Source organism: Brienomyrus brachyistius, chromosome 1, assembly GCF_023856365.1.
Source record: "Brienomyrus brachyistius isolate T26 chromosome 1, BBRACH_0.4, whole genome shotgun sequence".
NCBI classification, from domain to species: domain Eukaryota; kingdom Metazoa; phylum Chordata; class Actinopteri; order Osteoglossiformes; family Mormyridae; genus Brienomyrus; species Brienomyrus brachyistius.
Genome location: NC_064533.1, coordinates 42579221 through 42723399, shown reverse-complemented (window position 1 = coordinate 42723399; position 144179 = coordinate 42579221). Strand labels below are relative to the sequence as shown.

Sequence of the window (144179 nt, the reverse complement as noted above, 5' to 3'; positions counted from 1 at the left end):
GGTCATAGCTGCTCTCGGATTAGTGGCCTCCTGTCTGTGTAGTGTTTCTCTAAATATGCCAGTACCTACCACAATGAGAATCTCTAGCCTGGTTCAGCTGGGTCTGATTGTGCTGATGCTTTGACTCCTCCTCCCTTTACTTCTTGGGTGTGAATGTGCAGTTTTTTTGGTGACAGTACCCCCTGCTGGCCTGGCATGCATATTGACCAGGGATGCTGTATCTGTCACTCCTGTCTTGCAGCTGGCCCTGCTCACTGAGCTGTCTCGTTCCTGTGGCGCTGAGAGATCCAACCTCACTGCTGCTAGTGTGTTTCACAGTGAGAGTTTCCAGCTACAGCTCTGCCCCCCACCCCTGGTGGAGGACTAGCTCCCTCCCCTGTTGGATGTCAATAAAAAAGAATCTTTAAATGAGTCCCTTTATTAATCCCCCTGTATTTTTTTTGGTGTGATGTATCCATGAATCGTGGTTATCTTTTCTCTCATGTTTTTATTTTGACAGCTGTAAAATTATGCCATCCAGTCCTGGATTTCTGTAACCTGTATTATCTTAATCTTGTTTTTCCTGCTCTGCCCCTGGGGATGTCAGAGTTAAAGAAATCCAGAACTGATATGCACAGGCAGATTTATAGAGCCACCGCATCAAAAGCGATGGCACCATGGACAGGTGCAATGTAGAAAACATTTCAGTCACGCTGAGGTTTGTATATAATGGGATACCAGAGGAACACCTGTTAGGTTTAGTTGAATTTACTTGAGCAGCTTGATGCTTCAGTTCAGTGAGGTTACATTGCCTCTGAAATTCTTGATCACCTGTCACACACAGGCTTTAATGCATAAAACATCTTGAGTCAGTGTTATGATGGTGCAGCAGTGATGAGTGAAGTTATAGGTGGGGTGCAGGCTATAATTCAAGGACAGCTGCTTTAACCACTAATTCCATTTACCTGTTGTGCATGCGATTAAAAGCAAACTCTGTGCCAAAAGGTTGCAGATGATGAGGATGCCTCGATCTGTGCAGAGCAGCAGCAGAACTTACATGTCAACTTAATAAATTCTTTGTCACTGGCAAGTTTTTGGTTCATTTTTTGGCATTTTGAACCCTGCTCATGCTAGTTTTACAGTTACAGTTTGTAGATATGTGCAGTGCCAATGAGGTCTTTGTGTGAATGATGCTGTTTTGGCCCAAATTTTTGTTAAAATCCCAAATGAACCTCCATTAAAACACCATAGAACAAAGAGTACACAAGTGACTCTTGTGTCCCTAGTGGGGCAGTTTAACTTAGCATTCCCTTGTGTGGGAGTGGTTTCAAGCTAAGGAGGCCATTATTGAGCATTTTTACATTGTCAGTGATGCAGAGCAGATTTTCAAAGAAGAATTTAGACTTGATAAGGGCATTTTCCTGCCTACTCCCTGTGATGTTTCTTGATATTGACCAATTACATCCCGTCTGGGAAGTTAGCGGTGTCTCAAGGAATGGGATTGTCAATATACTTCTTGTTGCGGAACCACTGCTGATGAAAATCTACCTGGAAATGCAAAATAAACCAATATGTGCAAATACCTGCAGGGATTCAAAGTTGTGTTTCCAGGGTTGTATAAAGTGTATGTGTCTGCCTTTGTAATTGGTATCTCCGCTACATTTTCTGAACTTTTTCTATCCTTACAAGAGTGCTAACACCCTTTTGACACGCAATGGTCCATGCGAGGAAGAAAAACCTGGTGATTTTGGCATAAAAAAGCAGTAACACAAGAATTGAACATGGACAATTTTTTGCGAATTTGCCAAAACAAGCTGGAAGTTAATGATTTAATTAAATATATTGTACTTTTTGGTGATTTCAAATTGCTTCATAGTGTGTTGTTAGCCCATTGATTGGGTGTATGCAGTTTTGTTCCTGCCAGGGCCTAGTTTGTTCATATTGGCTTCACAGCCTTTACTTTGGTCAGTTGTTATTGTATTTGTTGTGTTGTTAGAGGTTTATTCTATTCAATGGTATTTATTCTGTCAAATACAAGTATTTTTGCAGTATTTAAGGTTCAGTGCTAATCTGTATATAATATAGCTTAAGTAGCCAAGTTTGGCAGCATTTGCAAAAGTTTTTTTTGCAAAAAAAAATAAACCTAAGCTATGTACACAGGCACACACACACAAACCCATGCATGCATAAAAACATACATACATTCACACAACCACACGCTGGCTCACAGTGTGTTAGGGTAAGGTGTCAGAAAACTTCATGGGGTATATGCTTGGATATTTGGAACTTCATCGAATACTTAGCTGTTATAGGACTTCTATCTCAAACATCCTGTCTCAACTGAGTATAATTGCCCCCGCAAAAACTTCCTGGTTAGTTAGGGAGCAGCAGGAAGCTAAATCGAAGAAGCTAAAGCCACGGAAAATTAAAAATGTTTTTATTAGAAGGCAGACAGCAAATTGCCTGATCTGTATTAGTGAAATTTGAAGCTTTAAGGGAAAGGCTGCTCACTAGTGATGGGACATATAATACCAAGACTTCAGAGCTTGGTAATGGCAATGGCAGCATAAGTAGGAGGGAGAGGCAAGTGGGAAAGCAGGCATGGGGAGTCCCTGAAATGTCAGCACTCCAATTCCACAGGGTGGTGTGAAGCTAAAGTGACAGACTGACAGTCCAGTTTATCTAAAGCTAGTGGCACCGATCCCCACCCAGCTCTACACCTCACACTATAGGTCTGACTGGGAGTGAGGAGTTAGCTAGAGCTATAACTAGTGTCCCTATACGCTAAACTAAACAGGTGTGTTTTTAGTCTAAACTTAAATATTGAGAGTGAGCCTGAATCCTGCACATCAGGTCGAAGACCATTCCACAGCTGAGGAGCTCTATAGGAGAAAGCTCTGCAGCCTGCCGTAGCTCTTTCTACCCTAGGTACTAATAGATATCCTGCGTCTTGAGAACGAAGCAAGCACAGAGGATTGTATAAGGTCAGCAGATCACTAAGGTATTCTGGTGCAAGGCCATTCAGTGCTTTATAAGTTAATAGCAGTATTTTATAGTCAATCCGAGACTTAACTGGAAACTAGAGAAGGGAGGATAAGACAGGTGTAATGCATTCAAATTTTTCTGTGTTTGTGAGAACTCTGGTTGCTGCATTCTGTACCATCCATCCATCCATCCATCCATTTTCCAAACAACTTATCCTACTGGGTCGGGGGGGTCCGGAGCCTATCCTGGAGGCAATGGGCACGAGGCAGGGAACAACCCAGGATCGGGGGCCAGCCCATCACAGGGCACACTCACACACCATTCACTCACACATGCACAATTTAGTAACTCCAATTAGCCTCAGCATGTTTTTTTTGGACTGTGGGGGGAAACCGGAGTACCCGGAGGAAACCCCACGACGACATGGGGAGAACATGCAAACTCCACACACATGTAACCCAGGCGGAGTCTCGAACCCAGAGGTGCTAACCACTGCACCACCATGCCGCCCCCGTTCTGTACCAGCTGAAGTTTATTAAAGAATGTTGGCTACTGAAGTTAACCAGTTATTGGTAGCAGAGGTTCAGCCTTATTTGTTGGATGAGCTATTGTTTTAAAAAGGTAGCGAGGGTTATTTCTATTGCAGTCAGTAAGGTTAGAATAATAGGCTGAATGTGCCCTATAAAGGGTTTCCTTTTATTGTTATAGCTGTCAGACCATGCCAACTTGAACACTTCTAAACCCATGGATTTCCATTTGTGCTCCAATCTGCGACACTCCTATTTGCAAGAGCATGTGTGATCATTAAATTATGGGGAGTGTCTGGTGGATTTTACCATTTTGGTTTTTAAAGGAGCTGTTTCGTCTAAAATCTGACTAAACACTTTATTGAAGTCATGGATGATTTTATTGACATCTGTACTAGGCATGTTAACATTACTTACTGCAATAATAAATCATAGGGAATTTCTATCATTTAGATGATGTGTCCTAATAATCTTCTCTACCATAGTCAAAGAGGGTGACTCAATCACGAAGGTGATTAGAAAATGGTCAGAGAAGGACGTATTAAATGGACAGATACATGATGAGCATAAACTCTGTGAGTAATAGTTTAGTGTATGGTTGCGTTGGTCCTGTTACATGTTGGTGACATTCAACAGAGTCCAGGAGGGACAGGAAACATTTGCTGAAGGCATCAGTCTCTTTGTCCACATGTATATTGGAGTATCCAAGTATTATAATATTCTTTAAGTTAATCACTAAGTCAGAGAGAAGTTCCCCGAATTCTGTCAGAAACAAAGTGTATGATCCGAGTGGTCTGTATACTATAAGACTATAGATGGGTAGATCGGACACCATGTGAATTAGCATTGCTTCAAATGTTATAAAATCTATGATAAGCTTGGGTTCAATTTTTAATATTGAGTTAACAATAGCTGCCAGGCTGTCTCCATGCCCAGAGCCATGTGGTTTCTGTACGAAACCAAGCATATCAACTGAGGCTTCAAAGAGAGGTATAAGAATTTGAGGAAGCACTTCTTTACACAGCGTGTAGTTAGAGTATGGTATTCCTGCTAGTGTAGCACAAGCTAAAACCCTGGGTTCCTTTAAATCAGAGCTAGATAAGATTTTAACAACTCTGAGCTATTAGTTAAGTTCTCCCCAAATGAGCTTGATGGGCCGACTGGCCTCCTCTCGTTTTTTAAATTTCTTATGTTCTTATAGTGTCTGTGGGTCTGAGCCAGGTTTCAGTTAAAAACACAGGTCTGCACCAGTGTCCAGCACCATATCATTGACAAGAATTTACTTCCTAAAGTGCAAACGTTCTTTAGTCTACATTTTATGATGCGTTTTTGTTGTGACTCATTCAATCTAATGGAGTCATATTAAGTTATCCGCACAGGACCCCCCAATGGAACATTTAGATCTAGGTCTTGGTCTAATAATACTTACAACATTCTTTCTATGTTCACTAAACTCTGTTTCTAAATAGTTGCTCGATTTAGGGGATGCCGTGTGATGGAGCACATGGGTCGAGGCCGAACATGATCTAAAGGTGGGAGAATAAACAACCTTCAATTTAACATTACAAGGCTGGGGCCTGGCTGGTGCTCTCAGTCAGGCAGGTAGTTTACTTGTCATGTTTTGGGTTAACATAATTGATCCTCTCCAGTTAGGATGAAGACCATCCCATTTATAAAAACCAGGTCTTTCCCAGAAAAGGTCCCAGTTATCAATAAAGGCAATATTTTGAGATGCACGCCAAGTCTCTAACCAGAGGTTTAGGGAGAGTAGCCTACTATAGGTTACACCCCATCCTTAAAGAAATGGTAACGCACCAAAAAAGGAGTCTGGCATTTTGTTTTAGCTTTTGCACACATAGAAATGAAGCTCCTCTTTAATACATAGGATTGTCGGGACCTTATGTCATTAGTTCCAGCATGAACAACTAAGGTGGAGACTTCATTACCGAAGAGACAATCCAACTTCGCCTTGATGTCAGAAACTCTGGCCCCAGGGAGGCATTTTACAGAAACCGCTGCTTTCCGATTGTTAGAAACTCTAACATTTCTAACAGTCGAGTCTCCAATCACAAGCACCTTTTCTGCTTTGGCAGACATACTGTATGTCAGCATCAGACTGACAGTGGGCCTCTGGCAACTGAATGGCGGAGGAGTAATTAAGATAATGAGGTATACCCGATTCCTGTGGTGGGTACAGCAATGCTCTGCACCAGTGCATGATCCCCAACATACATGACCTGACCTGAGATAAAGGAAAAGGGGAGGGGGGTGCTGGATGAGTTTGGAGCACTAAATACCTCATTGTAATGTAGGTAGTAGGATGAGGGTGGCAGTGTCACACTTTATGGCTAATTCATCATTCACCTCGCCCTTGCTCACTGCAGAATGAATACAGTGATATTTCTTCTTGTGGGGTCTGAATGAGTTCAGGGGAATTCTCCTTTTAACCCCTTTTCTATTTTTTGTGGTGTCATCCTTCATGATTCTTTTTACAGGTTGCCCCAGAGTGCTCTGTAGCTTAATATTGTGGTGGGAAGGTTTCTTGCTGGGTGGTTATACTGTGTGGTGTGGGTTGCAGTTTAAGGCAGTGCTTGGGTGGGTTGGATTACTGTGATTGTGGTGGTTTTGCTATGCTCTGTAGATGGGTTTGTTCACAACATGTGGTAATCTTTTTAAAACACTGAGTTAACTATCCTGTCTCTGTTCTTGGGTCCTGGCGAAGGGTATCCTGCCAAGGGAGGGTCTGATTCACAGTTTATTAATAAAGTATACAGTGAAAACCACTTATAGTGATCACGGTGATAGTGATCAACTGCTTATAGGGATCAAAAAGCTTGAGACAGAATCATTCCTGTACCAATACTTTTTTAATAATTTGCTTATAGTAATCAAGTAGTTCACTTATAGTGTTAATTTTGGATCGTTTTAAACATGACAATATATGGAAAAAAATAAACCTGTGGTATTCTTTCATTTTTTTCAACTTCATCCTACTTTGTGGTAACCCATCTGCTTCTGACTAGCTATCTGATAAACCACCAAAATGATCCACGGAGATGCAGCAGTAAAACTGCAATAAGCAATTTGATATAATGTAACTATGTGAAGATGCACCGCAGGAGTGGGTCTACAAGGGGGGAAAAGGGGGCAGCTGGACTGTTGTGACTGTGCGGAGAACAGACCAGGGAAGCAGGCGACTTGACATTAGGAGAAGCACACAGGACAGAAAACGCCATAACACTACAATGACCAAGCTGGGGAAACAAACGGAAACGCGGACTAAATACATTGGGCTAATGACGATCAGAAACAGCTGGTAAACACGAAGAATCCACACAGGGTAGATGACAGGGCGTGGCACACAGGAGGATCAGACTATCGGGGCATGACAGGACTCCCGACTGTATCTCCAAAATTCTGAATGGGTCAGTTCCCACTTTCTCATTGTCTCTGACTGATCATTTTTCTTTTGCCAACTAATACTTACAGTTTTTCTTGATTGATTTTAAACAATTCTCAAATGACAATTAAAATTTACAAAATAATAAAAATAATAATAAAATTAAAAAATAATAATTTGCACCATAATGTCACTTTTGTATGGCAGAGCATCATTTCTCATTGCTTCACACAAATTTCCAAATGATGCAGTTCATATGTATCAAATGGTATTGTACAGGTCATCATTTGGCATAATTTTCAGTTGCTTTAATCTTGTTGCTCAAAATAGATTGATGTAGTTTCCCGTTGTCATACTTTCACACCCAAAACTCTATATGTGTGTGATCCTCGTGTTAGCCATCCCATGAAAGAAAGTGAACCAAGCTGTCAAAAAGAAATAATCCATAAATTGCAGTGATTGTTTTGTTTTTGGTTCCCACGGTACATTTTGTTGTCATTTTGTTATTCTTCTATTGCCATTTTGTTGTTTTTGTGTTATACAGTGCTGCATGACTTTTTTGTTTGCTACTGAACTGTGTTTTGAGATCTGAAGAAGTTACTTGTGCATGCCATTGAACTTTACATACTTAATGCAAAGCCTTGCATGCTTACACTGACATACTGACAACATAGCTAAGTTTTTTTATGCTTATTGTTAAAACAATGCTTACTGTATTGTATTTTTCCATTTTGGTGGCACTGACTAATTCATTGGTGGAATTATTTGCTTTTGAAACAAAAGCTAATCGTTTTGAATGAGTTGCAGGCTTTTGCAGATAAACTTTTCTAGTGCTTTGCTGTATGCGTGAATTTTCAGAAGTGCTTTTACAGTCTTGAGAATGTTAAGTATGTTTTATGAAATGTGCCGAAGCAACTGAGAAAAATTGAATTATGTCAAACATGCCAGTTTCAACATTGCAAGATTTTACATTGCAGTATGTGAAGTTCACTGGCAAGAGAAAGCACTTGCATGTAAGGGTGCAACGATTATTCGACATTGTCGACAAAAATTGACAATAAAAATAGTCGCCGATGAATTTGATTGTAGATAAGCATCGCCAGACAATTTCTACCTATGCAAGACTACCGCTTTCCAATAGAGTGCACCAATACACCACACTCTGGTGTGATTCTATGGAAGATTATAAGCACAAAAATTCAAATGGCAATTCATTTTGCAATTGTCAATTCAATATTCAACCAGAGCATGCATTTGTCATTTCAATATTTAATCTGTGCATGTAATTTGAAAATACATTTTGCAATCGGCAATTCAATGTGCAAAGTGCTTATGCAATCCTTAATTCATTTCATAATGTTTTGAATAAAAAATAGAATGACAATTCACTGAATTGCATTTCGTTTTGCCATGGGCTTTTTGCCTCTTTATTCAAATGGCAATTCATTTGGCAATTGTCAATTCAATATTCAATCAGAGCATGCATTTGTCATTTCAATATTTAATCTGTGCATGTAATTTGAAAATACATTTTGCAATCGGCAATTCAATGTGCAAAGTGCTTATGCAATCCTTAATTCATTTCATAATGTTTTGAATAAAAAATAGAATGACAATTCACTGAATTGCATTTCGTTTTGCCATGGGCTTTTTGCCTCTTTATTCAAATGGCAATGGCGTCCCCGGGAATTGCATTGCATGTTGGGGAGAAAACTCAATTTGCAATTCCCAACTGTCAGATCGCTCATCAAGGTGGACCTTCATTAACGACGTCACTTCCTTGTTTAGGGCCTCGCTACCATTGATTTGTTCGTTTAGTTAGAATGAGTAATGGCGGCTGAAGAGCTTGCAGCAAATATTTCTGCCTTAGCAGATGACATGGAAATTAATCGGGTATCAGCAGTAGATGCGTTTGATAGGTTGTTTGTGTTGTCACAGAGGGTAACCAACTGCGTGACTTGATGTAACGCCTGAGCTACATTAGTTTGCACCCTTCTCGTATCAAGTCCAGTTAAGATTGTAAGTTCCTCTACCCTCTGTGACAACACAAACAACCTATCAAACGCATCTACTGCTGATACCCGATTAATTTCCATGTCATCTGCTAAGACAGAAATATTTACTGCAAGCTCTTCTGCCGCCATTTTCATAGTTGATGACTAATCGACTATCAAAATAGTTGTTAGTTGCAGCCCTACTTGCATGTACATGTAACTTCTATAGATGTCAAAACACTGTAGAATAGCAAACGAAAATGTCACATAGTTTAAAAAAAACTATAAAATGACAATACAGGAACAACAAAATTGCAACAAAATCATGTACTGTGGGAACCAAAAATACAAGGTGTATCAAAGCAATTTACAGCATGTATTTTTAAATCATTTTGAAAACTTGGTTAACTGTTAGGGGTGGCATGGTGGTGCAGTGGTGCCTCACACCTCTGGGACCCGGGTTCAAGTCTCCACCTGGGTCACATGTTTGCATGTTCTCCCCATGTCGTCGTGGGGTTTCCTCCAGGTACTCCGGTTTCCCCCCACAGTCCAAAAACATGCTGAGGCTAATTGGACTTGCTAAATTGCCCATAGGTGTGCATGTGTGAGTGAATGGTGTGTGAGTGTGCCCTGCAATGGGCTGGCCCCCATCCACCCAAGTCTGATATTAAGTATTCATACAATTATCAAATCTCTTGCCACCACTTTGCCCCCACCCATGTAAAATTTTCTAGATCTGTCACTGATGTGCTGCATAAATTGAATTGAATTGAATATTATATACAGTACTGTACTGTATAATGTCGTATTCGTTTGGTAATTTCATTTGTACAGTGCTGTAATTTGAAAAGCATTTGAAACAGCTGTACTCTATTTTGAAATCGTCAGATGAATTAAGTAAAAATTATATTCATGTAATAAATATACAAATGTCTTTTAGATGGTAATCTGCCTGAGACATAAAGAAGATGAAAAAAATTGGTTATAATGACCATGCGCTTCCATCCAACCATCCATCCATCCATTTCCCACCACTTGCGCGGGGTCGGGTTACTGGGGCAGCAGTCTAAGCAAGGAAGCCGAGATCTCCCTCTCACCAGTCAGATATTCCGGGGGAATACTAAGGCGTTCCCAGGCCAACCAAGAGAAATAATCTCTCCAGTGTGTCCTGGGTCTGCCTAGTTGGACATGCCTGAAACACCTCCCCAGGAAACCGCTTATGAGGCGTCCTATATAGATGCCCGAATCACCTCAACTGGCTATTTTCAATGCGGAGGACCAGCTGCTGTACTTTGAGCCCTTTCCAAATGTCTGAGCTCCTCATCCTATCTCTAAGACTGAGCCCAGCCACCCTGTGGAGGAAACTCATTTCAGCCACTTGTATCCGCGATCTCATTCTTTCGGTCACTACCCAGAGCTCATGACCATAGGTGAGGGTAGTTTAAATGGTAAATCGAGAGCTTCACCTTCCAGCTAAGCTCCCTCTTCACCATGACAGAACAGTACAGCGTCCACATTATTGGTAAAGCTGCTCCGATCCGTTTGTTGATCTCCGGCTCCCTTCTTCCCTCACTCATAAGAACATAAGAAATTTACAAGTGAGATGAGGCCATTTGGAAGTTTGTTTGGGGAGAACTTAACTAATAGCTCAGAGTTGTTAAAATCTTATCTACCTCTGATTGAAAGGAACCCAGGGTTTTAGCTTGCACTACATTAACAGGAAGACTATTCCATACTCTAACTACACATTGTGTAAAGATATGCTTTCTCAAATTCATTTCAAAATAATATAATTTCCACTTATGGCCACGAGTGATAGTATTTAAGCTAATATTGAAATAGCCATTTGGCTGTACAGCATCCTGACCTGTTAGAATCTTATACACCTGGAGCTAAACAGATTGAGCTCAGCTAACCTCTCCTCATAAGACATTCCTCTAAGACCAGGAATCATTCTCGTCACCCTTTATTGCACCCTTTCCGAGGCAGCAATGTCCTTCTTAAGGTATGGTGACCAAACCTGCACACAATATCCTAGTGGTGTCTTACCAAGGAATTGTATAATCGTAGCATCACCTCTCTTTATTTAAACTCCACACACCTAGAGATGCAACCCAACATCCTATTGGTCTTTTTTTACTTTCCCACACTGGTGAGAATGGCACATGGAAGCATCAACATACACTACCACCTTAAACACTAAAGGTACTACCACCTTAAAGACAACAGGAAGCACTTATTTATGGTTTTTTTCATCTATAATAACTACGGGCAGTACATATTTCTAGAGTTTTAATGTATTATATACAGTCATTGAAGGCACTACAGGACGTACATTGTGGTGTAATTTTAACTTCAACACAGCAAAATTGTATTCTCAAAGCATGCGCTGGTGGGATATTACATATGTACGATTGGGGCCCGGAGGCGGAACCTTTATTACTGCGCACAAGTTATACGCTGAGCATAAAAGTAAAGGGAACGGAGGAAAATTGAGGGAGCCGGACCGAAATAAAAGGAACTGCTCAGAATGGCTCGATCTGCAAAGGTAACTTTTGAAATTCAAATTTTTTATTTGATCGAGTGAAATAATAGTAACAACAACAATATACTATTTACAAGGTTATAAAATTGTTACATTCATGTAAATGCGTGTGCAGATTTGTCTCGAATTGAAAATCTCTCGCAAGCCAGTTGACCAAAGTGGGCAGCTCTGCAGTTGTAGGCTTATTATTATGTGGCCTATTATTATTATTTTTTCCAATATATTGGATTCCACTGTTATATGTTTATGTCATTTGCAGATACTTAAAAGTAAGACATCTAAAAAAGCTTCGTGATTTAAAAAAAATAGATATTTGAATTGCATAATCGTTTAGTGAAACGAAATTGTTACAGCAAGTTTTTTCTTGGGTAAACTTATGAGATAATATAACAATAATATTGAAATCATGTGACGTCGTATTTGCTTTTTTTCCCGCGTAAAAAAAACTGATGTCGAAAAAAACGAATATCCCCTATTCTTATAAAGTCGAACGTTGACAAATTTGACATCAATCAACATGTTAAATGGTCCGGGACGGCTGCATTGCGGGAAAATTTGCTGCCTTGCGGAGATATTGTTCAGAGACGTCTGCTATACTTCCTTAGGAGTTTCTTCCTGTCTTTTAGTCAGCCATGGTGCTCTGCATGGATGTAGGCTTCTCCATGAGCAACTCAGCCCCTGGTCAGGAGTCATCTTTTGAACTAGCCAAGAAGGTTATTCAAAACTGTGTGCAGAGACAGGTAAAGGTTACCTCATTGACTCTCCAAATTGTATGCTTAATGATCTTGGTTTGAAAAACTGCTGTGTGTTTCCTAGGTGTTTGCAGAGACCAAGGATGAGCTGGGTTTGGTGTTGTTTGGCACAGAGAATACTAAGAATTCCCTGGACGACAGTGGACAATATCAGAATATATTTGTTCATAGACACCTGATGCTACCTGATTTTGAGCTGCTGGAGGACATCCAGCAAAAAATACATCCTGGGAGCAAGCAGGCAGATTGTATCCTTTTTTGGACCACTCACTCAGTAGCTCATACTTTAAAATACAGGTACACCAATCCCACTTTTACAGTGCCAGTATTACTTTGGTTCATATTACTTGCGTTGTCTCGGACAAACGTGTGCACTTTTAGTGGGATTTTCCAGTAAATGCTACTTTCACCTCTCAAAACTTTTTTTTTTTTTTTTTTTTACAAAGATTACAAATCTCTGTGCCACTAGTTGTTTCAAGCATAAAGTACTTCCCAATTGCAGACATGTTAGTTTGCTTTACAAGCAAGCAAGTTGCATTTGCTATTGTCAGCCTCTTGTCTGATGCTCTTGAGCTCATGCACATATCATCACAGTAGGGAGAAGTCACTGTGGTCAAACATACTGGGTGGCAGCACTGGCTTTCTGCTTAAATACCGAAAAAAACATCTAAAATGGAAAGTGCTGACATATGACTGCTCATACAAATCAATTTAATAAGAAGTATGAGCTATCTTTTTACAGACTGCTGAAAACTAAGTAACGTGGATTAATCTCATATGGCTGGTACGCGAGCCATCTAATTAGGTATGGAGCAGTACTGATACTGATCCCAAATATCGGATCGGTGCAACTCTGCTTTAAGAAATGGTATTGGGTCTTCATGGGTATTATCACTGAGAGCTAAAACTGGATTTGTGTGTATGTGTAGAGCTTTGATAGGCTGGTTGCTATGCGTATATTTGGAAGAGGCTCATATCGAGTGGTTAGATGACTTGACTAATTCCTTTCAGGGCTGGATGCACTTGTTGTGTGCATGGATCTCCTACAGAAAGAGACACTGTGAGAAGCGTCAAATTAAACAGCAACAATAAACCTAATGGTCGCAATTAATGTTGGCAGATTTCGCTGACGTGACTGTGTGCATGCATATGCATGTGTGTGTACAGGGGAAAGAAGCACGAACGAATCAGCATAGCTCTGCTGACCGATCTGCAGTCCCATGTCAGTGCTGACCAGCTGGATACTATCATCGCCAACCTGAAGAGGGCTGGAATCATGCTGCAGTTCTTGTGCGGTGTTTTCGGCATCATTCACTCATTTCATCCTAGATATTAACACATTATGCTTTAGGGTTAGCAGTTACCACCTCATTAAACTTCAGTTTAATGTTCCCTAGTAGACTGTCTAAAGTGCCCCCTCTAAATTGTATTAGGGCTGCAAGCACTTCTGTCACATGTCTGACCCCTGACTTCTGTTCCTTTCAGCTTGCCTTTTCCTGTGTACCTGGAGGAAGGTGACGGTGAAGAGGGTGATGGACAGCTTGGCATAAAGCGGCCTAGGCTGTCCACCCAGGAAGGAAAGGGCCTGACCGAAGAGCAACAGCTGGGTGTGGAGCTGGTGAGGCAGATTATGACCTCACTGGATGAACAGGGTGGTCTGGAAGAGGTTTATACATTCAGGTGTGTATAACACTTGTCAGTGTCAGTGTCACCTGTATTATGTGTGTTTGTGCATAAGAGGTCATGTGAGGTTTGTAAGCTCTTCTGTTTATCCTGCAGCACAGCCATTGAGAGGCTGTCTGTCTTCAAGAAGACTGAGCGAAGGCCCACAGCCTGGCCATGTCAGCTAACCATTGGCAGCACTCTGTCCATCCGCATTGTTGCCTATAAAGCCGTGAGTCTCCACCTATCAAATGTATTGTGTAGATGACATCAGTGTGGGGCATATCTGCTTCAGAGATGGGGTACAGCATGTGTGTATGCATATGCAAGAGCTTTTTTGTACCTGAGGGACCTGTATTTCTGCCTTAGATGACAGATGAAAAGGTCAAAAAGAGCTGGATGGTGGTTGATGCACAGAGTCACCAAAAAGACGATGTGAAGAGAGACACTGTTTACTGCTTGAACGATGATAATGAGACTGAGGTTTCCAGGGATGACACCATTCAAGGTGAGGGGCTGAGGGCTGGGATGGACTTAGGCTGGTGTAGGACAGATGGGCAGGAAGATGTGGCCAGCCCTCAGAGACAGGCCAGCCCTCAGAGACAGGCCAGCCCTCAGAGACAGGCTGGGACAACAGACACCTGCTATAATTTTGATTCAAATAGAGAACCACAATGACTTTGAAAACGGCACAATAAAACAATACAAACATCCCCTTCTATTTTCAATTTCTTTTAAATATTATTTTAATTTTATTGTGGTCTATTTATTGTGGTCCCCCATGATAAATCTAACTTATTTTTGTGTGGAGGGCCACCCTCATGCTCAGCAAATGCTATCTTTAAGATTTCAAAATGGCACAGTGTATCATGTGTATTAAACAGAAAGAGAAGGTGCACTGGATGTACATTTGTGTTGTTTTTCTTTGTCATCTCTTATCAAAAGGATTCTGCTATGGCAGCGACATTGTGCCTTTCTCCAAAGTGGATCAAGAGCAGATGAAATACAAGTGTGATGGGAAGTGCTTTGCAGTGCTTGGGTTCACCAAGCAGAACTTGGTACCAAATCTTTCTCTGCTGGGATTCCACTCCTTAGTCACAGATCGACAGTATGCCAATGTGCTTCATTGTTCAGTGCATTTCAGTTCGTCTACAAAATTTTGTTGTGATATAAGAAAAACCAAAGAACCAATGATTAATATATCACTCAAAACTCCAAAATGCAGATTCAGCGTCACCAGTTCATGGGCACGCAGGTCCTCAAGGTGTTTCCCCCCAAAGATGATGAGGTGAGTCATCATAGCCAGAGCTAAAAGTATTTGAATGAAATGTATAGATACTTTATTGATCCCCATGGGGAAATTGTCTTTACACCTCCCCAACTTTGTAGAGTAAGTTTTCTGCAAAGGGCAGCCACGTGTAGCAGGGCCCAGCTTTACTGACAGCTTTGCTGGGTCTCTAATCGTTTCTGTCTCTGTACCAGGATTAAATGCAGTTTTCACCGCTTCTCTGTTTGCTTGGCTGGCTCAGCATGCTGCCATAGCCTTATCAGCTCTAATCAGGGCCCTGGAGGAGCTGAAAATGGCTGCAGTTGTACGCTACACCTATGACCGCAGGAGTAACCCCCAGGTGGGAGCTGCCTTTCCCTGCATCAAGGACAAGTATGAGGTGAGACAGGGGGTTAGGGTTTAGTTGGGGGGGGGGCTCTGCTGTTGAAGTCTCTGCTTTCTCTGCTATATAAGTCTTGGCCACACTGACGGTTGCATATGACACTTGCTCATTTTTGAGGGTGAAGAAAATCTGGATATTATCAAGCTTTGCTAAACTGCTTCCCAATCTTCTCCCCAGTGCTTGATATATGTACAGCTACCTTTCATGGAGGATTTACGCTTCTTCAGCTTCCCTTCCCTGGAAAACAACAGGAAGTTTACAGCCTTAGGTGTGTCATTCTGGGTGAACATGTACATACCTACACAGATACAGATACTGTTCCTGTCATTATTAACACTCACTCTCTGACTTGCAATTTTAATAACACCTAGTAATAGTAACTCTGTGGATGGCCCATGCAGTGTTTTTCAATGTTTGTTGCACTCCTGTACACACACACACACACACACACACACACACACACACACACAAAAGAAGTGCTCTGTTTCAGCCTGCGCACAGCGTGTCTTAGGATGTCATACACAATAGCAGATATCACACATTAGTATGGGATTATTCAGGTTTTTATGACAGCTGATCCCAGTTGTTCAGAAGTAATCTGACTGGATTTTGGCTATCTGACTAGATCAAATCTTGAAAGTGGGTTGTTCAAAAGAATTTTTAATTTGGATTGTATCACATCATTCAGTCTTGTTTTACCCTGATCCCAGCAGAAGGGTGGATTCAGGTGGATTTCAAGAACAAAGTGCAATAAGACTTTGAAACTGCCATGTAATATATACATTTAGTTATATTTTGCACTTGAACCATTACAGTGATGAAGCAGAAATGAGGCTATTTATTAAGCATTTAACACACTAAAGTTAATAAAAGGGATTTTGTCCCCATAAAATAATCCACCAGCCATCAGTATCAAACAAAATAATAAATTTCATTATCATTAGTCCAGATGAAACTTCTTGAACTGGACCCTAGAGATCAGAAGCTGACTAGATCATGTGCATTTTCTCAAAGTAGATATTCAGTACAGAGTCATAGCAGGCAAAGCATCCCCTGCATGATGCAGTTGTCCATTACATTAAGTGCAATTTTCAGACAACAAAAATAAGAGTAAGTGGAGAGAACCCAGACCATGAACCTCAGAAAGCCCCGTATATGTGCTCTGCCAGCCAAACAGCTCTCTGCGGTGGACTCGCTCATTGACTCCATGATGTTGCTGGAAGAGCAGGATGGAGAGACTGTAGACATCTTCAAGGTCAACCACATGGCCAACCCCCAGTTCCAGAGGCTTTTCCAGGTACACCAACAGTTGCTGCATCACAGAATTTGTTTGTCAGTCATTATTCATGGCTGTGTCACGCTGCCTCTCCCATGCCTCTCGATCTACAGTGCCTACAGCACCGGGCCCTAAACCCAAACATCTCTCTGCCTCCCATGGAGTCCTGGTTGCGAGCAGCACTAGAGCGCCCTCAAGTGCTTGCCACACGCTGCCATGTACCACTGCAGGAACTGAAACTACAGTTTCCGCTGAAGGAAGTTGTGCGCAAGAAAGAGCAAAAGACCAGTGCAGATGTGTTCGGACACAGGTAGGACTTGTCTGGTGACATCCACTGGTCATTGTGGCCATGCCTTTCAACAGAGCTGAGTACTTGGACTTATTCAAGTAAAAATGAAGTGTCTTGTAGTGCAGAGTCAAGAGAATGTGTTTGCATTGCATTCCAGTTCTCTGCAAGCAAAGCACATCTCTGCATTGTCCTCACTCTGCTTATGCCTAGGAATGAGGAGGAGCCAGATGCAAAAAGGGCCAAGGAGGAGAAAGAGGAGGAGTTCAATCTGCAGGAGATCTCACAGGCCATTACTGCAGTGAGTGTCAAGAAGCAGACCACAGGTTTCTGCAGAACTGCAAGAGTCTTCGCTCTGAAAGAACATTATAGAAGCTGGCATTCTTTTCCAGCTTCAGTAACAATGCACAGAGCTCCTGAACTGTGCCTAACTGTTTGTCTTGCAGGTGGGCAGCTTGAATCCTGCTAAGGACTTCTGTACGCTCATTCAACAGAAAACGTTTCCCTTTGCACAAGGTGGGACATTTATACATTAGGGGAACAGAGACTGATTATTAGGAGTCTGTCCTATTGAAGGATCAGGACAGGGAGGAGAACAGAGCACCCATGTCCAAGTCCGTTATGGTTAAGATTGCTCTGGCCAGGATCTCTTACTCTGTGAAAAGCCTTGTTAATTGTGAAGCTTTTTTTCTTTTCATTGCAGTTTGCCAACAGCTTACCCTTAGGATTGAGCAGTTGCTAAGCAACAAAAGTATTCCTTACTACATGAAATCTATTGACTGCATCAAGGTATTCAAAGAAGAGTCCATCAAGGTAAGATCGGCCTTGTAATTGGTTGCAGTAGAGCCACTGGTACAGAGTAAAATGGTATCCCAGAGCTTGGCTTTGAACCTCGAATAATGTCGTTTGCACGCTAAAACAGGGTGTTTTGTAGGAATAGGATGCCCCATAACTGCCACATTCTTTGCTTTGTTTGGACAGGTTGCCAACGCAGACCCTTATAACAGCTACCTGCAATCACTGAAGAGGATTATTTCTGATCAAGGGCTTCAGGAATTCTGGAATCTTCTGGTTCAAAGTATGTCCAGCATCGAACCCTTAACACCGCAGAATGGTTTGCTTTTTGGAACTAAGTAATGTGTCCATGTGGTTACTCTTAGCAGACAGCATCACGCTGATCAGCATGGCTGAGGTGGCAGGAAGTTCTGTTTCACCGCAGGAAGCAGCGCAGGTGGGTTTGCTGATGCATCATCGTGGCAGTCTTTGCAGTAGAACAGGTGTGAAGGGCTGAGGGTCCTGATGTGTAAGGACCAAGAGTGCTGTGCTTTTTGTAGTGTACAGGTTTCCAATCCATTCCAACCATTTTTGTCTCAGTTTATGACCATAGAAGAAAATCCTGAAGCAGCAGCTGCAGAGGATGCTGAAGATGTAGATGATTTGGTGAGTAGGACCGATAGATGCCCTTTTTAACTGCTTTTTAAATATCAAGTCATGGTTGATCAAGAATTTTCTGCGGCTAAGTCAGTACAAAACAGAGATCTTCGTGATTGGTCCCTGCACTGGCTACCAGTCTGCTTCAGAATTGATTTCAGGATTCTTTTACTGGTTTACAGAGCTCTTAATGGTCTTGGACCTACCTATTTAACAGATGTATTCTATGAGCCTTCTAGAAGTCTCAGATCTTCAGGTAGTGGCCTAAAACCCACGGTGAAGCATCCTTTTGTTACTATGGTCCACGTCTGTGGAACAGCCTTCCTAAAGACCTGAGGGCATCAGGATTCAAGATTGTATAACTATGTATGTGAATTAAACAAAGTACAACATGTAGTGAAATGCATCCTGAACCGCTCTTTTGCAGACAAGTTAAAAGTTAACTCGGTATGTTTTAACCTGCCTCTGACGTTTCCTTATGCAAATTTGATCTATGATGCTGTCTCCTAAGTTCCTGTTTTCAAAATTCAAAGTGTCTATTCTTTTATGTACTTATTTTATCTATTTGTTTATTTACTTATAATTGTCCCTTATTGTCATGCCCTTTTATTTTACATATTTTTGGTGATAGAGGCAAGTAGGGATTGGTTGATTCTGTGTTTCATTAAGCTTGCAGGAAAGGTGATATATAAGTCTGATTTGATTGGTAGGAGTTGGGGCTGTTACTAACAGTAAGCATGGCAGATGATGATGCTTACCTGTGTGGGTGGTGTATCAGTAGGGCTGAATCTATAAACAAGCTCCTTCTCTCTGTCTCACACTCTTTCTGCAGCTGGAGCTCGTGTGACCACGTCATGATTACACAGCAAGAAGGTACCTGTGCAGGAGCTGGGCACTGGTGCGAACCCATAATTTGCTGCCAGAGCTACCCAAACCTGGAGTTTTTACCCTGTTTATTCATGCATAATAAAATACTGTCAAAATGCTCAGTTCAAGTATTTAAAAGCACTCCATTCTGCTGGATTTACTAATGGCTAAACACAAGCAAAAAGAAAAAAAGACAGTTTAATACTTTTACTGCTTTTATTGAATTCTTATGTAAGCATTATATTTTAGCCACAGTTTTGTTCAGAAACAAAAAACATTAGTTTCTTATTCTAAAGAATGTTTGCTAAGTGGAAACACATTGGGCATTTTTCCACTCCACCAGGTACTGAACTTTTGGTACTTTTGAGAAAGTACCAAAAGTATGGTACTTCGTGACTGGCATAAAGTACTGAAAGTAAAGTACTGATACTGAATGACATCATAATGTCAGGCAGGCTATTTTGTACTTAATTTGGAAAATGGCTGTAGTATATTATAGGGCTATATGATGTGCAGGTATTAATACCAACATCGCATATTATGCACATACAATTATCTACAGTCAGCTATATTAAAATATGGCTTTTTCTTACTTTCAGTTCTTTACCGACATTATACCGTGGGGGTTAAAGTTTCAAAAATATTTTTACTCAATCTCATAAAACAACTTGACAAGCTTTGCAATTTATTTCTTTTATAGATTCTTATGTTTAAAAATCTGTTTAAAGTTTACCTACATTGCTTTTCTGTGAGCACTGCATGCATTCTCCAAGACAATTGTAATCAAGACAGGTTTGTGGGAAATTTATGAACTCCTGTTTTATAAATACCAATATTCATTACTACAACTTAATCACATCACTAGAACAGCACGCTATATGCATGCTGTATTAGTATATTCAACAAAATGCTTTTAAATTTTTTGTCATGCAATCCAGATCTTTTTGATGTATATGTTCTTATGACCAAATCCTTTTTTTTTTTTTTTACTTAGAAAATAAACTGAGTTCGCAACAGTTTTCAAGGCAGCATTTGTACTGTGTTTCAGTAGCAGGCAATATGCAAAACCAACCAACAAAGCGTGTCAAGTCCTTCCCCAAAATATCAAAGTAGTACGGTACCCACTTTTGGTACTCGACCGGAAGTCAATGGAAAAACGAAAGTACCGAAAGCACCTTACCAGAAGTACCATATGTGGTGCAGTGGGAAAGTGCCCATTCATAGCAAAGTTTGCTTTTCTATGTTGAAATGAGAGTTGGGGTGGGGCTTTTTCAGTGACATCACCACCCTCGAGTGGGTGTCCATTTCTCCACAACCTTCCCTTCCGAGTGGACAAAGAATATGGCATGCATCATGGCTGTAGCACAAGCCTGCAGAGAGAATGTTTAACATTTCAGTCCATCAGAACAGGCCATTGCATTTCATAAAGTCCTGGGAAGAAGCTGCTGTTACTTACATGGTAAGGAATGAGAGAGAGCATGGCTCCAATTGGGAATTTCTCGTAATGCAGGTTACCAGAGATTGGTTCAATCCGTCCATGTTCCTGAGTCATAGACAGCAGTCTAGAGAAAAGAAGGTCACAATGTGAGATGCCATTAAATTGAATTTTGACATGACTGCCAATACCCAGAACTAAAAGTGCAGTAGATAAATTGTGCTGACCTCAGGTTGGGGTGGCCTTCGATGATGGCATAGCCTGTGGGGAGGCAGCCTCCGTCGTGACTGAGCGCAGCCCAGCCGCAATCCACCAGCAGCTGGTTCCTGCTTGGGTAATGTCCTATGACCCGGGTAAGGACTCGCACTGCCACCTGCTCCAGCTTACAAGAGCCAATCATCATCTGCTGGACATCTGTGGTCAGATGCTATGTGAGTTCACTTGCAGCAGTCCATTCATTACTTTTACAGCATTGTGGGATGAAACTGTAGCTCCAGTATTATTTTGGGAGTTAAGGCTCACCATAAAAAACATAGTTCCCAGGATGCACCTCACTGAGCTGAGCCATGTCCTGCACTGGGTGGCTGCAGGAGGGAGTGGAGCCAATGCTGGACTTGGGGCCATCCATTCCAGCTGCCTTCATCCTTTTCAGAGCACATGCATGGTGTGTCAAAATGTCAAATATTAGCTTCTCAACAATGATTTTCTGTGTTCTTAGAAAAATTGATATTTTTTAGTATCCACAGCATGTTGCATTCCATTTGAACTCGTAAGTCAGAAAATCAGAGTTCCTGATTGTTAATTTCAACCGGAACACCCACTGAAGTCAGAATTCTGACTCCAGAAGGCTGAGGAATCTACACAATCCTAACCTCAGAATTCTAGACGGCTATATCCTTTATCAACAGAAGTGAAAGCTGTAGTTTTATACTGTTTATTAGCGTCTTATTTGTGGCTCATTAAGTAGGTCGTACATGCAATGTTTTTATGCGCAAAATTCTGTGTAATGTGCTATCGCCTAGTATTGCTCAAAATGGCTAACAATTAACCGGAATAGAGCTAGGGCTCGTTTCAAAAAGCAGGATTTCTTACATAGCTGGACAACTTTTCAAATTTAAAGGAGTCTGATCTAAATGTAAATAAATGAAGATAAAGGACATTTAAATTGAGGTCAATTAAATCTGACTAGTTATACGGCTAAGCAAGAAATATTGCTTTTTGAAACGGGTCCCTGATATTGCTAAATGGCTTTCTGGCGTACTGTACTGGAACACTTAACTCGTGTATGATGACATTCCTAATTCAGAGTTCCGACCTCCAAGGTAAATGGAACACAGCACGTTTTCGATCAGTATATAAGCACTCAGTTAACTGTCTTACCAGAGACTGGAACTGTGTGTTATTAATTTTAAAATGGATGTTAAAACTCAGGGGAGTGAACAGGGCATAGAAAGCACTTTACTTCTCCATGAAGTGCAGAATAAATGTGGTAGTTTTCTGGGCACTGGCTTTGATGTGCTCCTCCCCTGAGCAGCTGTAGGTGTTTCCACAGTGCACATAAATTCCAGTCAGCTCTACTCCTTCACTTCGGAAGATGTCCTGGGCCAAGAGCAAAGCTGCCGGTTCTGAATGTGGAACTCCAGCTGTCAGTGGTAAGAGGGGTAATTTCAAACACCACATTCATTTTTGATATAATGGACATGAGCCCGCCACAAGATTGTGAAGCCATTAGGTGAATTGTGTTTAACATTATGCTAATTTATCATTTTAATTTGTGAAACTGATAAGCAACTTCGAGACACTTGATCCTCAATAAATCTACGCATTGTGATCACTAAAGTACTGCTTTTTTGCACCTTAATATTAACATCTACCACAGTAGTACTTGCTGACAGGCTGATTCTTACCCCTCCCATTGTCACAATCCAGTTTCAGCCAAACCCTCCACACTTTACCACCCTTGAGTGGGCGTGTTCGCAGTTGCTGCAAAGCTACATGGCTGTCTATGAGAACATGGAAAAGCACCAGCTCCTCTGAAAGCTGCGCACAGCGTTCCACCTTGTCGAGGGGCAGAGGGTACGCATAGAGGATGTCGTCAAAGCCATGCTCTGCATAAAAGGCAGCTTCGGCCAAAGTAGATACAGCGATGCAACGACGCGAGCCTCCAGTCATGATCTCACCACACTCACTGGGAAGGTCAATGCAAACACAATTCGAACAACATTTAACAGCTTCAGGGTGCTGTTAGAACAAAGTACGACAAGTATTATCAACTGTACGATTAAAATTAAAGATATTAGATCAAGAGATAAGCCTTTAAAATGTGTATTTAGTTTCTTACATAGTTTTATGAGTTTTCATGTGAGGTCGGAGTTGAACTCCCATCTGCTGAAAACGCTCCAGCATCGCCTGGGCGTTTTGCTTCACCTTCTGTAGGTCAACGATGAAAACTGGCGTGCAGAGATCGCTAACTAATATGTCCTCCATGATATAACTGAAAGGGAAGAGATTCAACTAGGACTCAAGGGTTAGACACTTCGTACCACCGAAGTTATATGATATAGCAACCTTCGATATATTGCTGCGCTCCTCGGAACTGATAATGACGTTACACACGAGTCCCAGTACAAGTCAAGGGTTACCGGTCTACTGATTAAATCGGGTAGGGGCGGGACAAGATGGGGGCGTAAATGGTCGTACATTTACAGCTCTCGGCATTTACTTCTGTTTGTGTATATATATATATATATACACACACACACAGTTTTAGTTATTCTGTCCAGCAAATTGATGTCGTACTGCATATACGTACTGTGCTACTACTGAGCCAGAAAATGCTGATATATGTACAAAAAAGACCCAGCGAGCATAACAAAACTGACTGGAAACAATGACTACGAAGTGGTTACTCACGAAATAAACGAAGAATTCCCTGCACTCCCTATAACACCAAGTAAACCGGCCCCCTCTTGAACAGGCAACTGCAAACATGGAAAAATCCCTTCGTAATACACTAGATCTTATAGCTCCACTTAAGAAGATAAAGCTTACAGATAAGAAACCTGCCCCCTGGCACTCATACACGTGAACTCAAACAGGCATTACGCAAGCTAGAGCGCAAAAGGGGTCAACTGAACTAGAAGTTTTCATATCTGCCTGGAAAGAGAGCCTCTCTAAATACAGACAAGCACTAGTGACTGCTGGGTCTGTGTATCTCTCCAGATTAATAGACGTGAACAAAACCAATTCTATATTCCTATTTGAATCCGTGTCTAGATTAACACAGAATTCTTCATTAAACTCGCAAGTTCCGCAAGCTCTTAAGAGTGATGACTTTATTACATTTTTAAATCGTAAAATAACTAAGACAGACAATCCAGTGCATGTCCTTAGCTACTTACAGCTGCCAGCCTCCGGCTGGTCTTATGCCTACCAATAAGGAGACCTTTGAATCTTGTCTTTCTATAAAACACTCAGAACTTTTGAGCTTAGTTTCCTCCTGTAAATCCTCTACTAGCCTCGTAGACGCAATTCCTACAAAATTCTTCAAGGAAATTGTACCACAGATTAGTACTACCCTATTAAATGTGTTAAACTCATTTCTTAGGCTTGGATATGTTCCAAAACCTTTTAAAATGGCTGTTATTAGACCCGTCCTAAAGAAACCAAATCTTGAACCGAATGTTTTAGGAAATTATAGACCTATCTCAAATCTTCCTTTCATTTCAAAGATCATGGAAAAGGTTGTAGTTAGTCAGTTGCCTTATTTCCTACAGAAAAATAATGCACATAGCACAGAAACTGCTCTAGTCAAAGTAATGAATGATTTACTTATGGCTTCTGACCGTGGCTGTATATCTCTGTCGGTATTATTAGAATTTACTGCAGCATTCGATACTGTGGACCATAATATCCTCTTGGACCAGGTAGAAGGTGTTGTTGGCATTAAGGGGACAGCTCTCTCCTGGTTCTGCTCCTGGTTCGTATTTAACCGATCGCTATCAGTATGCCCACGTGAACGATAAATCTTCCAAGGCCACCAAAGTCAACTATGGTGTCCCACAGGGATCAGTACTGGGCCTGCTAATGTTTACCTTATACATGCTACCTCTTGGTAACATTATTTCATTGTTATGCAGATGATACACAGTTATATACACTCACCGGCCACTTTATTAGGTACACCATGCTAGTACCGGGTTGGACCCCCTTTTGCCTTCAGAACTGCCTTAATCCTTTGTGGCATAGATTCAACAAGGTACTGGAAACATTCCTCAGAGATATTGGTCGATATTGACATGATAGCATCATGCAGTTGCTGCAGATTTGTCGGCTGCACATCCATGATGCAAATCTCCCGTTCCACCACATCCCAAAGGTGCTCTATTGGATTGAGATCTGGTGATTGTGGAGGCCATTTGAGTACAGTGAACTCATTGTCATGTTCAGGAAACCAGTCTGAGATGATTCGAGCTTTATGATATGGTGCATTATCCTGCTGGAAGTAGCCATCAGAAGATGGGTACACTGTGGTCATAAAGGGATGGTCATGGTCAGCAACAATACTCAGGTAGGCTGTGGCGTTGCAATGATGATCAGTTAGTACTAAGGTGCCCAAAGTGTGCCAAGAAAATGTCCCCCACACCATTACACCAACACCACCAGCCTGAACCGTTGATACAAGGCAGGATGGATCCATGTTTTCATGTTGTTGACGCCAAATTCTGACCCTACCATCCGAATGTTGCAGCAGAATTAGAGACTCATCAGACCAGGCAACATTTTTCCAATCTTCTATTGTCCAATTTCGGTGAGCCTGTGCAAATTGTAGCCTCAGTTTCCTGTTCTTTGCTGACAGGAGTGGCACCCGGTGTGGTCTTCTGCTGCTGTAGCCCATCTGCCTCAAGGTTCGATGTGTTGTGCGTTCGGAGATGCTCTTCTGCATACCTTGGTTGTAACGAGTGGTTGAGTTACTGTTGCCTTTCTATCAGCTTGAACCACTCTGGCCATTCTCCTCTGACCTCTGGCATCCACAAGACATTTTCACCCACAGAACTGCCGCTCACTGGATGTTTTCCCTTTTTTGGACCATTCTCTGTAAACCCTAGAGATGATTGTGTGTGACAATCCCAGAAGATCAGCAGTTTCTGCAACACTCAGACCAGCCCGTCTGGCACCAACAACCATGCCACGTTCAAAGTCACTTAAATCACCTTTCTTCCCCATTCTGAAGCTCAGTTTAAACTGCAGCGGTTCGTCTTGACCATGTCAACATGCCTAAATGCATTGAGTTGCCACCATGTGATCGGCTGATCAGTAATTTACGTCAACGAGCAGTTGGACAGGTGTGCCTAATAAAGTGGCCGATGAGTGTATATCTGTTAACCCTGATGATACCTCACTGCTCTCTTGGTTAGAAGACTGTCTATTAGATATCCAGTGCTGGATGGCAAAAAATGTAAACACAGAAAAATACAGAAGTACTGGTAATTGGTCCCAAGGCTGCAAGAAATAAGTTTCACCACCTCAACATTGGTGGCCTTCCTACACAACCTAACATATTGGTTAGAAATATTGGTCTTCTAGTTGATTTAGATCTATGTTTTGAAGCTCACATAAGAAGTATTACTAGAACTGTGTTTTATCATCTATAGAACATAGCCCAGCTTCGGAAGATGCTCTCACATCATGGTGCTGAAAAATTAATACATGCCTTTGTAACTTCCAGACTGGACTACTGTAATGCCCTCCTCCTTTCTGGTTGCCTGTCTGCATCCTTACATAAACTTCAGCTGGTACAGAATGCAGCAGCCAGAGTTCTCACAAACACAAAAGAATTTGATCTCATTACACCTGTGTTATCCTCCCTTCACTGGCTGCCAGTTAAGATTTAAGATAAAATACTGCTATTAATTTATAAAGCACTGAATGGCCTTGCACCAGAATACCTTAGTGATCTGCTGACCTCATACAACCATCTGCGCTTGCTTCGTTCTCAAGACGCAGGATATCTGTTAGTACCTAGGGTAGAAAGAGCTACGGCAGGCTGCAGAGCTTTCTCCTATAGAGCTCCTCAGTTGTGGAATGGTCTTCCACCAGATGTGCAGGATTCAGGCTCACTCTCAATATTCAAGTTTAGACTAAAAACACACCTGTTTAGTTTTGCATATAGGGACGCTTGTTCTAGCTCTCGCTAACTCCTCACTCCCAGTTAGATCTATAGTGTGAGGTGTAGAGCTGGGTGGGAATCGGTGCCACTAGCTTTAGATAAACTGGACAGTCAGTGCTGTCACTCTGGCTTCACAATCCCTTGTGGAATTGGAGTGCTGACATTTCAGGGACTCCCCATGCCTGCTTTCCCACTTGCCTCTCCCTCCTACTTCTGCTGCCATAGCCATATCTGCCGGAGCTTGCACATTGCACTTCATATTGTTAGCGCTGGCTATAGTTTCCTCCCTCTTTGACTAATTGCGCATTTTATCTCCCCTATTCCTCCTGGGGGGTGCTGCCTGGAGACCTCAATCTGTCAAGATATCTTGCACACCCTGCTACATGTGATGTCGCCACTACCCATGATGTCTTTGCATCCAGCTTGCTGTTCTGCCTGTGTCATCCTCCATGTCTGCCTCGCTGCCTTACTACTGGTTGCCTGGCGATCGGAAGGAGTGTCGGCACCGGCTTGTCATCACCTCCCTGCTCCCCGGTTGTGTCTCAAATCTTATGACTGAGACAATGTGACTTGGCACTTAGCCATCTCTCCAATTTGACTCTCCCTGCCAGCCCCTGGAGGATGGGCTTCCCCTTTGAGTCTGGTCCTTCCCAAGGTTTCTTCCTTCTTGGGAGTTTTTCCTTGCCACTGTCGCCTATGGCTTACTCACTGGGGGCTTTGGGTGCGGATGCTGTAAAGCGCTTTAAGACAATGTAATGTTGTGATAATGCGCTATAAAAAATTCTATTTCTTGTTGTTAGTCTAAAGATAAAATTACAAACATTATACTTCAAACATGTTCAAATGGCTCACAATTAACTTCAATGCAAACAGAATGTGAACACACCCTTAATAATTTTGAATTAATTAATTAACAAGAGCTAAAAATTATAACTGTCTTCAAACGAACCACTTGTCCACTGGACCTAATCCCCACTAAGCTTTTTAAAAAATTCCTAGGTGCTCTGGCAGGACCTTTAACTGCCATAATTAATGTGTCCCTGTTATCAGGTTATGTTCCTGGCCAACTTAAAGTAGCAGCAATCAAACCACTACTGAAGAAGCAAAGTTTGGATCCACAAGAGCGCCGCAATTACAGACCTATTGTCACGCCCAGCTCGTACGATCCTCGTGTGTGCTACGCCCCCTGATTATCCACGTGTGCTTCCCTGATCGTACCCAGCTGTGTCTGATTATGTTAGCCCAGTCTTGTGTATTTCAGTCTGTGTCTTGCCTTGGTCCCCTGTCCGTCATTGACGTTAGTCTTTGTCTGTTTCCCGCTCCCATTACCAGAATAAAACCCTGTTTTCCCCATAGTCTGCCTGTCTGCTTGCTCCTTGCCCGCCTGCCCGAGCGATCGCCCGCTTAAACAGCGCCGATCGTCACACCTATCTCTAATGTGCCATTTTTGTGTGAAGTTCTGGAGAAGATAATTGCTTAACTCACTTTGAGACATGACATACTAGATTGTTTCCACTTGGGCTTCCATCCAGGTCACAGCATTGAAACTGCCTTAAATAATAAATGACATAACAACGGCAAATGATGCTAAGAGGGTGACTGTACTAATGCTTCTGCACCTTAGTGTAGCTTTCAACATGGTTGACCATTCTATCCTATTACAAAGACTTAAATTTGAGGTCGGGTTGTGTGGAATGGTGTTGAAGTGGTTCAAATCATATATATAATCAAATATAACTATTTATTATCAATATGTTCAAGTGTCAGATACTTGTACTCCATCGTCAATGTCATTGGTCAAATATGGAATACAACAGGCATCAGTGTTTGGTCCTTTATTGTTATAACTCTGCATGCTGCCATAAGGAAACATATTAACTATAACTCCCATGCTGATGACACCCAAATATACATTTTGGTTACATCTAACGACAGTACATCTATTGTCATCATAGCTAATTGCTTTAATGTCAAAACCTGGATGGCTGAAAACTTATCACTAAATACTCAGAAAATCGAGTTTCTGTTGTTAGGAGGCAGGTCTGCAGATAGATATTTTATAATCTCAGCACTCCATTCCAAAGGCCTGAACTTTTCCCTCAGCAGGTCAGTCCGTAATCTATATGTGTCATTACAAGCCTCTCATTCAAATCATATGTAAGTGCAGTATCAAAGGCGATATTACAGATACGCCACAGCACCAAACTCCGAAGATTTCTTACTATTCAAGACACAAAGAAATTGGCACATGCCTTTGCATACAGTAGGTTGGACTATTGTATTGCTGTTATATGGGAGCACACACTGCACATTGAAAACCTTGCAGCATATTCAAAATGCAGCAGCTCTAATTGTCAAACTGTCACAAAGAACAGAAAGTTTGAATACATAACCACTGTGTTGGCTTCCTGTGATTTAAAAGTTCTCCTACTTACATATCAGGCACTTAGAGATGTAGCTCCTGCCTACGTGACAGAATTACTTGAAATTTACAATCCGTATCGCCCACTCAGATCACAGAATGCAGATTTCTTTGTCATTTCACATATAAATTGACAGTGGACAGTAAAGCATTCTGCTACAGGGCCTCTATATTATGGAATATAGCCTATGTTTGGCCGATTCAGTCTCAGTTTTTAAATCTCTACTGAAGACCTATTACTTCAGTTTAGCTTACCTGTAACCTAACTCACCATAACTATGGATGCTGGTACATGTCATTGTTATGTACTGTATTAGGACAAACACGTGGACAATTACGTTGCCCACGTAGCATAGAATTAATGAGTTGTTCACTGTCCTCCTGTTACTGTAATATACTGTAAAAGTTGTGATTGTTCAGCTCCACCTAACAGACATACATATGAGGTGATTGAGGTATTGATTGATTCTGATTGTGTATGGACTAACCATCCCGAGATTCAAATACGTCGTCCAGATTCATCCATAATATTATTGTGCCAAGGTTGAACTGCACAAACATGTTCTTCACTGATCACTTTTTTTTTAGCAATTGGCTCCCCGGTCCATGTGTGAAGGTGGGTGATGATAGCACATCCGAGTGTAGTCATTGACTTTAGTTGACTTTAGACCCCCTTGGGAGCTTTTGGTTCCTCTCCTCCGTTGTCATCTGGCTTTATTTATTTCCTTTCTTTTTCCTGTTCTGTGTTACTCTCTCTAATGATGTTCAATCACAAATCATCATTGTAAAGCACCTAGAGATGTAAAAGGTGCTATGTAAAAATAAACTGAATTGAATATTCAAGTCCTGCTTTGCAATACTGTCAAACTATTTTCATTCACTTGTAACGTGAATTCACAGTTGGACCTTCATCCACTATGCTCCATCTTCCATCCAGCCAAATGCCGAATAATTGAGAAGGAAAAATTTAACTGATATTTTAATAGAATAATAAAATAAATGTTTTTTGAGCTGCATGGGAATTTTTTGGGAAATTTTTTTTAGGGTGCTGAATCCAAAAATGACCTCCATTTCCCTCCATCACGTAGTTTTTTGCAAAATATGAGTTGACATTAAAAAAGCACAACAGCGATGAAAAAAAATCTATATTTTATTACAATTAACTATGCACAATTTCTTATAATTGAAAAAAAGAAAAAAAAAACTATTCCTTCATGACATTTAACACTACATGTTTACTTTTTATCTGTGAAACCTTTTCTTCTCTTTGATGCTCCTCCTAACACGCTTTCACTTTCCATCTTTTGTTTCCCGCATGAGCATCCAACAGTAGTCAGCTAGCATGTTGACGTCCCATCTTCCTTGGTATCGTCTCTCGATTTCACGAACATCCTGTGAAATCTTTCACCCTGCTCTTCACAATAGGCTCCTAAATTTTCAGGAAAAAAGTTAATATGGGAGTGTAGGAAATGAACTTAAGCTAATCTTGCATCCTTGAGCTTCATATACAGCCAACATGCGTTGTACAACGGTTTTGTAGAAAGGGTCTTCAGTATTCCCCAAAAACCTGTGCACTACATCCTTAAAAGTGTCCCACGCTTCTTTGTCCCCCATTGTTTCTGAAGAGGGTTTTCGTATGTTTCGTATGGCTTCTGACAGTTTTGGGAACTTGGAACACAGATATCCGAAGCATTCCCCATCTTTAGGCAGTGATTTAATAAATTGCTTCATAAGCCCTAATTTTATATGAAGACGTGGTAATACAACCTTGGTTCCACCTGAAAAGGTTTTTTGACAATTTTTTCACCAGGGGTTAAGGCACCTTGAAGTGGCCAGTTAGATTTGGTCCAATGGAGGTCTCCGGCTCGACTGTCCCACAAGCATAGGGAGCATGGATATTTTGTGTAACCTGCCTGCTGGCCCAACAACATGGTTAGTATTTTGAAGTCGCCACAAAGATGGATCATATTCTATGTCAAAGCATTTCATTAGCCCTTGAACATCATTACAAAACACGAGATTTCCCTCTTCGGAGTGAATTTCTTCTCTCGGTGCCTGTACCAGAATGAATTTCCAGGTGTCAGAAGATTTTTATTTTTTAGTCTTGACCCTAGTAATTCGGCTCCATCTTTGGAAAGGCCTAAATCTCTAACTAGATCATTAAGCTTGCTCTGAGAAAATGGTTGGGGTCCCTCATCAACAGAAACATCTGAGCTAGATTCATCCTGGTAAGGTAATGTGTCTCTGTCCTCAAAATCACTCCTGATATCAACCAAACTTGAAGGTGGGTGAGGAACTGGTATTGCTGAGGTATGTGGCACTGGACAAATAGCTGAATTAAGGTTTGGGTAAAATATGTTTTTTATTTTTAGTATTAAAGCCTCTTACATCTACCGAACGGAAATAGCAATCAGTAATGTGGTTTTGCTGTTCATACCACATCATAGGAATACCAAAATGAAGAGTTTTTCTTACCCTTAATCCACAACTGAAGATCTTCCTCACATCTTCTATATACCCTATGAGGAGCCCATGGTTTGTCTTGATCCCCAAATTTCAACTTGAAGCAAAATAAACTCTTCACAAAATCACTTATATTTCTTTGTTGACTTTTAAGAGTGTATTCACCACAAATGAAACAAAAGTTGTCTGGAGAAACTACACAACATCTTGGAGCCATAATACACAACTAAAACAAGTGCACAGTCATGAAAGAATGCAGGATGTAAACTGAGTGAGGCTTATACAGCAAACAAAATCCTGAACTTATTTAGCACGTTGAAACAATCTCACTTGAGCTCCGTACACCTCCAAACCCACCGTATCTCACTCTTAGAAATATTAATGTAAGAAATCATTACTGGATATGGTTTTTTGACTCAAGAATTGGATACCAGATTTCAGTTTAAAATGGAAAACTAAAAACGAGTTTAAAACAACCTGACGAGATGGAATTGAAATATTTTTCCTGGTTTCAGTGAGTAAAAATCTATAAGAAACAGTCAAAAAATCCTATGAAGTTTTTTGGTTGCAGACCTGTGTAATCGATTAAGTTCAATCAAGTAATCCCGATTTACGTCCAATTTATGTAGGTTATGTAGTGTGGATAACCAAGGCAATGGCTCCTATATAGTAATCCTCCTAGAGAAAGGGTTTATTTATTCATGGGTAGACATGGCCAAGATGAGTCTGATTCATTTAATACCATGACACAGCCCAATTGGGGGGAAACGGGCAAGGATGACAGGACTTTTAACCCAAACAAATCCTCATGGGAGATTTATTGAGCGATGAACAAATTTATCAAAAAGATGTTCATTGGTCTTTCAGCTCCTTCAGTCTTCTAATTGCAGACTTCACGGTAACAGCAGATGTTGTGCTTAAAAACAAAAACAAAAAAAATGCATGCATCACAACTGGGACCATCATTTGACAACTGATATCCCCTGTATACTTCAGCAAGATGATCATATAGCCTTTGATAAGAAAATTCAAGATTGCACTTTCCCATAGAAATAACATGGAACAAACACTTTCACCAAACAGCAAACTTACTTGTATGTCCAAGCACCTCCAGCTACAGTCTTCATGCAAGAGCCACAGTTCCAGATGCCAACGGCCTCTCTCTTCATCTTAGTCTAAGAGAAATTAAACAGAAACATACATAAGACTATGCCTGTAACTAAGGACGCACCAATAATCGGGCTGATACAGTGCTCATATACTCACTCAAATTCTGATACCAAGAACCAATGCTATGTAATTGAAACAATTTGATCAAACATCTAGATGCACTATAGTGCAGAATATACAGTTTGCTAATGTAACCAGAGACAAATTTTAGCGCAAATTCTTGGGAAGTGAGAGAAGAAAACCCACTAGCAGTAGCACTAAAAGCAACAGAGGCTTTTACTCAGTATATTGCTGAATAGGTCCTGTCGCAGATTTAGAGAAATACCTCAGAGCAAGGGTCTAGGTTTCATATTAACATTGGGGGGGGGGGGGAGAGATACTGGGGTCAGGGGCAGGACATCATTTTGCATTACAGGATGATTCTGTAGTCATACTGTATACTGTTAATTTTTTTAAATTTGCAAGCTATTGCTGTTAGTTGAAATTTATCTTCATTATTACTATTATTCATCGTCACAAAAATGGTAATTTAAGTGCATTAATGTCCGACATCATGTACTCAATTTGCGAGAATTATAATTATGTACAAATTGAGAGATTCCACCATGAATGTCAGGCACTGCACAATGGAAAAATGACCTCACCTAGTGTGCACCTGTCATTCTCCTGCACCATGTTCTCTCACAACATATCCTAACCTTTTTTTTTATTAGAGAGAGGTGACAAAATCTACGTAAGTGGGTTACAGTAAATAGAAGTATACAGAATGGAATTTAATACACAAGGAGTGTAAAGAATAAAAATGTAACCAATGTAATGTTATATACTGCTGCAATGTACCTAAGCTCATGCATCCAAAATGAGAGCATGATGAAAAAATTAGTCATAGATTGTGATTATCAGGGGCCAAGCACTATGGCCTAAGATACACTGGCCACATTTAACATCAAATGTTCCATTAAAATGTTTGTAAATGAATGTGTATCAAGTATGGCTTTATATGTATGTTACTGTATAAAAGCCTATGGACTATGGGCACTATAGAACCACCATAAGTTGGGGCTGGGCGATATGACTTGTTAAACCTACAAAATTTTAAAATTAAAATAATTGAAGCGGGCATAATATGGGGTTTCATAATCCCATTTGCAATGTATTTTGGCAGAAACTAAGGAGTGCCTGAATAATCTTGTTTCCATGACTCCATTCTGGAGGTATAGGCTAAAATGTAAAACAGCATTATAGCGCCACCATCAGGCTGCTGGGTATAATTCCGCTTGCCTGAGTAGTAGGGGAATTCTGCACCACTATACCAAATTTGGCATTTCTACACCTTACAGTCTCTGCTCCCCGTATCATTTTAATGCATCGTAATAATAAATTAAAAAAAGATGAATCCAAGCAAATACAGTAGGATTCCAGCATTGCATGCTTGGACCCCTAATAATAATAATTACTATTAATGCTCAGCATTGGTTGGCTGCTGGAATTGCTGCACTGTGAGGGAGGGGTGTAGGCACAGCATGCACTTGTGTTGTGCGCAAGTTGAAGCGGTTGATTGGAATTGTTTGGAAGTATATTTGAGTGCTTGTGTGCCAGTACAGTTTACGTGCGTGGTTGGTTTATATATTTAAGATATTTATTTTGGTCGGCGTGAGTGCTCGCCTGTCCTTGTTAAACAGCACAAGTATTATAAACTGTGATTGAGTTGCAGCTGCGGGTGTCACATGAACTGCGTTTTTGTTCTTCGCAAATACACACACACACGTGGGGTAATGTCTAACTTCGGTAACATTTACTCTGACAGCTACTCCTGAATTTTGCTCAGTTGCCTGTCGGGGTTGGGAGGACATTGTCCACTTTTTTCCCCGCTCCGGCAATAGCCAGCTTTGAGAGGGTTTTTTTGTGGTATTTTGGCCTCCCAAGAGCAACTTCACTATTTTAATTAAACGTGGTTCAGCAGAAAGTTAGTCTCGGGTAGGCAATTGTTAATTTGGTTATTTTAAAAGTTTATGGTTGTTCTCTGATGCTAATGGATAATTCAAAAAGTTCTATTTCAATGCAAGTGTTAACTTGGCGTTTTATTGTACCTGGCGCCTTATTGTATTAACTGTGTTAATCAGCTTAAAAGTAAATATGCTATATAAATATACTGTGCTGGAAGCAAAGAACGGGGTCATAGTGAATTAGGTAATTATGGGGCCAGCTCAGTTTTGTGTTTGCAAGATGCTTGCCCTTCTGGATGTTTGCGTCCAGTCGGACTTCATCTGCGAGCGATGTAAGCTAGTGGACTTTCGTAGTCAAGGTTTGTGACCTCGAGGAACAACTGGCTCATCTAATGCAACATGGAGTTACAGGAGAGTTCATACACCTTTTAGGGAGATTTACGTAACAGGCAGGGAGAATGAAGAACAAATAGGTAGAGAGCCGGGTGAACGTAGGTCATAGATGCAAGAAAGAGCATACACAATTTATAGAGGCAGCATCACCTGTGTCTAACCACTTTCAGGTGCTTCCAGCTTTAAAGCCAGAAGAGACTGGGGAGGCAGGTGAGCCCTTGGGTCATGAGGAGTCCCCTCCCCCCAGAAAGAGGGAGGTTATAGTAGTAGGAGAGATTCAATTATTAGAGGTGTAGACAGTTGTGTGCACCTGTGATAGAGGATCCCATACGGTGTCTTGCCTGCCTGGTGCCCAGGAAGGGGACCTTCTGAATTGTGTGCACAGGCTTTTGGCCCCAGCCGGGGTGGATCTAGTGGTCATGGTGCATGTTGGCACCAACGACATAGGCAAGGGTAGGAAGGCTGCTCTGCAGGATTAATTTATAGAAGTCAAGAATAAGACGAAGATCCACGGTGGTACTCTCTGGAATACTTCCTGTGCCACGTGCAAGCCAAGCCAAGTTAGCTGAAATAAGGAGAGTAAACACATAGCTAAAAGGGTGGTATAGAGGGGTTCACTTTTATGGGGCACTGGAAGACCTTCTGGAACAGGTGGGACCTGTTCAAGCCAGATGGGTTGCATCTGAACCAGAGGGGAACCAGTGTATTGGGGAGGCGTAGGTGTAGAGTAGTTGAGGAATGTTTAAAACTAGGGATTGGGAGGTAGGGAGTTAAGAATATAGGTGGGGAGAGAAATACGGTGGCCGAAAAAGACCAATGACATTCAGCATAAAAAATGTCTAACAAACACATTGAAAAGCAACAAAGCATATTATTGAAGTTCACAACACATTTGCACACACACTACAAATTCAGATGCTACACAAATTCAGAACACTTAAAATGACAACACAGGCAAACCACATTTTACAAACATGCTGCACATTCACAGACGCACCGCAAACAGAAAAACAACCGCGACTTCGGAAACCCACTGCAAATAACCACAACACAATGGTTATTCAATAGTGTTATCGGAGGTCACTGTATCCGGGCGATAATTTACAGGTGAAAAGTTAGTGGAAACTGAATCTGTCCCAAGCATTTTGATACTTAAGCATTTTTTGTACAAATACTGTTTAAATAATTCATTTTTATTAGTCAAGTAGTCTGCTTATAGTGTCTAAGCATGACCACATATGGAAAAAATGTAAAACTGATATTTTTTCACTTTACTGTGGTCCGTCTGCTTCTGTCTAGCTACCTGAGGCTAAAGCTGCGTGCACATAAAACAGAAAAAAGTGTGTTATTTTCTCTCAATAACAAATATGGACTCAAAGCTTATGATAAACTTCTAAAAATGAGCCATAGAGATGCAGTGGCCAAACTACAATAAGCTATTTTTCATGTACAGTACAGTATAACGTACTTTATACACAGTTCAGTAATTTAATTTGTACAGCTGCAATTGATTGTTTACCGTAACCCAAAACCATGCAGTTTGCCATATTAACAGCAAAGTTTTAACATCTATGTTAAAAACATTACAAGCATGTGACCACCCGGACAAAGTGTCCTCTGGAAACACTTCCGTGGTATTTGAGGCGCATCTTCGAAGTTGACGTTGCTTTCTGTATTTGCAGCGCGTCTGTAAAATGTGGTTCGCATGTGTTGTCACATTGATGAAAGGGTTTTCTTAATTTGTGCAGCGTCTATGAATTTCCAAGGTGTTCGCAGCTTTATGAACTTGAATAATAGGCTTCGTTGCTTTGCAGCACGTTTTTCTATTAGACATGCATTTATTTTGGGCTTTCTTGGCCACCATACAGAAAGCGCAAATTACAGTCGAACCTCTTTACTACGTACAAGACGGGATATCAAAAACATGTACGTTATAAGCATAGAATGTTGTAACCAGAGTGCAAGATGGATGAAAGAACTCACGAAATATCCATGTAAATGATAAAACTAATAGAACAGACCCTTACATTGACTACAAAACAAATGAACACATTATTACTTGCTAAATAATTCTACAAAGCTCATTTGGATCCTTGAAATTTTCCTTAAATTACTCACGATTACTTGGTGCCGGCCGGCGATAAACGGCAACGAAAATACACAACGGCTGGTCAAAATGGATTTTTAAAATAAACATTCGCATCCAAATTGGCATTTGGCCTGAAAATATTAATGATATTAAATCATAAAATCCTTTACTTCCATTATTATTCTGAATTCACAATTATCGGCATGACCGGTATTTCACAAGGTTTAATAAAACAAACAATACGCACATAACACTTAACAAGCCATTACTACGCAGTCCAATAACAACCGGTTTAACCCATTTAACGCGGGAAGTTACAACGCAATAGACAAATGTGCATTGTCGGGCGAAGATCAGGTAGATACAGGTAGATGTAGCGACACAAGTTGTGGTTGGCGGGGAGAGTCCTGTATGTTGTATTGAAGTTTACGCAGTAAGGGTGTACGCTGTAAACAATGGCTGCTATTTATAAAGTAGGCACTGTTAAAGGCTTACCCTTTGCTAGGAGAATTAGAAACAAAATTCATGATTTAGAGGCTTTTAGTTCATCATACTCTCATACTCATGACATTATAGGAATAACAAACATGGATGAGTGACAATGATAGAGAATATGGATGGTTACACATTGTCCCGTAGACACCAGATAGGCAGGAAGGGAGGTGTTGTTGCAGTATACGTATACACAGTACATCAGGACTATAAGTAAACACCAATAACCACCACATAATTTATTAATTTACCTGGGATATAGTGGGACACTTCTATAAATTAACTTAAGATGGAGGAATTAGAATAGGATTGTTTTCTGTTTTTTTTTACTAAGTTTGCTAATACCCCTACCAGTGGAGAAGATCTTCTTGATCTTGTTTTCTATAATGAGCAGGATAAGATTAGAAAATTAGAGGTTTTAGAACCACTGATTAGTACTGATCATAACATGGTTAAATTTGCGGTTAGTGTCTGAAAAGCAAATTCCAAAACAAAAATATACAATGTTGGGAAGGCTAACATTAATAGTATGAGACAAACTAGAAATTATATTCTGGATGGAGTTAAATAGCTAAACTGTTGAAGAGGCATGGTAATTTTTTTTTTAAGTACATTGTTGCAAGTGCAAGAGGACTTCATACCTGTTTCCAGCAAAACTAAATCTAGGAAACTGCAACCAAGGTGGTTTACTATGGAAATTAGGAATAAAATCAGTAGGAAAAGGGCTCTCTTCCAGAAATGGAAAATAACGAATGTCAGAATAAAGCAGGAATATCCAAGTCTACAGGTTGAGTTAACATTAGACTTGCTAAGAGGAATGTAGAAAGGAAGATTGCACTGGAGGCTAATGATGACAATAAAAGTTTCTTTCAATATTTTAACTCCAAAAGAGCTCTAAAAGCTGAAATCACTAATCTGTAGGATAGTAAGGATCTTATAAATGAAAATGAGTTTGATTATTTTACATGGGTGTTCACAGTAGAGAACACAAGTAACTTGCCACCATTCAGTACAAATACAGTGTCGTCTATGACCAATATATGTATAACTGAGGCTGATGTGGCACAAAGCCTAGCTAAGCTCAAAATAAACCGCAGGGCCAGATGGCATTTTACCTATAGTTATAAAAGATTAGGGATATTATTAGTAAACCTATAACTTTACTATTCCAGAAACCCTTATCTGCTGATGTGATACTTTCTGATCGGAAGAATGCTAATACCCATATTTAAAAAAGGGGATAGAAGTAATCCTGCAAACTATAGGCGAATCAGTTTAACTTGCATAAATGAAAAAGTAATGGAAGCTATAATCGAAGTGAAAAGAGTACATTACCTAGATAAAAATATTCTGAAGGATAGCCAACATGGATTTAGGAGAGGTAGATCATGCTTAACTGATCTACTTGAGTTCTTTGAGGAAGCTACAAGAGAAATTGATCACAAAACAGCCTACGATGGTCTACTTAGATTTTCAGAAGGTCTTTGATGTTGTCCACCACAAACCACTCCTACTAAAGCTCAAAGCTGCAGGGATTTTAGAAACTGTAGCAGCTTGGATGAAAAACTGGTTAACAGACAGGAAGCAGCAGGTAGTTTTTAGAAGCACAATGTCACAGTGGGCCTACGTTCATAGAGGGGCACTGCAGGGTTCAGTTTTAGGACCATTATTATTGTTCCTAATTTATATTAATGATATTGTAACCAATACATACAGCAAACAAGTTAAAATTTGCAGACTACACTAAGGTGGGTGGGGTAGCAGATACTGAACTACCAGCACAGAAGCTACAACGGGATTGTGATTTAATTAGTGATTGAGCTGATACCTGGCAGAAAAATTTAACAGATAAATGTAAGGTAATCCATGCAGGGAGCAGAAATATAAAGTACAGATATTTTATGGGTTCCACTGAAATAAAGGTAGCTGATTATGAGAAATGATTATAATTATGTGTATGTTGATGCTTCCATGTTCCACTCGGCAGTGTAGGGAAGCAATTTAAAAAAAAAAAAGGACAATAGGATGTTAGGTTGCATCTCTAGCTGTGTGGAGTTTAAGTCAAGGGAGGTGATACTACGATCATACAATTCCTTGGTAAGACTCCACCTAGAATATTGTGTGCAGGTTTGGTCACCATACCTTAAAAGGGACACTGCTGCCTTGGAAAGGGTTCAACATAGGGCTACATGAATGATTCCTGGTCTTAGAGAAATGTCTTATGAGGAGAGGTTAGCTAAGCTGAATCTGTTAAGCCTTGAGCAAAGGAGACTAAGGGGGGACATGGTCCAGGTATAAAAGATTCTAACAGGCCTGGATGCTCTTCAGCCAAATGGTTACTTCAATATTAGTTTAAATAACAGAACTTGTGGCCATAGGTGGAAATTAGCGGGAGAACGTTTCAAAATGGATTTGAGAAAGCACTTCTTTACACAGCGTGTGGTTAGAGTATGGAACAGTCTCCCTGCTAGTATAGTGTACCCCAAAACCCTGGGTTTCTTTAAATCAGAGCTAGATAAGATTTTAATAGCTCTGAGCTATTAGTTAAGTTCTCCCCAAAACGAGCTTGATGGGCCAAATGGCATCCTCCCATTTGTAAATTTCTTATGCAACACTATTGGTCCCTCGTGAGTAAATTCTCTTTTTGCGTACGCCATCTTGCTCTCCATGGCATATCCATACATATACAGGTGAGAGAATGGTTGGCTATTACTCTCGCATAATTCCTAACAGCAAGCTATCAAATGATGTGTACACCTGTTATAGTGGGTTAATCTCACACTGAGTGTCACTGTGCCCGTTTCAAGTGTTTAATAGCAATACACCACCTTAATTAGCACAGTTAGTGTAGAAACCAATATGACAAACAGCCAGGCAATGATTCCCCACACAAACCTTTCCGCAGAAAGAGCAGGTGTACTTGGCGTGCTGGCTTATCTCGATCTTCTTCACCATCTTCCTGAGAGAAGCCCCGTAGCGGGTACCGTACTTCCCCACTATACCCACCTTCTTGGTGCGCTTGGCCTACGGTACAAAGGTGCATTAAAAATATTAAGAAACGACTTGGCTCGCAGTCAGGAACGACCTGGCGCTATGCTTCTAAACATGAATACGAAATCATACAGAAACTTTATCGTAGCGGTTAATGTTAGAATTACTATACACTTCTATTATCACGAAGACGGAATGGAGGAGAATCTACGAATCTATAAATAAAATTAAAAAAACACACACACAACCGAAGCCTACACTCACAACTTACTTACAAACCGTGAATATAACATCCGAGTAACCACAGATAAATAAACGGCAATTTAATATTCAGAGCAAGAAAGAACGGGACACCAAACAGAGACATTTTATTATTTAAGTATCTAGTTAGCTTCAGACACGTTTTAGGTCACATAGTAACTAATAAGCATTATTATTAAATTATTAAAATAAGCAAATATGATGTTCTTTTAACGGATGGATTTGGATTAAAAATATACTGCAGTCAACGACTTCGAACTCACCATTTCTTACGACGAGACTTAGGTCCAAAAAGAAAGAATGCCCTGCGCATGCGCATTATACTCACAATTGCCGACTGGCATTGTGGGATACAGGCGGACCGGGTGTCGTAATCTTTTTTTTCCTATAATGAACAATAGTTACAATACAGCAACAAAGGAGGTGTCATGCAACACATTAACACTGACAAAGCATGGGGAAAAATAATCGTTACTTGGGGCTGCGGTAACTGAGTGAAATGACACGGGTAGGTGCCCGATGCGTGCAGGTGTTCTGAAATTACTTCTTAGCCATGAATGTCCTACACGAGTTAACTGCGCATGCTCGTTCGCTACTTAACACACGCCCATAAATATCTGGTGCTTTCAGTGTTGCCAAGTTAGCGACATTGTCGCTGTGTTTAGCGAGTTTTTAGACCCTTCTAGCGACTCGTTTTCAAAAAAGCTGATTGGAGACTTTTGGAGACTCTGATGTGAAAGCACGTATCGTTTTCTCTTCTCACCGAGCAGCGGGTGCTGCCGTGGGCTCTCCTCCCGTCCCAAAACGCTCATAGGCGGCCAGTCATCGCGTAGCAGGCTCAACCAGCTGTAGTCAGAGCAGGAGTTGTTCACCTCTCCACGGCCAACTGCAAATGAACCGCGCATGCGCGAAGCCGCCGCTGGCTGATCCTGCCTTGGCTATCAAAAATAAGAAACGTAATGAAGACATAACTTATAAACGCAAACACTTTATATTGAAAGATGGATTGATAATGGTTTTATTTTAGTCAGTTATTGAATGAAGATTGTCTGTTGTTTATATATGAGAGTTTTTTGTCCGACTATATTCCTGTTTCTACTAAAGAATATTGTATGGTTTTTGACGCGACATATAGTGGGGTAGTCCTCCTGCTATCATCGGCTGTAAAGGGCAGAAACTGCACTCTCCCTCATCTAGTTCCTGAGGATCTGTTTATAGGCAATATTTGTCCCCTTCTGAGTAAGGAAGCGACCAACAAACGCATTAGACATAATTCAGAGGAATATTGTATCTAAGGCAGCTGCAGTGTTTTAATGGAATAATCTGTTCGATGACATAGATTGGGAATCTACTTGGATGTTACCTAGGACTTTCATTATTTCGAATAAGTTGCGGGAGGTAACTTTAAAGATTCCTCACCGTTGTTATCCAGTGAATTGTAAGATTTAAAAATTTTAAAAGAGATGTGTCCCTTTCTTTTGGATGTAATGCTTTTGAAACTATAATTAATTTATTTAGGGATTTTAGATACAGTAAGATATTCTAGACAGACCTCAATAATTACATAAACGCAGTCGTTGTTGTTTTAGTTCTCTTCTACCATGTATATTATCACTGTGAACTATATCCTAAGATGTGCTTGTAAAGTGTTTGTATCTAGTACAGCATTAATAATAAAAAATAATAAAAAAACACCAGAGTGGAAAAAAGAAACAGAATAAAGTTCTTTGTAGTATTAAACGTATTTGTGGTGTTTTTTAACCACCTCTTTTATCTCCCACGACATTATTCCTCTCTCCTACAACGTCCATTACAATTACATGCACAATATGCAAATAAGGCGATAGCGTCATTTAGCGACTTCTAGCGACTTATAGACAGGCAATAGCGATTTTCCTTGCTGAGGAGTTGTAGTGATGGGAATTTCGGCTCTTTTAAGAGAGCCGGCTCTTATGGCTCGGTTCACTTAAAAGAGCCGGCTCTGTAGGCTCCCAAGTGGCTCTTCAGATGTTATTTGGTGCTTAAATGAATGTATTACAAAAAATAATGTAAAATTATTAGTAGGTTAGTAGTAGTATGGTTGGAAATCACGTGCAATCATTTTAGCCAATTCCTCATCAATTGTGTTCTGTTTTACTGGAGTCATAGCTTTTTGCACAAACTGTCTCAAGGAGCTCTAGGTTGTAGGTCTAGGTGGTTGTGGTGCTGTACTGGATGACGGTGTAGACACTGACAAACTGGCACTTTCAACAGTTGCAGTAGACAAACTGTCACTTTCATTAGTAGCAGGTTCACTTGCTTGTCTTTTTTCTTCCCACTGCACTGATGGATGTACAGTTTTCAGGTGCCGATGCAGGTTATTTCTAGAGCCTGTTCGATATGAGATTTTAACCTTGCATGCTCTACACACTGCTTTTGTATTATCAATGTAATTGAAATGTATCCAAATTTCGCTCCGTTTCCTGCAGTCACTCATTTTGTCACGCGACTTAAAACTTAAAGCCCAAGTCGAACGCACCCTGCATCACCGCCCTCCCTCTCCTGCTCAGAGCAGACACGCATCGTATAGTTGACCAATCCGTGCGGCTTAAAAAAAAATAGAGAAATAAAAAAAGCGGCTCTGACTCCGGCTCACAGGCAGGAGCCGGCTCTGATCGTTCACTTCAAAGAGCCGGCTCCGAGAGCCGTTTCGTTCGCGACCGACACATCACTATTGCCAACTCCTTAGTTGTAATAGTAAAAAAGCATAACACTTACCTCTTAGAACAGATGATAACCAGAATATCCTATATCCATTTCATTGTATCAAATGGGAATGATGTTGATTGTTCATTCATGATACCTAGGCTGACATTGAACCAATTCCAACTAGTTTCATTCAGTTCGGATATCTATATCAGCTGATCTAGCCCACCACAGAAAGAGTCTGGCAATGCTCATTCATGATACCTAGGCTGATACTGAACCAATTCCAACTAGTTTCATTCAGTTCGGATATCTATATCAGCTGATCTAGCCCACCACAGAAAGAGTCTGGCAATGCTCATTCATGATACCTAGGCTGATACTGAACCAATTCCAACTAGTTTCATTCAGTTCGGATATCTATATCAGCTGATCTAGCCCACCACAGAAAGAGTCTGGCAATGCTCATTCATGATACCTAGGCTGATACTGAACCAATTCCAACTACTTTCATTCAGTTCGGATATCTATATCAGCTGATCTAGCTCAAATTTTGGTGTGTCTGGCAGGGGTAACCCACCACAGGAACTGTCTGGCAATGTTCATTCATGATACCTGGGTTGATACTGAACAAATTCCAGCTAGTTTCATTTGGTTCATTTATCAGCTGACCTAGCTCAATAATTTGAATTCATTACCACACCCCTCACAGCCACACCCACCACCACGGGCCCAGCTGACATCTATTCTGATGAACTGTCATATGCCCCCCGCAAGATTACACTAAGGGAAATTGGTTCGCTAGGCTGACCCCTCTGGGCTCCTGGTCTATAACCTCAATAATGTGTTCAATTTGGGAATAAAACTGCATCTACTACTGCTCATATCTGCATTACCCCAACATTGCCATAAGGAAAAGGGTGTATGCCAAATCTGGACCTGTGTGGGTTTAAGTATTTTTCCACATGAAACACCATTTCTATAGATCTGAGATTTGACATGGAGTATAAGTAAAATCAAACCTGTACATATGAACATTTTATAAATGAGACCTGAGGAGTGCAGTTGCAAGCACTATTAAGTAAGATCCTTGTCCTGGTCATAGAGGATCTGAACTGGTCTTTGCTTCATGACTGTCCTCCACTGAGGGCATGATGTCCAAGATGTCCTCCACTTCAGGTTCTTGATGCACAGTGCAGATTCCCATTTGCGTGAACCACTGACTGTACTCACCGCTCAGTATCACAATTTCATGCAGGCACTGGGATGTGTGCATGAACAGTGCAGGTCTGAGTAAATGAAGGCTCATTAGCCCTTGTGATGAGGTTAACATGGTGCAATTTCTCCCAGGTGGACAGAGATACACACCAGGCAGAACCACTCCTGAGGGGATGGGGGTACAGTAGCTAGAGGCAGGAGGTAGCCCAACCCACCCCTCTCCTCCCCAGGCTGTTGTGCAAAAAAATGTGAACCACTGAGGCAGACACCAGATTAAAATAATTTAATTAATGCTGGCTTTTAAACATTAAAAAAAGAACAGGCCTGTATTCATATTTGTGCATTTTAAGTGACTTTCCAGCATTGCTTCCAGTGAAGAAAATGTTTAAAATTGCCACAAATGTCAAACTGTGCCAATGCTTACAGAACATTAGAAGAATCCCATAAAAAGTTTAAAAATAGCACTTCAACAAACTATAAACAATCCGGTGAATAAGTCACATTCATGTTGAGGTTGGTACATGAGCATAAGTGTAATCCACGTATGATTAATGGAGAAGCATAAAATTCTGAAGGAAACTGCCACTATGGATCAGATTGCTGGGGAGATGCAAGGAATGAAACCGCAACTGGGGAGCCTGTAAGCACAAAGACAGATATGTCAGTGTCAGAAATGAAGGCCTGCAGACCTCATGCAGCACGCCGTGCTCCGCCTTGAATGATTTCACAGACAGACTAGTGCCTCATGGGGGTAGCATCTTGGGATGCAATAGGGGAGACAGGCAACTCAAAAACAACCGGCTTCTATTTTCAAGCAGCCACTTCTACTGATATTTCACCATATTTGCAGCACAAGTCATGTGACTCTACCACCTGTTCTCAGGGCACTTAAATAACAGTTAAATAAGCTGCCTGTAGGCCAAGTCTGCCTTCACTGTCCTTGTATTCAGTCAGAGGCCAGCTGGGCAGCTGGCTGGTCCCAGCTTTGTCCTTATGCTGGATGAGTGGATGAAATATGTCGAATCACAGGTGACCACTTGGGTTACAATGGACGGTGTGTCCAAAGGGGCGTTAAGAGTCTGGGGGGGTTAACACTGAGCCAAGCTGCCCATGAGACTATCATATAAACAACGCAGTTAGCATCAGAGTAAAGTTACAGCCACAAACACATGACGGCTGAAGCATTCACACCAACAGTTACAGAAGCTGATATTCACGCTGAAGCCAGAGCTGCAACAATCCTTTGGATTTGGTCCTAGGTGCCAGCCCAAGGCAGACACATCTTAACAAGCCCGGAGAGAGGGAGGGAGGGCCAGCACATCCAGTAAAGTGACATCAGGGCCACAGGGACCAGGCAGGACAAAGTCACACTTGACGTCCAAAAGCAGCTTTCCGGTATAATTCCTGTATTCCAGCACGGGGGGTACTTTCTGCCCTGCATCACCATGGCCCCCCACTGGCAATATGGCTTCCAGTGGTTCTAGAAACTCACCTTTCTGAACGGCTCCCAGACGCTGTTGCACAGCCTCCAGGTGCTGGATGTACTCGCTGAGCGAGTGCTCTGGGTCCGAGTATGGGAGTGGCCTAGGAACACAGGGGCTGGGGGAGCTTTAACACTAATAAACACATCCTGATGTCACATAAAGAACCATGGGGCAACCTACCTGTTCTGAAGATTAAAGGCTGATGTCGCAGGAGGAAGTACAGGAGAAAGTGCTACTCTCTGGGCAGGACCATGCTTGTGTGTGGGTGGGAAACAGATGTCACCCGGCTGTAGCTGCATTGGTAAAGGTACGCGGGTAGCACTGCCTGCAAGGTGACGGGGAACAGTGTTAGCAGGGATGACTGAAGGGGGACGACAAGACGGGGTTAGTAGGAATGACGGGGCATGCAGGTCGTGGGTCGTGGTCACTCACTGATGCCGGGTCCATGTTTGTTCGAGGCCGGATTCATTGCCCCCCTTCTGACAGACTTGTGCCACTTCCTGACCAGAAAACGGAGCCTGGAACAGCAGGGGATGCAGAGCGGAAATGCTGTGAGGCTGCAGGGCATGGAAACCATGCTCCACAATGGGGTTCAGGGTACCTTACCGTGAAATGGCGATTATCACACAGACGGTGGTCCTGAAGCGATTAGTGGGGCGGGTCTTGAAAGCAGCAGGGCAGGGGCATGCGCCCATGAGGCCGAGGAGGGACAGAGTGGCCAGCTCGCAGTCCCGGGAGCCCCCTAGCTGCAGCAGCAGGTACTTTTTCTGGTAGACGAGTGCCTTGCGGAAGCTCTCAGCCCGCAGGTACTTCAGATAGAGCCGCTGGACCTGTGGATCACACAGATCCACTCAGAAGTACCTCCCATACAGGCCTGCTGCATTTTCCACATCTAAAATCTTTTAATACCCACAATACAAGGATAGAAAGTGCCAAGTACACAACTCCAAAAACCCAAAATCACCATTATGTCCAGGTCGTTGGTTTGAATCCTGACACTGGCAGCAGAATTTCACTTTTAGGCCTTAAATCCAAAATGCAACCCAGAGTTGGTGGAAAAATGGCTTACCTGTGCCCCGAGCTTTGCACAGTCAGCGACTGTCACAGGGCCAACCACCTCTGACAGGGATGCCCACTCAGTGTGCCTAGCCTTCTCCTCCGCCACAGACAGCTCCTGGGGAACAGGCATGTGAAACCGCTTCTTATGGTCTCCTGGTTGAAGCTACATTCTCAAAAGTCTTCTACTACTACTAATACTACTCGGCATGCACGGATCTCCAGTCCTCACCTGGGAGTTCAGCTGCTGCAGGTCCTGCTCCAAGTCAGTCAAAGTACAGAGCAGCTCCTGCAGGTCGTGTTTCAGCTGCAGCCACCCACTGTCACAGCTGCAGACAACAGCAGAAACCTAAAGGCACGCCCATGCCTGTCCACATTACACCCTCACATCCCAGGCACACCCACCCACATTCCCCAGCTACCCCCAACAGGAGTAACATGGAGAGCCCAAGCTAGTTAGTGAGCCACAGTGACATGATGGGGGGGGGGGCATCCTCTACACCACACCTGCTGTGGGCTCTGTGAAGGAGACGGGTCACTCGAACCCTGGCCAACTGCAGCTGCTGCTGGGTAATTTGCAGCTGCTGCTGGCTCTGGGGACAGGCGTGGCTTGACATCCCCTGTAGGTCTAGGAGCGTTTGTTGAAAGTGGTTGATGCGCTGCTGTTGCTCCTCCAGCTCCAGCTAGGGCCACAGGGTGGTAGTCATGCACATGCATCAAAAACCCTTAAGAAAGCCAGCATTTGGTGGTGGAGACATTTCCACTAAGGAATAATGTGGAAGAAAAGTTGAGCTGATCTCTACAGATCATCAGGTGCTTCCACCCTACCCAGCAGACTGACATACCAGCCTCTGATGCTTCCGCTCCTGCTGGTTCTGCCAGTCCCTTCTCTCCTCCTGCAGTTCCTGCTTGTCGGTGTCTAGCTGCTGTTTATCATGGAAACCCTGCTGCTTCTCCAGCTTCAGCTTGAGATCCTGCTTCTCCTGCTTCTCCTGAGTGAGGGAGGCAGTCAGCCGAGCACTGAAAGAGCTTGCCTCCTCCAGCTTCAGGGTGAGATCCTGCTTCTCCTGCTTCTCCTGAGTGAGGGAGGCAGTCAGCCGAGCACTGAAAGAGCTTGCCTCCTCCAGCTTCAGGGTGAGATCCTGCTTCTCTTGCTTCTCTTGCATGAGGGAGGCACTCAGCTGAGCACAGAGAGAACGCGTGTCCTCCAGCTTCATGGCGAGATCCTGCTTCTCCTGAGTGAGGGAGTCGGTCAGCTCCTCCAGCTGCTGTACTGCCTGACTGGCTCTTCTGCTCTCCTGCAAAATCAGCGCGTCACAACGAGAAATCTCGATCTGGAGCTCTTTGCGGAGGTTGCTGCACTGTACATGCTTCTGTTCCAGGGCACGCTGAAGTACCTATAGAAAGAAACAGAATGTTTAGTCAATGAACCCCCACTGAACGAGGTTTCTAATCCCCATTCCAAACCATTTCCACACACCACCTGATTTTGTGCCACATGTGTGTGTTGACTGCATTGCTGCTCCCTGTGCACCTCCTGTTGGAGCTCCCGCACCTTGGCCTTTCCATGCTGCACCTCCTGCTGGAGCTCCCGCACCTTGGCCTGTCCGCGCTGCACCTCCTGCTGGAGCTCCCGCACCTTGGCCTGTCCGCGCTGCACCTCCTGCTGGAGCTCCCGCATCTTGGCCTGTCCGCGCTGCACCACCTCTTGGAGCTCCCGCACCTTGGCCTGTCCAAATTGCACCTCCTGCTGGAGCTCCTGCACCTTGGCCTGTCCTTGCTGCACCTCCTGCTGGAGCTCCTGCACCTTGGCCTGTCCTTGCTGCACCTCCTGCTGGAGCTCCTGCGCCTTGGCCTGTCCATGCTGCACCTCCTGCACCTTGGCCTGTCCATGCTGCACCTCCTGCTGGAGCTCCTGCACCTTGGCCTGTCCATGCTGCACCTCCTGCTGGAGCTCCTGCACCTTGGCCTGTCCATGCTGCACCTCCTGCTGGAGCTCCTGCACCTTGGCCTGTCCATGCTGCACCTCCTGCTGGAGCTCCTGCACCTTGGCCTGTCCATGCTGCACCTCCTGCTGGAGCTCCTGCACCTTGGTTTTTTCATTTTTTGCCTTCTCCTCCCAGGACAGGCACTCGACAGCCTGGCTCTCCAGCTGCACCCTGATGTGGAGGGTTAAGGGTTAGTATGTAGCAAGGCCTGCACCTGCAGGAATGTGCTTTGAAAGAGAACCTGCTGGGCTGCTGTACCTCAGCCTGCAGGTTTCGCTGTGCAGCTCCTGCTGGCTACTGGCAGTGGTTTCAAGTAGGGTATGTTTCTTCTCTAGTTCTGTCCTCAACTGGGCTGCAATATCCTGCTCCAGAGACAGGGAACTGCGCAGCTTCTGCACTAGAACTTGCTCCTGCTGCAGTCGAAACTCCAGCAGCTCCACTACGAGCAGACAAAAGTGTGTGTGAGGCTTGCAGTCAGAGGAGCCACCACAAGAATCACAGCTGGAACCACCATGTCTGACCTTGTCTGTGCAGCTGGTGCCGCTGCTGGCTTCCCTCCTCCTGCGCAGCACTCAGACAGTTCTGCATCTGCTGCAGCTGCTCCTGATTCTGCAGACTAGCAATGCGCAGCTGAGTCTGCAAGCTCTGCAGCTCGGAGAGAAGGCTACGGCGGTCTGCAGACAGTAGCTGCTGCAGGGATGACCGCTGGTGCTCATCCTGAGGGACAGGTAGGTCAGGCTCCAACAGCCGCTCACAGAGCACAAGGTCAGCAACCACCCCTTCAGAAAACCCTCCCCACCCAAACATAGGTTCCAAATCCCTGACCTGCTGTTTGAGCAGCTGTTCCAGGTGCTTTGTGAGAGGATCGGGATGCAAGGCCACATGGGCAGCTGTAATGGACGACAGTTCTGAGCACAACCAGTGCCACTCACTGGCTAACATGGTGCTCACTGCCTGGATTAGCTCTGCACGCCAGTCAGCTTCATTGCTTTGACCCTGCACACAGAATGGTACCCAGAATGCTCTCCACGCACATGCAGCCTTAGACCGTACATTCAAGCCAGACTTCAGGAGGCTGTAGCACACATACACACCTTGGGTCCATCTTCAGCCATCCTACACAGCAGCTCTTTGAGGGACAGAACCGCTTCCTGCAGAGCGTGCTTCTCTTCCTGCCATTCAGGGTGTACTGCATCAGCACATGGGCGCTGAGAGAGGGCCAGCACCTGGCAGGCCTCCTTATTCAACTTTTTCAGCAGGCCCTGGATGGTGGACAGACAAACTACAATTAGAAACAAGCTAGAAGCTCTCTGGACCAGACTTAGACATTGTCCCCTACCTGCAGCTCTGGTGAAAACAGTTTGTTGCTGGCAACCACACTGTCTGCCACAGTCATGCCACGCTGTCGCAGGTACTCCAGGAAGTTGGCATCTAGGCGCTCTGTGGTCTCCAGCTCCATCTGGAGCCTAGCACCGAGCTCTGACCTCATATCTGAGGGGGAGGGAATAATGAGCCTGGGGTCAACCCATGGGTGTTGCCGCCATTAAATCTGAGGGGGATGCGTCCCCCTCACATCTCATAATTATTCATTTGGACCCTCCCAAATTTAACATAAAATATTAGTTTTATGCCAGTGCGTTCCCCCACATTCAAAATGCTTCTGACACCCCTGGGTCAGCCTGAGCTCTGCTGGTCTCCGAGCATCTGACAGGCCCAGTGCCATTAAGAGCATCGCTGCAGCACTGGCCCCAGAGACTTACTGCTGCCATAGCTGTTGCTGGTGAAGTCCTGTGGGGAGCCACCAGGGGTGCTGGGGGGGGTCAGGTCCAGGTGCAGCAGCCCCTCCACCTACGTGGGGTTAGAGATGACAACTGAGGCCATCTACAGGTTGAGAGCGACGGTACGGTGCAGGCAAACTGTTGGGCAGGTACCTGCTCCAAATGCAGAGTCTCCATTATGGAGAAGGTCTTGGAATCAGACAGGGGCTCTGGTGAGCAGCTGCTCAGCGGTTCTGTGTCTGCCCGCAGGCTCTCTGGGGGCAACGAGGGCTCCTTGCTGCACAGCTCCAGGCTGCTGTAGTCTGACAGGCGCGAACCATGACCCATGCTGCGGTCTTGACACCGTAGATGCTCAGGGGAGTAGGCAGACACCCCTGTGGACAGCAATGGGAGGTTGCCTCCTGCTGCTGCTTCCTGTGAGTACCACGGCATAGCCTGCAGGTCATACTGCCCATGCAGCTCCTGCAGCTGCCACTTCCCCCGCAGGCTCCTGAGCTCAGCCTTCAGCTGGTCATTGACAATATGTAGCTCAGTCAGAGCTGCATCCTTCATCTGAGACAGAGAGAGAGAATCGCCCAAGCAAGTGATGGAAGGCCTGTGCTACAAGCAGATCACGTGACATGTGACCGGCAAGTTTCCATAACCCCCCCCCATTTACCTGGCCTTCCTCCAGCAGCTTCTCCACCCTCTCAGTGCAGGAACTCAGAGCCTCTTTGACAGCAGCAAGCTCCATCCTCAGGGCCTCCAGCTCTGCCCCCTTGTCTTGCAGAGCACCCTCCGCCTTGGCAAGGGTTGTTTCTGCACATGTCTGATGGAAGCAGGACAACAGGTATTCTATCCAGCCTCAAGAAGTCTAACAACTGTCTGCCAAATTGCCCAAGCGCCGGCCACACCCTCCCTGCTACACCTCCATTCATATGGATTAAAACTACTTGCATAGTTTAATCTTGAAGCTCCAGCAGCCAAAGGTCTCTGTTGCATGGGAGGTTATCAAGGCTGGCATTTCTGCAGAAAGCCTGCTATATCAGACTCACCAGGACGTCTCTGTGAGCTTCTGCGTACCCCACCTCCCCAGCTTCGAGCTGGGAGTTCAACTCCTGAATCTGAGCAGCAGCCAAAACCACTTCCTGCTTCAGCTTTTCTACTTCCTCTTGCAGCCAGCCCTCACGCTGCTTCAGTGCTTGACACTCTTTAGTCAGCTCCTCCTTTTCCACCACGGACAGCTTCTCCCGTCTCTGATGCTCCTCCAGCTCCTGCAAAGAAGCGCTTAGCTGCTCCACCTGCGCCTGCTGCTGGGACAGACTCTCCGTGAGGAAGGCAACCTCATCTTTCTTCCCTGCCCGCTGCTGGTCCTCCTCCAGGCTGTGACCCAAGCTCTCCAACTGGCTCCTGAAGGTCTCCCCCTGGCTGCTGGGGTGCAGGAGCTGCAGAGCTTCCTTCTCACTGTGCACCAGGTTCGGTCGGCTCTGCAGGTCATGGCTGGAAGTGTGACGGCCTGCTGCCAGGGTTCTGTGTTTTTCCTGGGGTTCGTTCACCTCCAGACAGCTGGGTCCCAGCTGTGTTATCTCCTCCTGCAGCTTATGGATGACTCCGTGCAGCTGCTCCTCCTCTTCCTCATGTTGCTGACGCAGGTGCTGCTGTTCATTGCGGAGATGATCAATCAGGGACCGTAGGTCTTCCAGCTCTACCTCTATCTGGGGGGGGGCAAGTCAGAAGGCCATACAGACAGATACTATTTTTACCCCCCCCCCCCCCACAGCTTCACTGCACCCCCATGACAAACCACAAACCTTGCTATTCTGAAACACGTCCACTTCCTGTTGAAGCTGATGAATCTCCTGCTTCAGGTGGTCAGTGTCCTGGTTCACCTCCAGCAGACCCAAAGGGAGCTGCAGTGAAGATGTGGTTTTATTGTCCCCTCTGTCTTTCCTGTGCAGGGAGCTCACCTTCTCCGGGGAAGAGGGACACCAGTCAGCCCCAGCACACCTCTGTGATAGTTGGGAGCGAGTGGATGGTGGCCCCACCTGCAAGGCTGTGACCTCACACTGCAGCTGCTCAGTGTAGGCAGAGTTCTGCTTAGTGAGCTGATCCAGCTGTAGATTCAGCTGATAGACCTCCTCCTCCTTCACTGTCAACTCCCTCTGCAAGACCTCCAACTGCCCCGACAGCATTTGCACCTAGGGAGAGACAAGTTGCAGTTAAACCCAACACCCTGCATTTTCTGGCCCAGATGCCATGCCACACACCTGCATCTCCTTGCTCAGCAAGTCCTGTTGTACAGCCTCTAGCTCGGCCCGTAGTTCAGGGTCTGGCGTAGCATCAGGCAGTCGATGGCGGGCCTCGTCAACCGTAGACTGCAGTGCAGATATCTGCATACACTGCGAGTACTGCTGCTGCTGGAGGGCCTCCCTGTCCTGCAAGAGGCAGCTTTTCAGTGTGCACAGGGAGCCGCCTACAGCTGGCACATGCAAGTCCTCGCCATGGAGCCCCATCTTCACCTGCAGCAACTCCACCTGGGCCCTCCTGACCCTGTCCAACTCCTGCTCCAGCTCTCGCATGCAGCCAGCCATCCTGTCGATTTCCTCACTTTGCTCAGCGACCTCGCACTGGTACTTCTGCTTCACCAGCAGCAGAGTGCTGTAATCATCCAGCTTCTCCTTCATAGACGCTTGCAGGCTCTCGACCTGTACACAGCAGCAGTGGGGGCCCATGCAAGGTGGTCTGCCAGCCTGAAGGGCTTTAACAGCACAACACCTCCCACCGACCGACACCGGGTATGGGGGTACATGCCAAAGCACTGCTTGGTTTGTTAACCAGTTAAATGTTAGCTGCACCCCTCGCCCTTCATTTATGTGGGAAAAGCCATTAGTTGCCAATTCAAATGGTTACTGTATGGCAGAGATCATGCTCTGCTCGGCCCAGGTAACACACATGCTGAGCAGCAATTGATGTCAGAGCAGCTTGTAGGTCATCACACAGACAAGACATTCAGAGGCACAGCACAAAGAATATGCTCAGACCACGTACCTGCTGAGACAAGTCCTCCACCTGAAATAAAGAAGTCGCATTAAAGCAAAGGCGCTTAACAAAGGTCTTAGATTGAATGGGACACTGCAGACTGCTACCCTGCGTCCAGCACCGTCATCCCCAGCACAGCCCCGGGTCTGCCGCTTCAGCTGCGCCTCCAATTTGCAGATCTCCTGCTGGAACTCTTCTCTCTCATGCTCCCTTTCCATGGCCTGGCACTGTGGAGCATTTTCACCATCAGATACACTATAATGCCAGAAGTATTGGGATACCCCTCCAAATAATTGAATTCAAGTGTTTCAATCACTTCCATAGCCACAGGTGTATAAAATCAAACACCTAGGCACGCAGACTGCTTCTACAAACATTTGCGAAAGAATTCAAGTGTAGTACCATGATGGGATGCCATCTATGCAGTAAGAGAATTTGTGAAATTTCCTCATTACTAAATATTTCACGGTCAACTGTTAGTGGTAAAGGAAGCAATTAGGAACAACAGCAACTCAGCCATGAAGTGGTAGGCCACATAAATCACAGAGGGGGGATAACGTATGCTGAGGCGAACAGTGTGCAGAAGTTACCAACTGTCTGCAGAGTCAATAGGTGCAGACCTCCAAACTTTGCATGGCCTTCAGATTAGCTCAACAACAGTGTGTAGAGAACTTCATGGAATGGGCTTCCATGGCTGAGCAGCTGCATCCAAGTGCCTTGCAAAACGTTGGATGCAGTGGTGTAAAGCATGCCACCACTGGACTCTAGAGCAGTGGAGACATGTTCTTGGGAGTGACAAATCATGCTTCTTTGCCTGGATGAATTTGAGTTTGGCGGTTGCCAGGAGAATGGTACTTGCCTGATTACACCGTGCCAAGTATGAAGTTTGGTGGAGGGGGCATTATGGTGTGGGGTTGTTTTTAAGGAGTTGGGCTTGGCCCCTTAGTTCCAGTAAAAGGAACTCTTAATGCTGTAGCATTCAAAGCTATTTTGGACAATTTCATGCTCCCAACTTTGCGGGAACAGTTTGGGGATGGACCCTTCCTGTTCCCATGACTGCACACCAGCACACAAAGCAAGGCCCATAAGGACATCGATGAAGAAGTCTGGTGTGGAAGAAATTGACTGACCTACACAGAGCCCTGACCTCAATTAGATAGAATACCTTTGTGATGAATTACAGCAGAAACTGTGAGCTAGGCCTTCGTATCCAACATCAATGCCTGACTTCACAAATACTCTCTTGGAAGAATGGTCTAAAATTCCCATAAACACACTCCTAAACCTTGTGGACAGCCTTCCCAGAAGAGTTGTGATTGTTATAGCTACAAAGGGTGGATCAACTCCATATTAAAGCCTATACATTAAGAATGGGATAGCAGGTGTGTCTATACTTTTGGCAATAGAGTGTACATTAATTAAAGGAGGAGGTGAGAGCGAGCTTGGGGCTCACATCAATGAAATGCCGATGATGCTTCAGTTGTTTTTCCAGAGCCTGGATTTGCTGCAAGAGGTCCTCATTGTGGGCCTGTTGCTGCTCCTCCAGCTCCATGTTGCGGTTTGTCTGTTCTTCCAGCTCAGTCTCCAGATGGCGGAGCTGTGACACCAGCCCACTGTGGTCTTTCTCTGCCTGTCGCTGTACATCCAGCTTTTCCTGAGCCAAGCGCAGAGTCTCATCGAGAAGACCTGCCGGACGGTGGAGGCCCAACTTAATACAATGTGAAGTATTGACAATCACAAGAGGAAACAAAAAAAAACACAGCAGAATGCACTGCAAACCAGGAGAGAGCAAGGACTAGGCACCTACAAGCAGCAGGAAAGTCAAAGTGAACAGGTTACAGTAAAGAGTGTAAAAATTTAACGTGCACAGTTAAGAAATGTTGACCACACACATATACATATGTACACAGGCAGATAAGCACAGATATGAATACATACACAAGCACGCAAACCTGTGTCAGGCTCCAGACCTCCTAGAGGTCACCAAAACAAAGCTACCCATCAGCCAGTAAAGCATTCCTCCTTTAGACCGCATTTCTCAGCACTTTGACAGGTGGAATACAATCAGCTGAAAGCCTGCACTACAGCCCTACTCCCCCCCCCCAGCCTTGTCTCCAGAGCTACCCCTCCTGTCCCTTCAGCTCTGTCCCGCGCCCCCACCCCTCTGTACTCCGATGTACCCTCCTGTCCATACAGTTTCCTGGCCCCTCACTTCTCTCTGGCTCCCCCAGGACACCGCTGAGGGCATCTCTCTGCCGCAGTAGCAGGCCATTCTCCTTGCTGAGCTCCTGCAGCTGAAGCCGCATAGCCTCCAGCTCCTCCACCAGCTTCTGCTCCTGGCTCTCTTTCTGCTGCAGACTCTCCTCCAGGGTGGCCTTCTCCATCACATAACCCTCCATCAGCCCTACAGCAGGGTCAGAAGCCAAGAGCCAAAAGTGATCCCCAGATTCATTGCCAGAGGGCAACACCAGTTACCAGGCATAGCTGATAAGGGTAATCCCACAAAGCCTGCGGCACACTGTGCTCCGACAGTTCAGTTAGGGAAGATGCCATTTTATTTTTATTTGCACTTCTCCTTCAATATTGCACCATGTGCTGTATTATGTTTTAATATTTTCTAATTTACTTCAGTACCACGTTACTGTTCCTTCCTTGCCTGTTTCAAACATTCCATCAGTGATTACTTTTACATTGTGTATCCCCCACATTTAATGAGGAAATAATATGATTCCCTGTTGAACCCATCCATCCATCCATCCATCCATCCATCCATCCATTTTCCAAACCGCTTATCCTACTGGGTCGCGGGGGGTCCGGAGCCTATCCCGGAAGCAATGGGCACGAGGCAGGGAACAACCCAGGATGGGGGGCCAGCCCATCGCAGGGCACACATACACACCAGACACTCTCACATGCACACCTATGGGCAATTTAGCAACTCCAATTAGACTCAGCATGTTTTTGGACTGTGGGGGGAAACCGGAGTACCCGGAGGAAACCCCACGACGACATGGGGAGAACATGCAAACTCCACACACATGTAAAGCAGGCGGAGACTCGAACCCGGGTCCCAGAGGTGTGAGGCAACAGTGCTAACCACTGCACCACCATGCCGCCCCCCCTGTTGAACCCATTTATAAAAAAATGAGAAATCTATAATGGTAGGTTTAACTTCAGAGGATAGATATTAAACAAAACAAGAAAAAATATAATTATTTAACAGCTACAAACCAGTTTGTAATTTATCTATGGAAATAAAGTATGATCCCCTACAAGCCAGCAAGAAATTAGGTCAAGTGCATGTGCACTACCACAACAGAAGTAGTACTTAATATTAACAGATTCAAAGCCAGCATTCACATTTAATGGCATTACTTTGTTAAATAGTATTCTTGGGTCACTAACCTGTCTACATCTTCAAACTTTTCACCATGAGAAATACCAAAGAGCTGTCTAAGGATATCAGAGACAACATAGCTGACCTTCACAAAGGTGGAAAGCGCTAGAAGACCATGAGCAAGCAGCATGATAATCTCTCTTTTGCTGTTAAAATAACCTACCAGTGAAATTATAGACTTCTTTTAATTTTTTTCTCATTAATTAATGAGTCAACATAAGAATTCAGCAGAGGGTCAAATAATTATTTCCCTCACTGTATCCTGTCTACTGTACGCAGATATATTTTACCAGAATCAGTACCCACACATTTACACTACAGTGACTGAAAAAGGTCCAAACAGTTATTAAAAGGTCCAACAAATGCTACTTTAACACCAATTGTTGAACATCCTGTGGGATAGACAGACGGATAAACAAACAACCTTTCACATTATAAAAACTAAGGGGTATACTATAAAGCGAGAGGTTTTGAAGGGTGCATGTTAATCAATCACACAGATTACGTGTTTATATTTTTATGGGGACCATCTATTCATATTTTTTACAGTCAAAATCAAAATGCCTGGTATAACAACTTTAACCCCTACCCAGCCCTAACCATGACAATAAACAACCATAACAAAATACAAGACTTTTGGCTAATTTATTTTGATTGGATTCACAGATTGGTTATAAAAGCTAGGACACTGTTCTCAGACACTGATCTGAGAAGTGCACTGCTTATCATCTTGGTAAATCTTATACCTTAGTGTGGCCCTGTAGCTCTCAATGGGCATTATGTCAGGCGATGATGGGGGCCTGGTCATAGTACAATCACCTTTTTTGACCAATCTATGGAATACTTTGATGCATAGGTAGGGGCACTGTCCTGTATGCATATCAAGGAGAGGGGCACTGTCCTGCAAGAATATCATGGGATGGGGCACTAGGGTTGAACGATTTGGGGAAAATATCTAATCACGATTTTTTTGACAGACATTGCGATTACGATTTCTTTTGAGACAATTTTTTATACGTCAAGCTTCAGTTCAATATTAAGTGTGTAATAAATTTAAAACATATGACGCAGCATTACCATTTGAGATACCGTCAAAATATGAACTGGTCTATGTTCTAATGCAAGGATGAGAATTTAAAGATGTGATGTGTTAAGTTAAAGTAATAATGACTACAATTGCAGCAAAAAGAAAAACAATATCGATCTTTGATTCTAAAGAGTTTCTATAAGTCTCCGCTTTAATTTGACACATAGCTATGGCAGTTACAGTAATTTGTATCTTCCTCTTTGTCTTTTGCCCACAAAACACTTGATTGTATAGTAATCATGTTTTAAAGGTTTAGGAATTTTTATTGTTTTGCATCCCTCTGATTGGCACTTTACACTTTTGTTTTATTTCTGCTCTCTGCAAGGTCCTTTTCTGGCCCATTTTAAAAGTCATAAAAATTTGTTTAATAATTCTGCACAGGAAAGTATGTTTTCCTGTTTTTCCCCAGTACTCAGACAAAATACTGAACATGTACTGCCTTTTAGACAGTTCATTCTTAATTTCTTAAGGACTGAAAATATTGGTTGGAAGAGAGGATACAAATACACACTTACCTAATAATTCTACACACAGTGCAACGTCAGTTAGTTAAAAATTTAGTATATAGTATATATTGAAATTTATATAAATTTCTAAAATAAACTAAAATATCTTACACATAATGCAGTACATAATACATTAATTATAAAACCACTACATATGGTAATGTACTGAAGGAAAAGCAAATCAGTGTATGTGTGTTGGTATACAGTACTGTATAAAACAATTTTGAAAACATTTTACGCAGAAAAAAGAATGATTACAGGTTAAAACTTACTCTTACTGAAGCAGAGCAATGTTTTATGAGTGTCAAAGTAGTGTACCCATTCAATATTACAAACCATTGTATTTAACTCAAGTTTTTGTATAATATGTTTTTGGCAGTTTTGGATTAAGTACAAGTTTCTTGGGTTCGTAGCCTAAGCAGTCAGCTAAACTGGCTAAACCAACTAGTATACCCCTTAAGAGTCAGTTTATTTAATTTTCAAGACCTTAATTGGTTCAACTCGAACATAAGACTTAATACCCAATAACCTGCAGACACCCTATTTCTATTTATATACACATGTAGCATTGCAGTTTGTAACATTATTTCACATCAATGTACATAGTGTAAATATGTTTGGGATGATAAAGTCGTACTTGACATTATCATTAATGCAATATTTTCATCTGTAATACCAATATCTGCATGTAATGTTCATTAAACAAGTTTTTCAAATGCATATCAGCTCTCAAACACCCTTTGGCACTCTAGGTAACCATACCAAACCATCTACAATAGATAGTGTTTATATGGCCTCGAAAGGTACACAGTACAATTATACAAGGTGTTCGCTACCATCTGTGGTTTTCAGTATCCACAGGGGGTCTTGGAAGCTATCCCCTGCAGATACTGGCATTTGACTGTATCGAGTGTTTACATAAGGGCCCGACGTAGCTAGGTCCAGCTTTTTAGTGGGCCTCAGTGTGGTCACAGCACTCACAAGAGACCAACCTATCCTCCACCTCCTCCAAGCCAGCTCACCCTCTGCCTTGTGCAGCTCCAGCTCCATCTGCTTCTTCACACTGGCCTCCAGATCCAGTTGCTCCAACAACTGCTTGTGTAGAAGGATCAGCTGGGCTGTATCATCTTTGCCACGATAGGACTGGACTGCCTGGAGACAAAATCATAAGGTATGGTGGTCAGCTGAAAAAAAATTCTTTTGGGATCTTCTCCTGCAGCAGCAGGGAAGCTGGGCTCTGGTCTCCATGATATCCCCCTGCATACCACTCCTTCCGACTGTGCCATCTGTTCCAGCAGCCTATCCACTGCGGAGCGTAGCCGGAAACAGGCTTCCAGCACAAGCTGTTCAGGACCACAAAGCAGGGTCTCTCCCAACCTCTGGGAATGTTCCAGGCCACTCTCAGTCAGTGTGGACCACAGACAACTGTCTGGCCCAGAGTCACAGCATGCAGAATCCTCACCTAGAGATGACAGAGGTTAGCAACACGTAGCCATGCTATGGAGCCATAAAAGGCTCACATTCAACCTTAAAAGGAAAACGCTGAATGGAGATTTGCGTTTTTCAGGCTCCAAGGCTGGCTCACCCTTTCCTGGGCTCGATCTAGGTTTTCCCTTATTGATTCTCTGGTTGATCAGGTCCTCTGTGGCTACAATGCTCCCCAAGACATCCAGCAGCAATTTCAGGAGCCGCACCTGCACCTCCTGCAGGCCCTTCCTGTAGTTCACACACAGCGATTGGATATTATGCAGAGTGAGCCAAGCACTGGCAGCCCGGGTGAGAACGAGAGAAAGAGGTGTGGGCGGCACCCCCCGCCCTTCTCACCTATCCTCAGCAGCCACAGTTAGGTCTGCCCTCAGCATAGCCAACAAGTGACAGCCCTCCTGGTTTTCCCTCTCACGGCGCTGCAGCAGGGTCTCCAGCGTGGCCATCTCTGAGCACCTGCCCTCCAACTCCCCCTTCAGGTTGGAAATCTGCACACGGAGCTGGGGCACAGGCCACAGAGAGCATGTTTTGGTGAGCAGGCTGACCCTAAGGGGGTCAGATCACAGAACCCACAACCCCTGGCACCGAACAGGTCATATGGAATATTATATAGCACTGTACAAAATTTAGTGAATGCAGTCCTTAGGACAATAACATTTCATAAGATGTAACTTACAGAATATAATGTAACCTTGTGACCTTAAAAGCAATGATTCTCAACCTTTTTAACATTAAGGCCCACCTATCCGTCATACCATGTTTCCAAGGCACCCTGGGCCATGATAGATGATATTTAATAACCAAGTGTTTTATGAATATTTAATAAGTTTAATTTCTTTGGCACAAAAACATTTACATTTCAGAAAAATATATCAACATAATGGGTACTGCAGACATATAAAAATTTTATTTTATACATAACTCAAAGGCTAACAAGAACAGTCTCAAAACTGCTAAATTACTAAATGAGCCTTCAGCAACCTTCAGTGTATCTCCTTTTCAGTGTTGGGAACAAACATATACCAAAAATGTAACTTTGAAACTCACTAAATCAGAATATTAAAGCACAATTATATAACTAATCTAAATTCTTAAAATAATAGTACTTTCTCACAACACATATCGACGGCGGCTGGCAACACCAATTCTTCAGCGATGGTGAAAGCTTTTTTGCACTGGGCAACACACCTAGCTACCAAGTAGTTGGGCACTTATAGGCTGTGTCGATAGGTAGACTTATGTTTGCATTTCCCCCGGTCCGTGCAGCATCACAACAAAATAAGGAAGTGCTCCCCCCGCACACGAATCCGCTGTTGATGACTGGTGGATTCCTAGTGAGATTTGATTGTGGTAACGCCATTCCAGGTTAGATTTATTTAATGCTTTTCGGTCATTCCCCATGACCAGCTTACACCAGTCTTTAAATGACGGGTTATCAAGCCAACTTTTAGTACATTTTCATTTCCCCACTTCACTACCAAGTGGCTACTAGCTAATTTCAGAGGCTCTGCTAATATCAACACGTTAGATCACCCTGGCTCAACTGAGGTAAAAGGCGGAGAGATGGCATCAGCATCACTCTGATAGGCTATTAATCCCGACTAAGGCATTTCCATCTGGTCTAATAATGGTGAGCTGAACAATTAACAACCACACCTTTAAGCACTCTTTTCTAGCTACCAGATAGAAAGTCATTAATGTATTCCTTACATCTGCAATTACAAGAAACAATTATTGAGTTGTAAAAGTTAGTGCTAAAAGACTTATTTGAATTATTTGTGCATGCCATTATAATTACCTCAATGTGATATAAGTGTGATGTACATGTCACAAAAGTAAGAACGAAATAACAATAGGCATAAAATTATGCCACAGTGCACTTTGGATGTAAGAATGTAGGAAGGAAGGTCCTTGAGTGTGTGTTGCAGCAGTTAGCATCTGTATGAAAGCTATAAATAACTTTATATCTAATGTGAAAATGTTTATTCTATTATTTAACGCACACACACATTTCTTTGTTTATAGCATATAATATTTAAACTTTCTATAACATGTTGGGTACACTTCTAGATAACATTTCAAGTCCCACTACAAAGTACCAAAGAAGTACCCCAGTTGGTTTGGCACTTTTGGTACTGGTACTTGGCAGAAAGTCAACAGAAAACGGAAAGCACCAAAAGAACCATACCAAAGATTTGTACTTGCGGTGAAAAAGCCCCCTAACATGAAGTTAGAGGCTAGAGCTAGAGGCACTTCGGTGTGGTACCTGTGAAAGCTCCAGGTCCACCTCCTGCTGTGGCTGCTGGCTTTGCTGGTGTTCTTTGCTCAGCTGCCTCTGCACAGCACAAGGGTTTAGTGAGGTCACAGAGCACAGCAGCTGACATGGCTACAACTCCCACAGGGAGAACAGCAGCCTTTACCTCCAGCTGGGAGACCAGCAGCTTCTGTTCCTGTGCCTGAGACTGTAGCACCTCTATCTCCACCTGGAAACGCTCCTTCTGATGCCTCGCTTCCTCCAGCTCCCTGTGGAGAGCCTCCAGCTCATGGACTGAATCAACACTAAGCTCCTGCCACAAAGGAGCAAAATATTACCCAGGAGGCACGTGGAGAAGATTCTGGTCAAGACCTAGAACTGTCTCAGTGACAAGATCACACTGCCACTGACATGCAGCTGCTGCTGTGCCCGTGGGGCCTATACCTCTGCCTGCTGCTGCTCCCTCAGCTCCTGAAGGGTGGTGCTATGCTGGTTCTCCAGGGCAAGCACGTCCTGCTGCAGCACCCCCAGAGCTGCAACAAACAACTCCTCCAGGGCCTGTCGCTGGGTAGCCAGGGACCCTGCCAGCTCCACCTACAGTAGGTAGTCACACACTCAGCACAGGTTATCGACATTCAGCAATTGCAGAGACATACAAGAGACCTTCTATAGATACATCTAAACATTTCAATCTAAAATTATGCAGCTGTAACAGTTCTTTGGAATTGCTGTCTCTGCTTCTTATTTCAATGACTCATGTAGCAGGTCCTCACCTTATGAGCCTGGCCCAGCTCCACTGCCATGGTGGTGAACTTTTCCATGTAGGCCTGGGCCAACTGCCCCCTAAGCTCCTCCAGCTTGGCCACATGGCTGCTCCCCTCCACTTGCAGCATGGCCTCCTTCTCACAACAGATTGACTCCAGCGCCTCCATGTTAGACAGCAGTCTACCTTGCAGCTCCTCCTCTCTCCAATGTTCAGCATGTAGCTCTGGCTCAGACACTTCCAACTGAACCATGTTCGGTTCTTGCAGAATTGCCTCTAGGGACTCAATCCCCCCCTTGTGTTTGCTACTCAGGTCATCCTCCAATGACTCAAGCTCTCCCTTAAGTCTGATACAAAGCCTGGGTTCCAACTGTTCCATTCTAAGCACGTACATCTCCAGCAGAGACCTCAACACCTCCAACTCCTCCCTGTGAGTCTTCCTCAGACAACTAAGGTCATGCTCACACTGCTGGGCTAGCTGTCTCTGCTCTTCCTTCAACCTGCACACATAGATATTAACAAAACCCAGGAGCTAAAGTCAGCTTAATGTAATGTTGGGTTTCAAGTAACAGTGACCCCCCCTGTTGGCCCGGTGCCCCTCACCTGGCCTCGGTCTGCTTCTCACGAAGAGACACCTGCTTGTTCACCTCCTGAATCATGCTTTGTCGCTCACTCTGCAGCTGGCCAAAGATTTTCTGTGCTATGGCAGAGATCTGCAGACTGTACTCATCATCAAACTGGTCTTGCATGGCATGTTGAGCCCATTCTTTCTCCAAGTGTTGCTCCTGGACCCAAGGCTCCTCTGCAGCATCCTTCTGTAGGCCCTCTTCCTGGACGAGATTGCACTCTGCATTCTTCCGTTCTTCCCCATGGGCTCCTTCTTCCACACTCAGTTCAAAGTCCTGCTTCAACTGCCAACAAAAACTCCATCAGCAATGTGGTAGTTCAGGCACCTTGACGCAAGCAAGAATGGTTTGATCTTGTATTTTTACAACACTAGAATACTATGGTCACACAGAAATCTCAGCAATAAACAGCTTAAAACAAATATTCTCAGCTTACTTTCTGCAATACTTTGCTGAGAACTTGTTCTTACTTAACTTTATATATTTATATATACTTAACTTTATATATTTATATATACTTAACTTTATATATTTATATATACTTAACTTTATTTAACCCTCTGGGGTCGAGTGCATCATCGACGATGCAGCATATTTTTTGCATCTATTTTAGTTTATATCTCGCTGAAATTATGTAGAATCATGAAAAAAAAACTCTGACTAAATCCATAATCTGTCTTTTCAAAATGTCCTTTATTGGAAGTACTAAAGTTTTTAAAATTAGGTTAAATCGGCAAAAAAGTAAACCATGTCACCTTACTTTGTTTTACCTGCATCGGGGGCATGTAGTGCCGCCCTCACCTCAAGATTGCTATTCGCATTCTAAATAGCCGCATTAGCGCGTATTCAAATTGCATTCGCATGGTAATTTGATGAACAACACAACGGTGAAACGCGATCCATCCCCATCAGCACCATAAAAGGGGGGGAGGATGTGGCCAGGTGTGAATGGCTCATGCATACACATAAGAGCTCCTACATATTCAATGGAAGGAGGCGTGAGTTAACTATTGACATGAGTTAGCTTTTTCTTATTTATCCAGCTGAATATTGCAACTACACCATTTAGTCATCTTCATGTACCAAAGGCTTTGGTGATCACATATCTAGGATCAAAACTATGATCAGCTATGACTGTCACCATTGCTTACTATAGTTACTATGTACTTGTATAATGTTTCTGCAAGTCTTCCAAATTGCATTTTGCAATGTCTATACTTTGATGTCAAATTACAAAACTAACATAAATCTGACATATTTGCAAAACACACTAAGATTAAGATGAGTTTAATGCCAAAAAAAAAATATACAAGAAATAATTTGCCATGAATTAAGTTTATGATACTGAATGAAATGTGTGATCATGTCCCAGTCAGTGAAGTGTGTTCCCTACCCCTAGACCCCAGAAGGTTAAGGCTACCTGGCTGCGGTCAACCTCCCTACTGACCTGGACTAGATATGCTTCGTGTTCTTGCGCCAGGGCTTGGACCCTGTCCAACTCGGCCCCAACCTGACGTGCCACATCTTGGGCAATCTGCAAACGCACCCTGGTTATTTCTGAAATTAAAATTACAGAATTAGAAAAGAAACTGAGTTTAAACTGTGGAGCTTACAGTATCCGAAAGCAGCAGGAAGGAGGTGCCACCTTTCACATGAGCATCTGAGAGCTTGGCCCACAGCTCCAGTGCATACTTGGACTTCAGCTCCTGGATCTTCTGGAAGTAGCAGTCAGTGAGGATAGTCTTCACTTGTGGCAGCTCTTCCTGGTGCTGCAGATGCAGGCTGTTATGCTGCTGCTCCAGCTCCACCACATGACTGCATCCCAATTGTGCCTGAAGGGACTCCTTTTGGAGAGATGCCAGTTTGCACAAGGCCCAGTGTCATATGATGTATGTCCTAAGCCAGGGCTCTACATTAACCTTTCCTGCACACAGCATTAGTGCTACAGAGGTTGATTCTTTTGCAGCACATGCCACAAAATCATAGCGCGAGTATAAAATGTCAATTACCATCTCTAAAAACAACAAGTAGTGCAGATCATCTAAAAGAACGTGACTGATAAAAAGGACGTTGCACATGGCGTACATGAAATCCCAACCTTAACAAGAAATGTTTTCAAACATTTAATGGGCCATAATAATTAGGGACATAAAATCATCAATATCACATTTCATATTTGCGTATTTGACATTCAGGGATACAGTGAACATTCAAACAGGAATATTTTTGGAGCTTGCTGAAGGAAACTTGCAAGCACGGAAGCCAAAAACAATACTGAAACAATTTGGAATACATAAAATCATATATATATTAGTGATACCTACTATATTAGTGTAACAGCACTATATCTTTAATATTAAGTTTTGGTTTGGGCACACCATACATCTTTGTTTTGACAACCAGCCTCTCTAACGTGTTAGCTGTCCCTGAGACTGATGTTTATTGCTTTAACTTATCTTTTCAGTACTGCAAATTCTGCATTTTTAATGAGTCCACAATGTAGTGCTCCTAGAGCGACCTATAGTTACTTTGATACAGGCATATAACTTACAAGGTGAGTATTTTATATAAAACTAAATACTAAATCTTATATACCTTGATCATGTCCCCCCTTAGTCTCTTTTGCGCGAGGCTAAACAGATTCAGCTCAGCTAACCTCTCATCGTAAGACATTCCTCTAAGACCAGGAAACATTATCATAGCCCTACGCTGCAACCTTTCTAAGGCAGCTATATGTCCTTAAGGTATTGTGACCAAACCTGCACACAAAAAGTTTAGGTGGAGTCTTACCAAGGAATTATATAATTGTAGCATCACTTCCCTTGACTTAAACTCCACACACCTGTAACCCAGCATTCTATTGGGCTTTTTTATTGCTTCCCCACACTGGCGAGAGTGGGACATGGAAGCATCAACATACACACCGAGGTCTTTCTCATAATCAGCTACCTTTATTTCAGTGGAACCCATAAAATATTTGTACTTTATATTTCTGCTCCCGGGGCGGCATGGTGGTGCAGTGGTTAGCACTGTTGCCTCACACCTCTGGGACCCGGGTTCGAGTCTCCGCCTGGGTCACATGTGTGCGGCGTTTTGCATGTTCTCCCCGTGTCGTACACTGTACACTGTATTTGTACTAAAAGGTGGTAAGTTACTCATGCTCTCTACTGTGAACACCCATGTAAAATAATAATAAACTCATTTACTATATCAATTTCATTTTCAATTACAAGATCCTTACTATCCTACAGATTAGTGATTTCAGCTTTCAGAACTCTTTTGGAGTTTAAATATCGGAAGAAACTTATTGTAATCCTTAGCCTCCAATGCTATTTTTCTTTCGACATTCCTCTTACAGAGTCTAATGTTGTTTTTTAACAACCTGTAGACTTAGATACTCCTGCTTAGTTTATAAATTATTTTCCATTTGTGTAAGAGAGCCCTTTTCCTCCTGTCTTTATTCTTAATTTCCTTAGTAAACCACATTGGTTGTAGTTTCCTAGATTTAGGTTCGCTGGAAACAGGTATGAAGTCCTCTTGCACTTGCAGCAATGTGCATTTAAAAAATTCCCATCCAGTTTCTAGTTTCAGTCTCATACCATTAAAATTAGCCTTCCTAACATTGTATACTTTTGTTTTGGACTTCGCTCTTCGGACACTAAAATTAAGCTCAAATTTATTACCCTCTATCATGGGTGCACGACATCTGTCTGTCATGCGATTGTACAAATCAATTTAACTAGTAGTTTACATACTGCTGAAAACCAAGTAAGTTTCAGACATGGATTAGTCACATATGGCATAGGTACCTACACAACAGGTACGGATACCAATCCGATATGCACTTTTGAGGACAGCGAAGATAAACCTGTCCCACTGCATCAGAGAAGAAAAGTGCATGTTTGGGTGCAGGATCCAAAAGCACTTCAGTGACACAAAACGCATTTGGCAGGACATCAAGACCATCACTGATTACAAGACCCCAAAGCAGCCCTCTGACAGTGATGACTCCATCCCTGATTTGCCGAAAAACTTTTACATAGTTTGTTGCAATAAATGACACATTTGCGAAGAAGACCAGCCTCCAACCTGACGCCGTGTCTGTCCACTGCTGATATCAGACAACATACCTGGCCATGTACTCAGGGAATGTGGAGACCAGCTGGCAAACGTCCTCACGGACATCTTCAACATCTCCCTGAACCAGGCAGTCATTCCTAGGTGATTTAAGGCTACCATCATCATTCCAGTGCCTAAGAAGACTACAGTCTTGTGTCTCAACGACTACTGCCAAATAACACTTACACCTACCGTTTGAGAGGCTAGTCATGAGGCAAATGAAAACCGGACTGCCCGCCCCGCCAGAACCACGTCAGTTTGCCTACCGTCCAAACTGCTCCATGGAGAATGCCATATTATCCACCTTACACCTGGCTCTCACCCACCCAGACAAAAAGGATGCATATGTGAGAATGCCGTTCATGAACTTTAGTTTACCATTCAACACTACCATCCCACAGCAGATAATTGGGAAGATGAGACTGATGGGCTTTCACACATTCTTGTGCAACTGGGTCTGGGACTTTCTGACCGAGAGGCCTGTCAGTATACAGCCGCACCATCTCCAGGACCATCACACTAAGCACCGGTACCCCCCTGGGCTGTCTCCTCAGCCCGTGCCTCTTCACCCTGCTGACTCATGACTGTACTGCACAGTACATTTCTAACAGCACCGTCAAGATTGCTGATGATTCCACAGTGCTGGGTTTCAACAGCACCGGTGAGTCAATTTATAGGGAAGAAGTGAAGCAACTAGCGGACTGATGTAAAGATATTTTGCTTCTGAACTTGGATAAGATGAAAAAATTATTGCTGACTTCATGAAAGTCTGTGCTGTACACTCCACTGTATATCAAGGGCTCAGTTTTTAGAGCTCTTTTGGAGTTAAAAATATTGGAAGCCATTAATGTCAGGACTAAATTTCTTAGGGTTCACCTAACAGATGACCTCATCTGCACCCTCAACATTACCTCTTGGCCAAGAAATCACAGCAGCGACTGCATTTCTTACAGCAGCTGAAGGCAGCAAGCCTCCCACTCCCAATCTTCACCACATACTACAAAAGAAACATTGAGTGTGTCCTAACCAGCTGTATCACTACCTGTTTTTGGGAACTGCAACGTCCCAGACCACAAGGCCAAAGAGAGGAGAATAGAATAAAGTATAAAGAGTACTTAATATAGATGCAACAACTTCCAGACATTCTTTCCACTACAACTCCTCTGATATATAGAGCTGATAATCAGGCTCCTTTGTTTTGGATGTGTTGAGTGCTAGGCTGTTAATGTAGCACCACTGACAGTTTGTTGACCTTGTCCCTATAGGCAGACTCCTCACCATTGCATATCAGTTCTACCACAGGGGCGTCATCAGCAAACAGCTCAAACAATCCTAACTCAAACAGTCCCCTTGGCATGGATTAGGTGGTCACCATAGCTGATGTTAGGGGTATTATTCACAAATTTTCCACATTCTCCCTTCCAATTTCTTCCATCCATAACCCTTAAAATGTGAAGGAGATACTGCATTATGCTTCAAATTAGCAGTACTGTCATGCCCGGCTCGTCCGATCCTTGTGTGTGCCACGCCCCCTGATTATCCACGTGTGCTTCCCTGATTTTGCCCAGCTGTGTCCGATTATTTTCGCCAGTCTTGTCTATTTCAGTCCATGTCTTGCCTTAGTTTTTGTCCGTCATTGATGTTAGGTATTGTCAGTCGATATCCCGTTCTCCCTCTAGCCTTCTTCCCTTTATTAAATCCTCGTTTACCCCGACTTTTGCCTCCTTCCTGCCCGCTTGCCTGCTTGTGCTCTTACCCGCTCACCCAGCAAACCCTGACAAGTACAAATTTCAATATAAATTAAGAAAGTGTGGAAATCACTAATAAGAGAAAAAAAATACATTACCCATTACATAAGGTTTATCTACTCTAATCTTTTCTGCAGCTTCCCGGAACCAGCAACAGAATGAGAGCTGCTGTTTTGCATTTGAATGTAGCCAAGGAAAATCTCTTCCCCTCAGTGTAAATTTATCTGTAAATTTGTGCTTTCATTTTGCCGTTAATTTCATTTGACAGTGGTTCTTCTTGAGTTTCTTCCTTGTAGGCTCATTTGAAGTTTTGTTTTAGCACTTGAAAATACTACATTTTCTCTTCTAGCTAGCCAGCACAACTCACCAAGGAAACTGACTGTTTGCTAGGAATGGTGAGATTTGGTGTTGTTTATGGACTCTATGTAACAACCAAGTAGAATAGCAATGCTCCATTGATTCAGCTTGCACAAAAAAGCACACTACCCCTCATTTCACACAAACAAGCAACATGACCAAAATCTCATACCCCGATACAAGTCATGTCATATCCTAATAGCAATATCACAGCTGCACCTCGTATTTATGGAGTTATTTTCTACAGATCAGCTACAGTAGTAATTGAACAACAATCTGCAAATAAAAAGGATAGCGGTCATAAATGTAATACATATACATTTTTATGAATAGTAATGTATTTGTGATTTTGATTCCCCACAGATCAGCTGCAGTATACACAGCCACTAAGAGGTCTGGGTGGGAAAATATTTTAAATAGTTTTGCATTCCCTCACAATACTTTTCCATTACTAATTAATGTACTAAAGACATTTTACCTCAATATTTTCCATTACTATTAACTGTACTAAAGACATTTGGAAAAACAAAGGGTGTTGCTTGATTTTTTTGAAGGATACTACCAGAAAACTGAACATAAAACTAACGTTACTGTGGAGTCCTAGTAAGGTTTAAACCCGAACCCACTTTCGGGTATACCTCCCTGCAATTCTCGCTTGATGAGGTATACATTGCCAAAAGTACTGGGACACCCCCCTCCAAATCATTGAATTCAGGTGTTCCAATCACTTCCATAGCCACAGGTGTACAAGACTTACAGACTGCTTCTACAAATATTTGCGAAAGAATGAGTCGCTCTCAGGAGCTCAGTGAATTTAAGCATGGTATCATGATAGGAAGCCCATTCGTGAAATTTCCTTGCTACTAAATATTCCATGGTCAACTGATACTGGTATTATAACAAAGTGGAAGCAATTAGGAACAACAGCAACTCAGCCATGAAGTGGTAGGCCACAAAAATCAGAGGGGGGACAACGCATGCTGAGGCGAACAGTGTGCAGAAGTCGGCAACTGTCTGCAGAGTCAATAGCTGCAGACCTCCAAACTTCATGTGGCCTTCAGATTAGCTCGACAACAGTGCGTAGAGAACTTCATGGAATGGGCTTCCATGGTTGAGCAGCTGCATCCAAGTGCCTTGCAAAATGTTGGATGCAGTGGTGTAAAGCATGCCACCACTGAACTCTAGAGCAGTGGAGACATGTTCTCTGGAGTGACAAATCACGCTTCTCTGTGTGGATGAGTTTGGGTTTGGCGGTTGCCAGGAGAATGGTACTTGCCTGATTACACCGTGCCAAGTGTGAAGTTTGGTGGAGGGGGCATTATGGTGTGGGGTTGTTTTTAAGGTGTTGGGCCTGGCCCCTTAGTTCCAGTAAAAGGAACTCTTAATGCTGTAGCATTCAAAGCTATTTTGGACAACTTCATGCTCCCAACTTTGCGTGAACAGTTTGGGGATGGGCCCTTCGTGTTTCAACATGACTGCACACCAGTGCACAAAGCAAGGCCCATAAGGACATCGATGAAGAAGTCTAGTGTGGAGGAGCTTGACTGGCCTGCACAGAGGCCTGACCTCAACCCTAAAGAACACCTTTGGCATGAATTAGAGGAAACTGCAAGCCAGACCTTCTCGTCTAACATCAGTGCCTGACATCACAAATGCTCTATTGGAAGAACAGTCAAAAATTCCCATAAACACATTAAAACCTTGTGGACAGCCTTCTCAGAAGAGCTGAAGCTGATACAGCTGCAAAGGGTGGGCCAACTCCATATTAAAGCCTATGTATTAAGAATGTTATTAAAGTTCATGTATGCATAAAGCCAGGTGTCCCAGTACTTTTGGCAATATAGTGTAGGTTGGGCTATGCGGAACTATACCGAAATATTCCAGAAAGCGGGTTCAAATTAAAACAACTCCAAAACCATGGTGAAGTTAGCTTTATATTCATATATTTTATATACAATTTTTATAAATGGTGTACATTGTCCCCCATAGTTTAATGCTTAAAGCACACTTTACAGCAGGGGTGTCCAATCTTATCCGCAAAGGGCCAGTGTATATGCAGGTTATTGGGGTAACCTGTAGGTCAGGTGTTCAAACCTAAGTGTGAGGACTCTTCAGCCAACTGGTCCTCTAATTAGTAATCTAATTAGTTGCAGCGAAAACCCGCATATACACCGGCCCTTTGCGGATAAGATTGGACACCCCTGCTTTACAGGAAATGTCTGTATTATTTAGGTTTATCCCTCTGAAATTCCTGCTCCCGGGATGCCAACAGGTCATGCAGGGAGGTCTGAAGCTCTACCCTGGCCCTGTCCTCATCCTGCTTCAAGGCCTTGGAACCAGAAACTCTGCATAACCACTCTGCAGACTGACAAAGCATAGCATGGCCATCTGTGAAAGCCTGTCTCAGTTTACCTCCATCTCAGTGGTGTGCTGCTTCTCCAGCAGGACCTCCTGCTTGGACAGCTTGGCCTTCCACGCCCATTTCATCTCCTCTGGAGGTATCAGAAAGACCACATCACCATATAAGAACCTAGAGAGAAACACTGATTCCTTCTTTAATGAAGAAACGTAATCAGAAGAATGAACATGAGAGTGTCTAGGTAGAAACCCACACATGTTCATTTTAGTCAGACCCCTGTAAACCTCACTACTGCCCCCTGCACTCCTCCTGTGTGGCCCTGGGCTACGCAATCATTCAGCCTCTCTCTCCTATTAAGGCTAGAAAACCCATACTTCAGTATCGCCATGGGCACTCACAAGACCCAGGGCCCCCATACTACTCAGAGCCACTAACCCAGCTCCCGCTGGTGATCCTCGCCAGTGGCTACCAGCTCCCTCTGGTGAAGTGTCTGCAGCAAGATGCTCTCCAGAGGCCAGCTAGCCTGCAGCTCGCTGAGCACCACCACACTATCATGCTGTAGGTCATCCTGAGTCCGCTCCACTTGGGCCACTTGCTGCTCACCTAGGTTCAGCCTCGGGGCCTCCAGCTCCAGACCGTGCTGCTCCTGCTTCAAAGATTCACTGTCAGCACTGTAAATGCCTGCAGTTCCCAGTATATTCACAGGGAGGCAGTAGTTGGCACATTTACTAACCTGTGCCTGAAGCAACTCTGCCTGGTGTGCAGCTTCCAGGCTTTCTTGCAGCTCAGTACTGAGCTGTGCCCACAGGTGGCTCAACTCCGCCTCCTGTCTGCAGGCCAGCTCCACCGACTCCCTTTCATGTTTCCGCACATGGGCCTCAAGTTAAAAAGCACATAAATGCATAGTTTAAACTATAACATATCTAACTCTACGTGTCTGCAAGGGCTTCCGGGATATGCAAAGTCTTCACCAATACCTGATATTACACTTCAAAAAATTAGGCGCTAAATGTACTGTACTGAAGACTCTAGAATAAGAAGCCACCACTTCTAGAACCTGTTTGATTAGCATGATTTGCTCTCTCTGTCTCTTCTCCATTATGTGTCTCAGTTCTTCTGGCTTGCTCTCCATCTCTTCATGCAGCTCCTTTACATGGTAACAGACATAGGGCATATAATCATCACCGAAACTCTACCCATTTGAATGATCCGAATAGCTCAACTGTAGATACCCCATTAAAACTCACTACTTGCTGGTGTTTCTGTTCCTCCTGGTGTGAGCTGCAAAGCTTCTCCAGAGTTTCCTTGTATAGCTGCTCCTGCTCCTTCAGACACTTCCTGAGGCCTGCTAACTCAGCTTCCTTCTGCTGTTTCTCCTCAGTCATTCTGCCCTCTTCATGCACTTCCAGATCAGATGTCTTTTCCTTGAGCTGACTTCTATACTCTTCAGAGTGAGCAACCATGATGTTCTCCGTATTGTTAGCTTTGAACTCCAGTCCCATTAGGCATTGCCCCTGAGCAGTCCTTTCATTGGAACTTTGGCCAAGAGACTTCTCCACATTAGTTAAATTCTGCTGAAGGCAAAGCAGCTTAGACTCCAGCTCTGCTTTCACTTCTGTAGCCTTGTCCAGCTTCTCTCTACATTTCTTCAGTTCTATTGGGAGATTAGTCTCCATTGAAAATGGTCTTGGTGTCTTCTGTGCAAGGGGCTCAGAAGCAGTCTGATTCTTAGCCATATCCGCGTCTGTCTGGGTTTCTAGCTCATTATTTTGCATTTGCAGGGTAGCAGGTTGGTGACCAAAAACTGTGCGGACATCACTGGTGACAGAGACACCAGGCTGTTTCTGCTTCTGGATCAGGTTGTTCACATCTCTGTCAAGTTCTGAATAGTTCCCTGAGGAGTAGAGTTCATTCCTCAAGTCGTCCTGGTAGCACATCCCCAGTTCCAGCTCACAGTGCACAGAGTACAGAGTTTCTGTGACACTGCTCCACTTCTGCAAAGCTTCTTGAAACTCCACTGCTGACTTTCGCAATTCCTCTTGTAAAACGCAAAGCTGCTCATCTCGTTTTGTAAGTTGTTCATTCACATCCCTGCACTGCTGCATGAGCAGAACCTTTCCCAAATCAACAGTTTCAGAGCCTTCTGACAGTCTGTGCAAAGTAGTATCGTGCATGGCTAAGCTGACATATCCTCCCCCAGCTTCTGGAATTAGACTTTGGTCATCATGACCCTGTTCAGTGTGCTCTTGAACAGAGTTTACAGACTTTGACCTCTCAAGTTCTAGCTCACTGCCAAAATCAAATCGGTAATTCCCAATCTGCTCTAGAAGGTTCAGTCCATCATTGCTTCTCTCCAAGCAGGAAGAGTCCCATTTCTCTGACATGACAAGGTACTTCTCCATCGGATGGTTCTCACTGGAAGATGACCCCAGGATTCCCTGTACTGGATCTCTGTCACAACCAGTGGCCATTTCCATAGGTAGCTGGGTCTTGCCTGACTTTACACAGGAGATTGGTGCTGGGCAGAATTCATCTCTGTAGCATAGCAGAGCTGTCAGCTGTTCCTTAAGCTTTTTAATGCTGTCCCTATGTTCCTCTCTCAGGCACTGCAAGGCAGTCTCATGAGCCCCATCCAAGTTAACAACATCGATCGCCCCTTCCTCACCTAGCACCCGCAATTCACTATTTGATCTGCCTGTTTTAAACTTAAGATCCTGGTCTGACTGTTCCTCATGCTCCAGCTTTTGCTGGAGATCCAGGATTAAGATGCTCAGTCGAAAAATCTCTGTGTGCAGCTCTTGAGTTTCAGTCGGGCATTGCCGAGTCTTGCGGGCCCACACTGCAGGCTGCTCCTGGGCAGGCTGCTCAGAAGCCAGCTGCTCCTTCAGTCCACTTTGCTCCTTCTCAGAGGCCTTAGGCAGATCTGCGGTGTGCCATGTCTCCCAAAGGCTGTTGCCTTGTCTCTTCTGCAGTTTCGACGTCAGCGTATGCAGCTCGCAATCCCAGCAGCAGTCCTCATCAGCCACACAGGTGCTCTGCCAGAGCTTCATTAGCTCCTGGTTCAAGAGTGACAACTCCTTCTCTGCATCAGCCAGCTTCTCCCCCAGCTCTGAGATTATACCATCCTTCTGCGTGAGATGCTGCTGCTGGTCTCTAGTACTCTAACAAGTATTAAGAGCAAGGTGTTATTAACCCTCTGTGGTCAAGGGGAAGGGAACACACTTTCACTGACTCGGGCATGGTCCAACATTTCATTCAATATTAAACTTAACTCATGGCAAATAAATTATTTCTTATATTTGTTTTGGCATTAAACTCATCTTAATCTTAGTGTACTTATGTTAATTTTGTAATTTGACATCAAAGTATAGACATTGCAAAATGCAATTTGGAACACTTGCAGAAACATTATAAAAAAGTACATAGTAACCATAGTAAGCAATGGTGACAGTTTGTTTTGATCCCAGATATCTGATCACCAAAGCCTTGGGTACATGAAGATGACTAAATGGTGTAGTTGCAACATTCAGCTGGATAAATAAGAAAAATCTAGCTCATGTCAATATTTCTTGCCTCCTGCCATTGAATATGTAGGAGCTCTTCTGTGTATGCATGAGCCATTCACACCTGGCCACACCCCCCCCCCCTTTTATGGTGCTGATAGCGATGTATCTGGATCGCATTTCACCGTTGCGTTGTTCATCAAATTACCATGTAAATGCGATTTGAATACGCAGAAATGCGGGTATTTAGAATGCAAATAGCGATCTTCCGGTGAGGGCGGCACTACACTCCCCTGATGCAGGTAAAACAAAGAAAGGTGACATGGTTTAATTCTTTGCCAATTTAACCCAATTTTAAAAACTTTAATACTTCCGACAATTGACGTTTTGAAAAGATGACAGATTACGGATTTAGTCAGCGTTTTTTCATGATTCTACATGAAGATTTCAGGGAGATATAAACTGAAACAGATGCGAAAAGTACATTGTGTCGCTGACGACGCACTCGACCGCTGAGGGTTAAAGGAGGTAAACGAATGTACTATAATGAGCCAAAATTGTCAAAACAGCAGCCAGAGACACAACACTACCTGATGGGCTTCCTCTAGCTGCCATTGCAGCCCATCTAGGTGGCACCGGTGGCCTTGCAGGCACATCAGGAAGCGGGAGACCTGCTCCTGCGTCTGGCTAAGCTCCACACAGCTGCAATTGCGGCTCATCAGCAATTTGCTGGCCTGAAAGACAAATTCCTCAGATTTCCTGCAAGCCACGTCACACAGCCACAGGGCCCCAAAGCCCCGACTGCCTGCAGCTTGGCGTAAATTTTGATACATCATTGAAAAGAAGCCACCTGCTGAAGTTGCTCTTGTAGGACAAGGATTTCGTCACTCAGCTGCAATGCCTGATGCTGCAGCTGCTGTCGGTTTGCCAGAACCACCTGCAGGCTGGTGCTGAGCTGCAAGATAATCTCACTGCGCTTCTGCACAGCCCACTGAAGCTCCTGAGAAGAGGAGGCCATCATGAACATACATATACTAGTACCACCATAAAAATGGCGCTATATATACACATAAGTGTCTATATAACTGATGCCAATTTGCAACCATTTTAAAAAGTATTTTTTATTGTATTTCTCAACGTCTTAAACCATGTCTCAGTATTCCGGGTTTAAATTGCCAGATTGTCAGTGTTTAAAATGTCGTTTATATTTATCACTTTTTCTCGTGCTATGACCAAAGAAATCATAATTTCATCTTGGCCTATGACCCATGAATTTACATTGGGGGTAGGTGATCGAACGATTTTATATCATGAGCAAATGTCCATAATCTACTTTTCTTGCAAAGCATAGAAATTGTGATCTTTTATATCCTCCTATTTCCAAACTTCACATACTTCGATGGCCATTAATAACTATGCTAATATATGCTAATAATGCTACTATGCGATCTGTACCACTTTGTCACTCGCCATGGTGATAATCTGCAGAAGCGCTGTGTGAGCTAACAAGTTAAATGTAAGGCATTAAGATCTTTTCAAGACCATTTATGATCGCAATTTCCCAGTGCGTCCCAGTAAATTATTCACATTCAACACAAACATTCAGCATTTATTTATTTTTTTAATAAAAGGATGTGGCCATGTAAAACCCCACAACAGCACTACAAACCGAAAGCAGTTATTAGTTCCATGCCAGTTTCTTTTTGTATGTTTATTGGAGTGTGATACAATACTAAATTTCCACCCAAAACATTTAAAAGCAAGAATTAAGTTTATAAAAAGTACAATAGTACCCCCATATCCATGAGTGACATGTTCCAAGGCAATGAATAGCCAAAAATATGGATAATAGTGAACCATCTGCGAACCCCGTATATACAGGCGATCCCCGAGTTAAGAACATCCAACTTGCAGACAAATCTCACTGCCATAAAGGCTATCATATAAAAAATCTGGGTTGAATACAATTGATTATGACAAATGCATGCACAGCATTGTCATTCTAAAGAAAACATGGCACGGCTTCAGTGGTTTGTAAGCTCAACATGCAGTACAGTACCCTATATAATAACTTTTTTGTTTAATATCGTGTTCTGTATCATTTTTCTGACTTACCTACATATAGAAGCAGCTACCTCAATTTTCCCCTCCAAGCCAGCTGCCAGCCAGCCGGCTGCCTGTCAAAGGGAGTAACCCCCCTCCTTCTGGGGGTGTGCCCAAATTCTTGTCTAAACCCGCCCATTTATTCACTTGCATGGTGTTACCATGAGAAGGCACTTTCTTTACAAAAACACATTTTAGTTGTTGTCAGTTTACACACACAAGTACAACAGGTACCAACCAGAATCTTTTAATAGCCATTAGCAAGCCTCTGGCGTAATTCTGGCTGAATATTTGACCACTCTTTGCAGAATTTCTAGTTCATTTGAACTAGTTGGGTTCATGGCACGGACTCGGCTTTTAAGCATAACCCACAAATTTTCAATAGGGTTGAGATCGGGGGTACTTCACAAAGCTGAATTTCTTCCTTGTAGGAGTTAAGGTAAACTGAAGACATAGCCGAAGTTTTTACAACACCAGAGACAAACAGGGCTAGGTACCTGGCTAGCGATCCTGCCTGTACATACTAATCCAACGCAATGATATTATACAGTACATACAAAAACCCCTCGGAAGTGCAAAGCATGTGCTTTCTATCTCTGCCTTCAACCAGACAGGAACTGTTTTGAAGCTTGGCATCTTGATCAGGAGCGACAATTTGTTGTTCTAATAAAAATTTTTTGTTTTGTATTATTCCTGTAATATAATGTGATTGCACATTTTATTCATTAACATTTAATCTGTTGCATGCTATAAACTGCAAAAAGGCTAAAATTAGCTATTTGGAAAAAAAACTAAGAAAAGAGACAAGATACAGTAGAATCTAGGGTAGTATCTCTTCACATGCCTAATCTGTCCTTGGCATTGCTCTGGAGAAATATCTTGGCATCCAGCATTCATCGTTTGATCTTGCGTCAAATAGTTTATATTATGTGGTTTTTACAATCTATTTTAGAAAGGGTCTTGATAGTAATTTAACAAAATGACATATTACAGCGTTGACTCATTAGCAGTTTTATGGTCAGTATGTTGGTATGTGCAAAATGGCCTCTGTAATGTTGTGAGTGAGACAGGAATCCAAGACTTTTTGTCATGATTGCATTTATTCATTGATTGCATTTTATATGAAAGCCAAGCGAAATGCTTAACAGTTTAGCCCACATAAGCTAATGTTGTAGTGACTGTATGAAGGGTTTTGAGAAAGCAACTTCAGTATTGCAGTATCTGTCTTAGTAATTGAAAAAAAAACTGTAAAATTCACACTGCCTTTCCAAACTGATTAGTGTGAGGAGCAGTGACAGACATTCCAGACTGATGGGCCATTGACAGTATGCAAAGGTGTGGTGACTCCAAAGTCACTACAAAGTTGTAACACTTTAGTAATGAAACCTCACACAATTCTTTGAATGTCTCATTCACCTTTGTGTAGCCAAACCCTATGTCTATAAGCTTCAGAGCGCACAAATCTTGGCTAGAAATGTTTATAATGTGATTTTTTACAAGTTGTCAGAGCCACTAAAAATAGGTTTTTGAAAAGTATGTTTTAACAAAAAAATACAATAATCACATTCTAAATGATGTCAGATTATTGGTGCTCTGAATACAATCATTTGTAGCAATTTGGGATAAATGTTTTTTAGATAGGTGAAATATTTTACAATTTTTACAAATTGTTGAAATATTAAAAATCATTTTGGGAACAAAACTCCCAATTGCCAAAAGTTATTTATTGAATCAGTCACTTGTTTGGCGAAACTTTAAACCTTGCTCTCCCAGTTACACACAACTTGCAGATCTGTCATCCTTTTTGTAAAACTCGAAACACATTTTCATGTGTGAACTTTGATGCAAAATAGAAAACACAGGCTGCAGAAGTTAAGCGCAGCCAGCACACAGTAGTCATTTAAATACTGTTCACACACATTTCGAAACATTTGAAGAAGTGACTAGAACATACAATACGTGCCATAGGTGAATAGGAGCTTAATTTCGACGTCAATGTACAAGTGGGCCACACAGAGAATTCATTCTGCATCACCCAACAAGGGATAACATCACTAGTCCCAGCCCTGATACATGGCGATGAGGCAGAATGAATATTCTTCCGTGACTCTGGCTTGGCAGTTGCACAACATTTTACTGTAATATGTGTCTCATTTGTTTACATTTTGGCTTTGTCCTTTACAGTAACTTTTCTGGAGTACAAAGTACGGCAAATGTTACATATTAGTAATCAGTCATAACTGTACAATATTTTTGGTAGACGACCATACTTTTTTTTTTTTTTACTATAGTCTTGCAATTTCTAATATACATGCCAACAAGAGTTTTGACTAATAGAGTTTAAAGTTTTTTGCTGTAGTGTGTAAAGAGTGTTCATTAATGTTTATTTAACCGATGTCATTGTGACTGCCCCCTCACCCCCACCCCGTGAATATTCAGCCATCAGCAGCCTTTCAGATTGTTAGCCAGACAGAAAGACAGAACAAACTAAGGAATGTGTGTTTTATTCAAGCACAGTACAGGACCGTATGTTTTTTTATTTTTTATTTTCCACTCTGTCCACCTTTATTCTCCAAAATCAACCTTATTACTTTGTGTAGGCCTGTAATTAGTCTGTTACACACATCTGGACACGCCTGGACACGCTGCTGCTTTGTACCTGGCTTGGCCTCCTTGCAGATGAAGTCTTTCATCATGTGTTAAACAAGCTCTAATCTGTAATCAAATCTGTATAATTTTCATATACCACACCGTCCGTTATTACGCGACAATATCAGTCATATAACTTTGTTTTAGGCTTGTAATTATAGTATTGCACACATTTTGGGTTCACATCATCTCCAAAAGGGGAAGTAAAATACAAAATTCTAATTTCTTCAATAAACTGACGAAAAACACATAATGCTAGTTTTAGGTCATCTTTGCTTCGCAACAGAAAATTTCTTAAATTTCACAGGCCATTTATTGCAGTGTAGTCAATTTATTAATGAAATTGGAATTTTGTTCAAATAAAATTATACTTGCTTAAATTTTTATTCTTTACAGTGGAGTTACAATACTCGATTTCAGGTAAGTCACTTCAGTTTCATAATCACTGTTCTCTCTGGTAGATGGATAAATCATTGCAAGTATTTTACGCACAGAGTGTTAAGTGGCGGATCATGCCGGCCCCCTTGTTCATTACATCATCGTGGGGGATCTCATTACAGTCAAGGTCCCACCCAGGACCAAGCAGGGGCCAGTCATGGACCAGCCAAGGCCCCATCATGGAAACAGGGGAAAATTCAATCGGCTACATCAGTATTTGACTTAAGGACAAATTGAGAGAATAGAACTAGTTCTCCGCCTGGGTTACATGTGTGTGGAGTTTGCATGTTCTCCCCATGTCCTCGTGGGGTTTCCTCCGGGTACTCCGGTTTCCCCCCACAGTCCAAAAACATGCTGCGGCTATTTGGAGTTGCTAAATTGCCTGTAGGAGTGCATGTGTGGTGTGTGAGTGTGCCCTGTGATGGGCTGGCCCCCCATCCTGGGTTGTTCCCTGCCTCGTGCCCATTGCTTCCGGGATAGGCTCCGGACCCCGCGCGACCCAGTACGATAAGCGGTTTGGAAAATGGATGGATGGATGATTAATTACGCACAATAAAACCTTACCAATATAAAATACAGTAATAAGAAAGTACATTACTATATAGTACTGTACAGTGAACTGTACAATCACTTCAATGAAAGGGATTCTGACGATATAGCAATGAAAAAATATGTATCAAGGGATGACAGCGCAATGAAAAAAATGCTTGTTATACCAGGGGGGACACAGTCTTACTGTAGGTTACACATCTTACTAGGGCTGCAGCTATTGATTATTTTAGTAATCGAGTATTCTATTGATTATTCCATCGATTCATTGAGTAATCGGATAAGAAATACTTTTGTCTTATTAAAGAGCAATCGTAACTATTCTTAAAATGTATAACCCATGGGTTTCCGTTTTAGGAACATTTTTAATAACTGAACTCCATACAACTGACAAGGGAACTAAACCCTTTTAGTGCATTTATGTACATATTTGTTTTCCTTTTTAAAAGAAAACACTTTCTTAAATGCAAAAATAATCAAAATGATGTCAAATAAAATTACTGAAAAAAGGTATACATATATCTTTTGCATAAATTAAAATGGCCTTTACTCTCTGTGTTTTTGTACATTTATAGGAGGCATAACAAAAAAGTTCTCACAGGATTGTATCTCCTGGATGAGGTAGGAATGCTGTGTGCATGTTCATGTGTGTCTAAGTGAAGGTGAGTGAGAGTGTGTGTGTTTAAGTGTGTTAGAGAATGAGTGTGTGTCTAAGCCTAAAAAAGAACATATGTGACGGTTGGATAATTCAGTGTGAGTTTCACTGGCCCAATGCTGTTGGGAGAGGGGGGGCAGGTAATTTTTGTGTTATATTTATAATATATTATTTATATTATAATTATGTAATATTATTCATATTAATCTAAATCTGCAGAATAATATTACTAAAGCCTTGAAACAGATATAGTTGAATACACCCCATGCTCCCCTTTAGACTCACCCCTGCATGCTACAGGTATCATTTCAACAAAGTGTGACGGCTGCTGTAAGCCTGCTGCAAGTTGTCAATTTTAAATATTGTGTCAAACTAAGCTAACAGTTTATCTGCATACAAACAGCTTCTACTTTAACTTGCACAGCTTTACTGTAGCTTTGCTGCTGTGGAAGACAAACGGCGGTGGATGGGAGCAGCTGAAAACATCGCTTTTCTTCACCTTTCAGCTTGTTAAACAGCTGGTTTGGTTAAGGACTCTCACCAGCTCTTTACCAGTAAAGATTTAGTAGCGATTACAAGCACTGCTGTTGTTTTCCTTCACTCCACCTGAGTGTTCCATTACAGAGATGGTGGATTCTCTTTGCTCTTTGCTGTTAGTGTATAGACAGGCTCCAGCACCATGTTAATTAACTACGACAGCATCATTTTGACTGCTGTTGTGTTATCAGTGTTTTTAATGAGGAAAAATAGGGGCTGCTCATTATACTTTTTTTAATCACACATATGCCCATAAATACGTTTCTATTGCAGGTCTATTTTAGCCGCGAATGTGAGTGAAGCGCTCGCGCTTACTTTGTATACTGGTTCTGCTCTGTGGACTAGAGGCATAGACTGGATGCTTTCTGTTGAGATGCTGAATCATTAACGTTGTGCTATTTTGGAAAGCTGATTCGGATTTACAATGGACACACCATACAATATTTTCGCTTTTCTTTTGTTCGAAATGGTCCCAAACTTTAGACATTTTACGTCTTTTTGTCTGACTTCCCTCGTTATTTTCCGTCTTCCTCCATCGCGTCATCAAATCAAACTTGCTACACGTAATGCAGCGTAAGCAGACTGTTCGACAGTAATAATCCTCCGAGTGAAACACAGTGATCACTAAGCAGTACATAGTCGTGCGGGTTACACGAAGCATTGAAGCAAAGAATTTGCATAAAGGATTTTTTGCAATTGAGTTTTTCGAGTTACTCTATGAATCGTTGCAGCCCTACATCTTACAACAAAAAATATTGTATCCTGTACCTGTAAACAACCTGTAATAGGGAAAAAAAATTTCCCGTTGCGGGTACTCAACGACACAGCATACACAGTGTACTTACGGGTGGTGCAGTTTTTTTTTTCTTTTCTTTTTTTGGAGTAGGGTAAACTAACTAACCGAATCTGTGGATCCCAAAGGAACTCAATAATCCAATCACTTTTTAAGACCTGTCAAAATCGTATTTACAGTACGCCATTTTAAGGCCTAACATTCAGATTGTTAGATTTGAGACTTCAAAAGCCTTTAAGGCCCCGCATAAACCCTTTTGCATTGAACTGTTTTTCAAATACATCTCACATGATACCCTGTGATAGTGACACATGATTAAACTCAGCCAATCAGCCATCTAGTACGTCATCATTGGTTTGTGAACATAGCATGGCTATGCTGATGGCATACCTGTAGCTGCTGGTGCACCATTGCTTCAGGTTCCTCCACCTTTCCACAGGTACTGCCAGCTGCCTGATGTCCCAGCATGCTATGCTCCGTTGCACTAGTTAGCGATCTTTCATTTAGTACAGCCAGATCAATAGCAGTCTCTGGGTCTTCCTACCAGGTCAGAACCAACACCAGATTCAGTACATATAGTGGTCTGTACTCCCATGGGTAACATGAGGAGAAAATGACAAGCTTCAATTCTTCATAAAAAAATTGTACCTACAAATATTTTTCTACAAACAAAAGCTTTCAGTTGGCCCCAATCATTCTACTCAAGTATAATCCCCCAATCTAATAACTAGGATACAAATAGGAAGATAGATCCATAAAACATTTCATACATGGATAAAGAAATCTTAATTTAATATCCTGATAAAAAGTGGCACATTTGCCTAAAGAATAGGTACAAATGTGAGGCCAGGCTTATTCCCCACAAAAATGGCTGTGGCTTTTTGCATGTGACTTAAAATGAGAACATCTGTGCAAATCCAGTAAAGCACAGACACTCACCTGTGTACCTGTCATATCCCCCTGGTTTAGCTCTCCCCCCTCTGTTGGAAGTTCATTAGCATTCTTCCTCTTCCACCCTTTATTCTGTGAATATATGTCAGGGATGTAAAGAGCAAAGAAGGTGAGGGAGTGGGAACCAGAAAAATCAGCATCCACCATATATCAGAAATTTCAAGCACAGAAAATAGTTTAAGGTTTCCGATGGCACATACTAATGCTGTCTCTCCAAAGAGATTCAAACTGTGAGCCACTCCTTAAAAAGCAGATAACAGTTTAAAGGACAAGATAGGCAGCCTCATGCTACAGATTTTGCGAACCCAATCTCAGGACCTTTCATTTATGGCAGGCAAGACAAACATTGATACATTAGAAGCATTTTGAGATAAGTATTTTCCCAACCAAACATAATTACTACCAACATGTGGGGGCATTGTGCCGGTGATCATAGAGTTGCTGGTTCAAACCCTAAGGTCAGCAGAGTGATTTCACACCGTTGGGTCCTTCAGCAAGGCCCTTAACCCTAACTGCTCCAGGAACTGTCTATTCCCGCTTTCTCACAAACGTATGTCGCTGTATTTTTTAAGCATTTGCTAAATAAAACGTAAAAATGTGTAACCAATTCACCACAAGGGATTTATTGCCTCATTCATCTCTCTCTCTCTCTCTCTCACACACACACAAAACATATACTCATTCAGTATACAAGTAAAGTGCAGAAAAAGTTATGCTGAGCATGTTCAGCGCCTCTCACTGCTGGGCTCCACTTCCACTTGTGTTGTTGTTCCTGTGTATGAGGCACAAATCCCAGCAGCAGGTACAAATCTCACATTGTACTGCGTCAACTACTTTTTATTGATCCTTCATTTTATCAGGAATGTTCCATTGAGATACAATAATACGTCTTCTAGGAAATCCGGGCCAAGATGGCAGCAAATAAGATAAAAGTTTCATATACATATTCTCACATTCGGAGAAGGCAAGGAGTCTAACTTTGATATATTTTGTAATATGTTCTACACATGTGGTGCATAACAAAAAAAGGTGGATTTCCTGTACGTGTGGTGGGAGGCTAAAGGAGAAGTTTGACTGATGAATGGGTACTTTAATTTTTTGCTGCTGGAATGTCAGCAAACTACATATGTACCGAGGTAATTTGCCCATTAAAGCCATTGCAATAAAAACCAGGCAATGCGTTTTCCTTCAAAGATGTAATGATATCCACTCCACCACCTCATATAGCTTACAATGATGTGTTCTTGCTGTTGCACCAGTCATAAACCTCAATGCTGTATGATATATAACACCTGGTTTCTTCAAATAGGATGAAGGTGTATGCATGTATATTACACCACCATAACTAATACTTATAAGAAGGTGCTCTGTACTAATCTTTTTCTAGCAATAAAGGGAAAACAATTCTTTAAACGGAAATAGAAGCCTGGTTTTTGGGGAAGTTATTTTAACAAACTGTTTATATGGACTCCAAAAGATAACTTACTGGCAAGCTAGATACCGAGATATTTGTAAAAGACCTTCTGTAGATGAGTGCCATCCAAAAAAATATGACCGTGTAAATACCATAAATTTGGTTTTCTTGGCATTTAACACCAGTTTTAACTTCACAAGAGACATCTGTAATAAATTAAAAGCAAACTGTAAGGAATCTATTGTCTCTCGCAGTAACAAAGCAATGGTATAAAGAATTGTATCATCAGCATAAAAGTATTTTTGCCTGCAGTAAGGACCGAGGAAACCAGCCGCCACACCACCTCGAGCAACAGCCCAGAAAGGGAACTTTCGCGGTCCTAAACTTCATTCACATGACCATCAAGCGAGCCGCCTCCACTGGCAAGCGGATAACCACATTCAATTACCTAGGTAACTAGTTAACATACAAGGATCCCTATCACTTTCCACACGTTTCAAAAAAAGAAAAAAAAACTGCCGATCGCAATCAATTCACGTCCGTGATTTGAGTTTGTGAACTACACAGATATATAAAAAAATACTATTTTAAATTTTGTATATAGACAACTGATCTACCTGTTATGTTCTTCTATATTCCTTTTGTATAAGAGCTCTGTAACACATACATTTCTCATTCGTGGGATAATGAAGATTTATTCTATTCTAAACAAATTCAGTTTACGGAGTAAAGAAACGACTAATTGGAAGTTTAAGAACATAAACTGCCATAAACGTGCCGTAAGTAACTACAAAATCTAGTTACCGTTCAGATGGTAACATACCAAGCACGATAAGAGCCAAACTTCTCATCAGTGCACAGTGCGCAGGTATCAGATTAGCTACCTGCCAGAGAATACACTGACTACACAAACCTTAACTCGTCCAACTTCCAGCTTTCGCTGTTTCTCCTCTTGATCCATACCTTAATCAAAATAAAAACAAAAAAAGCAAAGACGATTTGTAAAATGACACGCCACTATTTCGTCACAAGGTCTCTAGAATAACCGTCAGTAATAATTTTATTATGAACGCAAACGCAGAGCCAACCAGATTACAGACATGCACTCTCTTACCCAATGCATTCAAAGGCTCTCAAACGGACGTTACCTCTGCCTTGGGATGCGTTTCCTTGTTTCGACCCGCCCAATATCTTTTTGGTGCGTTCGTTTTTCTCTCGGAACTCGGAAATTCCGAGTTGAGTGACGTCACGTCCGACAATCTCCCGTTCGAGCTTCTCACAACTCGGAACAAACATGGCTGCCTCCATGAACATGCTGTTGTCTGAGCACAGAAAACTTATGGAAAGAGTACTTGCCATCAAAAACCAAACCGAAGAGGAAGAACTGAGAAAGAGGTATGTGTTACGTTGTGTACCACCACAAAAAAAGAGGACTAAGCAAATTTTGTTTGATTCCGGCCACAATTTAGAGCCATTGTGATATAACCAGCAAGAAACAAACGAACCTTCACTCATCTGTAACGCTTTTTAAATTTGTGAAGAACAAATCGCAGTAAAATGTGGGAAGTACTGTAGCCTTTCTTTTCACTCTTGTAACTCTGAGCCTTTAGCACTGTGCGCTATGAAAGTGTATCCCTTGTATCTACGGTCGTGATACTTATAAATATATTCTGCCATGCAACCATTGCCCTTAGCTGTCCAACAATTACCATCAAAGTCAATACAGCATATGTAATTATCCCCGTGTCCTCCCTCATCTTGTTGGCAATCAAAGTCATAGAACATATAACTCAATGTCAATTCTGCAAGCTTTACCTGCTTGATAGAGCACTGGTGATCACTCTTGTCCTTGTTACAAAAACACTTTAGTGAAGCATTTATTTTTACTTGAATTGTACCGTCGGCTACACTTGTCACAATACTTGACCTATAGCATAAACTAAATACACCTCAAGCGTCTTATTGCCCCTTTGGGATTTTGTGCCCCTCAAAGGAATACTGTGAGCGACAAAAAAATCGCACAGTCCTCACAATGCAAATGCATTGAGCGATATGAATGGCACTCTGGACTGACACAGGCACTGCAGTAACACGTTTGTGCTGTGTTTTATATCTGAACGATGTGCAATTCAATTCAATTAATTTTTATATAGTGCCTTTCACAACAGTCATCCCAAAGCGCTTTACATGGATGAGGTGTGATACATAAAACATCAATAGAGAGAAATACAGAATGGGAAAAAGGAAGGAAAGAAATTAAAGAAAGCCAGAAGACAATGACGGAGAGGAACCAAAAACTCCCAAAGGAGAGAAAAAAACCTCTGGGGGTACAAGGACAACTGGTTACCCAACCTCCCTGGGCATGCTAACATTACTGAAAACAGAAGACTTCTTTCTTTCAAGAAAGAAATTTTGCTTTATCAACATTATGAAAAGATTGGTGATCAAAAAATAAATTAAATGTGTTTATAAGGTCATTGAAAGAATAATTTTTTGTTTGTCCATGCCATTTAAGCTAGCTGCCTTAATGGTGACCATACCTTGGTAAATGGATGCACATTCAGGCATCCCATTCTCCAAGAGTCCCCTACCTCACTGTTATAAACACTCTCTCTCCACTCCCCTTTATGAGGGACTTTACTGTTGTGAGACCCTACTGACTACCACTCCAACCCTCAAATTTAAGATAATCACTGTTGGCGCTCATATTGTTATTCTTATCAGTGATGGACAAAAACACTGACTGAAATAAATTTGTAATTTATTCTTAAGACAGAGCTCAGTCAATGCACAGACCTTGGAAAGCAAACAGCCTACAAAGGCTACGTATACTGTCCTTCGAAGGATGTAGCTGGCTCTACCATTGTAGTGTTTGGATACTTTGGCCCCGGGAAGTTTCGCGTCAAGCGTTATGTACAACTTAAGAATATAGTGTCTAAAGTAGAGGAATCCCAAACCATTTTATACAGTAGTACATCTGCCAGTGTGTCAAAAAAGCCAAATGGCAACATATGACTGCTGCTAATAACGTGGTCATTTCAATAAACTGGACAAAGTCAGAAATGGAAAACATGGCCAAATTAAAATTAGTTGAACTGATGTTCCTCTTCTCTGTGTGGTTGGTGAAATGCAGGTAACCTATTCACATTCATGAAGGTTAAGGGCAGAATATTCCTGCAAATGTGAAAATTCATGAATAACCTCAACCTACAACTTTCTGCTAGACTGAGCTATAGCTTAAAAACTCTACCAATATGTAAACAAACAGCACTAAAAATACATTACTAAAATGCATTATCTATTACTAAAAATGCACAATCACGCTGAAAAGTTTAAAGCTCACAAAGACAGCTAACATGTGAGGCAAGACTTTTAATAATAAAGATACAGTATGCACTTACACTAACATATTATGCATCACTATAATTAAATACATGAAAAAGCAAAGGTAGTCATTTAAATTAATGGCTAAAAGTAGCCATTAACTGGTTTATATGCAGAAAGATATTAGCCACCCTCCCACAAGACAAAATGTATCACAATATTGTCAAATACAAGTATTTTTATTGTGATTCTGTAGTATACATCAATACATGTTTGACAGTTCAACAAAAAAATTATAAATGTACATGACCGCAAATAATTTTGGTAGCCATCCCAAAATCAGCAGTTACACGTGTTGTTTGGAACAAAGCACAGATGGGGCACATTTCACATGGCAAACAGAATGAGGAAGGCCACCATGAGGCAGAACAGACCCATGGCTTCAGACAGAGCGAATCCTAGGATAGCATAGGAAAACAGCTGCTGCTTCAGAGAGGGGTTTCTGCAGGAAAACACCAGAACATGCCATCAATCCACTACACTGGGAGGAATTTTAAAAAGTGGCCAGTAAGTGCAACTTTGTATATACCTGGCATATCCAATGATGAGACTGCCAAACACAGTTCCAATCCCGGCTCCTGAGCCAGCCACACCCACGGTGGCAGCTCCTGCGCCGATGAACTTAGCAGCGGTGTCAATGTCTCTGCTGACAGCACTGGTCTGCAAGTTCCTAAGTGCTACTTGGATGAAGGGGATCTGGGAGTCCTGAGGAAAAACAAAAGTATTTTACAAGAACCAGGACCGGAACTGTTTATCAAACTGACACTAGGCCCTGTTCAGTGCGCATCACCTGCTCACTCACATTGCGCACGAAAGAAAAAAAAACAGCAACAAAAAAATTGAACTGCTGGGAGGGTCGCACACCTGTACAGTTTGCACCTCAGGTCGGGACAGCATGGATGCAGAGAGTGGCCTGTAGAGCACCCTGGAGCCAGAACGGACCTGCATCCCACACACGAATAAGAATGGCTGTAGACCCAAAATTCCATTCCACACAGCATACTACAAATCTAAAGAACGGTATTCAGACCAACTAAACAAGCATTTGAGTTTGCAATATTTTTGAACAAGTTTGCAATATTCACTGTGTTAATATGACCTGTACATTGATTGGGCTGACCAAGTATACAAGCCAAATTTCACTAATAACAGGCTCATTTAGTCCACAGTCTGTAAGCGGCTTAACAAATGTGTGTAACATAAAGAAAGTTGCTTAAAGGTTCATGTGGTTATATTTGAACCTCTGCCACCAAAGGCTGCAGGTTCAGTTCTCAGCAGCTATTTCACCCTTCTAATCCTGGAGTTGAGGAGCTAGAATTGTCCCAAGAAAGAAGTGTAACTGTTATATTGAAATTCTCAGAATTAAAAGCATAGTCTGAAAAATAAGTCTATTTTTTTTTACATATTATAGATCACTGTAAAGTTGCCATGTCTTACATTATTATGCAATTACCCTGAAAAGTATAGTTTACAAACCTATACGGTTTATTGCCCTAAATCTAAGACATCTTTGAAATGTAATGATCGCAAATCTGTCCCGAGTTAAAGAACGATGTTATAAAAGAAGTTCGTGCTGCAAAAATTCTAATTCAAGAAAACCTTATAAATGCCGTCAAATAAATGAAAAAAGCACTGAATTGATAACGTGCACAATGACATTCACTTTTATAATACAAACTAAATAGTGACCTTGAAGTGGGGGACGAGGCTTATGAGTTAGCTGCAGACGTAAAGTTAGCTAAAATGAACACGGCCGTATATTGCAGGAGACAAGTGGAGGACTAACATTCACCACTTACAGCTTATAACATTTTGACCTCAACGGCTGGGTATCACGGTGTTTATCATCTTTGAAGCACTACCTGTCCAACATTAAACAGGCCCATAACCAGGACAACCATTTGTATTTGCGCTAGAAAACGCGAAAACATACCAGAGTAGGCGCAGAGACGAATTTTGCACAGGCGTACATATTCAGTGGATCTCTTGAGCAGATCGTCTGGAATATAATTAAATCTACAAAGACAAAACATAACTAAGGTCAAACGACATTTCCATGAGCAAATTCTACAAAAGGAGAATAAAACAAACATTATAATCACAGATGCACACGCATAACAAATGTCTGATATTCACCATGCGATAGAAGTATGTTCACAGAACAGATGAAATATGATTGTGATTGTGATTAAAACCGGGTAACGTCGCCCATTGAAGCTCCGTCCACTTACCGGTTGCAGAGGTCGACGCGACGGAGGCACATACCGCATGCGCACGTCTTCCCCTCGCAGGTACCCGGATAATCCGCTGTGACGACAATATCATGCGACCTTGCCATCACCGAGGGCCTTTTCCAAATCCTCTGCACTCTGGCAAGGAGTGCACACCGTTTGTATTCACAGGCTAAATCTCAAGCCGATCCCTACTCACTAGCACTTAACTGCAGAGTGACAATGCGTGTGAAAGCACACTCGCAGCTACGGAGGGTTCCCAAGATTAAGGGGAAGGGTATAAAGAAGTAGCTAAACTTAGCATCGTGAAGTTGGCAAGAAAAAGGCGGAGACTTCCGGTCGCTATTTCGTCTTATTATGTCAAAATAAAAGTCCGGCTTTCATTTTTACATTTAATGGTAAATTATATGCAAGAATAATAAATGCTATGATATTTTATACTTACATCACCAAATTTTATCATAAATAAAAGTAAAAATATTAATAGATTAAGAAAATTATATATTTATATATTGGAATTTAGTCCCCCATTCCAAAATAGACCTCATTTCACACTGTCAAATGTATATGCATACAAGAAATTTAAAGGATTGTGTCAGCTTCAAACCTAGTGTCAGAGTTGCGTGGGTGTGGACGGGCAGGCAGGAGGCAGGAAGAACGAGGCAGGTAGCCGCATATCGGGGAAAACGGGGATTTATTAACGAGGAAGACGGCTATGGGCAGGGCAAGACAGAAAATCAGCACTAATATTGACTAACATCAATGACGGACAAACGGCAGGACAAGATGTGGACTGAAATAGAACAAAGACAAGGTCGAAATAACTAGACACAACTGGGCATGATCGGGGAGGCACACGTGGATAATCAGGGGGCGTGGCACACATGAGGATCGGAAAAGCCGGGCATAACGGACCCCCCCCACAAAGGCGCGAACTCTGGGCGGAGGAGATACAGGACCTAGAAAACAAGAACAGGATCAGTAACGGGGCACAGGGAACAAAACTGAAACACAGAATAGGCACAGGGACAGGAAGTGGGACAGGAGCTGGCACAGGACAGGGAACGCAGACAGACAGATGAGGAAAGGTGACACTGAGGGAACAGGCGGAACTAAAGGACTAGGAGTGAACGGAGGGAACACGAGGAGCAGAGACAGGCGGAGCAAAGGGACGAGGAACAAACATAGGAGGGATAAATACGGGAGACCTAGGAGGAAAGGTCGGGGGAGAAAGGAGAGCCTGAGGAAGCCCCAGCAGGCGATGGGCAGCAGCAGAGGGGCCGCAGGCGACCAGGAGGCCGGAGCAGGAGGGGACCTTGGAGGGACTGAGGAGATAGGGCGAAGGACAGACATAGGGGACGAGGAGGAAGTCAGAGGGGGCACAAGGGGAGACGATGAGGGAGCTGAAGGGGACACAGGTGAAGGCAAGCGGCGTCTTCCAATGCGCCGGAGTGGGAGAACCCACAGGCGATGGAGTAGCCGCAACGGGAGAACCCGCAGATGACCAACGAGGAGTCAGAGGCGGGACCGAGGCAGGGTGATGAGGCTTCGGAGAGGGACCTGCAGGCGACCGCCAAACTGGAGCCCCAGGACCCGCAGGTGCCCCCCGAGCCCCAGCCAAGGCAAGTGAGGGCGAACCAGAGGGCAGAGCGGGTGGGACCCCTTTACGGGACACAGACATGCAGAGACACAGCAAACCTTCTGGCAATGGCACGTATTGATGCGCCATCCTGGAGGAGTTGAACTACCTATGCAACCTCTGTAGGGTCCAGGTATCGCCTCACGCTACTAGTAGTGACACTGACCGTCGCTAAATGCAAAACTAGTGAAAAAACCATCAGAAAAGATGAGGAGGGAAAAATGCCAGTGGCCTCCACCTGTTAAACCATTCCTGTTTTGGGGATCGTCTCATTGTTGCCCCTCTAGTTCACCTGTTGATAATTTCATTAACACCAAAGCAGATGAAACTGATTAACAACCCCCTCTGCTACTTAACTGACCAGATCAATAACCCAGAAGTTTAATAGACTTGATGCTATACTCTGATTAAAAAGTGTCCCTTAAATTTTTTTGAGCATTGTATATTATTATCTAGGCATGTTTCTTGCCCACGAGGGCAAGTATTAGGCCTGTCTGAATGTCCTTCTTCATTTTCTCAGTCAGATGCTCCAGATTTATCCATCCATTCATCCATCATCTCCCGCTTGATCTGAGGTCGGGTCGCGGGGGCAGCAGTCTCAGCAGGGAAGCCCAGACTTCCCTCTCCTCGGCCACTTCATCCAGCTCCTCCGGGTGAATTCCAAGGTGTTCCCAGGCCAGCTGAGAGACATAGTCTCTCCAGTGTATCCTAGGTCTTCCCTGGGGCCTCCTCCCAGTGGGACATGTCCGGAACACCTCACCAGGGAGGCGTCCAGGAGACATCCTAATCAGATGCCCGAGCCACCACATCTGCCTCCTCTCAATGCAGAGGAGCAGCGGCTCTACTCTGAGTCCCTTTCGAATGACTGAGCTCCTCACCCTATCTTTAAGGGAGAGCCCAGCTACCCTGCGGAGGAAATTCATTTCAGCTGCATTCACAATCCTCATTCTTTCAGTCACTACCCACAGCTCATGACCTTGGTGAGGGTAGGAAGGTAGATCAACTGGTAAATTGAGAGCTTTGCCTTTTGGCTCAGCTCCTTCTTCACCATGACAGACCGATGCAGCGCCCGCATTACTGCTTACGCCGCACCAATCCATCTGTCGATCTCCTGCTCCATCCTTCCCTCACTCGTGAACAAGACCCAGAGATACTTAAACTCCTCCACTTGGGGAAGGACTCCATCCCCAACCCGGAGAGAGCACTCCACCCTTTTCCAGCTGAGGATCATGGTCTTGGATTTGGAGGTGCTGATTCTCATCCCAGCCGCTTCACACTCGGCTGCGAACTGCTTCAATGAGAGCTGAAGGTCACGGTCTGATGAAGCCAACAGAACGACATCATCTGCAAAAAGTAAAGACCTAATCCTAAGGTCACCAAACTGGACACCCTGAATGTCTTGCCTGCAGCTAGAAATTCTGTCCATAAAAGTCATGAACAGAATCGGTGACAAAGGGCAGCCCTGGTGGAGTCCAACCCTCACTGGAAACGAGTCGAACTTACTGCTAACAATGTGGACCAACCTCTGACACTGGTTGTTCAGGGACTGAACAGCCCTTATAAGGAAGCCTGACACCCCATACTCCCAGAGCACTCCCCACAGGACTCCCCGAGGGACATAGTCGAATGCCTTCTTCAAGTCCACAAAATACATGTAGACTGGTTAGCAAACTCCCATGCACCCTCCAGGACCCTGCTGTGAGTATAGAGCTGGTCTACTGTTCCACGGCAAGGGCAAAAACCACACTGCTCCTCCTGAATCCGAGGTTTGACAATCCCTCCTCTCCAGGACCCCTAAATAGACCTTATCAGGGAGGCTGAGGAGTGTGAATCCCCTATAGTTGGAACACCCTCCGGTCCCCCTTCTTGAAGTGGGGAACCACCACCCCAATCTGCAAATCTAGAGGCACTACCCCCGATGTTCATGTGATGCTGCAGATCCATGTTAACCAGGACAACCCTGCAACATCCAGAGCCTTGAGGATCTCCAGGTGGATCTCATCCACCCCCCGGGGCCCGGCCACCGAGGAGCTTTTTAACCACCTCAGCGACCTCTGCCCCAGACAAAGGGGAGTTCACCTCTAAGTCCCCATGCCTTCTTCATTGGAAGGCATGTCGGTGGGATTGAGGAGATCTTCAAAGTATTCCGTTCACCAACTCACAACGTCCTGAGCTGAGGTCAGCAGCACCCCATCCCCACCATAAACAGTGTTGATGCTGCACTGCTTTCCCGCCCTGAGACGCCGGATGGTGGACCAGAATCTCCTTGAAGCCGTCCAGAAGTCGTTTTCCATGGCCTCGCCAAATTCCTCCCACACCTGAGTTTTTGCCTCAGTGACCGTCGAAGCTGCATTCTGCTTGGCCCACCAGTACCAATGCGCTGCCTCTGGAGTCCCACAGGCTAAAACGGCCTGATAGAATTCCTTCAGCTTGACGGCATCCCTCACCTCCAGTGTCCACCAGCGGGTTCGAGGATTGCCACCGCAACAGGCACCGACCACCTTATGGCCACAGCTCCGGTCAGCCACCTCCAAGATGGAGGCACGGAACATGGGTGAAGTTCTGCCGGAGGTAGAAGTTGAAGCTTCTTCTGACAGGGAGAAGCCACCAGGCGCTCATCATCGAGCCCCACCCCCAGGCTTAGCTCCGGGGGGGGGGGGGTCGGTGACCTGTGTCCAGGCAAGAGAAACCATGAACTCATGATATTTTTCATTATAAGGGGCCGCACTTCGTCCGTTTCCTTACCCAGGACCTATTTGCCTTGGTTGACCCTACTAGGGGCATAAACCCCTAGGCAACTTAGCTCCTGGGATCACTGGAACATCCAACTCCCTCCACCACGATAAGGTGTCGGCTCCCGGAGAGGTAACATTTTTCAATGGAAAAATGGAAATAAAAGAAAATATAGCACAGGGCTACATAAATGCAGGTGTGCAAACTATTAGCAGCTACTTCTCAGGCTAAGAGCAACACAGTACATCAGGGTATTACAACATGCCCAGAAGGCAGGTAATTGGCTATTATCTGGCACTGCAGTGAAGATCAGAGTGCTATGATGACTCACATAGGCATATGCATTGTTTTAAAATCTCATTGTTTTAAAAGGATTTCCCAAGTGCTGTTAAATAGAACAAATAATATTCAACATGGCTTTTTTTTAGACATCTCAGTTTTATTTTGGATGCTTACATTATTTTACTTTCACACAGAAATGAAAATATTCCACAGAAACCAAAAACTACCATGGTCAAAATTATTAGCCCTCTGGATATTAATAGTCAATTGTGTAGCCTTCTTGTTGAATAACAGCCTGCAGTTGTTTGTTGTAGTTTTCAACAAGTATCTGACAGGTCATCTGAGGAATACCAGCCCATTCATCTTTGGCAAATCTCTCAAGCTCCTCCAGATTTGATAGCCTTCTGGTGTGGACCTTCTTCTTTAGTTCACCCCACAGATTTTCTATAGGATTTAAGCCAGGGCTTTGTGCAGGCCACTCCATTACGTTCACGTTGGTCTTCTGGAGATAGTTCTTCACCAGGAGAGACGTATCTTTGGGATCATTGTCATGTTGGAAGTCAAAGCGACAACCCAAGCCGAGTTTTGTTGTTGACTGCTTAAGGTTGTCTTTTAAGATCTCTACATATATTTATTTCTTCATAATTCTTTTCACCTTGACAAGACTTCCAGTTCCTGATGCACTGGAGCATCCCCACAGCATAATGCTCCCACCACCATGTTTAACTGTGGGGACGGTGTTCTTTGGGTTATACGCCTCTCCCTTCCTCCTCCAAACATAAGCAGTGTCTCTATGGCCAAAGAGCTTTAGTTTGGTTTCATCTGACTATAGGACATGCTTCCAGTATGCATCATCTTTCTCCAGGTTTTCCTGAGAATACTTTAGTCTGGCTTGAAGGTGTCTCTTCTGCAAAAGTGGAGTCCTTATTGGTCTGCAACCTCAAAGTCCATTCCTGTGCAGAGCTCTAGTGATTGTGTTCTTTGAGACCACAATTCCCTACTTGGCCAAGTTATTCTTTAGTGTCTTGGCAGTTGTTCTGGGGTCTTTAGACACATCTCTCACTAGTTTCCTTTCCAGGATCTTTGAAATCTTTCGCTTCCTACCTCTGCCAGGCTTGTTCTGTACTGTGTGGCTCTCTTTGAATTTCTGGATTATACTTCTCACTCCAGTTCTTGACACTTGGAAACGCTGTGATAACTTTGTATATCTTTCTCCTGCTTTGTGTGCATCAGCAATTCTTTTTCTCAAGTCCAAGCTAATTTCTTTTGTTTTTTGGCATGGTGCTTTCTCAAATGACAGCTGAATGACCCTTACTGAAGATTGACCGACATAGTTACAAAAACTAATATGTTCAGAAATGCTATGTTGAAAATTTCTTGCTCTGTTAAAAATGCACTCTTGAAAATCTTAAAGAAACTTCAAATTTCATAGGGGGGCTAATAATTTTGGCCTCAACTGTATCTGTACTTTATATTTCTGCACCATGCATGGATTACCTTACATTTATCTACGTTAAATTTCATCTGCCAGGTATCAGCCGAGTCGCTAATTAAATCAAGATCCCATTGTAGCATCTGTGCTGCTAGTTATCTATAGTTCAGTTTAGTTTAGTTAACTATAGTTTAGTATCTGCTACACCACCCACCTTGGTGTCATCTGCAAATTTAACCAGTTTACTGTATGTATTGGTGTCAATATCATTAATGTAAATTAGGAACAGTAGTTGTCCTAAAATTTAGTTGAGTTGAGTGGAGTGAATAGGAATCCATGTTTTTCTGGTTAACAGGAATATGAACATGAGGTGACACAGAGCCCAAATTTCCTTAGTCATCTACCAACATGGGAAACATAAGAGAACATACAAACCAAATGAGGGAAAAGTGTCTTGACCTTCATAAGTCAGGGAATGAGTACTAAAAAATAGCTATTTGCCTTAAAATGCCCATTTCTACTGTTAGGGCAATAATAAAAAAATGGATAACAACTGGAACTGTTACAAACCTGCCTGGAAGAGGACCCAAGTTTATTTTTCTCCCCACAAACAGTGAGGAGGATAATAAAAGGCAAAAAAAATCCCAAAGGATGACTGGAGGCAGTCACTAGTGCGTGTCAATACTTGGAGAGGCTCTCTTTCCAGGCAGATCTGAAAACTTCTAGTTCAGTTGAGCGTCACTGGTCCCCTAGCCTCCACTGCTACTGCTGTGATAAGGGGGTTCATTCCCATGATGAACAAGATGGGGGAGACTGTGCATCCAATTTTGATCCCTTCTTCTAAGTCCTGCCACGCAGTGCTTAACTTGGCAGTCCTGAGTCATAGCTTAAATCAGGGGTAGGGAACCTGGTCCATGGAGAGCTGGTGTGGGTTTTTGGGATGACCTCTCAGTCAGCCAATAATAAAGCAGCGATTCTCAAAATGTATTGATGTTTAGACATATATTCAGTGGTACCTAAAGAAACTTAATTCATTCCATAAGGCTGGTCGAGATGCGATTTGGTTGAGGTCCAAGTTGAATTTCCCCATAAGAAATAATGAAAATGAATTTAATCCATTCCAGAACCCCAAATGATTACCTACTTAAACCCATCTACTTACCTAACTAATGGTAAAAAACATTAAAATCAATATGAAACTAATACACACATTAAAAAACATACAGACTAATGCAATAAACATGAAATAAATGACAATTCATAAGCACTTTATCTGTATTGAGGTGAGCTGATGGGATACTGTAAGTGGCAGGTGGAGAGGAGGAGGGATGGAGGGGTTATTGTTCAGAATGGGAGATGCGTCTCGATCCGTACTAGTTTTAGTAAGTCTGTTTTGTCATGTTCCAGGTTTTCGGTAGAGTTGCTGCTAGATGTATCTCGACCGACCTGTTTGAGGTCCAGATTGGTAGTGTTGAATTTGTCTCGACTAGGGTTGGGTGATTTGTAGTTTTTCTGTTTTTTGACTGAATGGCGGGCGGCATGGTGGTGCAGTGGTTAGCACTGTCGCCTCACACCTCTGGGACCCGGGTTCGAGTCTCCGCCTGGGTCACATGTGTGCGGAGTTTGCATGTTCTCCCCGTGTCGTCGTGGGGTTTCCTCCGGGTACTCCGGTTTCCCCCCACAGTTAGCTGAGGCTAATTGGAGTTGCTGAATTGCCCGTAGGTGTGCATGTGTGAGTGAATGGTGTGTGAGTGTGCCCTGCGATGGGCTGGCCCCCCATCCTGGGTTGTTCCCTGCCTCGTGCCCATTGATTCCGGGATAGGCTCCGGACCCCCCGCGACCCAATAGGATAAGCGGTTTGGAAAATGGATGGATGACTGAATGGCAGAATGAGGAAATCAAGATTTAGCCTCCAGAATTTTCCCCTGACTGCCGGATGCCTGCCAAAAGAAAGCCAAAGTGAGTAACCCCCCTCTTTATGGAGGTGTGCCTAAATTCTCCTCTAAACCCACCCATTCATTCACTTGCAGGGTGTTACCATGAGATGGCATTTTCTTTACAAAAACACATTTTAATTGTGATCATAAGTTCACATACAGATATCAACCAGAATCTTTTGGTAGCCATTAGCAAGCTTCTGGCATAATTCTGGCTGGATATTTTACCACTCTTTTGGATTCCTAGAATTTCTAGTTCATTTAAACTAGTTAGGTTCCTGGCACGGACCCAGCTTTTAAGCATAACCCACAAATTTTCAATAGCATTGAGATCGGGGGTACTTCACAAAATAGAATTTCTTGTTTGTTGGGGTTAAGGTAAACTGAAGACACAGCCGAAGTTTTTACAACACCAGAGACAAACAGGGCTAGGTACCTGGCTAGCAAGCATGCCAGTACATACTAATCCAGAGCTACGATATTATACAGTACATACAAAAACCCCTTGGAAGTGCAAAGCATGTGCTTTCTATCTCTGCCTTCAACCAGTTCTAATATTCATTTATTGTTTTGTATTATTCCTGTAATATAATGTGATTGCATATTTTATTCATCAACGTTTAATACGTTGCATGCTATAAACTGTAAAAAGGCTAGAATTGTCTCTTAGTTTTTTTTCAAATAGCTAAGATACAGTAGAATCTAGGGTAGTATCTCTTCACATACCTGATCCATCCTTGGCATTGCTCTGGAGAAATATTTTGGCATCCAGTATTCATTGTTTGATCTTGTGTCAATTGACATAATTTGTTTATATTATGTGGTTTTTACAATCTATTATAGAAAGGGTCTTGATAGTAATTTAGGAAATTGACGTTTTTCAGTTTTGACAGTCTTTTAGGGTCAGTATCTAGGCATGTGCAAAATGGTCTCTGAAAATGATTGATGGATTTTGAGTGAGACAGGAATCCATGACTTTTGAAGCATTTAGTCATTGGTTGCATTTTGTATGAAAGCAAAGAGAAATGCTTAACAGTTTAGCCCACATAAGCTAATGTGGTGACTGTATGAAGAATTTTGAGAAAGCAACTTCAGTATTGCAGTATCTCAGTTGAAAAAAACTGTAAAACTCACACTGCCTTTCCAAACTGATTGGTATGAGGAGCAGTGACAGACATTCCAGACTGATGGACCATATGCAAAGGTGTGGTGACTCCAAAGTCACTTCAAAGTTGTAACACATTATTAATCAAACCTCATACAATTCTTTGAATGTCTCATTCACCTTTGTGTAGCCAGCCCCTATGTCTATAAGCTTCAGAGCTCAAAAGTCTTGTCTAGAAATGTTTATAATTAGATTTTTTACAAATTGTCAGCACCATTGAAAATCAGTTTTTGAAAAGTGTATGTTTAACAAAAAAATAGTACAGTATAATCACATTCTAAATGCTCTCAGATTATTGGTGCTGAGTTTGTGTTGAATAAAAGCATTTATAGCACTTTGCGATAAATGTATTTTAGATAGGTGAAATATTTTACAGTTTTTCCAAATTGCTGAAATATTAAAAATCATTTTGGGAACAAAACTGCCAATTGGCAAAAGTCATTTACTGAATTTGTTTGGCAAAACTTTAAACCATGCTCACCTAGTTAGACATAATTTGCAGATCTCTGTCACCCTTTTTACAAAACTCGAAACAACACATCAAAACACATTTTGCGCTATGGTGAACTTTGAGACAAAATAGAAAACACCAGCTGCAGAAATGAAACACAGCAAGCACACAGTAGTCATTTAAACACAATAACTCAAAACTATTCACACACATTTCTAAACATTTGAAGAAGTCAAAGAGTGACTAGAACATAGAATATGTGCCGGATGAGAGTGCAAGTGCCAGGTGAATAGGAGTTGAATTTCGACAGTAAGGTACAAATGGGTCACACAGAAGATACTTTCCACATCGCCCAACAAGAGATAGCATGGTTAGACCCAGCTCTGAGACATGGTGATGAGGCAGAATGAATTTTCTTCCATGACTCTGACTTGGCAGTTGCACAACGTTTTACTGTAGTATGCCTCTCATTTGTTTATTTTTTTTGCTTAGTCCTTTACAGTAACTTTTGTGAAGTACTGAATACGGCAAACATTACATATTAGTTATCAGTCATAACTGTATAATATACAAATATTTTTGGTAGATGACCACACCTTTTTTTCCACTATAGTCTTGCGGTTTCTAATTCACATGCCAACAATAGTTTTGACTGGTAGTGTTTTCAATTTTTTGCTGTAGTGTGTAAAGACTGTTCAGTAGTGTCTATTTAACCGACTGGCTTGATGTGTGATCTGAAACCAGTGTTTGCTTTTGAGCAGAGATAATATAGTTTTGAGAAGATTGTATGATTTTGCAAGACGAGTGAAAGACTTTGTGAGTTTAGCTTGAAATTTAGCGTTTGTGCTCAGTGGTTTGAGAATAGGAGAGGAGATTTTAGGAAATGTTTTAGCAATTCAGAAAAATTGTAAAATGTCAAGGCATGTCAGACTACTTTGAACGTGGATAAAGTGGGAGAAGTTTCTGCCACTATTGAGTACTGTACTATGCAGGGCAGTATATGCAATTAAAATGCACCATTATCATCAAAATGTTGTATGATCTACATATAACCATTAAAAACAATCAACCTGGTCACCATATTCTGTTATACATATCAATATTATGGGAAAGTTACCCAACACCCAAAACAATATTCCCCCTGCGTGCTGGAGCTCATTTTTCAACAATTCCCTCCTGCTGTTAATATGAAAGGCTGCAGCCGTCAGCAGCCTTTCACACTGTCCCGTTTACAGGACAAAAAAGTATTTTCAATGGTTTTTGTAACAAAAATATAAATACTAAGTTTTAATGGCTTAATTTCCATGCACTTTCTAAAAGAAAGGCAGAAAAAAATACATCCATCCATCCATCATCTCCCGCTTAATCCGGAGTCGGGTCGCGGGGGCAGCAGCCTCAGCAGGGAGACCCAGACTTCCCTCTCCCCGGCCACTTCGTCCAGCTCCTCTGGGGGGACCCCGAGGCGTTCCCAGGCCAGCCGAGGGACATAGTCTCTCCAGCGTGTCCTGGGTCTTCCCCGGGGTCTCCTCCCAGTGGGACATGCCCGGAATACCTCCCCAGGGAGGCGTCCCGGAGGCATCCTGATCAGATGCCCGAGCCACCTCATCTGGCTCCTCTCGATGCGGAGGAGCAGCGGCTCTACTCTGAGTCCCTCCCGAATGACTGAGCTCCTCACCCTATCTCTAAGGGAGAGCCCAGCCAACCTCCCGCTCCATCGTTCCCCCACTCGTGAACAAGATCCCGAGATATCTCGGGGAAAAAAATACAATGAGGGATTATTTGTTTATAAAGTACTGAAAAATACAGTATGAATTTTTATATACCACACTTTCCCTCATTGCTCGACAATATCAGTCTTATTACTTTGTTTGGGCCAATAATTATTGTATTGCACACATCTTGGGTCTGCCTAATCTCCAAAAGGGGAAGTAAAATTTGAATTTTGTCTATATATAAGAAAATTATACTTGCTTAGATTTTCATTTTTTGCAGTGGAGTTACAATACTCGATTTCAAGTAAGTCACTTCAGCTTTCATAATCACTGCTCTCCCTGGTAGATGGATAAATCATTGCAAGTACTTTATGCATAGAGAGTTAAGTGGTGGATCATGCCAGCCCCCTTCTTCATTACATCATTGGGAGGGGGGGGGGGATCTCATTACAGTCAAGGTCCCACCCAGGACCCAGCAGGGACCAGTCATGGACCAGCCAAGGCCCCATCATGGAAACAAGGGAAAATTGAAGTGGCTGTATCTGTAAATTTAGTTGCCACTGTCGAACTTGTTCCAGAGCTTCTTTCTTCAAATACAAATTGACTGATTTTGCACCCCATTTTATTTCATTCTCGGCTGGTATTTCAGCACAAACACACACACACATATACATATATATACATATATACATATATATACATATACATATATATATACATATATATATATACATATATATATACATATATACATATACATATATATATACATATATACATATACATATATATATATATATATATATATATATATACATATATATATACATATATATATACATATATACATATACATATATACATATACATATATATATATATACATATATATATATACATATATATATATATACATATATACATATACATATATACATATATATATATATATATATATATATATATATATATATATATATATATATATATATATATATATATATATATATATATATGCATACATGTGTGTGTATATGTATACATACATACATATATGTATGAAGTGGACGTTCGTGGAGAGTGGACGTATTTGAAAAGACACATTAAGGTTTTCAATATTTTGCTTATTTGTCTGACAAACGGAGTTATTTAGGTTGTTGTCACACACTTAAAATTTGCTTTGAGAAAACAAATAAAGGAGCATATTGCGATTCGTATGTATTTTAAGAATAAGCTGATTTATTGCGTTATGTGAGAATTCATTTTAAAGTAGACAGATTAAGGTTTCCGATATATTATATATATTATGTTATATATTTTTCAAGCATATACAATAAGCAGTGACATTAGTTTCACACATTTAAAAACATTTTCTAAGTTACTGAGTTATGTCTCAGAAAATTATAAGGGTGATAACTGGGCTTTGGCTATAACAGCATTGATTTAGGACAAGTAATGTCAAGCAGTCCTTTAATTTAAGAATAGATTCAGAGTCAGTTGTCATTTTCATTAATAAAGTGAAACTACACTTTTGACCATTCACTGTCTCATCAATCTTTCACACCGTTGTCACGCATGCTAGCTTGTTGTGCATTGATGCCTGATGCACCTAAAACAGGTCCTTGCAGATATGCGGTATTTAGGAACCGAAAAGCTTAACCAAAATAAGAAAAAAAATATTGGGTACTCGGTATTCAGTTCTAATTTGGAACCTACTTTTTGTTCCCAACCCTAATATTGACCCATACAATTTTTTGTAGGAACGGTCAAATTCCAAGATTTTGGTCGAGGTACAATTTGGAAAAAAAACTGACAGTCCCATTCAACGTCCGAGTTGGTCAAGGGTTAAGAGGTGTTTGAGTTCCAAGGTTCTACTCTATTCATATATAATCTGTTTCAATCGAACCATTAATACAAACGTTCATACAAACACCTGCAAAGATACAAGTTACAATACTTTATTCTTTTTTGGAACAACAAATGAAAAACAAAGAGTGGAAACAGAGAATATGAGTGCCTGAGAGCACTAGGGGAATGCTGCTCAGACCTCAGGAGGGGCCCAGGGCCCGGCTCCGCTCGGCCCAGCCTGGTCCGGGCCCTCAAAGTAGGTCTGCTCGATGCGGTGCACTAAGGTCAGCAGGTTGCTGTAGGTCTTGACCTTGGCACTGAGCTCGTTGCTGGTCAGCTGGGTGGTAAGGATAGTGAAAAGGTGTCCAAAGACCAGGGCATCCAGCTCCGTGGGCCTGGGGGGGGGGGGGCACAGGGTAATAAACCGAGGTCAGAATCCAAGGACATGACCAACCTGAGACATGTCCCCTATGTAATCTGCAGCTAGACTCCCCTGTTGAGCAACCTCCTGTGCCCCCCTCCTTCAAAGCCACTGGAAACTTACTGTTTATTAAAGAAGTACATCTGTGTGCCGAGTCTCTGCGATAGTGCCTGGCAGCACTGGGCCACATCTTCATACACCTGCAGGACAGACAGGCTAAGAACAGAGGGTCGCAGATTCACTAGCCCCCAGAAAGCTCCAAGGAAGGGCGGGACACAGAGACAGACTAGGGGACACAGAATCCTTCCTCTTGGAAGCTCCGAGTATGAGCAGAACACAAAGGTGGACACAGGGATGTGGTCTCATTCTGCCTCTGGGAAGCTCCAAGGAGGTGTATGACTCAGAAACAGACCGGGGGACACAAACTCACTCTGCCTCTGGGAAGCTCCGAGGAGGTGTGGGACATAGAGATGACATGGGGACACAGACTCACTCTGCCCTTGGGAAGCTCGTCCCGGATACATGGACATGCAGGCAGACAGATACACAGACAGACAGAAAGATGGACGTGAAAACAAAAGCATGGACTCAAACCTGCTCCAGGGTCTTCTCTGCCCAACCGACAGCACTCATCTTACGCCGCACCTCCCACTGCTTCTGGTAGGCCAGGATGTGCTTCAATGGCCAAGGATAGGGACTGCTGTACCGAGGCCTGGTGATCTGCACATGAGCCCAGTGGGAGAGTCAGCATCTGACCCATGGGGGCTGATAGGCTGCCCTTTTAAGGCCCAGGTCTACAAGGATGCTCACCTCTGCTGCTGTGGTCTCGTCACACCACTGGATGTACAGCTGCAAGATGGGAAGACAGCTAGGATGAGGGAGGGTTGCGGTGACAGAGGAAGAGACCCTGATGGGGGTTCAGTACCTCTGCAGTCAGCAACATGTTGTTCACAAGCTCCATATAGGCTTTCATCTCCGCCCTCTGAACGTCATCTAGCACATCACTCAGGGAGTGACCCTGGGAAACAGGAAGAAGTAGTCAGCCAGGGCCATCCTCCTCACCTCCCCTACCCTCCCAAGCCTGCCCGGTAGCTCACCTTAGCCTTTGTGAACTGAATGATGGGCCCCATCTCCGACACAACCTGGTTTCCCACATGGATGAAGGGCACTTTGCCTTGAGCAAAAACAGCAAGCAGAAAGCAAAGAATGGCCATGACAGAGTGACAGCAACCCTGATGTCCAAGAATCTCAAGAGTAACACTCAGACTGAAGTGAATATCACATTGAGGCCAAACGATAATCTGGCCTAGCCAGCTGGGCAGGGAAGCCTGGAAAGTCACCTAGGGCGTGTGCAGCTGCACTGAGTGTCCTTCTCAGCTAACTGTCCTTTCTTAACACACTATGATGACAGACTGGCCCTCCAGTTAAGTCTCAGATTCACTATACAACACTGCTATTAACCTATAAAGCATTGAATGGCCTGCACCAGAATACCTTAGTGATGACTGCTGACCTCATACAACCCTCTGCGCTTGCTTCGTTCTCAAGGCACGGGATATCTGTTAGTATCTAGGGTAGAAAGAGCTACAACAGGCTGCAAAGCGGGATTCAGGCTCACTCTCAGTATTCAAGCCTAGACTAAAAACACACCTGTTTAGTTTAGTTTATAGGGACTCTAGTCCTAGCTTTAGCTGATTATTCACTCCCAGTTAGACGTGTAGTGTGAGGTGTAGAGCTGGGTGGGGATCGGTGCCACTGGCTTTGGATAAACTGAACTGTCAGTGCTGTCACTAAAGCTTCACAATCCCATGTGGAATTGGAATACTGACATTTCAGGGACTCCCCATGCCTGCTTTCCCACTTGCCTCTTCCTCCTACTTATGCTGCCATAGCCATATCTGCCGGAGCTTGCACATTGCACTTCATGTTGCACTCTCCTAACTGTTAGCACTGCTTATAGTCTCCCCTACTTTGACTAATTGCACATTTTATTTCCCCTACTCCTCCTGGGGTATGCCACCTGCAGATCTCAATTTATCAAGATATCCTTCACACTCTGCTAAATGTGACATCGCCACTACCCATGACGTCCTTGGATCTAGCTTGCCATTTTGCCTGTGTCATCCTCCATGTATGCCCGGCTGCCTTACTACTGGTTGTGTGGCGATCAGAAGGAGAGTCGGCACGGGCTTGTCATCACCTCCCTGCTCCCCGGTTGTGCCTCAAATCCTATGATTTGGACAATGTGACTTGGCACTTAACCATCTCTCCTATTTGACTTTCCCTGCCGGCCCCAGGAGAATGGGCTCCCCCTTTGAGTCTGGTCCCTCCCAAGGTTTCTTCCTTCTAGGGAGTTTTTCCTTGCCACTGTCACCTCTGGCTTACTCACTGGGGGCTTTGGGTGGGGATGCTGTAAAGGGCTTTGAGACAATGTAATGTTGTGATAAGGTGCTGTACAAAAATAAATTTGTTTGTTGTTTGTTTTGCCTGTTATGACAAATACAACAGAGTGCTATTGTATACTGGGTACAAATACAGCACTTCATGGCAAGTGCAACCAAATCAAAAGTGACAACTGCACTAAAAAATTAAATTACACAAATGTGTGTGGATTATGTTTGCGCTGTCTTTTGACACCGAGTCTGGTGTTCCTTAAATTAACACAGCAACTTGCTGACTCAGCTGCCAGGATTGGCAAGAGTGGAGATTTGTTGAGGTTGAATGTTTGTTTTTATTCGTAACCTGAAATTGAACATAGTGAAACTAAACCTATTTTAGGAGCGAGAGACTTTATAATTGTGGGAGGGAGTGGGACAAAATATTACAAGCTTCTGAGGGAACAGAAAAGAGTGTGACAGAATCTTGCAGGGTGGGTGGAAGTGGAATTTCAAATCTCATCCCATGCAAATGCAGTAGTAACAGATTTTTATCAAATTTAAGCTACATTGTAGGGACTTGAAAAATGTTCCCACAAGCTAAAAAGTAAGAACCTTTACCACATTTGGTCTCCACAATGTGTTAAATACAAATCCACAGACACACACACAGAGTGCATGCAGGCAGGTAAGTGCACCTAACAGCCCCAGTGCTTCATGAGATAGCAGCTCTGCCACTGTACCAGCGGCAACACAGGGAAGCAGGAAAAGAGGAGGGGGCCCTACAGAGCACGGGGAGGGGGGAGTGGTGCAGGAGCACAGAGACTTACCAGAGGGAGACATGTGCTCGGCGTTGGCCCGACAACAGACTCTCAGTGGCAGGTCGCACATACGCAGATATGCCTGCAGGGGAACACACACATCAGATGAGGGCTGCTTCCTGGCTCACTGAATCTTATACATGCCTCATTGCAGGAGTAAGAAGTACAGATCGCCATGGTAGCCATTAAATAATTCACCCCCTATCTGATGTCATTTCCATTGAGAAACATGACTTGAGGCAGAGACAGACATAAGAGCTGGAGATCCTGAGGCTGGCTCCTCCAAGGACTCTCAGAGGCTTGGGTCAAGATGACTACAGCAGTGTCTAACCAAGGCAGTCAGACCCCCCATGGGGAAACATGCAACAGGCATGGCCCCAGGAAGCAGCAGGCAACCAAACCCCAGAACACTAGCAACCATGCCAGGGATCATCACTTCCTCTCTGAGTAACATATATACCCTGAAGGCAACATGACAGCACAGCAAGCACCTGTACGCTACACAAAGTGCTGGCCCACACAAAGACACTGTTGCACTTTCTTTTTATCAAAGGAATGAAAGAGCTGATTTCTAGTTTCAGTACTTTATCAATACAAATACCAAATTGGTCACAATAAACGCAAACATTCGTTACTCTATCTACGCATATCAAGTGCTGGCCTCAGCTACCTGAATTGCTGCTGGGATTGCTGCACTGTGCGGGACTTGTGCTGCGTTGTGCGCCTGTAGAAGCCATTGACTGGAATTATTTGGAAGTATATTTCAGTGTTTGTGTGCCAGTACAGTTACGTGGGTAGTTGTTGTTTCATTTTTTACTTTTTTTTGTTTTCTTGGTCTGCGTGAGTACTTGTCTGTCCTTGTTAATAGACAGCGCGAGTGTTATCGATAGCTGCGGGTGTTGCGTGAGCAGCGTTTCAGTCCGCGTACCTTCGCTAAAACACCCGTGAGGTAATATTATCTAACTTCGGTAACATTTACTCAGATAAGGACAGCTGCTCCTGAGCTTTGCTTGGTTGCCAGTCAGGGTCGGGAGGACATTTTCCACTTTTTTTCCCGCTCCAGCAGTAGCCTGTTTGAGAGAGTTTTTGTGTTTTTTCGGCCTCCCTAGAGCAACTTTGCTTTAATTTAGTTAAACGTGGTTCAGCAGGAAGTTAGTCTTTTTCATTTGGTTATTTTAAAAGCTTATTTCTAAGGTTGTTATCTCTGACTCTATTGGATACTTTAAAAAGTTCCATTTTAACGCAAGTCTTTAGTGTTTTATTGTGCTTGGCATTTTATTATATTAACTATACGTTAATTAAATCAAGTCAAAGTTAAATATACTATATAAATATACTGGGTTGGGATTAAAGGACGGGGTCACAATCCCCCTAACACTGCTTCGACAAATAGTGAAACAATTTCAGAAAGATGTTCATCAGTATAAAACTGCAAAGAGGTTGAAAATATCATCATCTGCAGTACATAATATAATCAGAAGATTCAGAGAATCTTGAAAAATCTCTGTGTGTAAGGGACAAGGCCAAAAAACCATACTGGATGCCCGTGATCTTTGGGCCTTTAGGTGGCACTGTCTTACAAATAGTCATGATTCTGCAATGGAAATCACTAAATGGGCTCAGGAATATTTCCAAAAATCATTGTCAGTGAACACAATTCGCCATGCCATCCAAAGATGCCAGTTAAAACTGTATCATTCAAAAAATAAGCCATATTTGAACATGATCCAGAATCATCAACATCTTCTCTGGGTCAAAGCTCATTTAAAATGGATTGTGGCTAAGTGGAAAACTCTTCTGTGGTCATACAAATCTAAATTGCAAATTTTTAATTCCAAATATTTTTGGAAACCTGGGATGCCACATCATCCGGACTAAAGAAGAGAAGGACCACCTAGCATGTTATCTGCACTCAGTTAAAAAGCCAGCATCTCTGATGGTATGAGGGTGCATTAGTACATATGACATGGGCAGCTTGCACATCTGGAAAGGCACCATCAATGCTGAAAGGTATATCCAGGATAAAGCAACATATGCTCCCATACAGATGACATCTCTTTCAGGGAAGCCCTTGCATTTTCCAACAGAACAATGCTAAACCACACACTACATCAATTACAACATAATGGATTCGTAGAAGAAGGGTCCAGGTACTGAACTGGCCTTCCAGCAGTACAGATCTTTTACCCATTGAGAACATTTGGCGCGTCATAAAACGAAAATTATGACACAGGAGACCTAGGACAACTGAGCAACTAGAATCCTGTATCAGACAAGAATGGGACAACATTCCTCTCCCAAAACTCGAGCAACTGATCTCCTCAGTTCCCAGACTGTTGTTAAAAGAATAGGTGATGCCATACTTAGTGGTAAACATGGCCTTGCCCCAAATTTTCTGAGACATGCTGCTGCCATGACATTCAAAATGATCTTTTTCCTTAAAATGGTACATTTTCTCAGTTTGAATTTTTGATATGTTTTCTATGTTTCGTTATGAATAGAATATGAGTTTGAGATTTCCAAATCATTGCATTCTGTTTGTTTACAATTTGCACAACGTCTCAACTTTTTTGTAATTAGGGTTGTACTTCCATTAAGATCTCATATTTATTAATTTTAAGTGAAATGTTCACAGCAACCAGATGGATGCTGAGCATTGGTTCTGCCTCCACAACCAAACTTGGTGGCTTATTTTCTGCCTATTAACATTTTCAACCTGGTGTACCAGGAACAAGCATCGTGCACACTTATTACTGAATTAAACTACATTTATATATAGCAATTTGCCACTTTTACATTAAATCAAACTTCCATCAATTCAACATAAAACAATATTAATCAAATAATAAAGATACAACAGACACCTCCAAATAGGTCCAGAGGACACTGGCAAGAAAGCTGTGTGTTGCTATTCAACAGTCTAGCAAAATGGTCTCTCACTATCTCATTTGGTGAGAGGAGTCAGTTAGCTTCCTCATTAGGTCATTTTCAAACATTCCCATATCACGAAATGCTAAACTGCTCAAACTGTAAATAAAACCACCTGTGTTATACTGTACTTGTCTTTCAGTATGAATAGGTATAGACTGTTTTATTACAATAACATGTCTGCGACTGCAAATCCCATGTCCGGGATTCCAAATTCTTGAAGATAAGCGGTGCACCAAACCCATCTGTGAAGGAGAATTATACTACGTTGTATCACATGAACTGGCCACCTGTCCTAAACACAGCAGAAATGGTTTGGAGGAGTTTGACTAGAGAGTGAAGCGAAAGCAGCCAATGAATGAACAGCATATATATGGGACCTTGTTCAGGATAGTTGGAAAAGCATTCCAGAAGGCCCCCTCATGAAACTGGCATAGAGGAGAGACAGTAGGGTTAGCCAGCCCCTGGGGCAATTGGAGTTAAGGGCCTTGCTCATGGACCCAATGCTGGAATCACTGTGCTGACTGAGGAATTTGAACTGGCAACCATCGGAGTCCCAAACCACAGAGCCACCCCACCTCCCCAACATTTTTTTTGTGTAGTTAATTTTTGATAATTACAAATGTGTTATTTTATTGTTACAATGCCTTTATAATTATTCTAAAATAAATTCCAAAATAAACCTTTTTGTGGGTTTTTTGACAGGTACCATATCATCTTCACAAAATGTCACATTTAAGCTTTCATGGTACTGTGACACACCTAGAGCAGACAGTAGATTTACCTGGACAGCAAGGGAAGAGGCGCAGTCCGACAGCAGAATCTGGTTATCTAAGAAAAAAAGGCAAGGACATTTTGCTTTAACTTTTCAGTATTTAAAAAAAAAAAAGAAAAGAAAAAAAAGCTTTGTATTAAAGAACACCACACACATAGACGCACACTGATATTGGAGAGTTTCACACACAAAGCCTTATGACAATTCCTTTTGGGGGCTCTTGTTGCCTCTGAAACTCCCCTTCATCCTGCCTCACTATCCTTCCTCATCCAGGGAAACATCCTAAAAATCTACATGTACACATATAGACAATAAAAAATGATACTGGCAGCTGTTTCCTGAGGGCTCATTTTAAAGGCTTTGTATGAGCGAAATAAGAGTGAAACATTCATACAAAGATTTTGGGATTTGTAATGGAACAACTTAAAACATAAAATTAAAGCATACCCTGACATACTAAATCAAAATGTCTTTATACAATAGCTAGTTAGCGAGTAAATCATAAATACTAAATGTAAGCTATCAAACACCATTTCATTGGCAATTTAACCTTTGGGACCTGATCAACGCACAATGCATTTACCGAGTTTAAAAATAATTAAATTACAAACCCTTCGGCGAACAGAAATCATAAATGTACTGTTAGAATCGCAACATGTCAAACTTGATGGCACTAATCATGATTTCACTGTGTAACCAAGTGCTTGTGAGTAATTGTGTACATTAAATACCCCAAAATAAGCATTTTCATCAAAACATACTTCTTAAGTAATATTCCGTGTTGTGTTATTCATACAGGTTGCTTTCTTTGCTGCATCTGACAGCTCACATGGAGTTCCATAGTTCTTTCAGCTCATTATAAGAAAAACAGCCTATAAATAACTAAATTTAGCATTCTATTCACTAGGAAGTCATTTACTTGATATTTTCACAGTATATATTCACAAAAGTTTGTATATGTCTATTTGATGTCAAGGTGAATATTGCCAAAATTCTCCAGCTTAAATTCCCATGGAAAGTTTCTGGAACAATGCAGTCAGGCAAGTAATGCTAGACCCTGACTTACCCATCAGACTGTTAGACAGAGAAGGGTGATTTGTCACTCCACAGAACACTTTTCCACTACTGTAGAGTCTAATGGTGGTGTGCTTTACATTACTTCATCTGATGCTTGGCATTGCACTTGGTGATGTGAGGCCTACATGCAGCTGCTCAGCCATGAAAGCCCTTCCATGAAGCTCAGGGTTAATGCCAGAGGAAGTTTGGAATTCTGCAGTTACTGAGTCAACAGAGCATTGGGAACATAACATTTACGCACTATGTGGCTCAGCAAATGTACACCTAGTGGAAGACAAATACCTGCACGATCACTAGAAATCGTCCAGCACAACCTGCCGGTTGCCTGGAAGCAGTGCTGCACACAATGCTGGGACAGAAATCATGTTCAGCTTGTAGAATTGGGCAAAAGTACAGGGCAAAGTCCACATAGCCACAGCACAGATGTCAGAAAGGGGAGCACATTTGAGAGCTGCCCAGGATGTCACCAGAGCACATGTTGAGTGACAGTGAACAAAGGGCACTGCACGCCCTCTAGACCTGTATGATTCAGCCTTTGCACTCAGAACAGTGTTCTGGGCCCCGTCCGAAGACTGCAGCAGTTGCCCAGTAGCTCTGAGATCCTAAGAGCCACAGTTTCAAGCATTCAGGATGAGGGTGTCGAATCCTCCCCTCCATCAGCAGATCAAGCCTGGTGGGCAACGGGCAAGGAGGCCCCACCACTAATGAGAGCAGGGGCTGGAACCATCGTCTCGCAGGCCAATATCGGGCTATCAGTAACAAGGGCTGACCATAATCCCGTACGTGGTACAGCAGTGGCAGGGGAGGGAAGGATTACAAAATTGTGCTCGGCCAGTTATAGGCCAGAGCATCCTGACCCAGAGACCCTGGTTCGTCCGTCATGGAAAACCATCTGAGGAAATGGGTTCCATGTATCCCCGGCTGCCATACTACTGGTTGCCTGGCAAACTGAAGGAGCGCCAACACCAGCTTGTCATCACCTCCCTGCTCCCCGGTTGTGACTCAAATCTTATGACTTGAACAGTTTGACTTGGCACTTAGCCATCTCTCCGATTTGACTTTCCATACTCTGCTCTGTGCATTGCCATACCGGAGTTCTGCCCCGATGCGCGTGCACAGACACGTGTACAGACACACTCCCACCAGTGGACAGAGAGCGCGCATCGGAAAATATGTTGCATCAACGCTCCCAGGGTGGTGAAAGCTGCACACTTTGTGGCTAATTGCCATAAAAAGAAATGTTTTGATGTTTAGTTCAGTTGTTATATTCACTGCTGTCATTAAAAGAAACACATGAACACCATGAATCCTGTCGGTGTCCGTCTGCACACCTAGGAAAACCTAGGGAAAACACTGCTGAGTGTAGCTTTACTCTGACATAACTCGAACATTTCTTAGCTGGGCTTAGCCCCCGATTTTTCAAGACCTTAATAACACCCCTGAATCTGACTTTTACTTTTCGTAGAAACATCAAATTTTCATATGAACATTTCCTCTCCTGCAATAATGCATGAAATATTGTATAAATGAACCCACATATACTCACCCCTTAGTGGCTGGTACAGAGTAGCATTTTCTGGCCAGGGTTCAGATGCTATAACAGAAACACAAGTCATTTTCGCATCTCTTTCATTAACAGAAATGCAACAGATCACGAAACTAGTGGTTCGTACCATATCGTGGGTTTTGATTTTTGGATCATGAAAAGGAAATAACTAATTTCCATTTATTACATAAAGAGCTTACAGAATAGAGCAATACACTTTTAATATACCCTGTTCATGTGAACACACAATGGCTTTGTATCTTGTCACTGCAACTCTGCTGGACTTCCATCATTATCGTTTTTTGTCTTATGTCAGGATCTTTTGATCTCAACAAAATCAAAGTTGTTTTCTCAAGGTCACGAGTTATTTTCTAGAGAAATAACAAAATTTGTCATCTCTGGAAAAGTAATTATACACACAAATAGCATTTGTCAAGAGAAAGAGGGAAGCAGATTCCATTAAAAATGCCATGTCTAATGACAAGGCTGAAGTTACCTTCTTTATTTGCAGCTTCCCTAGAGGGGAAATTTCGTGGTGGCACATGCTTCACAGTTTATAATTATCAAAATATAGAACAACATATGGAAAAAAAAACCATTTAAGCTTATTTTATATACACATTTCACAATTCTCCCTGTAATATAAACATTGTGTGATTTTTGTTTCGTAATAGTAAACTGGTAGCATGACATGGAAAGCATTAGAACATAAAAAGCAGCTGTAAACATTAATTTGAACAAGAAGTCCCATTTTAAAATAGAATTTGGACATCATATTCATCTTGGGCTAGACAGATATGAAATGCATATTAGAGAGTTAACTTCCCTCTGTAAGTTAACACTGAAATTAGCCTGGCCTAATTGGCTTTATACTTGAAAAATAGCTGAAAACATGGCATGCTGAGCAATTCATTTGAATTAGAAGCCACATTTTCAATTGGAATTTGGAGGTCTTATTCTCCTTGGATCAGGCAAATATGAAATTCGTAGTATATAGCATTTTCAGGTATAAAACTAATCTAGGCCAGGCTAATTTCATTGTTTAACAGTGGCGTACCTGCTGTGCACTATACTTTTTGTACAACCCTGCTTCCAAAAAGCTGGAAAACTGTGTAAAATGTAAATAAAAACAATTCGCATAAACCCATATTTAATTGAACACAGAACAGAGACAACATATAAAAAAAATTTACCACCATGCTGCATCACCTTTTCTTTGAGCAACATTGGGGACCTGAGAAACCCAGTTACTGGAATTTTGAAAGTAAAATGTTCTCCCATTCTTGCCTGATATAGGACTACTCAACAGTTCGGGGTCTCTTTTGTCATATTTTTCATTTCACGATGTGGCAGATGTTTTAAATTTGTGACAGGTCTGGACAGCAAGCAGGTAAGTCTAGTACCTGGACTCTCCTACAACAGAGCCATGCTATTGTAATACATGCAGAATGCGGTTTGGCATTGTCTTGTATATTTTCAACAAGGCCTTCTCTGAAACAGACATTGTCTGAATGGCAGCATATGTTGCTCCTAAACCTGTATATAATTTACCATTACTGGTGCCTTCCCAAATGTGCAAGCTACCCAAGCCAGTGTACATGTCTGTGCTTTTTTTTATTTCACTGTATGGCAGCCTTATTTTTTGTTGTTAAATAAGAAGCTCAAATTTATTAATAAGAGGAGGCCAGTTGTTGAAATCTTATCAAGCTCTGATTTCAAGGAACCCACACTTTTAGCTTTCACTAACCAACAGGAAGATTATTCCATATTCTAACTACACACGGTGTAAAGAAATCCAATTTAAAATGTTCTCTCACTAATTTCCACCTATAGCCACGAGTTCTTGCATTTGAACTAATGTAGGATCACACACACGCATACGACAGGGCTGAGATTCCAGGTTGCATGAGACGAGGTACTCACTGGCCTAGGCACAACACACACACACAGACACACACACACACACACAGCAACGGAGGCTAGCATTCCAACTTTTATGGCCCAAAGATTTAGGGACCTATGGACAGCAGAGTGGACCTCAAGGATAGCGGTTCCTCGACTTGCCACGCAACCCCCTCCCTGTACATCCTGCCTTAAATACCACGGACTCACCTAACACCCTAAAGAAAGTTTATTTTAAGTTTGGCTTTTGTATACCTTGTAGGTTTGTTTACTCAATATCCAGATAGGACACACACAAACATAACCTTAGACAATCTTAGTGTTGTGTGCCACCCTTATAACCATGTTTCACAGAGTATCCCCTATTTTACCCCTTACACTTGAACACCTATATAAATTTGAATCTTGAAATTAAATAGTGTAACTAGGTATCTTAGTGTGTACTGTCAGAGGTTCAACCACCCCCTTTTTCTTCTATGTTCCTCTGAGGCCTTTATCTAATCTTTGTGGTCCGTTCTTTGTCCTAATATTCTACATTATATGAACTGAAGTACTGTGTACATTATCAATTCTGGAGAGCAGATCAATTGGGATAAGCCACACCAACCAAAATATGTTGTTCACAGATGTGCAATTTAAATTGGTATTGCCACAAACTAACGGCAACGCCTATCTAAGGGTAAGATGTGCTGTTTGAATATGAATATGTAATGTAATGTCTGTACAATTCACCCAAAGTGTAACATCTGTTGAGGTGCAACCCGAAACTCCTTTTTTTAAACACTCCCAGGGTGGTGAAAGCTGCACACTTTGTGGCTTATGTTATTTATCTTATTTATCAGAATAAATCTGAGATCTGAGATAATTGCACGCTCCCATGGACATTGACTAGAGTATATGTATCGACACTGAAAACCAGTCTGCAATTGTGTGACTGGTGGTCTTAAATGGTGAAAGCGAGGGTGCTAAGACTGAATAATAGCAGAGGGACAGGTGACTCAGCCAGAATACTGATGTGAGTCAGTAACATACACCATGTAAGAAACTGTTAATTAACTAATACGAATGGTATGAAGTGTGAACCACCAGGCTGGTATGGCATGTTTGGCGTCAAACTGATGGAAAATCAGTCAGTGGTTACCAGGAAACTGTATGTATGAAAAGTTACACCAGTGTAATGAAATCAGTAAAGGGGAATCAGTCTGGTCATAAATACCAAAAGGATTGCCACAGACACCCCTCCGAACCACTCATGCTTGTTCATCATTAATCATGACATCTTTTATTTCAAGTAGAGGCTATATTTGTTCATGATTTGTACTTAAGGAGTATCCGAGTTACTAAGTAATTGTGCCCCGTCATATAAAGTGTTACCTATAAACGTAACTTTAAAGGCGTGAAACTTTTTTTTTGGCATTTGACTCAAATTAGCTTAACTGACTTAAATAACTATATGGATTTCCTTCTAATACGTAATATATTATGCAATAAATATACAGGGTGGGCCATTTATATGGATACACCTTAATAAAATGGGAATGGTTGGTGATATTAACTTCCTGTTTGTGGCACATTAGTATATGTGAGGGGAAAAACTTTTCAAGATGGGTGGTGACCATGGTGGCCATTTTGAAGTCGGCCATTTTGGATCCAACTTTTGTTTTTTCAATAGGACGAGGGTCATGTGACACATCAAACTTATTGGGAATTTCACAAGAAAAACAATGGTGTGCTTGGTTTTAACGTAACTTTATTCTTTCATGAGTTATTTACAAGTATCTGACCACATAAAATGTGTTCAATGTGCTGCCCATTGTGTTGGATTGTCAATGCAACCCTCTTCTCCAACTCTTCACACACTGATAGCAACACCGCAGGAGAAATGCTAGCACAGGCTTCCAGTATCCGTAGTTTCAGGTGCTGCACATCTCGTATCTTCACAACATAGACAATTGCCTTCAGATGACCCCAAAGATAAAAGTCTACGGGGGTTAGATCGGGAGACCTTGGGGGCCATTCAACTGGCCCACGACGACCAATCCACTTTCCAGGAAACTGTTCATCTAGGAATGCTCGGACCTGACACCCATAATGGGGTGGTGTACCATCTTGCTGGAAAAACTCAGGGAATGTGCCAGCTTCAGTGCATAAAGAGGGAAACACATCATCATGTAGCAATTTCGCATATCCAGTGGCCTTGAGGTTTCCATTGATGAAGAATGGCCCCACTATCTTTGTACCCCATATACCACACCATACCATAATTTTTTTTGTTCCAACAGTCTTGGAGGGATCTATCCAATGTGGGTTAGTGTCAGACCAATAGCGGTGGTTTTGTTTCTTAACTTCACCATTCACATAAAAGTTTGCCTCATCACTGAACAAAATCTTCTACGTAAACTGAGGGTCCTGTTCCAATTTTTGTTTTGCCCATTCTGCAAATTCAGTGCGCCGATCTGGGTCATCCTCGTTGAGATGCTGCAGTAGATGGAGTTTGTAAGGGTGCCATTTGTGAGTAGCTAATATCCGCCGAAAGGATGCTCGACTAATGCCACTCTCCAGTGACATGCGGCGAGTGCTACGCTGTGGGCTCCTGCTGAATGAAGCTAGGACAGCCACTGGTGTTTCTTCATTAGTGACAGTTTTCATGCGTCCACATTTTGGCAAATCCAACACTGAACCAGTTTCACAAAACTTAGCAAGCAGTTTGCGAACTGTAGCATGGGAGATGGGTGGTCTCGTAGGGTGTCTTGCATTGAAATCTGCTGCAATGACCCGGTTACTGCGTTCATCAGACATCAACACAATTTCTATCCGCTCCTCACGTGTTAACCTCTGCGACATGTCAATGGCTGTAAACAAAGAGAAACTTGTAAATAACTCATGAAAGAATAAAGTTACGTTAAAACCAAGCACACCATTGTTTTTCTTGTGAAATTCCCAATAAGTTTGATGTGTCACATGACCCTCTTCCTATTGAAAAAACAAAAGTTGGATCCAAAATGGCTGACTTCAAAATGGCCATCACCCATCTTGAAAAGTTTTCCCCCTCACATACACTAATGTGCCACAAACAGGAAGTTAAAATGGGAATGGTTGGTGATATTATTAAGGTGTATCCATAGAAATGGCGCACCCTGTATACATATATACTTTTGCACACAGACGCTCTTCTTATGATCGCACCAATCAGTTTCTCTCGTTAGGCGGGCGATGGTTGTACAGGTTTCTTGAATAGACACTACTGTTTAGATCACTACTGTGATCTAATCTTGTTTGAGAAGGATTGAGATAGGGCTGCACCATTTGGGGAAGATATCTAATTGTGATTTTTCTCACAGTCATTGTGATTACGATTTGATTTGCGATTTTTCGCAAAGCTTCAGTTCAACATTCAGTGTTTAGTAATTTTAAAACATATGACGCAGCATGAGATACCATCAATATTAACAGGTCTATATTCTAATGCAAGGATGAGAATTTAAAGATGTGGTGTGTCAAGTTAAATAAAGTAATAATGAAAACAACTGCAGCAAAAAGAAAAATAGCGATTTTGCAGGTAACGCTGATTACCCCCTAATAACACTAGAACTGCCTTTTCCTACGCCGATGAACAAGTAAAAACTACTTCGGTGTACACAGCCCTTTTGTTTGTGCTAATGTGTTATTAGTGTTAATAAGAGCAGCTAACAACACTCAAAAAGCCGTAATGCTTATAACAGAGTGGCTGTTCTCTCCTGAAACCGTACAGCTGGAAATTTTTAAATGTAGTATGCATTTTATAAAATGTTGAATAAATAGAAGTCATTTATTGGTGATTTCATGGTGGTCAAAGTATCTGCTTTTTAACAACTGTATATTGTTATTTTCTATACAAATCAATTCAGGTGAAACAAAAAAAATGTATGTGTTCAGGGTTGCAAACTCTTTCAGACTCACGCGAAGGAAATCTAACGGCAAATCTATACTCCATTCGGAACTTAAAATTAGCTGCATCAAAAATGTTATGGCAATTTGCAAACCATACAGACTATTTACAAGGTAATAAAACTTTAAAACATGTAAATGTATGTGCAGAACAGAGAACTGAAAATCTCATTCCATGCAGCTGACCAAAGTTGCCAACCCTGCATTTTATTTGAAATGAGAAGTAAAATGCAGTTTGACTGAAGCGGCTTATCATTCCTTTGCTTTGTTACTCGGAGAAATACATAACGAATGAATAAACATTATATGCATTTCTTTTTGTATCTTTTTTAAATAAGACCGCGTGCCCATACCCAACTGTAATAGCGATTAAAGCGATCTATTCTTTTAATATTTATGTTAAAGCAATGCTTTTATTTTATCACTGTTGTGGGGTTAAGATTAATCTTTAGAAATACTTAATAAGCACAAAAACATATGACATAAACGCGACTGTATTATGGGTTTTACGGCTTTCTTTGGGGTCACAGACTCCGCTGGTGTGAGAATTACTGACTGTCTCATAGTTGTTTTGATGGGTTAGCGGTATCCTAATGCTATTGCCCATTAACAAAAACAAAAAGTATGATACGCTGAAGTATATCGACGGTGGTGTTTAAAAGGAGCTCTCGCCGGTTCTATACAGCATGAATCTGTAAAACTATTCTCACAACAGTGTTAAACCCTGGGTCCGACGTGCTGTATAATATATATCCTAAATCGCAGCCTTTGCGATCGCAATTTCGATTTGAAATCAATAAATCATCCAGCACTAGTTTGAGATTATGGATTGGTTGTTGTGACAACCAATCCAACAACTGAACAACAGCCGGGATATAGTCACATTGCCAACGATTAAAAATACGGATTAATCCTTGTATGAAGAACACACCCCTGAATCTTACAACCTGAATTTTCCATCCATCCATCCATTTTCCAAACCGCTTATCCTACTGGGTAGCAGGGGGTCCGGAGCCTATCCCAGAAGCAATGGGCACGAGGCAGGGAACAACCCATGATGGGGGGCCAGTCCATCGCAGGGCACACACACACACTATTCACACACACATGCACTCCTACGGGCAATTTAGCAAGTCCAATTAGCTTTAGCATATCTTTGGATTGTGGGGGAAAACCAGAGTACCCGGAGGAAACCCCACGACGACATGGGGAGAACATGCAAACTCCACACACGTGACCCAGGCGGAGACTCAAACCTGGGACCCAGAGGTGTGAGGCAACAGTGCAAACCACTGCACCATCATGCCGCCCCCACCTGAATTTTCAAGAGCTGAATTTTACAAACTGAACTAGAATTTTTATTAACACCCAACATAAATTCAAGTTTGGGTAATGAATTCAAATTCAGTATTTTTAATTCAAGTTGAGGTACATGTATTCAGGTTTGGGTTCTTTAATACAAGTTCAGGTAAACACTGATATTCAGGTAGAGCAGCCTTGATTACTTAACTAAACTCGATTCCTTGATTATTAAAAGGCATCAATTTAAATGTCACTTCTCAATTATTTGGCAATATGATGGAATGAAGACGCACAGCGGATGAGGCTCCACATAAAGAGTGAAAGCATCAGCTGTGTCAAATCACTTAACATTAAAAGTAAATTAAATTAAGAGAGAAAAACTTAAATTTCACCACAGCACAACTGCAGCGCAAATGCATCTTAAAAGCACATCCAATTGTGGCATTTTCACCCAGTAATGCGAGGTTAGCCACAGACGTGCCATTTAGCCTCTTAGTGGCCGAAGCTGTCGTTGTCACCACTTTGACTCAAAATATTTTCCTTACTTTCTACAATTCCTAAATGTTAAAATAATCAATGCAATATTTTAATAATAAAGTTTTTGCAATATTCAGAAGTTGAAATTCGTTATTTAGACAAATAAGTAACATCTTTTCTACTAACAGAATCAGTCAAATAAGTTAGTGGTGTTGCCATGAGTTGTGCCAAGACACAAAGCAGTGCAGATCCATGACTTATTTTTGCTCAGTATGGTTACTGTGGAAGACAAGACAGAGTTCACGCAAAAGTAGTGGCAGTAAACATTAGTCTCATGTTTTACCATATACTGGATAATGCTGAAGAGGAACCATCACTGAAATTGCAAAGCTTGCTAAATTTCCTGTGTATGAGTGCCTAAATTGACCGTACGCTTGACCGAGTGTGTATCCTGCAATGGCTGGCTGGTTGCTGTCTCATGCCAATAGGCAAGCTTATATTATATTATCGATTATATATTATATTATATATTACGACTACTCAATGAATCGTCAGATTAGTTGATAAATTACTCGATTCTTAAGCAAATTAGTATTATGCCTAAAATATTGATGAGAGTAATATTGTGATGCCCAAAACTTTTTTGTTTAAATTCAAAGTATCTTTATGTATAATAAATGTGCTGGACTTTAAACTACAAGAAGTACTGCTACATGACTAATGTCTTTTTTTACCTATTTATCCATATCTCCTCTTTCAAAAAATGTGACTGTTGAGCTGTCCCTTTCTCCACATGCATTTCAGTACTTATAAATCGCTTCCATGATATACCAGAAACAGTATGTGGCATGCTCCGCTAACCGAATTTAACGAGCAAAAGGATACAATGAATTTATACAGATTATTAACTTTTGGGCATTACAATATGTCTCTCACTCAGTATGTTTACATGCACAATAAGAAAATTGAATTATTTTGTCAGTCCAACAAAAACTGGACTCAAAGTACAGGTAAACATGTTACTCTTACTGAAATCATACCAAATTGAATTTCTTTTAGTCCGACAAAGACATCCGGATAATGGAAATGGAAGACGATTTACTCCTGGATGTAAACATTCGATCAGGTTCAAACTAGCGTAGGTACTCTGCGCATGCTCCAGTTTCCATCCTTGGGCTTTGACTCAGAAGTAACAGAAGCCTGTACACAAAAGAATGTTGGAGCACAGCAGAGAACACACAGTATGTGCAAAATGTACAGTACTGTAATGCTGTCCAATTCACCACTCAACTAAAAGGCACTTTTCCACCATGCAAGGTACCTTACATTTGGTACTTCAAAAAGGTACCAAAAGTATGGTACGTGAAAATTCTGGTTTTCCACTGCCATAAAAAAAAAATAAAAACTAGTACCAGCACCAGAAGACATCACAACGTGAGGTGGGTACTTTGTACTGAATTCAAAAAATGGCTGTAGTACCTTATAGGGATGGACGATATTATGGATGTACCAACATCACATGATATGCACATGCAATTCTTACATTGCTAGTCAGCTAGATTAAGATCAAGCTTTTTCTTACCTTCATTCAGGATGGGCGTGCAGGGAGTTTAAGTCATGCTAAAACATTTTTACTCTGGCATGGGGGGGGGGGGGGGATTAGCTAGCTTTGCAATTTCAATTTGTATTCCTTTTCAAGATTATCTAGTATATATTTACATAAATACCCCAATCTTTATTACAACAAAATCACATTGCAATATTTGAAAAATTTCCAATACCGTGCTATAATAGCACATTATTCAAAATACTTTATTTCTTGTTATGCTATTCTGATCTTGTTGTAGGTCCTTCTAACCAGATCGCAATTAAAGCCTGTATGCACCCATTATTCATTTTATTTTTCCCCCCAATACTAGCCAACTGGGAAAAGCCCAATACTAACAAGTTGAAAGGAGTCATATTGCCACCTATTGTAGCAGAGTCGGTCAATAAATCGATTCCACTCCCATGCATGTATACTGGGACAAGGACAGTAGTGCGTTTAAATGATGTAGTGTATGTAAACGTACTGACTAATATTTTAGGCGTACTACTAATCTGCTTACCAAATTGTGGGCGTTGGTAAATGTCTATACAGTACTGAAGAGCTGATGTCTGGACAAATGTTTACGCTCGTCGTATAATGCCCTGGAGTCTCATTTATAAAACAGTGCATGAGACTCATACAAAAGGTACACAGACACACAAAAGTCACATCTGAAAAACCGTGTGTATGCACATTTGCACGCAATGTTATCTTTAAAAAAATCACACTCTACCAAGAATTGTGTGCAAGTGGATCCACCCTATACATGAACACATCCAGCCATGAATGGTCAACGCAAAACAGCTATTAAATACTAATATATATAAATTAAGCCCGATAAATGCTTACTATTACAGTATCCAATAGGAAGAGCAAGAAAATAAACTTTTCTGACAGAGAAATTGAGGTACTTATGAGGTGAGGTGGAGAAAACCGTATTTCAACCATTTCTTGGATTATGATGAAAGTTTGTCTCAAACACAAACAACTTTACATAATTTATGTAAAATAAAACGTCACGACGTTGGGCACACGTGAGACCTAATTAAACCTACGTTTTAATGTCTGACCAAACATTCAGGATTTTAATTATTTTGTGACATTCAGTAATATGCTATATAACTCTTTAAAGTGCAAATTTCATTTACAGTAATGTACCAATCATAAAATATTCCTTGCTTCTGTTTATGTTTCTAATAAACACTAACCGCTAACCGTTATCCATAAATTTAATCAGAAATTAACGATATTATGTCGCTCATGGGTTAACTGGTAATAAAATCATTTAATAGAGAAACATCGCAATTAATGACAGCATTAACAACACACTCATAACTCAGGATAAAATTAAAAAAATGCACTTAGCCTGTAAAAATTTTTAAACACCATCTTGCAGTTCGAGAGACACAATATTCTTAAGAGTGAGACACGGACACGTTAAAGACTATATAAAGCTTCAATACACTCTAATGAACTAGTAATCGGACACAGACAATAGGCACGAATCAGAAGGCGCCGGTTACCTGCGATTTGGGAGACAAACGCCTCTGCAGCGAGTGACATCGTGGGTGACAGTTAGGTAATGCTCAAATATACATACAAATGAAAAAGTTGAATTCTCCCTACCAACACCCTTAAACAGCTCTGCTGCCACAAGGTTAAACACACCACGATCCAACGACAATGACCTCCCATACTGCATTGCGTAACACTGACAGGCCAAGCATTTCCGGTAAATCACTTCCGGTTGTATGGTCGCTTAGAAGGCACCCGGCTGACATCGCAGCCTTTCTATAATGATAGATTACATGGGTGCCTCCACCTGAGGGAGTTCTCCCCTTACCAATCGTTCAAGTTGATTACGCCCAACAGTCAGACTTTGAGCCTAGAGATTGTTTAGCTTAGCAAAATAGCAGTTAGCGTAACAGTATGGAAAAGAAGAGACCGGGGGCTAGACAGGCCAGGCTAAGACAAAAAAGACTTAAAGAGCGTCGGAGGAGAACGCAGCCAAATGTGCCAAAATCACAGAGATTTTTTCAAAAGAACAAAAAGTAATGGCCAACAGGTAAATGTGGTCAACCTTTTGCAAAATATTAAACCAATTCAAAAATAAGTGTATTTCTATAGCTTAACATGAGTCAATGTGTGCGGAAATGTAATTTTAAGAAAAAACTTATATAAAAAAAAACTAAAGCACGATCTGAGCATGCAGTAACCATTTAACCATTTTGTAGTTTCTGAACAGCAGTCGCCTGTCAGTCGGTGTTCTACATTTACATTTACAGGATTTGGCAGACGCCCTTAGCCAGAGCGACTTACATAAGTGCTTGAGACTCTGCGATGAATTTCCGATGCTAGCTCAATAAGGACCCAAGCTGTTCTGCCAAGAACTGATTAAGAGTGAGGATCCCAGGACTGCTGTGGGATCAGGTATTATATATGAATTAAGGTTACTTAATTTAAATCCACATACAGTGATCTCCGCTATATCGCGAATTTTTCCCTGATGCATCGCCTCTGCGTATTGCGTACCTTGCTTGTGGTCCGATTGTTGTGAGCAAACTTTTTGTGAACTTTTCGTTTTAAGGCTTAAACTATAAAAATGTTTATTTATGTGGTATTTCTATATCGCGGATTTTCACCTGTCGCTTTTAAAGTGTATGGGAGGGGTATTTTAAAGCTTAAACTATTTTAAAAAACTAGCACTTGGAGGCCTTTGTGCTAATGTGCACAGAGAAGAAAATCCTTATGTTGATAGATAATGAGACGGTAATAAACAAAGTTGCAGAGACCAGGACACTACTCAGGCAGCTCTTACCGTTATAGATGGCCACTGTTATAGATATGTTATTGTTGTTTAAGCCATGTACAGGTAAAAATGTGTATAGTAGTGCAATATATGTCACATGTGAAGAACTTGTGTTTCGTTCATATTTGGAAAAAAAAGCAAATAAAACCAGTGGTTAATAAGAAGTGAAGGATTACCTCGTTTATCCAGTTTTCACTTTCCTTTTCCAGTGGGCTGGTCATGGGCATGAAGCTCCTGGGTTGAAAATTGGTTCCATTCTGGCCCTGACTTGCACTGAATTGGGATTATTTTAGAAAAATACACTGAATTACAAGGCTTTACAGAACAGTGCACTATTGTAGACTTAAAATGTAAGGTTATAATTACATGATTTATGTATGATAATAATAATAGGCTGTGATCTAAAATGAGCCATCTGGGGGAAGGGGGGGCACCTGAAAGTTCGTCTCAATACAAAAATACTGACAGCTGTGGTCACCAGTGTTTTACTGCATGTTTACAGTGATACTACTGTATTTCATTTAATCAGTTATTTATTGTACAATTTATTACAGTACTTTACAGTTGAAACTGTAATACTGTAGCTAGCCTTAATACTGTATTAATACATTCCAGTATAGTACACATACAGTTAACAGCAAGTTAATGACATTCAACATTAATTTCTTTACTAATTACTTTAAAGATTTCTTTCTTGTAATACTATCTCAGGGCATTCATTTGAACTTTGTCTAATTAAAATGAAATGTGCAATTGTTTTCAATGAAACAATATTATTTTTATGCAAACAGCATAATCACTTATAGTGCCTTAAATCGCTTCAGTCTGGCTGCATGTGATAAAGAAAAGAGGGAGGGGTTACAGAGAGAGGGAGAGAGAGATGAAAGAACAGGTGTGCAGAAAAATATTTAAAGCACAAAGACACTTAATTAACCTTTATGAAGTGCCACTCAAAATCCATCAGGTTGTTTAATAGAGTGGCTACATGGGGATTTATCGTCTGGGTCTTCTTTTGGACCATCTTGCCTGTCTTTTTAGACACCATTTTTCCTCAGCTGGCCTTTGTTCCTCTCAGAGTTAATTCCAACGAATCACTTAAGACAAGTCCAAAGTCGGAGTGCAAAAAACATATTATTTAACATGAAATTAACTGATTGTAAAAGAGGTATTACTTGAATGTACTCTTCAGGTTAGGAAGGAATACCATCACCATTATATTATAAAGGTTGGCTGGACCCCCTCACAGATAATTTGACCTTCAATGCTGATCATAGATCCAGTCATGACTTGCTGAGGAATCTTGTGTTGTCACATTCTATATACACACACACACACACACACACACACACACACACACATATAATATGTATGTATGTATTTATATATGTGTATGAATATAGGAGTCCATGGATACAAGAAGCACGTAAGTATGTCAATATCCTGCCGCACTTATGAAGTATCAGATGAGGGCTTGCTGGCAAAGTTAGCATGTCTTCAGTGTCTGCTGCAGTGGCAAACTCCTATTAAGCAGAATGTATACAACATTAGAAAAGCAGTACAGTCAGACCTCGGACATTCGCGAGGTTAGGTTCCAGAACCCGTCGCGAATGAGGAGAATTCGCGGATGTTTGGTAGAGTCACTATATAATATAATATGTGCTTATTTCTATAGTTTAAACCCTAGTCATGCTCCCAAAACACTTTAATTTCATTTAAAAGTTAACTCAATACATTACCTTTAAAAAAAAAAACGAACGTTTGATGTAAAAACAGAGTACAGTATCGCCTAACGGATATTTGTCACACTAGCACATTTACAATACAGTATACAAATGTTACCCCTATTAATTCATAGAACACGGCATTGGCTGCCGATTTGTTTTGCATTCACAGTAAGGTAAAATGAGTAAATGAACGGGACTGTGAACTTATTGACAGAAGTCATATACGTAACCAAAGTACAATTCAATAAAATACGTAAAGGAAACATGTACTGTACAAGGTACAGGTATTCAGTCAATTAAAAATTATGTAAAGACGTACAGAAATAAGTTGTAAAAATACTATGTGTGCACTAATCACGAAAGAGAGAACAAAAATGCACTGTAAAAAAAGATAATTTTACAGAAAATAGCTAATTTTTTACAGTAATTTCACTTTTTTAAAAGCTGTCTGCAAAACTCTGTAAATATATTATAATACATTATAAATAATATTAAATATAAATAATATTATCCCTGAATTAATAAATCAACTTTTATTTTACACATAACTCCAGTAATGAAAAATTACTAATTAATACACGTATTTTACATTTTTAAAAGGAAAAATTCTGTTTAATTTATACTGTATGTTTCCCACTTTCTCAAATTACGTACAAATTTATGTAAAATCACAACAATTAACTGTAATTTAAAATGTAACTCATAATTTAAAGATTTATGACCATGCTAAAAATTTAGCGTTTTTCTTTATAATTTTGAGGTAAATCAACTGTATACAGCTGGGTGCCTTTTACATTACTTTGACATTTAATGTTTCAGTGTTTTTTTCTTTTCATATCTTTTGCATATTGTGGGCGTGTCTATGTAAAATCATTATGTTGCTATTCATTATAGGCGCTAAAGAAAGATATTACATAACATTGCCATAAAAAGGCAACTTTCTTCATGTTTGTTGCACCCCACCTGTCTAGTCTCTTCCCCACTAGTGGTGCCCACCCCACACTTTGAGAGGCAAGGAGCTATACCATTGCAGTAAACATTATGCATCTGGCTGGCACAGCATTTAGCAGAAAAATAGGAAGAATATCAATGGCTGATCTATGAAGTTAAGTGTGGTTTCATATGGTGTTTATGGTGTGTCTGGTTACTATATTGTTTTGCAGTGCAAAGGGGAAAATGTCACTGTTATGTTTTCATTATTCATTGCAATGTTAAGTGGAGGGCAAACATTTCTAGCCATCAAAGATATGCACATATTTGGACTGTGTTAACAAGTTCATTTTTCTATGAACCGTGAACTGAACTTAACACATTTACTAAAGAACTTGAACGAGTTCGGATTTTTGTGACATTGTGAATCACTGTTTACATCCAGATAAAATCTTAGTAATACAGGATTACTGCCTTAGTTGTGATGAATGAAACTGTTAAAAAAGTGAGTTAGTTCTCACTTAAAATGGTGAAGTATGAATGTGAGTTTATTCATTTTTACTGTATGAACTAAACTTTGAATTAATTAACATGAAGTGTGAACTTGCCTTGATTATTGCTTAGAACCCTACCAGGCTATCCAGGATGTCACACCTCTGGGTCAGTGCATCTAAGCCAACTGTCTGCGCACAGCAGCCCAACCGCTTTTAGCTCAGTGCCTAACCCGCAGTTTTGGCGCAATTTTCAAATCATGCAACTGATCTTCGTTTTGAAAAGCCACCCTACCTAAGCATTTAACGGTGAGTAACATACGCTGTCCAAACTGTACCAACAGCATTTGTACGGTAAGAACTTGAGTGTCTTTCAATGAAATCTGAAAATGTGAATTCAGTACAAATTTTTCTAACACTATACATTATGTATTGTTAGATAAATACACGAAATGCACTAAAATATTCACATTTTGTAAATGCATGAAAATATTCACATTATTGTGTTACCTCACGCAGCAGAGAAGATGTGTTGGCTCTGATGTTATTCCCTTTGCATCTTCACAATTGTATTCAGGTGCGTATCTCACTTACACGTAGTGTTGTAGTCAAGACCACCTAAACCGAGACCAAGAAATTGCCAAGACCGGAGGGTTTAAAGACCAAGACACTACCGAGACTTGAGGGTACCAAGATCAAGACCAAGACCAAGACCAAAAACAAACTAGGGGTAGAATCAACATCACATTACTCAGATAAACTGTAGAGAAAAAAGAGATTGCTGTAAAGTGTCTTTACTTGTTAAATCAAATTTATGTTATCTTTTCAATTATGTTGTCCTTATGTCTCATTTAAAATCCCAGATTTGTCATAGTTACGAGGCCTGATGGTTAATAATATTCTCAGCAATCCTCTCCTATAGCCATTTTATCAGAACTGGTCAAGGGAAAGAGATGGGATGTACCAGAAAGGTCTTCATATTAAGTCTCTTATACCAGGGACAGAGGCCTCGGGTAAGCTATGAATATGGCTATGTAATGATCCCTTGCTTTGAATTGAAGAGAATGAGCCTCCAGATTGACTTGTACCTCCAAGACCGTGCTTTCTAATGAATGTAAAATACCAAATTTATTTCAATTATAACTATGCTATAGACTATGTTGTATCCATCCATCCATCCATCCATCCATTTTCCAAACCGCTTAATCTATTGGGTCGCGGGGGGGTCCGGAGCCTATCCCGGAAGCAATGGGCATGAGGCAGGGAACAACCCAGGATGGGGGGCCAGCCCATTGCAGGGCACACACACACACCATTTACTCTCACATGCATTCCTATGGGCAATTTAGTCCAATTAGCCTCAGCATGTTTTTGGACTGTGGGGGGAAACCGGAGTACCTGGAGGAAACCCTATGACGACATGGGGAGAACATGCAAACTCCGCACACATGTGACCCAGGCGGAAACTCGAACAAAGGTCCCAGAGGTGTGAGGCAACAGTGCTAACCACTGCACCCCCACTTCGATATCAACATCACTAAAATTACTTACATATAGCATAGAACGAATGCTTGCTCAACACAATGCCCAAAGACAGATGCTATATAAAATCAATGATGATTTATTATGTCAAATAACACCACTGTATTAATTAAGCAATATACCCACACAGCACTCTCCGTCAAGGTAGTTAGACAAAATCGGCATACAGCAGAATGTTTCTTTTTCTGGGACGTTTTGCAAATATACTCTTTAAGCCAAAGTTAATTACTACCGACTTGGCGGACATTTTCAGACATTTCTTTGCCGACTTCGCTATCATGCGATGTGTATGATGTGTGTGGACTGTGAAGCGCTGGCAGTGTCCATTGAGAAAATATATACAATGTAACGTTTTTAAAATAGATGCATCTGACTGGTTGCATTTGAAATGAGGCGCATAATAAATAATGATACTGTTCTGTTCTCTTCTGAACTTTTGGAACCGCCCTTTTAATTAAGGTATTTGATCATAATATTATTAAGAAAAAATGTTAAATAACAGTATTTCTCTTCTGAACTTTTGAAATTGCCTTTTTAATTAAGGTATTTGGTCACAATAATATTAAGAAAAACTGCAAAATAACAGTATTTATCTGTTGAACTTTTGTAATTGCCCTTTTAATTAAGGTCATAGTAATATTAGAAACTGCCAGTCATTTTACTGTTTTACGAGATTCTTTTTTTACAGTGTACATACATGCATTAAAAATATATAATAAAAAACAGTAGTATGGGTATTCACCAATAATGAATATTGATTTAAGATAATGATGATTATGAGTTATAGCTGTGCAGTATGGTGAAAATATGAAAATGACTGCATAGCATACATAAGGAGTTACAGCTCCTCGATCAGAGTCTCCCTCTTCAGGGTTCGTGGGAGCATTTGGGTTTGAATTTATGTTAATGTGTACTTTTGCAATTAGCTTACATCGGTATTGAGTATCAGTCCCTCAGATGACTCCTGGCCATCCTTGGCCATCAAGAGCCAAATGACATGGAGAGTCAAGTCACAGTTTCCTCTATTCAGGGATTCCTACTGCATCCCTGAAAACCACATTTAAATGACACATACACAGCAGTGACTACGCATGTGCCTCACATATGTGAATATATTGCTGCAGGTTTTGGAACAAATATTGCACAAAATCATTTATTGTTGAAAGCAGCACAACCAAAGCAGAGTTAACATGTCTAACTGCAGATACGCTTTATTTTTTATCATTACCCTAAAGCATAACTAAACGCTACTTTAAATTTCAAAGACGGTCCTTATGATATCAACCATTTTAATCTGCAATTAATCCCAAGCCCTGCTTTTGAAGAAATCTTCCAGCACCGAATCGGACCCTAATTCAGCCTCGTCTCTATTACAAATTGCCAGCATATTCCCAAATATTATCAAAAGCTTGCAGTATGATGTTGCTGACATTCTTGTTGATTTTAAGAAGAAGATGGTGATTTGAAGGCAACTGTGGTACATGGCTCCTGCTGTAATGTACGTTAGAAATAATACTGCATTGTACTGTTAAATCTTACAGTATCCTGCTGTTGGGGATCGGTCTGATTTCCGGCTCCAAAATCATTACTGTTACGATTTGGCTGTTTTTTTACAGCAATTTTTCAGATTGTATAAGTAGAATTTACAGAAATCTCTCATGTCAAGTGAACAGTAAATCAATACTGAGATGATCTTGCAAATTAGGCCATGAAGTGTATATGTGACCAGATGATGAGCTTTGCAAATGAAGTAGGACAGGATAAAATATCTAATAAGTTGGCCTAACTGTTAAAGAGAGATGGCCTTGAATGGAAAAATGACTGATTTGGGAAGACTTCAAATAGTTGTTCAAGGTGAGAATAGTAGGCCTCAAAGCAAAACAATAAGGGCGAAGGCTGGTGACAAATAAAAGCAATGTCCAAACTGGATAAACTACAAAAAAGTAGGTGTCACAGAAATGACCTGGAGACAGAAATGTGGTTCAGAATCCCATATTCCAAAAAAACGTATTGAATCAGGGAAGTTTAATTTAAGGAAGTTATTATGCAAATAATAGCATCAAGAATGACAATAAGTGTTACGTCCCGATCGTTCCGATACCTGCTCTGTGCCTGCAGTTCGTGACAGAATGACCAGACTTGACAAGAAGACAAGAACATCTTACTGAGGCGGAGTACTTGAGTCTAGTCACTGAGGTGATCCCGCAGCTCGAGTCCTTGCTATTCGGTCGAGAGATAACCTGGAAGAGATCTTCTCATCCGAAGACTCGCACCGTGTGGAGGAGGTGCGAGAAAGCCTACTGCAGCTGAGAAGCGGAGTAGCAGAGATGATGATCAGGTGGGTATCCCTAGACTGTGGACTGCCTTGTTCTCCATTAGAACTGCCTGAACCATCCCCAGCTCCGACTAAAGCTACAGGTAAAAAGAAGCGGAAGAATCATGGAGAGGCAGATTCCTCAGGAATCCTGTTAAAACCCCACGCAAACTCTGCTTGTTTCCCAGTGGCTAAACGTGAGGCGTACCTCACGGTACTTGACCCAGGTCGTCAGCCACCACTCCTCCCAAGTCTGTGTCCGACCTCCCTGCTGCCGGTCTGCTCAGATTGGTGCTTAAGGTCCCCGGCACTCCATCCCTGTTAAGAACCCTGGTCTCCATTCCACCGGTTCCCGAGATGCCGCCTGACCCAGAATCTTCTGTTCCCGGAATTCCAGTGTGCTCAATCTCCTTAGCCCCAGTTCCCGAGGTTTCTGTATCTGTCCTAACTCCAGTTCCTGTCCCGGCTCCAGTTCCGTGTCCGCTCCAGTTCCTATCCCAGTCAAGACCCTGTTTCCATGTCAGCTCAAGACCCTGTTTCCTGGCTCCAGTTCCCATTCCAACTCCAGACCCCATGTCTGCTCCAGACTCTGCGGTTCCTGTTCCCGGGGAGTTCTCCAATCACCTAACCACCTCTCATTCCCCGTAATTAGAGGTGGAGGAGGAACTTGAGTGGGAACCTTTGGGAATCACCCTGACTCCAACCCCTGTGAACCCCTTTGAGTGACGCCCTGACCCCCCCCCCCCCCCCCCCCGTTTTGGATGATCCTGGCCAGGACCCCGTCTCTCTGTCTCTCTCCGGGATCAAGTCCTGCCCCGGGTTCGCCTTCGGTCCCTGTTGCTTCTGCCCAGCAGTCGCTGATGTTTCCCCTGCCTCCTGCTCGGCTGTTGCCTATGGTCCGTCTGGCTCCTGCTCAGTGGTCACCTGCGGTCTCCCCTGCAGTGACCTGTCCGGCATCTACGATCCCATCTGTGATGGCTCGTTGGTCGTCTGCGGTTCCCCCAGCTCTGCCTCATTGGTTGCCTACACCTTTGTCGGCTGTGGCTTCACCTTCACCTGCAGCGGCTTCAATTCCCTCCTCGTCTCCTCCAGTGATCCCTTCGCTTTCCTCCTCATGTCCTCCGGCAGTCTCTTCAACTCCCTCCTCACCCTCTCTGATGTCACCTTTGCCTTCTGCCCTGCGATCGCTGAGGGTCCTTGCAGCTCTGGCTTCACGGTCACCTGTGGCCCTGGCTGCTCCTGCCTTCTGTCCGCTTGGGGGTTCCTCTGGCTCCTGGATTTTTCCCCTCCCTTTGTGTCTCCATCCCCCTTTTGGTTCCCCTTGTGGGTGGTTTCCCCATGTTCCCTCTTCATCCGCTTGGTTTTCCCCTGTTCCCGTCTGGTCCATGTCCCCCTTTGGTCAGTGTGCCCCCTGGTGCTGTCCATTCATTGTCCCCTTCCTTGATTTCTTTGGGTCTCTTGTTCTCATCCTTGGTGTCCCTGTTCATGTCAACATTTGTTCAGTTGGTGTCCTGCTTGTTGCTGTCCTGCTTGTTCCTGGTTCCTGTATAGTTTCTGCTAGCTTGCTAATATCTTCTGACTTTTGTTTCCCCCAGGTGCTATTCACTTGTATGGTTTTCAGTAATTTTCCAAAAAACGTATTGAATTACTGTAAACATAAGTTTAGATATTTCTGTAACAATCCACTTGTAGTAAGTCAGTCATAACCTCTGGCAACTACTACAATCTTTGAAGTCAGAGAAATTCATCTTTGTGGTTTACAGTAATTTTCCAAAAAATGTATTGAATTACTGTACAGTTGCCGTTGGATATTTCTGTAAAATTCCACTTGTAGTAAGTCAGTCTACAGAAAGAGAGGAGCCTGCAGTGTCTGTGGTGACGTTCAGTTATGTTCAACAAAGTTGTCAGTTTCGACTCACCCATATTGTGGATCTGTGGTGAAAATGTTTTGGTGCCCTTGGCGAGCTAAGCGAGCACTTTGAACCGGGGATTAGGGGGAGACCACTGTGAGAGGCTGCCGTAAACACGCTTGGTGACCTCCAAACCAGCACTGTACATAGATTTATGCATTTATGAGATACTAAAGTTTTTCTGTGTCATCTGCAGCTTTTTCAAAACTCTCAAAAAAAATCTGATTTAATTTTTTATTCAACGCCATATGTCGAAACCATGATAGGGAACGTCACTTATTATTTATGTGTATATTAAAATATTACTTTATCTGCTGTATTGTCATACATAGGCATACATATCGCCGCTGTTGGGCGGAATATCCAACTACAGATAAAAAAAAGTATATTTAAACACAGGTTTTAAACAGTTATCTTTTTCAAATATCAAAGCTAATGGTTTTCTCCCTTGGTCCTGTCCTCCTCAAATAAAAGTCCTGTTGGAGGTTTGACCATCTCCAAGGTTTCTTTGCACCTCTTGGCAATTAAATATTTCAGATAAAATTATATATTATTTAAATGTTACTCCTGCAAGCTGTCATAATAAATTATTTTTAAGGCTTATATCATTTTTCAGTGGTGGCCTAATGGGTAAGGAACTGTGCTTGTGATTGGAAGGTTGCTGGTTTGAATACCCAACCAGCAAGGTACCACTGAGGTACCCAGAACAAGGTACTGCCCCCAAGCACTGTTCCCTGGGTGCTACATAATTGCTGCCCACTGCTACGTCACAATGTCACATATGGGTTAAATGTAGAGGACACATTTCCTTTTGGTTTTATGGGCTGAGCATGTGTCTGTAAACTCTGTAGTTGTGTGTTTGAATCCAGTCACCTCTGTTTTGTGTTTTGTAGATTTTGTTCCCTAGTGTTTCCTTTGTATTTTTCTAGTTCCTGAGTTTTGTGGCTTGCATTCTGTTTTGGATTGTGTTTGGATTCTGTTAGTTTTCTTTTACCCGAGTGTTTGGATTCTGTCCCTGGTTTCTGAGTTCCTTGATTTAATTACAAGTTTCACCTGTTGCCTGTTTGCCAGTCCTTGTTGATTGTTCTGTTGCTTCAGTCCTGGCAGGAGACCAACACGTGAGTCCCGAGAAATACCAGCCAATTTATCCTGTGGCTGAGCTCCGGTCATTACTGTGTTTTCTTCATTTATACTAAATTGGGCGCTGCGTGCAGGCAGGGGACAAGCTGGCCAGGCATACCCCTCCACAATGCGTTCTCCAATTCCCACTTCCGTCCGGGTAATGCTGCATGCTCAATGCCCCCCCGACCCTGCTAAACAAGATAAGCATCTTCTGTTTCCTGAGGACAAAATTAGTGTCCCGCATACTGATCTTCCCCTTTCCTTGAGGACGAGGTATGCATCTCACATACCAGTGCAACATATGGAACCACTTATTCTTCTCCTTAGGAAGAACCGCTTAGAAAAACAAAGCAAGCATCTTTTCAACAGCATAAGCATCCCGTAAGTCAGAAATAACAGGATAAGTGTCTTTGAACAGAATAAATTTCACAGGACAATAATTTTTACAACTATCGAAGCATCCTGGCCCCCCTTATAAGAAACAAGTTATTCATGAAACACAAGTTTTGTTCAAGTTCATGAAACACAAAAAAATCTGTAAAAAAAACACGTTTATGCAGCTCAACCCTGGCACATGATATTATGGGTGAATCATGGACGATGTATCTGAATTTCAAGTAATCAATCCACCTCGTATGGGGGACAGCAAACAACGCTTATTAATCTAAGCAATTTTCATGAACGCCTGCGAGTTCATCCTAATACATATGTCCTAAGTGGACATCCTTTGTGGATGAGATCCGGACCTAAAGTGGAGGTTCTAAGGATGACCTAAGGACATATTGCTATTTGCTGGGTGTATGTCTTACACAATTAATAACAAATTCAAAAGAAGCCTGAAATCCCTCATCCTCTGATTCACTCTCAAAGATGGATTGAGACAAAATATAATGAAGTGTTATTGTCTCAGGAACTTCATGATATTCCCTGGAAAGGATCTGAGGGGCAGAACTTGTCCAAGGAATTTATTGCTGTTCTCCATGTATCAGGATAGGCAGCAGGAACATTCCTCATGATCCTCAAAAAGATGATGAAATGGGGAAGTACATGATCTGGAAAAATCACTTAATCCCCCTTGTAATATGATCAAAATGGACAAAGAAAAAGATGGCAACCTGTTACAGAGCATGTTGTTGTACGTGAAGTTTCTCCATTTGGTTATGATTGACAAGTGATGCTTAAAGACAAAAAAGGAAGTACTTAGCTTGACATCATGTAAACATTTTACCAACACATCCAATGATTAAATTCAATTGAGTTTCTTTTTCTATAGCGCCTTTCACAACGGAGTTGTCCCAAATCGCTTTACATGGATGTGTTGTGATACATAAAACATCATTAGAGAGAGATATAGAATGGGAAAAAGAACCAAAAACTCCCAAATAAGGAGGAAAAAAAAACCTCTGGGGGTCCAAGTTCAACTGGCTGCCCAACCCCCCCCTGAACATACAAACATTACTGAAAACAGAAAAGAGTAGACATTTGCATGTTTGAAGACAAAGTCCATCAATGAGTCGGTTATCCATGTTGGCCTGTGAAGGTTGGCCAAAGTCCATCAATGAGTCTTTTCTACACGTTGGCCTGTGTCAGGTGGCCAAGAAGGTTGCAACCACGATGATACAGTTTGTAGGTCCTATTGAAGTTAATCGTGGGCCATGTTTGAAGTCTAATGTTTGTAATGATATCATTAAAGAAGTTCATAAAATGTTGGCTACTGAAATTACTTGGTAGCAAAGCTTCAGCCTTATCTGTTAGATGAACTACTGTTTTAAAAAGGTAGTGAGAGTTTTATTTTATTGCAATTAATGAGGTTAGAATAATAGGCTGAACATCCCCTATAAAGGGCTAGTTTGTATTGTTGCATTCTGTCAGACCATGCCAAATTGAACACTTGAACACAAATTGAATCCACAGCCCGTGGATTTCAATTTGTACTCCAATCTGTGACACTCCTGTTTGCAGGAGCATGTGTGATCATTAAACCATGGGGAGTGTCTGGTGGATTTTATCACTTTGCTTTTCATAGGACCTGTTTCATCTAAAACCTGACTAACCACTGTACTGAAGTCATGGGTGACTTCATTGACATCTGTACTAGACATGAATTTCACATCACTTACTGCAATAATAAATCATAGGGAATTTAGGTGACGTGTCCTAATAATTTTCTCTGCCATAGACAAAGAGGATGGCTCAGTCACGAAGGTGATTATAAAAATGGTCTTATTCAATGGACAGACGGATACATGATGAGCATAAACTCCTTGAGTAATAGTCAAGTCTAGTGTCTGATTGTGAACATGCGTTGATCCTATTAAGTGTTGGTGACATTCAACAGAATCCAGGAGGCACAGGAAACATTTGCTGAAGGCATCAGTCTCTTTGTCCACATGTATATTGGAGTTTCCAAGTATTATAATATTCTCTAAGTTAATCACTAAGTCAGAGAGAAGTTCCCCGAATTCTGTCAGAAACAAAGTGTATGACCCCAATGATCTGTAAACTATAAGAATATAGATGGGTAGATCGGACACCATTTGAATTAGCATTGCTTCAAATGCTGTAAAATCTTTGATTATCTTGGGTTCTTGGGTTTTTAACATTGAGTTACAAAATAGTTGTCAGGCCGCCCCCACACCCAGAGCCACATGGTTTTTGTACAAATCTAAACACATCAGGTGAGGCTTTAACAAGAGGTCTGTGGGTCTGAGCCTGGTTTCAGTTAAAAAAACATGGGTTTGCACCAGTGTCCAGCACCATATCATTAACAACAAGTGATTTACTTCCTAAAGAGCAAACGTTCAATAGTGCACATTTTATGATGGGTTTATGTTATGACTGATTTGATCTTATTAATGAGATTGATATTAAGTTATCCGCACAGGAACCCACAGTAGAACGTTTAGATCTAAGTCTCCGTCAAATAATGCTTACAATACTCATTCTATACTCACTCAATTCTGTTTCTAAATAGTCGCTAGATTTAGGGGATGCCGTGTGATGGAGCACATGGGTCAAGGCCAAACATGATTCTGTATGATAATTCTAGGTTCTTTAATTCTCACGTACATAATTATACAAAGTACAAAATGTAGTGAAATGCATCCTGAACCACTCTTTTGTAGACCGTGCAAGATAAAAATCCAATTATGCTAAAGTTAAAGTGCAAAAGCTAAAATGCAAGCAGAGAAGTATGTTCAAAATGAACGGTAACAGACATAAAAAATGACCAGTGTAAAGGCAGAAATACACTTGCTGTGAGCTACGTATGCGTATCCGTACAGTTGCGTTGTTAACGTTTGTGCTGATATACTTGCGTCCGTACTGTGCGTCGTAATCTGTAGTGTGTACTCCTTACCACCAGGGGTCAGTGTCAAGACCGCAAACTAAATAAATGAATTAATACCTGTATCTTAAAGCCGTCATCTGTTATTACGAGCAGATATGTCTTCACTCGAAGAAATATTAATCTTAATTATACTGAGACGGCATCAGAAAAGAAAACGCAAATCGCGGAGATGGTACATTCGATCAACTAATAGATCGCGCCAACAGAATGGGGAATTCTTTTCTCTGGTTTTGCCAATGAGAGATATTGATGAGGAAAAACACCGGGAGTATTTCCGAATGTCTCCTAAAGTGTTTGACGAATTGCTCCGTCGAATTCGCGCTTATATTGAACACAATCAGATTCACAGTGACCCAATAGGCACCACTCAGCGACTGGCTGTCACCCTTCGGTTTCTCGCAACTGGGATGAGCTATAGAGCCCTTGCAGCCAGTTCAGCCACAGTTGGGCGCATTGTCAGTGAAGTGTCCCGAGCAATATGGGATCAGTCTCTTAGTGTAACAGGTTGTTATTTTACTTTTAATTTATAATTATACAAGATTCTGTTTTCCTTTTTCTGTTTAACCTGATGGGTACAATATTCCTTAAACTTCCCATGATGCTCTTGTCCTGCATCGCCCCTCCCTCTTTCTTTGCCCCTTTATAAGGGTCCCGACCTCATTTCCTCTTCCCTTTGGTGTATTGCACACGCGGAAAGAGGTGAGAATCTAGTGGCAGGGTCCCCCCCGAGTTAATAAATCAATTGTATAATTATGCCCCATATATATTTGATTTATTATTTATCATAAGTAGGGGATAGAAAAAATCTCTATACATAAGTATATACATTGTTTTACTTTGTGCAGAGAGGGCCAGAGCGTATGACGTTTACCCCTTTCCCTATTGTTCCCAACAGGTTCAATAAAAAAATTCGGGAACGACAATAGCGTCCGTAATATCCCTTCCTCCTGCACCCCACACACACACCTGAAAACACCCTAAAACACAACGCAGAGTATAGGCAGGGACTGACCGGTTACATTAGCATCATGGTCTGGGAGCTGCTGAAGAAAAAATGTTAGCTAGTTGCCAAATTCAGTATATATGTTTTGTGCAGCCCATGTTTCATGCTGTATTTCCGACAACCTCTGAAGGAGAGCAGCATCAAGAGCATCCAGCTCCTGGGACCCCCTTTTTTGGCTTTTCTTGGAGGGTTAGGATCTGACAAGCTTGATGAAGAAGCAGAATCAGTCGGCGGTGGTGATGGGAAGATACTGACTGAAGGAGTGTTCGGTCTCATAGGTTGATCAGCCTCTTTATCTGATGTCTGGAAGCACAAATATAAAACAACTGATCTAGCTGAAAGTAGATCTGGATAGGGTTCTCAAAAAAATCAGATGCTATGTAATCAATACTAAGTATATCAGATTATATCAGGTTATAATCTGTACCATCAATACCGTACCACCGATGGCTTGCTCAGGGGCTTTTGGATTTGGTAAACACTGCCTGACTGGATGTTTCTTTGGATACTGCCAACCTTGACTATCCGGCTGACTAAAGAAGTGTGATTACTATCCACTATAGTAAGTGGATCAGATAGATGGTATAGTTCTGAATAATATTATTATTTCACATATTTTTAATTAAGATTGGATGCTGTTGTGTAAACGTTATTTGGCAGTGTAGTGTGTTGCTAGCAGTCTAGCATGCATGCAATAATACAATACATAATGTTTTTAGCATTAAAAAGTAAACGTTATTCCGAATGATACATTTAAAAAAAGACCACTTACCGTGTCAGTTCCAGTGAAATTAGTGTCAGTAGTTTTGTGGTTAACGTGACACTTCATCCAGTCCAGACGGCGGATAATTGCTGGGCAAAACACCGGGTCAGCAGGATCACCGCTTCGTTTCGCGGCTAACTTTTTTCGCGCTCTAACATAGCGGTCTCGCACTTGTCGCCACTTGTTTTTACAAATTTCAGAATCAAAATTTAGAATATTTGAACTCTCTTGCCAACTGTTATTGCATGCTGTTTTGTCACTATGAAGAGGTTCTGTCACATCATACAAATGAGGGTAATTGCAGACTTGCTCAATTAACAGGTCCTCAAACGTGGACATCTTGACTGAGTGCAGATCTCGCAACACTGCCCCCTATAAATTACGCAGGTATTGCATCTCCGTATACGTTCAGTTAATTTTTAAGTGCACAAAAACCGACGAAAGGAACGCAGGATACGGACCGCGGCTGTACTTATGTACAAATGTATGTAGTTACTAGCAAGTATAATTCTGCCTTAACAGTGCGGATATGGTGAGGGGTACAAAAGCAGAATGTACATCAGGGTGTGAGGTGCAATGATATGTACAGGTTCAGAAGCCTTATGGCCTGGGGGTAGAAACTTCTCCTAAGCCTCTCAGTCCTGACCATGATGCTCCTGAGACTCTTTCCTGATTTCAGAAGCTGCAACAGGCTGTTGTTGGGATGGGATGTGTCCTTGATGATCCTGAAGGCCCTGCTCCTACATCTCTTGATGTAAATGTCCTGATAAGAGATGGAAGGGCCGACCTACAGCAGCGTTCTGCAGCAAGGATCACCCTCTTTGCGATCCTGAACACAGCTATTCCCGAACAAGGAACATGATCTAAATGTGGGAGAATAAACAGTCTTCTATTTAAGATCGCAAAGCTGAAGCCTGGTTGGTACTCTCAGTCAGGCAGGTAATTTACTTGCCATGTTTTGGGATAACATAAATGATCCTATCCAGTTAGGATGAAGACCGTCCCGTTTATAAAAACAAGGCCGTTTCCCAGAAAAGGTCTTAATTATCGATAAAAGCAATTAGTTTATATCAGTTTGTTTATTGTTTGGTAATTATCTTCCAATGCTTTATATCTTTACATTCCATGTTCTGCTCTTCTGTACTTATATACCAGTTTACCAAATTTGCCCTTAATATGCCAGTATTAAAGTATGCTTATGTTTAATTATCTTCCAATGCTTTATATCTTTACATTCCATGTTCTGCTCTTCTGTACTTATATACCAGTTTACCAAATTTGCCCTTAATATGCCAGTATTAAAGTATGCTTATGTTTACTTTATCCATCCATCCATTTTCCAAACCGCTTATCCTATTGGGTCGCGGGGGGTCCGGAGCCTATCCCGGAAGCAATGGGCACGAGGCAGGGAACAACCCAGGATGGGGGGCCAGCCCATCGCAGGGCACACTCACACACCATTCACTCACACATGCACACCTACGGGCAATTTAGCAACTCCAATTAGCCTCAGCATGTTTTTGGACCGTGGGGGGAAACCGGAG

The 144179-nt window shown here is 42.1% G+C and overlaps 7 protein-coding genes across 59 annotated transcripts in view; 2 read left to right on the top strand and 5 right to left on the bottom strand.

Annotated features, from left to right (window-relative positions):
* Positions 1–1069, top strand: part of vps8 (VPS8 subunit of CORVET complex) — a 20305-nt gene extending 19236 nt beyond the window's left edge. For both annotated transcript variants that reach the window (XM_049010495.1, XM_049010504.1), the window contains one exon: positions 242–1069. In XM_049010495.1, coding sequence (XP_048866452.1) covers positions 242–367 — 126 coding nt within the window. In that variant the 3' untranslated portion in view covers positions 368–1069. The remainder of the gene's footprint in view (positions 1–241) is intronic.
* Positions 1070–11314: 10245 nt separating this feature from the next.
* Positions 11315–19496, top strand: xrcc5 (X-ray repair complementing defective repair in Chinese hamster cells 5). Of its 2 annotated transcripts, none has more exons than XM_049016573.1 (21): positions 11315–11433; positions 12057–12170; positions 12247–12430; positions 13194–13242; positions 13350–13472; positions 13668–13862; positions 13962–14076; positions 14214–14352; positions 14790–14902; positions 15070–15132; positions 15374–15511; positions 15692–15782; positions 16684–16811; positions 16904–17100; positions 17290–17377; positions 17523–17592; positions 17780–17889; positions 18058–18154; positions 18240–18307; positions 18451–18516; positions 19340–19496. In XM_049016573.1, exons 1-21 carry the CDS (start codon positions 11416–11418, stop codon positions 19352–19354), a joined length of 2181 nt encoding a protein of 726 aa, XP_048872530.1. In that variant the 5' UTR covers positions 11315–11415; the 3' UTR covers positions 19355–19496. The 2 variants fall into 2 exon arrangements, with proteins under 2 accessions (XP_048872530.1, XP_048872522.1); XM_049016565.1 differs by having other exon boundaries at positions 18237–18307.
* Positions 19497–20315: 819 nt separating this feature from the next.
* Positions 20316–23903, bottom strand: zgc:162816 (uncharacterized protein LOC571260 homolog). The gene is made up of 8 exons (XM_049016586.1): positions 23723–23903; positions 23151–23303; positions 22717–22997; positions 22272–22452; positions 21332–21453; positions 21037–21223; positions 20831–20936; positions 20316–20744 (listed from the first exon to the last, which is right to left on the bottom strand). Exons 2-8 carry the CDS (start codon positions 23294–23296, stop codon positions 20655–20657), a joined length of 1113 nt encoding a protein of 370 aa, XP_048872543.1. The 5' UTR covers positions 23297–23303; positions 23723–23903; the 3' UTR covers positions 20316–20654.
* An 8747-nt stretch (positions 23904–32650) lies between these two features.
* Positions 32651–41608, bottom strand: rpl37a (ribosomal protein L37a). The gene is made up of 4 exons (XM_049013429.1): positions 41469–41608; positions 40849–40977; positions 32956–33038; positions 32651–32779 (listed from the first exon to the last, which is right to left on the bottom strand). Exons 1-4 carry the CDS (start codon positions 41469–41471, stop codon positions 32716–32718), a joined length of 279 nt encoding a protein of 92 aa, XP_048869386.1. The 5' UTR covers positions 41472–41608; the 3' UTR covers positions 32651–32715.
* A 3768-nt stretch (positions 41609–45376) lies between these two features.
* On the bottom strand, positions 45377–88048 carry pcnt (pericentrin). Of its 50 annotated transcripts, none has more exons than XM_048971414.1 (50): positions 87874–88048; positions 87639–87688; positions 85300–85383; positions 84751–84900; positions 77487–77636; positions 77227–77370; positions 74381–76294; positions 74191–74280; positions 73867–74010; positions 73569–73782; positions 73187–73266; positions 66196–66394; positions 65998–66107; positions 64528–64835; positions 63935–64424; positions 63606–63755; positions 63328–63474; positions 63174–63242; positions 61247–61407; positions 61008–61138; positions 60688–60884; positions 60445–60574; positions 56645–56836; positions 55886–56118; positions 54540–54659; positions 54442–54462; positions 53661–54098; positions 53439–53591; positions 53205–53360; positions 52449–53108; positions 52073–52222; positions 51568–51966; positions 51397–51484; positions 50976–51127; positions 50731–50898; positions 50462–50632; positions 50158–50353; positions 49895–50075; positions 49519–49807; positions 49393–49488; positions 49129–49266; positions 48494–49045; positions 48156–48331; positions 47881–47977; positions 47662–47766; positions 47199–47422; positions 47025–47110; positions 46773–46917; positions 46601–46707; positions 45377–45746 (listed from the first exon to the last, which is right to left on the bottom strand). In XM_048971414.1, exons 1-50 carry the CDS (start codon positions 88037–88039, stop codon positions 45694–45696), a joined length of 10824 nt encoding a protein of 3607 aa, XP_048827371.1. In that variant the 5' UTR covers positions 88040–88048; the 3' UTR covers positions 45377–45693. The 50 variants fall into 50 exon arrangements, with proteins under 50 accessions (XP_048827371.1, XP_048826026.1, XP_048826795.1 ...); XM_048970069.1 differs by having other exon boundaries at positions 49129–49371; positions 49414–49488; XM_048970838.1 differs by having other exon boundaries at positions 49129–49329; positions 49414–49488.
* A 2221-nt stretch (positions 88049–90269) lies between these two features.
* Positions 90270–92414, bottom strand: LOC125706281 (ATP synthase F(0) complex subunit C3, mitochondrial-like). Of its 2 annotated transcripts, none has more exons than XM_048972937.1 (5): positions 92341–92414; positions 92043–92125; positions 90974–91051; positions 90639–90814; positions 90270–90551 (listed from the first exon to the last, which is right to left on the bottom strand). In XM_048972937.1, exons 2-5 carry the CDS (start codon positions 92079–92081, stop codon positions 90437–90439), a joined length of 408 nt encoding a protein of 135 aa, XP_048828894.1. In that variant the 5' UTR covers positions 92082–92125; positions 92341–92414; the 3' UTR covers positions 90270–90436. The 2 variants fall into 2 exon arrangements, with proteins under 2 accessions (XP_048828894.1, XP_048828970.1); XM_048973013.1 differs by having other exon boundaries at positions 92246–92362.
* A 13219-nt stretch (positions 92415–105633) lies between these two features.
* Positions 105634–126394, bottom strand: mtx2 (metaxin 2). Its single transcript, XM_048969383.1, has 10 exons — positions 126202–126394; positions 115483–115530; positions 112869–112915; positions 109166–109238; positions 107058–107134; positions 106886–106978; positions 106771–106809; positions 106555–106680; positions 106084–106160; positions 105634–105934 (listed from the first exon to the last, which is right to left on the bottom strand). Exons 1-10 carry the CDS (start codon positions 126239–126241, stop codon positions 105733–105735), a joined length of 822 nt encoding a protein of 273 aa, XP_048825340.1. The 5' UTR covers positions 126242–126394; the 3' UTR covers positions 105634–105732.
* Between the last annotated feature and the right edge of the window lie 17785 nt (positions 126395–144179).

What these genes read in the sequence shown, in the direction of transcription:
- xrcc5 (XM_049016565.1), top strand. An exon ending in GAAGAGGTTTATACATTCAG is followed by an intron (nt 13,863 to 13,961) that starts GTGTGTATAACA and finishes TTTATCCTGCAG; the next exon opens with CACAGCCATTGAGAGGCTGT. An exon ending in GCAGATGTGTTCGGACACAG is followed by an intron (nt 17,101 to 17,289) that starts GTAGGACTTGTC and finishes GCTTATGCCTAG; the next exon opens with GAATGAGGAGGAGCCAGATG.
- rpl37a (XM_049013429.1), bottom strand. An exon ending in CCTGCTCTTTCTGCGGAAAG is followed by an intron (nt 33,039 to 40,848) that starts GTTTGTGTGGGG and finishes AATTTCTCTTAG; the next exon opens with ACTAAGATGAAGAGAGAGGC. An exon ending in GGAGGTGCTTGGACATACAA is followed by an intron (nt 32,780 to 32,955) that starts GTAAGTTTGCTG and finishes TTTGTTTTTAAG; the next exon opens with CACAACATCTGCTGTTACCG.
- LOC125706281 (XM_048972937.1), bottom strand. Translation starts at nt 92,081, where the DNA reads ATGTACGCCTGTGCAAAATTCGTCTCTGCGCCTACTCTG. An exon ending in TCGTCTCTGCGCCTACTCTG is followed by an intron (nt 91,052 to 92,042) that starts GTATGTTTTCGC and finishes TGTGGGATGCAG; the next exon opens with GTCCGTTCTGGCTCCAGGGT. An exon ending in CTGAGGTGCAAACTGTACAG is followed by an intron (nt 90,815 to 90,973) that starts GTGTGCGACCCT and finishes GTTTTTCCTCAG; the next exon opens with GACTCCCAGATCCCCTTCAT.
- pcnt (XM_049031549.1), bottom strand. Translation starts at nt 88,039, where the DNA reads ATGTTCATGGAGGCAGCCATGTTTGTTCCGAGTTGTGAGAAGCTCGAA. An exon ending in AGCTAGAGGAAGCCCATCAG is followed by an intron (nt 76,295 to 77,226) that starts GTAGTGTTGTGT and finishes AATACTTGTTAG; the next exon opens with AGTACTAGAGACCAGCAGCA. An exon ending in AAATCATGCTAATCAAACAG is followed by an intron (nt 74,011 to 74,190) that starts GTTCTAGAAGTG and finishes TTTTAACTTGAG; the next exon opens with GCCCATGTGCGGAAACATGA.
- zgc:162816 (XM_049016586.1), bottom strand. Translation starts at nt 23,296, where the DNA reads ATGGAGGACATATTAGTTAGCGATCTCTGCACGCCAGTTTTCATCGTT. An exon ending in GGATTGTGACAATGGGAGGG is followed by an intron (nt 22,453 to 22,716) that starts GTAAGAATCAGC and finishes TACCACTGACAG; the next exon opens with CTGGAGTTCCACATTCAGAA. An exon ending in TGGGAACTATGTTTTTTATG is followed by an intron (nt 21,224 to 21,331) that starts GTGAGCCTTAAC and finishes ATCTGACCACAG; the next exon opens with ATGTCCAGCAGATGATGATT.
- mtx2 (XM_048969383.1), bottom strand. Translation starts at nt 126,241, where the DNA reads ATGTCACTCGCTGCAGAGGCGTTTGTCTCCCAAATCGCAG. An exon ending in CCTCTTCCCTTGCTGTCCAG is followed by an intron (nt 109,239 to 112,868) that starts GTAAATCTACTG and finishes GTTCCCCTGCAG; the next exon opens with GCATATCTGCGTATGTGCGA. An exon ending in ACATGTTGCTGACTGCAGAG is followed by an intron (nt 106,810 to 106,885) that starts GTACTGAACCCC and finishes CCCATCTTGCAG; the next exon opens with CTGTACATCCAGTGGTGTGA.